We start from the raw sequence: 144179 nt of genomic DNA, 5'->3' as shown, positions 1-144179 counted from the left end.
TGCTGTTATAGAGACTATACAGACACAGCACTGCTCCAGGATATGAAATGGTTCATAAATGTTTGAAAAGGGATTCCTGCCTCATTAGTTTTCATAATGTATCACTGCCCCGCAAGCAAAAGGTTATCCTCTTCTGACACCCCCAGTGCATATGACTGCTAAGAGGAAGGATACCAGTCTCACAAATGAGCAGTTTTAGTTTGGCAAATTTTTGTTTCTAGTTCTATTTAGATTAAAACCGGAGGTAAAGGGGGGGGGGGGGGGGGGGGGGGGCAGGGGTGAAGGTTGTTGGTGTTTTCTGTTCTAGTGTTTTTGTTCTTTTTTTTCATCTCAAAGTATGCCCATCCTGCTGGAGTACTATGGATTGACATTTCTAAAATAAACCCCTTGGAGATCCACAAAGCAGGCAGCTGGAAAGCTGACACATAAAGGAAAGAATAAAGGCACTTTTATATTTTTTGCTGAAGCAAATGATGGCACTTAAAAGTCTTCAGTCCATTTTTAAGTCAAACTGTTTTTTATGTTTTTGTTTGTTTGTTTGTTTGTTTGTTTTGTTTTTGTCTTTCTTTTTCCTCTACCCTTACTATTATTATAAAAAATGTGTCAGATTATGGTAATGCAAAAAGATTAGTAGGGGGAGAAGCTCATCTTTTCATTGACAGAAATGCATGTACTTAGGCATCATACAGAGTTGTGTTCGGTTCTTTATAACCGTCTGATCTGATTTATTAGCCATTCACCTACAACAGAAAACTCAAAAGCTTAAATTACCCTTCTAAAACAGACATATTGGCAAAGAATTTAGAATGGGATTCACATTGCCTGAAATTCCTTAAAATCATGTCAGTATACACATCCATATCCAAATACACAGATTAGATTTAAAAAGTTTTCACTGGTTGGAAAAATGAATATATATATATAGATAGATAGATATATAAATATATCTATATAAGTAACAACAAATACCACCACCACAAAATAAATAATTAAACAAACATACCAAAGAAAAAACTAAGGGCAGGGACAGACCACGATTTTCTGTGTAAGGAAGCAGGGAAAAGATTCCCTGGGAAGAAAAGAGAAACAAAATGTTCAGGGAGGGTTTTAGCTCAGCAAGACAGAAAAAAAAAAAAAAAAAAAAAAAAAAGAATAAAAAAAGTGGTTGGAAACAGTTAACAGTGACACAAAAAGTGAGACAGGAGGAAAACAGTTCATGTTATATTGCACTAAGATAAGTTATAGGAAAATAAATTAAGAAAAATATACATAAATGTGTAAATGAAGACTTATAAACCATAAATGATTTAGATTTTGAGACAGGAGAAAATATTAAATATAGAAAGACAGTTTAGCCAGTAGTAGGGAAAGATTTTAAAAAATAGCAAATCACCGAACTTTCATAGGGGTTAATCAGGTAATGGTAACAGTAGTAGATCTCCATATTGGATAAGTTAATTTGCAGCTATACTGCTTCCAGAAACTGAGTCAGCTTTTGGTATATGAACTACTCTGTCCACATACTCTTTTTTAAAACATTCCTGGAAGGAAAAGTACATGATTAGGTTTCTTCTTCTTAATTGTTTTTTTTTTTGTTTGTTTGTTTGTTTCTTTATAACAAACATGATTCTGCTTTGGGAAGTTGAATTATTATTTTGCTACCCAGTGATGGAGTACTTCCAGCTTTTATAAAGAGAGAGAGTCATATGACATTAATATTACACTATAAACCAGAATTAGATAGGTAGGAATATTCATATTTAACTTAAATCATCTGAGTAGTCAAATACAATGCCAAGTTAGCTAAGAACTGCTAGTAACAGAATGGATACAATTTTCAAATGCAGATATGAAGTGTGGACATCTATCTAACAAGGTCTGATCTGTAAATACAGCACTGCTGAATCATCTATCACTTTTTTCTTGTCTGAACAGACAAGAGTTTAACTTTGCCATGTGGTTAAAAACTATATCAGCAGGGGGCTGGATTGCAGAGGGTTGCTACACTTTCTATTAAATTCCTTGTTTTTGTCTTTTACATGCCCTAGATGGCCCAGAGATGGAATCTACTTTGATCTGATAGAGATCAGAATGAAAAGCTGATCTTGAACATGGAGTTCCAGGAAGCGTCCCTGACTCAGTATTGGAATGCCAGAATTTAGATTGATTAAATGATTAAGACTAATCAAGGATAACGGAATCATTCCTGAAAAAAAAATCTTGTAGAAGACTGGACATAAATGTACATAAATGTACAAATGGACATAAATGTTATGTACACGTAGGCAAGTAATGCAGCTCAATAGCAGGGAATCTACCAGGTGAAACAGATGGTGCTAAAGATCCAATGTCCACACCACTAATATTACGTTGAAGTTTACTTCAGATTTGTTGCAATTTGATCCTGAGACCTAATTTCCCAATAGCTGTTGGATTGCATTTAATGTCCTAGGGCACATCTTCCAGATTAGTTCATCTGAAAGAAATCTAGCTCTTACACTCCTGAGATTGCCCTACTCTGAGAAACAAAGCAGTTTGAAAAAAAAAAAAATAAAATATAGCTTTCAAAATGATCTAAAGACAATTAGCTATTCAAAATGTTACTTTAGATGCATGCACCAGAAGTGGATTTTTACTTTCTGACATGAGTTTACAATCTTATGTCTGAAAATGAAGAGAACTCTGCTTCCTCTGAGAGATCCAGAAAGGATATCAAGAAAATTTTCTCCTATCATCTTCACTCGTAGACTCCAAATATGACATTTAGCTTGAGCCAGATTGAGGGATATATTGATTTGACAGCCACTATTTATGATAACAAACGTTGTTTTCTCTTACAGGGAGCTGACATCTGCTTTTCTCTGATGGAAATGAAATTACAGAGAAGAGAGAAAAAGGAAGTCATTCATGACTCATTACATTTTCATGATAATGAATGTTTTTATAGACAACAGAAGACAAATGTTCACCACATACATTTTAATATTTTAAATTATCATGCCTTACTCCTAAAATGTATGTGTTTATTGTGTTATTACCTGCAAGATACGAGGGGGTCACATCTAAAAATAGCTGCCTGTTTTTGTATACAAAGTGTATATCCTAGAGTAGGACATGCAAACCTTAAAACCAAACTCCATAGAAATCTATGTTTGTACCCTATAAACCTAAATAATAAGCCCTTCTCTGTCATTTAATTTGCTTTCCTGTTGTATATATTTTAACAATTATCAGAATGTCTGTACTCTATTAATATCAACATAAATGCTATAGTTTATTTCCTGACCTGCTCTTCAGAATATACATATCTAAGATATCTTTTTATAAATTTAATGGTCAAGTTAGAATCATAGAATCATAGAATCATTAAGGTTGGAAGAGACCTTCAAGATATCTGGTCCAACTATCACCCTACTACCAATATCACCCACTAAAACATGTCCCTAAGCACCAGGTCCAACCTTTCCTTGAACACCCCCAGGGACGTTGATGCCACCACTTCACTGGGCAACCCGTTCCAATGCCTGACTACTCTTTCTGAGAAGAATTGTCTCCTAATTTCTAACCTAAACCTTCCCTGGTGCAACTTGAGCCCATTCCCTCTAGTCCTATCACTAATTGTCTGTGAGAAGAGGCAAATGCCCAACTCCCTACAATTTCCTTTCAGGTAGTTATAGAGAGCAATAAGGTCTCCCCTGAGCCTCTTCTTCTCCAGTCTAAACAACCCCAGTTCCCTCAGCTGATCCTCATAGGACCTGTCTTCCAGGCCCTTCACCAGCTTCGTAGCCCTTCTCTGGACATGTTCTAGGGCCTCGATGTCCTTCTTGTAGTGAGGGGCCCAAAGATGAACAGGGTACTCGAGGTACAGCCTCACCAGAGCAGAGTACAGGGGGTCAATCACCTCCCTGGTCCTGCTGGCTACACTATTTCTGATACAAGCCAGGATGCCGTTGGCCTTCTTGGTCACCTGGGCACACTGCTGGTTCATGCTCAGGTGAGCATCAGTCAGCACCTCAAGATCTTTTTCCTCTGTACCCCAAGCCTGTAGCGCTGTATGGGGTTGTTGTGGCCAAAGTGCAGGACCTGGCACTTAGCCATGTTGAACCTCAGCCCATTGGCCTCTGCCCATTGACCCATCCTGTCCAGGTCCCTCTGCAGGACCTTTCTACCCTCCAGCAGATCGACACTTTCCCCCAACTTGGTGTCGTCTGCAAACTTTTGGAGGGTGCACTCAATTCCTTCATCCAAACCATCAATAAAGATATTAAAGAGGATGGGCCCTAACACTGACCCCTGAGGAACACCACTGGTGACCAGTTGCCAGCTGGATTTCACTCCGTTCACCACCACTCTCTGGGCCCAGCCCTCCAGCCAGTTTTTAACCCAGCAGAGAGTGTACCTGTCCAAACCATGGGCTGCCAGCTTCTCCAGAAGAATACTATGGGAGACCATGTCAAAGGCCTTGCTGAAGTCTGGGTAGACTGTGTCAACAGGCTCTCCCTCATCCACCAGGAAGGTCACCCAGTCATAGAAGGAGATGAGGTAGGTCAGGCAGGACTTGCCTTTCATGAACCCGTGCTGACGGGGCCTTATCCACCAGTGAACCCGCATAAATTGCATGATTGAATTCAAGATGACCTGTTCCATCACCTTTCCTGGCACCGAGGTCAAGCTGACAGGCCTGTAGTTCCCTAGGTCCTCCTTATGATGCTTTTATAGATGGGCATCACATTAGCAAGTCTCCAGTCATCCATGATCACTCCAGATGACCAAGACCACTGACAGATGATGGAAAGCAGCCCAGCAATCACATCTGCCAGCTACCTCAGCACCCTCGTGTGGATCCCATCTGGTGCCATGGATTTGTGACAGTCCAGGTGGAACAGCAGGTCTCTAACTGTTTCCATCTGAACTGTGGAGGGGTTCTTCTGCTCCTCATCCCAGACTTCCAGGTCAGGAGGCTGACCACATCTAATCCACCAAAGTAGTCCACAAGTCTATGGTTGCTCTTCTACTTTTAACATTCTGATACAGAAGTGCTGAAATATGCTTAGGGACACTTTTATTAAATTAAATCCATTTGCTTGAACTTTACTATTTGTTAACATCTTCCTAGAATTTAGTTTGTTGTCCAGGCTAATCTATATGAAAGGATCAGATCTGATTTAGTTTTATTGATTCAAGAGTGAAAGTAGTCTGAAGGACTATAAGCTGTGAAACAAGAAGCTGTACTATTTTATAGAAATTCATTCTCTCTTGTATACACAAACACACATGCTTATTGTACCATGCTTATTTCTGTATTTTCCACAAAGCGTAGACAGTCTGGGCAAGAGCGATTCTTAACAGGCCTATCCATAGCTTTTAAATCCATTGTGGGCTAAAATAATGGTCTCTAAAGAAGACTGTTCCTAAACATAAAACAACTATTACATTTAAAAATGCATATTTTCTTCAGGGTTATGCACAAATGGTTTTAAGAAATCTGGTTTAGCATGGTCCCTCAAATCTATCTTGCTAAAACACATGTATGGCACTAAAACACAAAGAATTTTCTGTACAAATATATAGATATATACAGACATTCATGTTTACACACTCTCATGTTTATATAAATATGCAAAATGTATAAATGTAAGTCCTTTAATTGCTGAAATGGTTTTTGGCTTTAATTTTTTTAACTTCATAGACAATATGATAAGAAATGCATTTGTATTTAACTACTTCCTGATGTTCAATACCAAATATTTTTGTTTTAAAATATATTGCAGGTTAATTTCAAAATGCTTATGATTTTTAGTTCAGTAATAAAGAAAATTGTGCCAGGAATTACCATTCTGTATTTATTTCAGTATTTCTGAATATATTTCCATTTCTATTCTGCATAAATATCAAGTCACATCAAAAAAAAAGTTATGATATGAAACCAGGAAATATTTTATTCTTCAAGAAACATGTGAAAACTATCCTATGGCCACTCGTGCCCTATATTCCTGTGCAAAACTTCTGCACTGTTAGACTAAACTGAGAACATAGATAACATGCCTGAAAGCAGTGTTATTTCCCTGTGAAAATCCAAGGAGATGAAGTCAGACTTTATCCTTTATTGTTTCAAAATGAAATATCATTTGTACAGTTAAAACTTTTTAGCTTAAAAAATCTCTTCTGAAAAACATTTTTTAGTGATGTTGAGAAAATTCTTTAATATTTTAACTCTGGGCATGAAATTTTGTCTCAGCCAAACTCAAATCTTCTACTCACTTTATCAGGGTTGAAGCTGCATTATTATTTTTCAAAATCTTGTATCAGAAAAGAAATATGTATTTCTTACCTATATACTAAGGATTTCTCTGTAACATAGTCCTGTGGTTGTTAAAAATACCAGATCATCTACTACTCTGGAATGACTATTCTTTCTACTGAAAACGTAAAAACCAGATGACCATATAAAGCCAACTGTAGCTTGTCTATGGAAACATAGCACCCTAAAACTATACTGAATCTATTTATAATTCTCAGAGATGATGTTAAAATAAACAAACAAAAAAAAAATCAATCAAACAAACAAAAAAAAGCAATGGTATATTGCTTCAAAACATTCAGGAACAATGTGGGATTGCTGGAAAAATCTTTCTCCAGCACCCTGTTTCTGTTCTGCCATAACCTTACAGGACAGCTGTCACTCCATATGACAGTCAGTGCATAAAGTTTGATGTAAATATTTTTCCTATAAAGGCAAAATTCACCTGAGAATTTTTCAATCATACTTCATTTTTATGTCAGAATGCACTCCTCCTTTGAACAAGAGGAGGAATTGTTATACAAGTAAAAAAACTAAAAGTTAAGGTAGGCTTTTTACTGCTAATAGTCCAAAATGGAGGAGTCACATGGTGCTGAAGTGCAAAAGCAGCCAACGAGAGACATATGCATATCACAGAAGTGGTTGAGATACAACACTTATACCAATTGTTACAGTCTGTCATATACAGGGATTCCTATACAACACAATTATTGCAGAATATGACTCAGACATCCAAGTTGAACCAGCATACACACACACATAGAAAATGCATTACTCACAAGTAATTTTAAAAAGAACTCAAAAAATTTTGTCTATTAAAATGTACTGTACTCTACATAATTATCTTATTTGAAATGTGGAGCTATACACCTGCCAAATTGGGAAGGCCTGAACTTTTCATTAAAGAACTGTACATCTAAAATTGTTTCAGTTCACTGTTTTGTTTGTTTGTTTGTTTGTTTTAATTGTACATTAGTATGCCAGTAAAAAATGAAGAAAACTATCAGATTAATGTAACTTTTCCCTATTTAACATATATTTTGCATACATTCTGTCTATCCAGAGCTTATTTATATCTTAAGAAAGAAACACTTATCTCAATGTTTCTTAGGTGGTCTTTTTGTGTCACTGAATTCTGAAACCCTGTGACATTTTATAAATGTCTTTAAAAAAGGCTGAAAAATCTTTCAATTGAAGAAGATATATACTCCTAGTTTATGGAGTATATGTTATAGAGGTTGTTGGTGACTTTACACAATTATGTCATCTTTCCTCTATGAGCATTTACAGATCTTGAAAGAACTTATAGGTGTTACTTTTAGAATGAATATGAATTTATGGCTTAAAATCAACTTATCACAGTAAGAAAACACATCCATAATGAGACTCCTATCTTGTGATATAATTCTGATGCAATGGTAACTCAACTGCCTGTCTTATGGGCTCTTATTATTCTCACTCCTTCCTGTGAGAATGTCACCATTTCCATAAAGAAATCATGCAGTTACTAAATCCCAAGGCTTTTAGTTGTTGTTTTTTTTTTTTTTTCTCTAAATCAGGATAACGTCTGCCACCGAATTTCAAAAGAAAGTGTTGTGGTTTTTTTTATTTTTTTATTTTTTAATTTTTTTTAGCCAATTGCGTTAAGAATGTCACCTATCTTTTTTTTTGTCGGAAGCAAGGAAGGAAGGAAGGGAGGGAGGGAGGGAGGAAGGAAGGAAGGAAGGAAGGAAGGAAAGAAGGAAGGAAGGAAGGAAGGAAGGAAGGAAGGAAGGAAGGAAGGAAGGAAGGAAGGAAGGAAGGAAGGAAGGAAGGAAGGAAGGAAGGAAGGAAGGAAGGAAGGAAGAATAAAATAAAACCTTGAGAAACCAGGGAAGGAGGATCTGTAGCATGGTGACCATGAGGCAGATGGAGAATTTCTGAATTTCTTTTAACAGAGTTGGATAGAAAAGGAAGTCTGAACTATTAGCAAAGAAATTGCTTTCTGGTATTTGCTCCTGCTGGGTTCAAAGAAAGAGTATATTCTCTTTGCAGGTTCTGTCTAAATAAGCAGAGCTGTACTAATAAAATATTCAGGTGAACATCTAACAAAAAGCTATCTTATGAGCTTGAATATTAGTTAAGTATCCACACAGAAAGGGAAAATATGTTTTAGCATATAACCACCAAATAATTTAGGTTGGAGGGACCTCTGGAGGTTATCTGCTTCAACTTTCTTCTCAGAGCAGGGACAATTTAGGTCAGACTGCTCATCACCTATATTGTACTTTCTCACAATAAAAAACTTTTACCTAGTATGTAATCAGAATTTTACTTGTTACAGGTTTTTTTTTGGTTTTTTTTTTTTTTTTATGCCTCTCATCCTGTCCCTGTGCCTTTCAGACTGGCTCCATATTCAACGGTACCTTTTATTAGGATATATTTGAAGGCAGCAGCTAGATCTCTTAACCTTCTCTTTTTTAGGATTGAATAAAGCCAGTTTTCTCAGCCTCTCTTTGCACTTCAAGCACTGCAGTCCCTTGTTCTTTTTGGTGCCTCTCTGCTGGATCCACTCCAGTATGTCCATGTTTTTCATGTACTGGGGAGCCCCAAACTGTACATCACCACAAGGGCATACTGCTGTCTCATACTGCTTGTGGACCACCAGGATACTGAAGTCCTTTTGTACTGAGCTGCTTTCTATGGCTGTACTGTGATATGGGGTTATTTCTTCTCAGGTATGGGATTTTTCATTTCCTTTTGTTGAATTTCTCTAGGTTTTTGTCAGCCCACCTCTCCAGCCTGTAAAGGTCCTTCTGAAGAGCAGCTCTGCATTCCAAAGTATTGACTGTTCTCTCCAGTTTAGTATAATCTGAAAATTCCCTGAGGTTGCATTCTGCCCCATTATCCAGGTTGTTATTAATGGCATTGAATATTATTGGCCAGAGTGGGATATTAAGAAATGCTTCTACTAACTGACTCCCACTTGTGTAACCCTGATCACAGCTCTCAATTCAGGGCTCCAGTAATTTTACATCAAGCTTCTCATTCATCTATCCATTCATTATCTCACCAATTTGCTTCTAACTGGAGGCCCTGTCAAAAGCCTTCCTGAAATCAAGGTCAACAACATACATGTCTCTCACCTTGTAGTGCCAATAATCTCATTACAGGGTGTAGTCAAGTTGGCCAAGCATAATTTGCCCTTTTTGAACCTGTGCTTGGTGTTCCCAGTCACCTATGTGCTTCTTGAGTCTGGCCATGGCTTCAGCAACCGTATACTACACATTACCAGGAACAAGTTCTAAATTATTTCCTTTGAGCAATATGGTATCTTTTTAGACCTGAGCAACCTTTACCTTTTTTCATTTTTTTAATTTTATTTTTATTTTTTTTTATTTTTATACAAAGTCTGTACATTATGTGGAGTGAAAAACTCACCGTCTTGCTAGAGCTTTATGTTTCTGACAAAGATGAAAATAATGTTAAAATGTTCAGCTCAAACTTTTCTCTGGCCTCAACTGCTCTAAGTATTGCTATCTTAGGACTCTGTTTTTTTTTTTTTTTTTTGGTTGTTTTTTTTTTTTTCTCTATAGAAGTCATTATTTTTGAGACCCATTTTATATTTTCTATCTGCAACAAAAGGAAAATATTCCAGGAAAATCCTACTAGCTTGCACTCTAAATCAAACAGCAAGGTAGGACACATTATTATGAACATGCATTGAGCCTGAAGGTACTGAAATGTGCAACTCAATTTTTCCTTTCCGTTTACCTTCCAATTAAATTAACAGATTGAGGGAGCTTTCTGTGTATCTGACAATAGTGCATTTTTTATCTGACAATGTTTGTTTTGAGAAAACCACAGGGAAATCCCAAGTTGGAATTTTGATTTTTCTCTTCATAATGGTCTCTGGCAGCTATACTGCCTCATAATTAAGTAAGCTGTCAATATATATTGCATCCACTGGAGAAGGATACTCTGTCAACACTTTTCCCAGATGAGAAGCACGTTAGAATCACTTCCACATCTGGCTGAAAAAAGGTGGGAACTGGTAAATACAAAGAAAACTCAATGCATTGATTTCCTGTATTATTATTAACAATCAAAGTTCTTTATTTTGCCTAACCTAATCAATAAAGACTTTTGGTACCCTCTCAGAGGCAAATGAGTAACTGTGGAGAAAACTGCATTAATTAGTGGACAAAATTCACTGAGAAAAGCATGAATGGTCTGATAGCTGTGTTGGGAAGGGAAAAAAAACATTTTTTTATAAGGTTTGAATAAGCATTTTGGTTTTAGTTTTATTACTGTTTTTACTACTTGGAAAGAGGTCAGGAGAAGACCAGATAAGCTGAAAGAACGATACATGATACATGATACATATGTATTATTAAGAATGATACATATATTGTAATCGTTTGCCCAGTAAATATGAGCAACATAATTGATGATTAACAACAAACAAACAAACCAAAATGTAGCAAAATAAGAGAGTATACGTAAAATTAGAATACTGAAGGTGGGTGCCTTATTCTTTATAAAAATTGTTGTAGTTATTTGAGACATACAAGCAAAATAAAGCAAGATTTGTAGGTGTTCTGAAAGGTGTTTTGCCTACAAGACAGCAAGCAAAGTCTAAGAACTACAGCAGGCTGAACTGACTAATGAAATTAACACATAATTACCTGTCTTGATAGTTTAACATTTGGAATGTTAGAGTCTTTCAACCCAGGCCATAGGGAAAAAAAAAAAAAAAAAAAAAAAGCCTGCTATTTAGCAGTATTAACAATGCAACTATTCTGTTGTTGTTGTATAAATACTTTTTATTTTTTTTTTTTCCCATGATTACTGGGACACAAACCAAATACCTGGGTCTCAGAGATGCTGCATTAACCTTATTCTACCCTAGAATCAACTCAACAATCTATGACTCGAGAGAAAATGCCTTTAGGCAATAGTATACAAATGAAACAAAATTTCCAGTGTTGCTCCTCCAATATTAATATGAAGGGATGAAATCAGATTTGGTACTTCCACTACTCATGATAGGACAATACTTACTTGTAATATTTACAAAGCACATATAGATCAAACCATGCAGCATTAGAGAAGTTAGAAATACTAGTATTTCCTTTGTTTCTCTGGTAAGTATCAAAAATAAGTATAAAAATTCTGTCCATCATACTCTGTTTAAACGTATGACACTGAAAGTCTTCCCCTTGGTAGGCTTTTCAAGACATTGCTGTGTAATATATTTAGTCACAAAAAGATTAAAAAAGCCTTTCAAACAGTGTCGTAAGAGCAAAGGAAATTAGAAATATGTATTTTTTTTTGCCTTATGAATCCAAAGAAATCAGTGCAATACTTTAAGTGAATCCTTCTATAGGAACCTTACTGATTACCAAAAAAGCTTTGGCTGCACCATACTAAGAATGTCGTAATGCTAGAAATGCATTTTCTAGCTCATGTAATCAGATGAAATTTGCTTGAGAAGGCACGAATTAAAAATAAATAAACCTTCTGCTCATGCACATAGACATACCACCCAGATAGAAGTCTGACTTACAAGAGACCTTAGACAGTTAAAATCTGAAAAATAAGTTTGTGTAACTTTACTACTTGCACTAACATCTCTTCAGATTCACATTCAGTGATTTGAGCATCTCAGCTCATGCACAAAAAAATTAGCATGAAATTAAGTGTCAGCCAAGGGGAAAACAGCCCAGTGAAAACATGTTTACATCCTTTCCCTGGTACCTGAAGGTAAAGCATTTTTAGGATCTTCTTCTGTACTTTAATGGCTGTATTTCCATTGAAGAAATTAAGAAAAGCATTAACAGCTGCAAAACAATGTCACAGTAGACAATAATTACATACTGTACCAAATAAGTGATTGTTTGACCTGTACATGGCTTTTTTGCTGTTTTTGTTTTTATCTGCAATGTTATTTGGAGCTTAATATCTGAGTTTTGCCCTTAATATGAGTTAGGTCCACAAAAATGTCAGAAATTGCATTTTGACACTGTTTGGCCTGTAAAAGAGTGTAACCTCAGTCACAGGGCAACACAAATCATTCAGTAATAATAGAAATGTACCGTATTAATTCTTACCTTAAAGGTATTCACTTCTCATAGAACCATAGGACAATTTGGGTTTGAAGGGACCTCAAAGATCATCTAGTACCAACCCCCCTGCCATGGGCAGGAATGCCATCCACCAGATCAGGTTGCCTAGGGCTTCATCCAACCTGGTCTTGAACACTTCAAGGGGTAGGGCATACACAGCCTCTCTGGGCAACCTGTTCCAGTGCCTCAACACCCTCTGAGTGAAGAATTTCCTCCCAACATCTAATATAAATCTCCCCTCCTTCAGTTTAAAACCATTCCCCCTTGTCTTGTCATTATCTGCCTAAGAAAAAGAAAAAAATAATTGCTCCCCATCTTTTTTATAAGACCTCTTTAACTATTGAAAAGCTGCAATGAGGCCTCCCAGGAGCCTTCTCTTCTTCAGGCTGAACAGCCCCAGCTTTCTTAGCCTTTCTTTGTAGGACAGGTGCTCCAGTCCTCTGATCATCTTTGTGGCCCTCCTCTGGATCTGCTGTAATGGATTTTTCTTGTGCTGGGGGCCCCAGACCTGGATGCAGGACTACAACTGGGGTCTCACAAGGGCAGAGTAGGGGGAAACAATCACTTCCCTTGATCTGCTGGCTGCTCCTCTTTTGATGCAGCCCAGGATGCAGTTGTTTTTTTTTGGGCTGGAAGTGTGCACTGCTGGCTCATGTCAAGCTTTCTGTACACCAGAATCCCCAAGTCCTTCTCTGCAGGGCTGCTCTCATTGAGTTCTTCTCCCAGTCAGTACTCATATCTGGGATTGCCCTGACCGAGGTGCAGCACCTTGCACTTAGACTTGTTGAAGCTCATCAGGTTCACATGGGCCCACTTCTCAAGCTTGTCCAGGTCCCTTTGGATGACATCCCTTTCGTTTTATCAACTGCACCACTCAGCTTGGTGTCATCTGCAAACTTGCTGAGAGTGCACTCAATCCCATTATTGATAAAGATATTAAACAGTACCAATCCCTAGAAAGACCCCTGAAGGACACCACCCATCACCAGCCTCAACCTGGACACAGAGCCATGGACCACCATTCTCTGGGTGTGGCCTTCAAGCCAATACCTTATCCACTGGATGGTCCACCCATCAAGTCCATCTCTCTCCAATCTGGAGATCAGGATGTCATGTGAGACCATGTCAAAAGCCTTGCAGAAGTCCACTTACATGACATCAGTAGGCCTTCCCTCATCAACTGATGCAGTCCTTCCATCACAGAAGACCACCAGATTGGTCAGGAATGATTTGATTTGTCAGACAGACATGATGGCTGTCTTGGATCACCTCCTTGTCTTACATGTGCCTTGATATCACTTCCAGGAGAATCTGTCCCATGATCTTTCCAGGCATAGAGCTGACTCTCACCAGTCTGTAGTTCCATGGGTCCTTCTTTCTACCCTTTATAAAAATGTGAGTGATGTTTCCCTTTTTACAGTCACCAGGGACTTCACCTGACTGCCAGGACTCTTCAAATATTATGGAAAGAGGCTTGGCAACTCCATCAGCCAGTTCCCTCAGAACTCTGGGATGCATGCCATGAACTTGTACTTGTTCATTTTCATCAGGCATTTAATCGTTCACTTGGTCTGCTCTTCTCCTTCTTCTTGGGTCCCATTCACCAATTGGGAGGATAGAGGAGAACTCTGCTTGTACTCTTCACAGAATCACAGAATCATTTAGGTTGGAAGAGACCTCCAAGATCACCTAGTCCAACCTCTGACCTAACACTAACAAGACCTCCAATAAACCATATCACTAAGCTCTACATCTAAACATCTTTTAAATACCTCCAGGGATGGTGACTCAACCACTTCCCTGGGCAGCCTATTCCAATGCCGAACAACCCTTTCAGTAAAGAAGTTTTTCCTAATATCCAACCTAAACCTCCCCTGGCGCAACTTTAGCCCATTCCCCCTCGTCCTATCACTGGGAATGTGACAGAACAGACCAATCCCTACCTCACTACAGCCTCCTTTAAGGTACCTGTAGAGTGCAATAAGGTCGCCCCTGAGCCTCCTCTTCTCCAGGCTAAACAACCCCAGCTCCCCTCAGCTGTTCCTCATAAGACTTGTTCTCCAGGCCCCTCACCAGCTTCATTGCCCTTCTCTGGACATGCTTGACCACCTCGATGTCCTTCCTGTAGCGAGGGGCCCAAAGCTGAACAGAGGATTCAAGGTGCGGCCTCACCAGAGCTGAGTACAGGTGAGTACAGACAATCACTTCCCTAGTCCTGCTGACCACACTGTTTCTTATGTAAGCCAGGATGCTGTTGGCCTTCTTGTCCACCTAAGCACACTGCTGGCTCATATTCAGCTGACTATCAACCAATACTCCCAGGTCCTTCTCTGCCAGGCAGCTTTCCAACCACTCCTCTCCCGGCCTGTAGCATTGCTTGGGGTTGTTGTGCTCCAGGTGCAGGACCCAGCACTTGGCCTTGTTGAACTTCATACAGTTGGCCTCAGCCCATCAGTCTAGCCTATCCAGATCCTCCTGCAGAGCCTTCCTACCCTCGAGCAGATCAACACACGCATCTAATTTGGTGTTGTCTGCAAACTTACTGAGGGTACACTCGATCCCCTCATCCAGATCATTGATAAAGATAGTGAAGAGAACTAGCCCTAATACTGAGCCCTGGTGGACTCCACTAGTGACTGGCCTCCAACTGGATTTAACTCCATTCACCACAACTCTTTGGGCCCAGCTACCCAGCCAGTTTTTAACCCAACGAAGCGTACGCCAGTCCAAGCCTTGAGCAGCCAGTTTCTTCAGGAGAATGCTGTGGGAATCTCGATCCCTTTAACATCTTTCCAAAGGACATAAAGTCCCTTTTGATATTTCAGAGTCTCTCTGTTGCAGCCTCATTTTTTCCTACATGAAAGAGTAGGAACAGGTGGTAGTCTTCTGGCTCCACCAGTCTGGGTAGCCACTTTGTAGTATGATGAATGTGGGCCCCAGGCTGGCAGCAAACCTCTCTGCAGAGATTATCTGGACAACATAGAATTAATAACTTCTTGCAAAATATTCACCATCAATCTTGCATATTACGAAAAACATAATGAAAACAGGAATACAGCTTAAAATTGATTCTACCCAAAGTATTTATAATGCTGTACTAACTTTTACAAAATACCAACCTATAAGGTTCAAGGGAAAATGTGTCAGTGGATGAGCATGCATCAAAGTATGCCAAGAAAGTTGTGTCATTTTGGTTAATAGATACTCTTACGTACCAGAAGACCCAATGAGGCCAGAACAATATACCTGCTTAAAATCACCTGAAATGGTCCTTCTTCAGAGTATGGAGTAATGTCCACCTGCTCTTTGACTCAAAATAAATCTGGTGCTGATTTTCTTCAAGGACCACTTAGTTCCTATAATCAATATATAAAGGCAATAGAACACTAAAAATACAGGACTTATAAATTTGCAAGAACTGATAACAGCACCCATTGTGTTCTGATGTTGTATTTCATAATGTAAGGTTGAATTTTTTCAGGGAATTCTAATTCACCAGTTTAAAAGGAGTGAGATAAACTGTTACAATATCTCCCTTTTAGTTAAAGTACTTCATAGTCTGTGTACGTAGCTCTGTCTTGAGGATTAAAAGTTACAAGAATAAATTAATGTCACAACAATCTAAATTCCTCTCCAGAACAGACTTTAAACATAAGCCATCACCTCTCCATGGGAGTTATTTTTGCTATTCCATAAACACCCCAACAAATATTCCTGTATATTAAATGAAACGCTTAAGTAAAATCAATAGATTTTTACATTATTAATTTAAAATACTTATCAAAAATGGAGAGTAAGTTCTATAAATAACCAGGGCAGAGAGTTCACATTCCATAATTTATGAATTATATAAATCACCATTGTAGAGCTTAGAAGAGCAACGCGGAGACAATGGATAAGACAGCTGTCCTTCATTTTAGGACTAAGCTTCTAAGGAAACCCAAGAGGCCAACATCCGTGATTTACTGTAACACCTCACTGTAGGAATAGTGCAAGTTGTAGAGTTAGTCCTCATATTTTGTGGATAACAATCAAAACCTGACTTGGTATCTTCAGAGCAGATACTATGAAAAAGGTGGAAGCTTGCATGCTTCAAGACCGAATCCTTCAGTGCTCTTTTCACAGCGTAGCCATAACATGGGGTAAAGTTGTGCATTAAGAAAGGCTGACATGGATTTGCTTCCATTATCCTTTCACACGCCATACCTAAAAGTGCTGAAAGCAAGAAAGCCAAACTTTTAGCTTGTAATGCCTCTCCTCTCTATCTTCAATGAGACCTGAAACAATGAGAGTTTATAGACTGAATATTATGGTGCTTGATGGAAACATGAATATAAGAAGCACATTAGGGGTTGACATCATTAGAGTGGTTTTGAAGAAGGCAGTTCCATACGCTTTACTCTTTTGCCTTCAGAACGTACTAAGAGCTCATTGTTATGTTATTTTAATAAAACACCTAATTAACATGAGTTACAAGGATGATTTGTTTCCTTTTGTCTCTTCTATTTCTTACCCTCTAAACCAAAGAACTAACATTCAGCAATGATTATAAGTGCTGTATTAAGATATTTTAGCTGAAAGCAGCACAAACTTCAAATAATGGCAATTTACATACTAAGTTAGGTAAATACAAAGAAAATAAATATATAAATGAATGTCTATGCCATTCAGGCATGAAGACAGAAGGAGTCTGAGCCAGCATAATACTTTATTTTGCTCTGGGGAAAATTAAGGTCGTCATCGAAATGCTCAGTATCTAAACCCCATATTATGCACATGGCAGAAAAAAAAATGGAGCCTTATAACAAACATCATTAATCCTAACTATCAACACTTAAAAGCTATTGTATTAATTAAAGACTCTATGTATAAAGTTTATTTCTTTTGCTATATAAAGCAGTATTAAAATAAGTCTTTCCCAAACTGACATTGTTAATATGCTCTGTATCCTCTTTTATTGCTGTTTCAAAGACAATTGTTTTGATCATGAAAGGAGATTTTTTTAAATAATGGTACAAGTATAATGAGACTTTAGGCAGCTGTATGACAAGGCTCATTAACCCTGTACATATTATTATTAACATACTACTAACTGAAAAAAAAAAATTAACTGTGTAAGAATTTAAAGAAAATTCTGTCTAGCTTAATTTATATAGTCACCTATAGCTGCCAGAGCCTATAGCTTTCCAGATATCTCAAATATCTCTGGAATATCAGACCTAAACTACGATGACAACGTTCAACTCATTATGCTCTCACTTCAGTAGAAGACCTCCTTCCTCCCTCCGCCAAAACGTCTTTAATATTTTTTCTTAATAAATAATACCTATCTTCAGTCTGAAGTTGAAATTGAGGTTATGTTATAGAATAAGCCTGAGCAAAAAGAGTTAAACCATCATGTTATCCATTCAGTTTTGACACATCTACGGTTTTATTCAGGAATTGTTCAAATCCCCAAGGCCTGTTAAGTTTTTAATTATGATGTCTTCAGATGTCAGGAATACTCAGACTAGTCAAATGCTAACGTCTGAAGGTGCTGTCTGTCAGATTTAAGAGTTTGTAGGAAAAAAAAATAAATCATAGACTCAGTTTTAGTTTCTTCTGAGATTTATCATGCTTACAATTATTTTTGGATCCCACAGATTTCATTTTGTGGAACAACAAGAAAAGGTGTAATAATCAGACTGTAATTAAAATGCTGGGAACACAATTAATAAAACAGTAAGGTAAAAGGATAAAAACTCCTTTATGAAAAGTTTCAGACTGTCAGAAGTGGTGTTAAAAGGCTTCAAGCCTGAATTCAGGAAAACAGATATACAAAAGAGACCAACAAAGCCATTGTCATTTGGTTCTGAATGACTGAAATCACAAGGAACATTTCCTTTAGTCAGGGAAAAATACAAAATACAAAAAAAATACAATATTCAGAGTTGAAACAGGGAAGAATTATGGCTGTTGCACAAGGCTCTCGTGGAACCTCCAGTGAAATACTCTGTACACTTATTTGCACACATATCAAGCTGGGATAGGAGCTGGGAGGAAAGCCACCGCAGACAACCTAATTTACAAGAAAAGGTTTTATCTCTGTCTAAATGGATGGAACCTGCAGATGAGGTAATAAGCCCTGCTGAGATTTTCTCTTCCCCTTCAGAAACATTGACAATATTGCAAAACAAATATGAAATGTTAACAATTAAAAATAACAAACTTTACTTGGATAGGAACCACCTTCGACCTTTTCCGTGTTTTTATCAGTTTTTTATCAGTTGACTAAAGGGCCAATTTAAAACAAAAACAAAACAAACAAACAAAACACACACACACACACAAAAACAACTTCTGCATGGCACTTCCTGTATTTTAATTAAACTTTCTTATACATAAGGTAAATTTTTATTCCATTGCTGAGACTTTATTACACAGAAGACATCATTTTACTGAATGCTGTAGCAGAGCATTCTCTTCAGGACAATTACACACACAGAGCCTCCTGTTTTGCTCAATGGAAACAGAAACAGATAGAGAATATTGGGTAGAAGGAAACCTTCACATGCAACTTGCACATTAAATGCATTTTAATGGACCTCTCCAACATGTACATTAAACAAAAATAATAGCCTTTTCGTGAGACAATTTCAAGAAACAGACAGACTCTTAGAAGCTAAAAAATAACCAGCTTTACATAATGAATTGAAGAAATTGCATTTTACACTTTTTTAAAAAGCATATATACACTCAAGTGGCTTTGAAAGCAAAAGAATGATAGGTCCCCAGAAGCACTTTCTATTTTTTGAAGTGCATTTCTTTCTAGGGATGGGAAACCTCTGTATATCTTTTCAGTGGAACATATTTTCTTTATTAAGGAATGAGAAATCTTTTTGCATAAGGGGAAATTTTCTTTTACACAAAGAAGGACAAGCATCCAGGCATTTGGCTTCTTCTGTTTTGGAGATATTTTCTCTCTGGGAGAGGTTTTCACTCCACACGTGTACAAAAGAGGAAATTTGCAAAAACTGTGTCCCTTCAAAATCTTGAGCAGCCCTGAGGCTGGTATACAGAACATAACACAGCAGATCATACTCACCTACACAGAGCTAGTGCATCAGTTAAAGTAACTCATACACCTTGTTTTCACAGAATCTATTTTCATTATTATCACTTCTATTTGCAGTGTGTTTTGAGAAGCTTAGCTGAATTTACTAAATGCGACTTTTACTTTTTTTTTTCTCCCCCCCCCCCCCCCCCCCCGAAAATACTAAATGTAGGAGAGAGACAAAAGAAAAAGCTAGAACATCTGCTTTAAGTGGGGACATACTGTCAAATAGAGACAAATTTATGAGAAGCTGTTTACTTGGGAACACCTTTCTCTATTCTTTTTAATTTTTTTCTTCCTTCAAAAGCTATTTTTTCTTCCTCCACAATGAAGTTAACACGATGTAAAAACAAGAAAAAAATCCAACCACAGGCTATGTCTGTGTTGCCCATTAGCTGAATTCAAACTTCAAAATCTTGTAGCCTACAAGTGATACAGTTTAAACAAAATTAGATTGGTGTCTAAACACTGAATCATTTATGAGAACATTATGTAAATATATTTACATTTTGTGCTACATTTTTTGCAGTTGGCCTAAAACGTAACATGGGGTTTTGCCACTTTAAATTGTCCTTTCCTGAAATCAAGGCCTTTGGATAATTAAAGTTACTTTTAGAGAAAATGAGAATGAAATCTGCAACCCTACTAATTAGTTTCTAGATATATCGTTTATTTTTTTTATGGTTTTAATAAATTGTTTTATTCTGAAATAAATGGTAAAAATATTTGTCAAATAATAATATTTCATCTTTGTACTTATTTTTCTCCATTAAAATTTTGATTAATTACCTTCAGAGAGAGAGAATTCTGTAAATTCAAATGAGTTAATTTTATAGAGAACTGCCTACATACCTGGAAAGGAGTATGAATAGAATATGACAATAGTTACCTACTTGTCACTTGTGCCTGAGATAATATGGATTTGAAAATGGAGTTAAAATTTTTAGTCATTCAGGTTCTTGGAAATTTATGCCCATTTTGCATGGCAGGATTAAAGTAGCACTTCAACCTTTCCCTTTAATATATGTTTTTTTGTTGTTGTTGTTTGTTTGTTTTGTTTGTTTGTTTGTTTTGATAAAGGAAGACCTTAATAACAAAGAAGAAGTAAATGTAACTGTATATAGAATTTTGTCTTCCTCAGTTTTCAGACATTTCAATAGATAATTTAGAGAAATGAGTAAGATTACATTAGGCTAGGCTTTGGCAACTTACCATAACTTTCAGTTATTAAGTTTAAAGTGCTGATGATCATTAAAAACAAAATTAGATGTAGAAATCTCACTGTAGCCCACAGGCATCAACTGGAAGTATGCTGACAAAGTAATTGGCAGTTGTGCTGTAATATCAACAAGAATAATTGTATTATTTTAATGGAAAAAAAGGAAGAAGAAATGAAAGCTGCATAGACAAAACATAGACAGAGGAAGAGTTCAGATATACAAAGAGAAAGACCAGAAACAATTGTCCTAAAAGCCTGTGATGGATGCCTGAGCTGGTGAGAGCTCTGAGATGTTCAGATGTCCAGATCCTCTTCTATAGAGAGTTCCCCAAAAGGACTGAAAGACTTTTAAATACTGAAAGCCCAATTTTATTAGTCTGTAATCTAAGATCATGAATTTCAATTAAGAAAATTCAAAGTAACTTGAGCAAGCAAAACATGGATGCTTTGGTTCATGTCCAACTTACCCACTGTCTTGTAAATGAATCTTGCTTCCAGACTTGATTTGAGTCACTTGGTAACTTTCTGAGCTGCAGGAAGTCACTCAGTAACTTTCTGAGCTGCTTAGAGAAGCCCTTCCTTCTCCACTATAATTGGCCTCCCCCACCCCTTTCAGCAGCCTTGCAATTTTGCTGTCTGAACTAGTGACCACCGTTCCTGCCATGACTTTCAATCTCCTCTATCTTCTGTATTTGACCAGGATCAGTAGCCACTAAAGGCAAGTAACAATCTCCCTTTCAAGTGGCTTTGCCTGATCCATTTTTTAAGGAACTAACATTATATAATTATGTATAAAGATGGAAAAGTCTTAAATATCATCCCTCCTGATGGCCATCTTCCTATTAAGTTGTACTATTTATAGCAAAAAGGCATCAGAAATAACAAAAGAGATAACAAGTTATGGGCAGTTTTTCTTATAGTACTAAGGTCAGATACTAATATTGAAGAATTTCATACGGATAGTAATAAATGAAGAATTTCATTAACACTGGGGGATGACATGCTTTTCCCTGTGTAATCCCACCCACAGCCAAACTGACAATCAGTAAAAATCAATTTGCAACTCCTCCATATAACATTTCAAACACTCTTGTCAGGTCAGAAATAACGGGTGATCTACTTAAAACCACTTTCCATCCCCAAAAAGATCTTCATGAACTCCTTTATACCCCACTGACATCAAGAATTATTTGTGGTTCCCACAGCCTCTTCATATGGCTTTGCTGCCTCCAAGACTCTAAAGGCAAAGACACAGTTTTTTGTAACATGAATGAACCTGCAGTCAGTGTCTCAGGAATGCTATGCAAACCCAGACACGTGATTTCCTGCCACAATCTCTCTGAACCATTCTACTATACTCCTAGCAGTCTAAACAACCCTACATCTTGCCAATGACAATAAGTAGAAAATGAGCTATTACCATGCACAGTACAAGCAGCCTGAAACTGATGAAAAACAGTAATCATTTGAGTGGACAGATGCAGATTTTCGAGAAGGAATTCTGTGCTTACATATCAAGAAGAATAAGGAAAAGTAGGTGTTTCACTACACCTGCAAATCTGGACTGCTCTTTCTTTCTGATAAGATTCCCAGTCACATGAGCTCCAGGTCAGATAGGGAGTCATAAAGAATTGAGGAATGGATCACATGACAAGGTCAGCGTCTGCAACACAAACACTGCAGCGAGTGTTGATATATTCCTTCTGAGAACAAATGAACGAGGATGACTTCCTCACTAATGGGCACTTACTGTGCTTTAAAGGGACATAAGAGTTAACGCTTCCCAACATGCACACTATTCAGTTCTAATGTATTTCCTCTCTCTGATTGGTCAGCTTGAACCAAGGGCAGCTGTGTGGAAATACATGACACTTCCTGAAGCTGGAGGCAGAGGGAATGTGCCACAAATATATTAGTTATGCAAACTCCTTACTAGCATCATTTTGACTGAGACTCAACAAAGGCATAAGCTCAACTTTAAGCCTGTAAAAAGTCCTACCACAGTCAAAATAGGACAGATTTCATGGTTAAAGTAGTGGTATCTTAGATGCTTTACAGTAGCAGGCAATATGAAAATCCTTCCCTGCTGCATTTTGGTTATGGCAAAAAACTACTTACTAACAGTCCCAGTAGCCAAGAATGAGATTTCCTACTTACCACAAATATATTTGTTTACCTGCAGCTCTTAACCTTTCTAAAACTAAATCACTAGACAATTAATTGATTTATCAATGTTGTCCGGGAAGAACCTTAATTGCTCGAAAGTGGAAAAGATGTCAATAACATTACCTTGGGTCAGACAGTGGCTTGGCATGGGATGTGACTGGACACATAAATTAATTTATGCACATACAGATAAAACACAGAAGAACCTTACAGAGTAAATGTAAAACTAAGTAGTAAATTTACAAAAGGATAGGATTGCCTTACATACTGCCACAGGGAATTAAGAAGTCTTGAGATTAATTTACTTCCCCTTCCTTCTTGCCCCATCTTCCTCATAAACTGATTATTTGTTGTTTCCCTTGGAAAAATAATCTCTCAGAGAGAATAAGACAACCTTTAAAATAAGGTTATTATTCAGCTTTTAAAGCACTTACTTTTGTTGGACATCCATTTCACCCTTAGAAAATTCTTCCAGAGCTTCAGAGCACAACCTGCCCAGTGCTCTGAAGGACCAAGTGCCCTGCTATACAGTCTGCAGCTCCCTCTTTCAGCCAGGACACCTTAGCCTCATGATTGACTTAGTATCTGCTCCTTGCCCCTTCAGTCTGTTCTCCATATCTCCTCTCATCTTGGTATTTAAATGTTGTATTTTCCCCCTAATCCTTTGGATTGGGTATAGTTTGAAAGCTGTTGGCAATGGTAGGTGGCAGGGCTCCTCCATGAGAAGAGGCCAGAGCTTCCTGGTGCCAGACACAGCAGGTTGCAGCCAACTCCAACGGCCAGACCACAGGGCATGTCTGAGCCCAGCTGCCACTATGCGAAAAAAGACTTAAGAAAGGGGAAAAAATGCTGCACATCAGTGAGAAATGATGAAAAAAAAAAAAGTGAGAATCAACCCTGTGACACCCAGGTCAGAGAAGGAGGAGGGAGAGAAGGTGCTGCAGTTGCCAGAGCAGAGATTCCTGGTGCCTGTGGAGAGGACCATGTTGAAGCAGGTTGTTTGCCTGCAAACATAATGGAGGATTATGTTGGAGCAGATATCCACACTGTAGCCTGTAGTGGACTCCATGCTGCTGCAACAGGTAGATGGGCCCGGTTGGAAGCTACAGCCTGTGGAGAGCCCTTGCTGGAGTGGGGGAAAAGTGTGAGGAGGAAGGAGCTGTAGAGAGGAGTTATGGACTGTTCGCAACATCCATTCCCCATCCAACTTTGCTACTAGGATTTGGAAGTGGAGGTAGAGGAGCTAGGGTTTGAAGGAGCAAAGTCAAGCCCGGGAAGAAAGGGTGGGCAGGAGGAAAGATTTCTGTGTTTGTATTTGTTTCTTACCATCCTAATCTAGTCTTAAACGGCAATAAATGAAATTAATCTTCCCCAAGTTAAGTCTGTTTTGCCTATGATAGCAATTGTTTAGTGATCTCCGTATGTTGACCCATTAGTTTTTCCTGACCTATTTTCTCTCCCTGTTGTGTTTAGGAAGGGAGTTGAGAGAGCAGCTGGGTGGGCATCAGGCAGGGTCAACATCTCAACCCACACCTACCCCCCACACTCTCCAAGAAAAAAATAGAACCAGAAAAACAGAGCCACCAATGTATTTTTCAATTATACTCTGCTTTTGTATTATATAATTTTTAAGTTCAGGGTACATATTACATAAACAAAACAAAAATCCTTCTTGTTGGAGCACTGACTACTTTAATACTCTATAATTGCAGAACTCTAAGAGATTACTATGACTTTAAAATACTCATAATTCATAAATTGTACCTTCCATAAAATTACCCCCAAACCTGTCGTCTTTTCTCTGTGTTTCCTACCTAATGGCTGTCTTGGCAGCTCAGAGAAGCACTAAGTCTGTTTGTAATAGCAGTATTTGCAGAAGAGAGCAGCTGCAGCAATAGAGACAGAAGGGCAAAGGAAGGTAAGATACTTATCAAACACATTGCTCTGTAACATAGAAACCTCCCGTGCCATCATGCTCCTTTAAATTACATCCATGTAGCAGGTAGCATGTGCAAAGATGACCAATCTTGTTGCACATACCACTGTAAAAATGCTACACTGCAAGTTCACTGACTGCTCTGCAAGAAGACAGGTCCTAATTCATTACTGCATCCTCACACCTTGTTAATCACCCGTTTGCCTGCAGCTTTCTCAGCTATGGCACATCATATGCTTTAAAATAGCTCTTGCAGGTAGTCATTCAAATCAAACACCTGATCCTGTCTCTGAAATCAGACCCAGAGGCATTTGCCACATGGCCCTCGATTGCACAGCTGTGCCCTGCATGCTTCAGCTCAGTGGCAAGGGCCTCACTTCTGTGCTCATGCCTGGAGGATTCTGGTGGTCAGTAAAATGCCCAGCACAACCTTCTGAACATGCCCGTGCTGTAGATAATGTAGCATTTATCTGACAAGATTATTTCAAGGGTCCTGCTTATGAAAGTAATTGGCACCCTCTGGTGGTATGTCGGTCTTACTGCTTGAGAGCTCTCCCCAAATGCGGTGCCAGAAGGTACCAGTTTCTGTCACGATGACAAAATCACTTACAAGCCCTGGGAAAAATGTCAGAGTCTCTCAAATCTGAAAGCAGGCTATACTCCATTAAACTGTTTAGATTTCAACCCACCATGCTCTCCAGAGAGAGTCAAAGACTGGAAAAAGCATTCCTGTTCTCAGTACAATTTTTTCAAGACTTTGGGGGGAGGGGAGGAGAGGAGAGTGAGCAGCCTAAATTTTTACCTTTTCTTTGTGTTTAAAATGTTGAAAATTTCCAAAAACACTGTAGGCAATTAAAATGAAGTCAAGCAGGAAGACAACAGTGCTAAGAAATTTGCATTCACTTTCTTACCATGTATTCCTTCCCGCAGTAAACGTTAAGATAGAATTTAAGTCTTTTTGGTGGTGATGGTGGTGTTTTGTTTGTTTGTTTGTTTGTTTGTTTTTGGTTTTGTTTTGTTTTGCTGGGGGTAGAGGAGCTTTACAATAGAAGGTATAATTTCAATGACAGTGCTAATCTAATTCAAACTTCAGTTTGGTGTGATTGACATGTAGGAACAAGAAAGCCAGCTTTACTGGTGGGTGCCTTCCCAGTCATGCAGAAGATTATATAAGCTTCCCCAAAGCAGTTCTTCATAGAAAGGGCAACACACAGAACTGTGCACATCACATGTCATATTATGAAGGGCGAAAAGGCAAATATCATCGGACCTGGGGCCCTCTTCTTTTCTTTTTGTCAATGGAGCGTTATTGCTGACAATATTGAGAATGTCATGGCAATTACTTTGACAGCACAAGAACTAGAGGGGTAGAGATGACTGATTTTGCAGAATCATGTCATTCACAGCCAGTACTTCACATATGTAAAGTACATGTGGGAGCAGTGGTTTATTCAATGCTGCCCCAACATCCATCTCAGCTGCTTAATAATAATTGTGTTGACGTATTGAGCTGTTTGCTAAAAATATGTAATTTACTTGTATACTATAGAATTTAGAGACCATGCTCAATTGAAAGAATTATCTTTATCTTTTGCCCATGACAAAAAAGTATTTACCATGTTACCAACCTCATCTTGTCACTTCTTGTAGAAATTCATTATATCATGCTTTGTTTTTTCTCTTCAGAAAGGAAGGAATTGGATAAATCCATTTACTCCCTGGCAGGGAGATCCACCATATTTTGGAACCAGTTTCACAAATGGACCAATATTTAATGCTGTCTTGATTACTCCAATCACCATTATGAAGAGGAGATGATGACTGCTATCTCCGCCTCACAAACAGCAAAACTGAAATAAAGATTTACAGAACGATTTGTCGTGTCACATAGGTTATCTCCATCAAGTTCCTACTGCTAATTTATTGTCCTACCAACACAATCATCTAGCAATATATTCTAGAATCTATTTTGATTACTAAAGGCCTTAAATAGAAACATTAGAAGTAAGACTCTCTAATTTGTATTCTTAAACCTCATACCACAAAAAATATGGGCCAGAAGGTGTCTTTGAAAGTCACTTAGTCCAAGTCCCTGTTCAAAGTAGAGACAACGTCAAAGATGTTAAGGACCTCTGGTTGATCAAGGTTAATCCAATTCAACAATATATTGCAACATATAAAAGAAATTCAATAGAAAACTATTCTCTTTCCTTATCACTAATACTGTTCCCTTTGGAAGGTATTTTGCAAGGCCCATATTTGAAACAATACTATATTTAGGTGTCATTTACCACTTCTGGGGGGGGCAGGGGAGGCAGCAGAGAATTCTGTTTTTTCTTGTTCCTCTCTTCCAGTGGTGATACCCACTGAGTCACAAAAATGGGATGAAATTGAAAGTTCCAGCAAAGGAGTGGCTACAAAGTTGCACAAAATTACAAGTCCCAGCAAAGTATGATGAGACAGTAGCATTACTTCCATATTAGATGCATTTGATAAATGCTTCATAAAGAAATATAAACAGAGGGAAATGAAGAATACTCTCTTGTTTACATGATGATAGGATGTGAATATCCTCATTTTCACTAAACCCCCTCTATTTTCAGCTGAGCTCTCCAAATTTTATTTACAAAGATTATGTCAACCCCTGTATTGATTAGAAGTATACAATTAGTATACAATTTATGGGTGAGATAGCTTTTGTCTTGACACATTTCACCTGGAAAACAGGCTATTTTTTTAGCAAGGTAATAATTCAGCTATGGATTGCAACAATTTAAAGATGGTTATACTTCCACCACAAATTAATTCTAAAATGATCAGTCTTCCTTTAAACGTCTATGATATAATTTAATCACCAACAACATAAATATATTATTGCAATATTCATTTACATTTACACTGACATTGTTTAGTCTGGGAAGATTTCACTCTTCTGCACTGCTGCTTACTATAGCAATGATCTGAAATTGCCTTAAAAAATTAGTTTTCAGGTCTCTTTATGCAGGACAGGGTGTTCAGATTTGAGGGGGGGAACTCTGAAAATGTCATTTAAGATTTCAATGTAGGTAATATTGTAATATTGTTTGCTAATGTCTGTCACTTGTCTTCAAGTCTTTATTTTTATTTTTCTTCTAATGAAAATGTATGTTTATTTTACTTAAACTGATAAGGAAAAATTAATATACTGTTCATATTTATTTTTACTTTTTTTCATGCTTTCTTCATGGATGGATACACTGTTTATGTTGAATGCTGATCTTCGCTGTATCATAGTTATTAGAAACGAAACTCTGGTCCTTTAGTTAAGTTATTACCTATTGATTTTAGATTTGAGCATATAAAACTTAACCAAAAATAACAATCAGCACATACAAGACAAAACATGAAATCTTCTTTACATTCATAAAACTTATAATACTTATTTGCTGGCATATTAATAAAGTATCCTTATATCCAGCTGATGGATCTAGAACAAAATAAATACTAATGCAAATATTTAAACATAGGACAAGGATGTCATCCTTGACACTTTTTCAGTCTCTTTCCTCAGTGGGTCTTTGGACGTAGGAATCATTTGCCATGTTTGAGGTATTGCATGCTTCCACTTTTAAGGAATAAAGATTTGAAAACCTTTTCCTGTAAAATCTTCAATAATTCAAGGTCAGTCAATCTAATTTACCTTCCCTTGAAAGCCTAGAAAACAGCCGTTTTACCTCAATGTCAAGATGCAATAATCCCAGTCTGGGTCATTTTTTCCCCCAAGTGTTATATGTGGAGAAAAGGTTTTGGAAACTGTCATCAAGTCTAGATGTTAGAAGTGTGTTCAGCCTGCATCTAGGGATAAATGTCAGGTTCAAATGGGGAGAAGCTAATAAACTGAAGTTATGGCTAGGCCAGAAAGAGCTGCTAGGCTTTGTCTGTTCTGAGTCTGCTGCTTACAAGGGCAAGTCTAGAATTGGCTCTGTGTTTAGCAGAGATTACCAGAGCAGAGTGATGGACAGAGGGCAAATTATGTAAGGATATGTTTGCATGCTTTTAAGTTCACCATTATAGTACCAACACATACATCAGCAGAGATCTGCTTGCTTTGTGTTGCTCTGAAACTGCTAATTACTCTGGACATAATTAAAGCTAAGATTAGGATTGCAAATATTGTTCAGATTACCAAAGATCTGTAAATTATGTTAAGGGCTGTGTTTAGAGAGACTGTCTAGTTCAATATTGGTGTCAAAAGCAACAAGGGTTGGAAGGCCTCCTACAGCAGTGAAGTCTAAGGCAGCCAGTTTTGAACTGACACCCATAGTTGACACCTTGTTCAATCTGCTGAGTTTGCCAAGGATGGTTCTGTTGTTCAGACTGACAGGACTGGAGAGCCACGCCCTTAGTTGCTGCCTCTGAGAGAAATAGATTATTGGGAAAATCTGATTTTTGTTTGTTTGGTTGGTTGGTTTGGCTTGGTTTCTAGAATTGAAACTGGTACAGGATGACTGTTACAGCCATCTGATAATCTAGAGTTGTAGCTGATTGTAGAATGGGCAATAGTATAAATTTCTCTCACACATCTCCAGGTGCAGCAAGCTTTGTGCTGGTCTGAGACTAACAGGGGCTGCATAGCTATGATTAAAGCTAAGGATGATGTTAGGATTAAAGATATAGCTGAAGTCAACAGACACCTCTGGGCACATGTGGACATGTAGTTCATGGGGTCCGAAACCAAAACAATTTTACAATTTGTCCAGGTAGGGTTCCTTGTTCAAATTTTTATTTCAGCTGCCTCTTGGCATAAGTATTTTCACATGATGACACCACAGGACTCAATCCTGTTTGTATGAAACAGATTTAAAATTGGTGTTGACAAACTAGAAATTTGAAAGCTCACTGTAAGTAGGAGGTGTTGTAAGTGTTGGGGAAAACTCCTAGTCAGACCAAGCACATAATTTTAGACTAGGAAAGATTTGTCAGTTGATAGACAATCTCTAAGGAGAAAGGTGTAAGAAGCCCAACAACCCACCATCTTATCTGTTGCCACTCCGTGAATATGTTTTTCATAACTAAAGTCCATGATAAAGAAAATGACCTTTAGAGAACTGTGACATGGAAAAATGGAAATATATTCTGTATGTTAAATTTCTCTCTCTCTCTCTCTATATATATATATATTTGACTGAAGAGCTTGCTTTTCTCTATATTAGACAAAACTATTTCCTAAGGTTTGTATTTTCTGACACTGAAATTAAAGAGGCAAATAAGCACTTATATGACACTATATAGTGTTTAAATGAAAACTTAATGCAGGGATTAACACGGATGAGCAGAAACATGACAAGTATGGTAATATGCTATTTCTGAACAGAGCTGTTCAATGAAGAAGAAAAACAATTTTTAATTTCCACGCGTTTTTCCTGTGTTGTGAGTGTGAGATCTTTAACTACTGAGAGAGAGGAGAAGAGAAATGGGACCTTTACTTTTCCTCAGTCTTCCTCCTTTCTCTCTTTTTCTGTGGAAAAGGTACAATAGAAAAACATAGACAGACCGCACAGTATATACATACATATATATATACGAATAAGAAGATTGTATGTGGAAAACTGAAATATGGAAAGGGAAGGGAAGGGAAGGGAAGGGAAGGGAAGGGAAGGGAAGGGAAGGGAAGGGAAGGGAAGGGAAGGGAAGGGAAGGGAAGGGAAGGGAAGGGAAGGGAAGGGAAGGGAAGGGAAGGGAAGGGAAGGGAAAAAGGGAAAAAAAAGGGAAAAAGGGAAAAAAAGGGAAAAAGGGAAAAAGGGAAAAAGGGAAAAAAGGGAAGGGAAGGGAAAAAGGGAAAAAAGGAAAAAGGGAAAAAGGGAAAAAGGGAAAAGAAAGAGAAGGAAGGGAAGGAAGGAAGGAGGGAGGGAGGGAGGGAGGGAGGGAGGGAGGGAGGGAGGGAGGGAGGGAGGGAGGGAAGGAAGGAAAGAAGGAAGGAAGGAAGGAAGGAAGGAAGGAAGGAAGGAAGGAAGGAAGGAAGGAAGGAAGGAAGGAAGGAAGGAAGGAAGGAAGGAAGGAAGGAAGGAAGGAAGGAAGGAAGGAAGGAAGGAAGGAAGGAAGAAAAGAGAAAGAAAGAAAGAAAGAAAGAAAGAAAGAAAGAAAGAAAGAAAGAAAGAAAGAAAGAAAGAAAGAAAGAAAGAAAGAAAGAAAGAAAGAAAGAAAGAAAGAAAGAAAGAAAGAAAGAAAGAAAAGAAAGATAGAAAGAAAGGAAAAGAAAGAAAGAAAGAAGAAAGAAAAAGATTAATTCTGACACCTTTTAGAATGAACAATCTTTTGCACACTTTTTTAGATAAGTCACTGAAAATATTTATTTCTCAAGCTAGTGTAGCAGGAATGAAGTCAGTGGTGTGCTACAGCAATTAATCTAAAAGCAAAGGAATCAGAAGAGAATTATAACATTACTGTGCAGTTTTATGTATGCCTTTAAATACTTTGTAACTGATGTTGGCATTTTCACCTCAGGCTGTATCATAACCCTACAATGCAACCTAATTAAGGAATAGTCAGACATTCCCAGGGATGAACAGGTGACCGAACAAGAGTCACGCTTTTCTCTTTTTGCTGGCATGACTACTTTACAATAATCTTTTTTGCTAATTTCTCACCCTTGCTCTAGTTGGTGCTTGAGCATGGCAGAGGAGACCTCACACTTACCCTTGTTCTTTGGTTGATTCTTAGAAGAAACAGCAGCAGTCAACCACGTATTTTTCTTTTGTACAACATAATATCTTAAATTTCTTTAAGACTGTCCATGCATTTCTTTCTGTTACAGTGCGAGAGTTCACCATATTTTAAGCAACTCTGTATATCCATGGGATTTTTATAAAGGGTGTAGACTGTTAGTCTCTGCCCATTTCCATTCTCACATGTATCACTGTAATTTTGGTGAGCTCTGGATGCCAGCAGAGTAGCATTAGCCTTGGGAGGCAGCTATTCCACATACATTGAGTTTCAGGTACTGTCTATATCTGGCTTATATGTAAATCTGACATGTTTGTTTGATTTTGATCTTTGCTCATGATCAGGTGGAACAAGATTTTCAATTCTCACTTAATTTCCACTTTCACTGTAGAATTAAGAAGAGGACAGAGGAGAGGGATGAGTCCATTTCAACAGCTTGCTTTTATTTTTAAGAAAAATGTCAGATAACGTTCCTTTATATCTTCCTAATGGTTTGGAGTTGGATCAAAAATCCTACTCAATTACATTGAAATTTTGTCAAAGCACTACATTCTGATTGAATTGTTGTTATTAAATGAAAATTTAAATATATATTTCTCTCATGACTAACAGAACATTTCTGTAGTGATATTTGTACAGTAGACAAGGTAGAAATTTGAGAGCTAGAAATAATTATTTGGAGGTGAGAACTTTGAACCAAAGAAATTATCAGGTAATAACCAATATTATTAACTATTCCCAAGTGCATAAACTTCTATCTTTTCTGCATCCATCTATGTTACAATCAGACAAGAATATCACAAGGAAAAATTTTTTTAGAGCATAGTTCCTTTTACCTTAAATTTCCCCAAAAGGAATGTTTTGTTCAGAAGGATTAATGTCAACCAAGTTCTATTTCTTTGCCATTAGGTGTCTCTGTTATCTTTTGAAAAACACCAATGCTGTATGTTTTCTATTGTTTCTTAAAATGTGCTCAGACAAGTCTTGTTATCCCTCATGCTTATGTTTTTATTTGTGAGAGAGCTTATGTATTAGGTTAAATATTAGTAGTTTAAAAAGTGTTATTGTTAAAATGCACATGCTAATTAACGAGGAAAAATTTTCAGTGTTGTGTCACAACACAAAGGAAGAAATTTTTAATACTAATTTGTTGGAGTCCAAATAAGATTAAAGTCATCAAAAAAAAAAAAAAAGTGTTTTGTTTTTTTTTCCAGCAATTTTCTGGATGTCTTCTCTCAGAATACCTCAAGTGGAGCAAAAGTGGGAGATAAGGTCTTACAATGATAAAATATGGATTATTGCATGAATCTCTATGTCTTCACTGCCTCTACACCCTCATTTAACTGTACACTGTTCTTCTAATCAGAATGCACAAAAATTTGATTTTCTCCACATTATAGCTTTCCAAAAGTTTTCTAGAATGCAAACCATTCAGATCACTCTATTCTAGATGCCTCCATATCATCACATTTTCAGAGAAAAAGAGAAAAGAAATTAGAAGCAGAGAACTGTTTCTCAGCAATGACTGTTACATTACATCAAGAGCTTCATCAAAGCTGCACAACTAAATGAGAAACTTTAAAAAATAGCCCTCATGCAGACAGCAAAGAGACACCAGAGTTTTCCATAATAATTTTTATTATCTGAGCAGTAGGGAAAACTCAACTGCCCAATTAACCAAAGACACGTGAACTCCCTAAATATTAGACTCTTGCTAAGCAAACACCAGCAGCCCATGGTATTTTCTGAGAGGCGACAGGCTATGAAAGAAAATCCAGCTGTGGGCTGGTGTGGACTCCACTATGCTGACAGAAAAACTTCCAGTGTTTTGCTGGCTGGTTTCTGAAAGAAGGGTTGGTGACATTCTGTCTTGCGTACTTATATTTTGGTCCTCTGTGTTTAGTAGGTTTCGTACAGATCTGAGTACTGAACTAGAATCTTTACCTGACTCAAATGACATGAAGGTAATTTGTACTGAAGTCCTCATTGCAAAGTCTATTCCTCTGTTGATTCTGGTACAATTAAAGACAGCTTTATTTTCGCAAACCACACAAACTTGCACACAGCTAGAAAAGCCAATTTCTAACTTGTAAAAAATATATGATTTCATCTGGTAACCATTGACAAGTAATAAATGTGGAATCCACAAAATAAGCTTTTATGAAAACCACTTTTCTGAACAGAACCACATTTTAATGTCAACTGAGTGCGTGCTTTATGTTGAAGAAAAAACAGCTTAGTGTACCATCTGTTACTTTTAATAGCAAACAAACAAACAGAGTTGTAGTTAATACTGTTGATGTAAAATATAAGAGGGATGTTATAAAACTGCTCACTGACAGATGTAAACATGCTTTGAAATATGAATGAGCTCAAGCAATTCAATATGCAACTTTTAGCAGCCAGCTGTTCTGAAAAGATAAGGCAACACCAGAATTTTAACAAAGTGTGCCAGACAAATGCAGGCTTATTTTACCAACCCACAAGATGATGTGAGAGGCATTTCCTATCTAAAGCATATATAGGGTGACAGATCCATTCAATTAAAAATGTCCTATTTAAGGGAAATATGCCTTATACAGAATTGTCACACTTCTCACAAGTGGTTTGAAAATGTCATCATGAGTATATACATCTAGAGAGACTCTTGGGACAAATTTCTGGACAGAGATGTCCAGAAAAAATCAAATAGCAATTGTTCATTTTGTGCTTGACTAATGATCATAGAACCATAGAATCATGGAATGTTTTGGGTTGGTAAGGCAGTCTTGGAGACAATAATTTCAAGTAATTAACAACAAGACAGTATATTTATGCACAAATGTATCATCGTAAATCCATACCATACTCCATAAACTCCTTGCTGTTTTTGATTACTGTAGCATGACAACACCATATTAAAAAGAAAACAAATAACATAACCTTAAAGGAAACCAATCTGCCCAGATTTCTATTTATATTACTTGGTTTCTGCATTTGCTGAAGTCATTTAAGTGGACGTCTTTCAGGAGTTATTGATTTAGATAATAAAAACTCACACATTATATTTCAGATCTAATGCCATTCATTCAGTTGATAATCAGGATGATTTTTAAGTTCCAGTTTTGCACAAATACAATTTCATGTGGGCAAGTGAATGAGGAGTAGTCATTTTGATGTGTTCATTGTGTTCAACAAAATTTTAAGTATCATACTCAGAGGACTTTTCATATATTCACTGTTATCAGGTATGTACAGGCTTTTCTTGATCTGTTTTCAAGGTCACAGTGCTGTACCAAGACATGTATCTCACTAAAGCAATAACTATGAAAAAGGCAACAGAAATTCTGCAAGTATGCTAGCTTAAATATGTATACATACACATGCATATTAAATTCTGTTGGGAAGTAATTCCCTAAAGAGAGTGAAATCGTCCTTCAGCTTTGAAAGAGGCTTTGGATTTAGTGAAAAATTCTATGAAGCAAAAAGGTTTATTCCTTTAATTATGTAAGACAGTCAATTGCTTTTAATTCAAAACAAGTCCAGAGGTAAACAGTACTTGAATGAATAAATGGATCAGCCTGTGGTCTGTTTGATGGTTAATTCATGTACCATCCACACCATTTTATACTTCATATAGATACACAGTACTTTCTTCATTATAGAAAAAAATGAGATATTGTTCCACTGGTTAGCAGAAATAGCTGAAAACACTGACTGATGAATAGGAAAAATGACAATGAAAAAAAAAAAAAAGGTTCAGGTAGACTGACATAATAAGAATGAAACGAATAGATTTAGCTGATAACACTGCCCCACTGTGTTGATTTAAAATAGAAAAATACTTCTGGTAAATGCAGTTTTCTTTTTTTATATACACAAGAATGCTTGATATTGAAGGATTAAAGAAGGACAGCCATTTTATTTGCAAATAAATGTAGAAGAATGGCACAGCAGGCAAATACATTAGAAAAATATATATCTTATTTCTAAGCAGCAGACATGGCAGAAAACTTGCCATCCAGTAATTTTTTTCTAAATAGTTCGTGGATCCAGATAAACCAAAGTTCCTTGATTGCTCTCACAGCTCACCCTTGCCTCTTTCTAGGAAGAAAATGGCAATGGAGATTATAAAATCAGAGCTGCGCTGCCTCAAAAGGTAGGGGCTGGGCATAAAAGGGGTTGAAGAAAAGATCAGAGTGGTAGATCCCTGTAGATCCAAGCTCACTGCTCAAAACCGTGCAGTGCTCTGGCCTAGGTGGTGGGGTCACAGCCCCAGTGATTAGTGGCTTCAGTCATGGCTGCAGTCTGGTACCAAGGGCTTTTTTTTCATGTCAATCATAGGTCCTCCCTGTCTGGGAAATAGCCTTCTCTGTTTATGCCACTTTGTCCAGAGTATCACAAAATTTTGCTATCTTTCTTCAAGTATAGTAATCTGAACTACTAGCAAACAAATTCCTGATTCTGATCCCTTCTGTGCATACTGAGTAAAAAATGAGCCCAGCCAAAACCTTATTCAAACACTTTAAATTTAGCCCAGCTTGAGAATTTTCATAGTGATTGTGCTTCTTCAACAGTCGTATTCAGAGACACTGGGTGTACTCTTGTCCAATCCTTGATTTCACTTAAATCAGTGCCAACTTGTGCTGAAGATGCCTTTTAATACTCTTTCTAAAATGCAAGTCAATCAGCTATCTACATGGTTAGTTTATTAGGATTTTCAGAATGTCACATTTTCTGCTGTGGATCAGAGGCAAAATATTCCCCCAAACTCTCTTAGAGATCTACAAATCTATGCCTTTTCACATATGTTTTATCAAAAATATTAAGTATATAATGTTTGGTGTGTATTATATCTGTTCCTTAACAATCTACACTAATACTCTGTTTTGTTTATTGTTGTTGTGTTTTTTTGTCGTTGTTTTGTTGTTGTTGTTTTGTTTTGTTTTGTTTTTTGTTTGTTTGAGATTAATTTATATAAAGGTATAAAAAGTAGGCTTTTGTAGACCATAATGAGTAAGATATTAGCCTTAGCTTTCATTCTGTCTGTTATTAATAAGGCTGTCATTACAGTTGAGATAACAACCATTTCTTTACTAATTTGTATTTTTTTTAAACTTTGAAGTTAAAATTACTTTTTAAACTCCTTGTTTTAAGCTAACCCCTATTGGTTTTTGTAATGATTTCATCGCAATTCTTTTAACATTTAGTGTATTGTTGTTCCTGACCAGTTAACTCTCAAATTCCTCAAAATTTGTGAATACTAAAATAAAGGCTCAGGCTGGGGGCTGGAGGGGAGACAGATTTTCTGTTCTTGTCTATGCAACTTAGTCTTAAGGATTTAAAGAATTAGTTTTGGTGAAGATTTTTTTGGAAAAGTTTTTTTTTCTTTCTTTCTTTCTTTTTTTTTTTTTCCAGAAATGCTTCACAGCTGTTAAAATTTGAAGCATACTTTTCTTCTCAGAAAAAGTAGTCAGGCATTGGAATGGGTTGCCCAGGGAAGTGGTGGAGTCACCATCTCTGGGGGTGTTCAAGGAAAGGTTAGGCATGGTGCTTAGGGACTTCGGTTTAGTGGGTGATATTGGTGGTAGGGTGATGGTTGGACCTTGATCTTGAAGTCCTTTTCCAACCTTAATGATTCTATGATTCTATGTCTAACTGCGGTGTTGCCTTAGGACTCTTGTTCTCAGATAAATTCCATTTGATCTGACATGGCATTTAGTCTGGAAGCAACTAATAGTTGTTAGCTGGCCTAAAAATATATGAGCAGATGTGCTACATAATTTTACAAAATATTTCCATTGCCGTCAACAGGAAGCAAGTCTAATATATGCAAAGGATTAATTCATTCTGGTACTTTGTCAGGAGAACAACCCCAGCAAATGCTATTTTTGTTGCTAGTTCTGAAGAGATGAGCTGCTGGGCTTCTCTGAATACTTTCTAAGCACTCAGCCCTGCTAATAGTCCAATCAGATGAAAAGCATATACTAAATTTGTGCTGCTGGACCGATATTTCCTAATGTGGGACCTGGATCTTGGCTCTACAGTTTCCTTCTTTTTCTTTAATTGCCCACCATATCATATTTAGTACCTACCAGAGTACCTTCTCCTTTTCCTATACAGGTGACATTGCAACAGTGACAGCACCAGAAACCGATGTAACCTTTTTAGATTTTGATGTTATTTATTCAAGTTAGGATCAATTTCCAATATTTTCATATTTTCACAGCATCAGTGCAGAATTATAGCTCCTCAAAGGAGCCATCACGTCACCAATTTCAAAAATAGTTTTTCGTTAGAATTAAGCAAGTCATATCAACACGTTGGGAAAACAATGATTTTATGTAGATTCTTAGATCAGTTCTCTTCCCAGACAACAGGGAGGGATGATGCCTGCTTTTACATCACTACAGCAATATAGAGTATATATCTATCTAGTTTGGCTGGCAGATATCAATGGAGTTTTACCCTTGAACGTCCCTACTTAGAAAGCTAGTTTCAAAAGTGCTACTGGAAGGAAAAACAGCCTGCACCTTATGAAGGAGACGTGGGAAAGGTTTCAGTTTTCCAGACAAGGAAAAATGTTTTCATCCTTCTCTCTCACTTATCTTAGAGACTGTTGATCATAATTTGACATTTAAGGGAGACATGGATACACTGGAAAGGGTCCAGTGGTGGGCCACCAAGATGATCAAGGGACCAGAGCACCTCTCCTATGAGGAGAAGTTCAAAGAGCTGGGACTGTTCAGCCTGGAGAAGAGGAGGTTCAGGGGGGATCTCATGAATGTGTATAAATACCTGAAGTGAGGGTTTAAAGAAGACGGAGCCAGGCTCTTTTCGGTGGTGCCCAGTGCCAGGATAAGAAGCAAAGGGCACAAATTGAAACACAGAAGGTCCATTTGTATATCAGGAAAAACTTCTTTACAGTGAGGGTGACGGAGCACTGGCACAGGTTGTTCAGAGAGGTTGTAGAGTCTCCCTCCTTGAAGATCTTCAAAAGCTACCTGGACATGATCCTGGGCAGCTGCTCTGTGTCAAACAGGTGTCCCTGTTTGAGCAGGGGGGTTGGACCAGATGACCTCCAGAGGTTCCTTCTAACCTCAACCATTCTGTGGTTCTGTGATTGTAGGTTTTGAGAACAATTTTAAACTTAATTTAGTTATATTTAGTCATGTCAAATTTTTCAATAAGGTATTTTGAAGAGCCCATTTACGAGAGTCATTAGAGATCTGAATCTTTGACTTGCTGATATTACTTATGGCTTTCATTCCCCTCAAAGTGGGTGGATGGAAATAATTCAGGTGAATCATCCTCCACACACTTCTTCAAACTTGCCTTTGGATGGAATGATTCACTCTTCAGGGAAGCGTATGGCTTTCCACTGACTGCAGGGGTAACTCAGCAACATAAGATATAGATAAACGATAGAAAAGACCAACAGTTCATTCCAGAACCATTCTGAAGTTAGAGAGAAAAAAATCTCACTGCTCACAGATTTATCAAGCCTCCAGCCTTTGCCATGTGAACTGGCAGCTGTAGGACTACTGTCTCCAATTATACAATAATAATGTGCCTCAGCAAACTACGGATTTCTTTTAAAGCTGCAGGTGCTGGAAAATCTAGCAGCTGATTTTCCCAATCCAGTATATGATTCATGCTCATTCACTCATGATAACAATCCTGTCCTGACTGTCTGCAATCATATCTGGCTAATTCTAATACACCATCCCCACCACACCCACCAAAAAAAAAAAAAAAAATGAAGAGCAATTAAAAAAAAAACTTTTGCTTTTACTTCAGTCTATGTTGAGTATAAATATCAGAGGTGAAATCTGGCCTGTTGAGTTCGGTGAGCCTTGTGACATAGACATCAATAGAACAGTATTACAGAGGTTTTGTTTCAGAAGAGCCCCTCTTTTTGTGGGCTAAGACCGCAAGATACTAAAAGTACTTAGAGTAACAATACCTCACATGAAAACAATTACCTGCCCATCTTAGAATTCTTTTAACATCAGCATGGGCTTTTGTACAGATTCAGGACAGTGACCATGCGTTTTGCTGACATTGGAATTGTTCAACAGCAACCATATGTAAATCTTCTATAACAATATAAATAGATGTATTGAGTAATCAGTGAAACAGAAATTCAGAAGAGCTCGCAGAAGTAAATTCATGCCATTAGCTGATATGATGGAACAATCAGGAGTTGGTGTTTTTCTTATCTTTATGAATTATAATAATAAGTATAAATACTTTTTAGAATCTTATGGTAAATTTGCAAACAAATGAAACTTCTGTATATAGAAAAATAATGCAGATTTCCTTTTAACATATACAATGAAGACAGAATCACATTCATTTAATAGACACCCTGCCAACCTCATTTTCACAAATCAGAAACAATTATCTCTGAATTTGTGCTCTTAGATTAGTCAAATTCAGAAGCATGTTTGAAATAATACAATGCAATTTCTGTGTGTCAGTGACCACTAGTGTACAAGTCTGTACAATGGTTGCTTAAACTTTTAAGTATCCATATTTTTATATTACACACATTCTCCAAACATTTATTTTTTTTTGTCAACAGTGTCAACACAGTGAAGTTGTTGCCTTTGAAGCAAAGTTCAGTTTTGTATAATCTATTCTATGAAGTTAACCTATACCAAAGATAAATCATTTTTTAACAGAAGTTCAGTCAGTTTGCAGATGAAATGCAGTAATCAATCTGTATTGGTAATGCTATGTTGAAAGCTTTACATAAACAAATGGGGATTTTTTGCCTCTGCTTCAAAGTAAGAGGAAGATTTTTTTTCAGCACAGTACCCGTAGTACTTGGAAGTCATTCACTTAGTTAGGGGAAACCATATTAGCCCTGAGAAAGTTACAATGAAAAGTGTAAGAGGTTGTCAGAAGAATGTCTGGTGTTAAGATAAAGGTTTGCTTATTGGACTGGGAAGCTCTTCTGAAGAATAAAGGAGCAGGTAACTATTCATCACACTAGAGCCACAGATATTTACCTCAATCAGAAATGTTCACTTTTTAGACAGGCTGCAATGTGGAAGCAATGTAGTACACTGAAATATGTACCTACTATATAGAACTGAAGTGTAGAATTACGTCCCTACTGACACCGTATTGTGAATCTATTAGGCACATCTGAGAGACATTTAAATGCAAATGGATGTGAGTTGTTTGTCAGTGACTAGAAACGCTCTTTCAGGCAACTGCCTTAGTAATTAGAAACCATTTGGTATTATGAAAGAATACAATACTTTCAATATATCCACAGGCTAAAAGGATCTATGCTTTTATGTTAGAGCTGTGACAATTAATATGCAATACCTGATCCATTTTGGTATTTTTTCTCTGGGTCACTCCTGGAAAAGATATAAGTGAGAAGTGTGAAAGAAAGAGTGACTTAAACTAAAAAATTGGAATTTAAGATGAACACATGCACACTGACAGATGAGAACCTGACAAAATGAAGGAGCCTTGTTGAAACCTTTACCTCCTCATTAACTGGTAAGATTTTGAGAGACTTAAAGTAAAAGATAAGTTTGATAGCTCACCTCTCAAAACTTACAAAATTATATCTTATATTTTCATGGTATATAGAAGATTCACAGAATATAGAAGTGGATTTGAAGTAATTTATCAAAAACATCTCTCTTCCCTGTCCAATTTTAGGATTTTAATGCTTGCAGAGACTAAAACAAAAATATTCCAGTCTGTTAGTCTAAACCTGAACTACCCTTCATCATCTTTGTTTCCAAACTAATATACCCTAGAGAATAGATGGGCAGATTGTTCTCTATGAAAATAATCAAAACAAAAAAGCAAGCAAACAAACAAACAAACAAAAACAACATTGCAACTTCAGTGCTAGTCAGGGAGATTAAGTGGTACTGATATCAAATAATGATATAAATTTAAATTAATAGTTGCAGTAGTTGTCTACTTCACAACACATCTTCAACATCTTATTTGCGTCACATTAACAGTTTTCAGCTTCATCTCGCAGTTTGTGGCAGTTAGGAACAATATATATCTATCAGTTCCAGAATTTACTAGTGATAATAATTTATTAAAGATGTGGAAGAAATTAACATTAAAATATTTATTTTTGATAGTTTCTATAATTAGGAATAATTCAATAATAATCCAATAATTAGGAATAATGAGGAATATTAGAAAGAAGTTCTTTACTATGAGGGTGGTGAGGCACTGGAACAGGTTGCCTAGAGATGTTATGGATGCTCCATCCCTGGAAGTGTTCAAGGCCAGGTTAGAAGGGGCTTTGAGCAACCTGGTCTAGTGGAAGGTGTCCCTGCCCATGACAGAGGGGTCGGAACTGTTGGAACTACCTTTAAGGTCCCTTCCAACCCAAACCATACTATGATACTAAGATAATTACAGGAGTAATAAGAGAGGCCCGCTGTAGTGACTTAAAGGATGCGGTTCTTATGCACAATGAAACCTTTGAAAGATCCAGGTTTCTGTTTTTGTGCATCAAAATAAAGAGGTGATGGTAGATCCACAACTGACCAGGCTGCATGATGTCCTCTCCAGGACAGAGGTTTAACAGAGCCAACAATGCAGGTTACCAGGCTGGGTATGTATCTGCAGACCATGTTGGATTCTGTACCATCATGCAAGTGTTTCTAGGGCTAAATAGTACAGAAACTGTAGTTTACCTGTTCTTAAATTTAACTCTTACATATACCAAAATCAAATCTCTATCTGCTGTCTGTGTAATTCATGGAAGATCTCCCTTCAAAAAAGTACATCCTCCCTTCTCAAAAAGTACATCAGAAGTACGGAATCTGAATCATCAAAACAGTGAATAGTAAAAGTATAATCTGTGTGTGTGGGAAGGGGCTGTGTACCTGTGTGTCTGTGTGTATCACATTTCCACAGCTCAGTTAAGAACAGCATTTTTTCCTTGCATATTTAAGTGAGCATGGTAACTGAGATTTTCTTTCAGGCTCTCAATATTCAGATTCTCTACATAGTAGTACTTTGGGATATACCAGCTAGGAACAATGAAACTAATTTACAATTACATAAATATATTTGAGACTATCAACTTTGAATCATAATAATTATTCTGCTCATGTTCTCAGGTTAAGAGGTCTTGATTTGGTTTCTCTTCTAACTTTTATCCCTTGTGTACAAAATCAACTTTGACGCTCTAGCACTCATAAGAGATGTCTCTTCACATTAATGGATTGTTTTATAGTCTTATTTAAATCATTATATGGCAATACAGAGAAATCAATCATGTTTGCCAACAACTATGCTTCATTCAATACCCTTGTGTGTAATGGTTATTTAGACAATTAATTTCCATATCAGCACACATTGTTTCTCCTTTTGTATATGAGAGGTTGAGTTATATTTCTGCATATGTTTGGGTTATTTTCCTAAGTAAACTTTAATCAATGAGATAACAAACCTCTATAGCCATTCAGTTCCTCATAATTTTCAGTTAATTTTCTTTGCCAACTTGCCCTCCAGAATGGTTTTCTAATATTCAGCCACTGCATCTGTATTCTCTGCTAATGCACAAACATTACTTTGATGTGGGAAGCTAGTAGGATGATGTATCCTGTCATCAGTATCCTGATATATCCAAAACAGTGATGGTTTTAAAGATAGCTACATAGTTAACAATTCTTAAAAGATTCTTAAAGATAAGACTGTGACAAGTTTTAGGTGATCCACATGTAGATATTGCAAAGTTCTAGAGACAACATGTAAAGTTTCTGCAGAGCATCCTATCTGAGTAGAAACAATATGTAATATACCACACCATCAACGGCATACTTGAGTGAATTCTAGCATTTCATATTTGTGTTATCACAAAGAAGAAAAAATGGGAAATAGGAAGGGGAAAGGAAAAGGGAAAGGGAAGGGGAAAGGGAAAGTGTTTTATTTTAGGTAGACACCAAAAAAGGAAGTTTACTGACATCCCTATAATTTTTAAATTATCACATTTTGTAAAAAATATGTAAACTTTTTCAAGCTGAAGATGTGTCATTATCCATAATATTAAATGCAGTACTTCTTTTATAACATCACTCACACAGATAGTCCTTCAAATCCCCATTCTTATTTGTTCAAATGGTTTCCCTGAGTAACTTTTCTTGCCAATACTGATGAAAGGTTTGTAGTCTGTACCTTTCATAGTTTAACTCAGTTTTACTGAATTAAAATTCAATAATATAAATGACTAAAGTAATTTATAGAGCATAAAAGAATAATATTCCAAAAATTTTCAACGGTGTGATCCCAGGTTGTGTTTTTGTTGTTTTGTTTTGTTTTGTTGTTGTTTTAAGAATATAGCATGGCATACCACCAACATTCTCTTGCAAGTTAGGAAAAGAGATTCATTATGTTAGGCATAATATTAATAGACTTAATTTGTGTTCTTGCTTGAAGTCTAAGAACTAGCCATAAGAAAATGATAAACCAAAGTGAAGAGACTATATAAAATAAAAGCACAAGTGTAATTTTTATTAGAAAACTATAATATAAGAGCAATCTTCAAATATCCAGTAGCCCACTGTGAACCTCAGGAATATACTTACAATTTATGTATACAGATTTACAGTTTGGTTGTGTCATAATCTACAGTAATGCCAGTCTGCCCCACATGATATAACTTTGCAAAACTCAATGGTGCAATTTTCCAGTGTTCAGAGAGTTTTTTTGACCTATACAACACTGTTAACAGCACAAACGGGGTCAGTTAGGCTCACATCAATCAAGAGAAATAGGAACTATCACAAGAGTCACCTGGTATGAAACACAATTTTTTATAAGAGAACAAATTAGCAGGCAAAATATCAGTGATGCCAATTAAGATGCATTATTTGATTATAAAGTTTTCCGTGAACTTTCTGTGAATTAATGATGAAACTAATGCATTCCGTTTCTAATTGGAAAAGACAAGAATTATTTAGGAGTCCCACTATATCATTCTCTTTCCAAAACAGATTTTTCAAACAGCTCCATTTCCTGTAAAGTCCCATTGTAGTGAGCCAGAGGATTAACGGTTTATGGAAGTATCGTAGAGGATGGAACCACCTCAGATGTGCCAAGAATCCATTTTTTACTATTTGTTCACCAGAAATGATTAGTTTTGTTGAAGATTGTGCTAGCTAAAAATTACAGGTTACTCTCTTCAGAGGTGACAGAACAAAAGTTTCAGAGGCATTTTATTTCACTCTATGCATATCTGTATGCCTAGGAGAGGGAGAGCAAAGACTGATAAAAAGAGGCAAATTTTGTTTGACTTTTCTCCAAGGTACCAGAAAGCGATTACTTCAAGTTTTTAGGCAGAAATGGAAGGACATTAGCACCATTATGTAGAAGGAGAAAAAGGGGAAAGTATCAGGAGTGTCTGGACTTGGGACACATCTGGCAGAAATCTTTCAAGCTCCCTCTTCTTGCCTTTGAAAATTACTTGTTTTAGAGCTATGGAAATTATGATTGGCAGTGTCCAAGCCTTCTCACTGTTACAATAATGACTTCTGGAAGTCCAGAGGCCAAAACTGGAAGTCCAGCCATACATCTTTTGAGCCTCTAGCCTTGAGTACAAGATTTTTGTTGGTCCTTGTCACAAAGTTTTAAGGATCTCCTTTTATATCAACTGGAGGGGGAGGCAGAAGTAAATCGTGCTTAAATGTAGACGTATTTTTAAGTCGTCATATTTATGCTTTTCATAATCAGTGGAGAGGGAGATGTGGTTTAGGGACTTAGTTCATCAGATCTACTTCAAATAACTTAATGAGCATGATAAGATTTCTGCTACAAAAGTGCCCACACAATCTATAAGAGAAATCTTGAGCAACTAGATCAGATGTTGAGACAGTCCTGCAGATGTCTTAATCAGACATCATGTCAAGAATGAGAAGCTAAAAGCCCTGAATTCATTAGCTCAGTCTGTGCTCCCAGGCATTCAGGATTTCACACATTTACATGACTTGATACATTTTTTTGTCGTTGTTTGTTTGTTTTCCCATTTGAATGTACATGGGTTCAAGAGGTAGGGGAGAATTTAATTTTACTACTTTCTCTTCACTTTAGGAAAAATCTTTGAAGTTATTCAGAAAAAAAAAAAAAAGAAAGAAAAAAGGACTTTTTATCTCCCTAAAATATACTTTTTTAAAGAAATCTTTCCTTCAAAAAGTTTTCCTTCAATTTGTAACGTCTAATTTCCTTTCATATAAATAGACATTTTGAAAATGGTGACTTCTCATGAAATATATAACCCTTGGTTGTGCTATTAGTTTTCATTACAATGCTTGTGACAGAAAGTCATATCTGTAGTGACATCACTGATATTTTTGTATCTGTATGTCAAGTATTCACATACTAGTGTGCTGGGAATTTTAAACTTAAATTCTCCCCTGTCCTGTGGGAACTAAGAAATACTTAGATATGTATCTTCATTGTTTCTCATAATTTACCAGTTTATTATATGAACATAAATTTCTGCTTTCTAGATCGAGTATTCTGAATGCGATTCTGATTCATATTCTGAATATGAGCAGTGAGCCATACATATAACCATTTTGCTAATCACATCACAACTATTATATCTTCAAGATCTTCTAAGGTCTGAGGAAAGGATGCCACTTGCTTAGAGCAGACTTTTGCTAGGAGTCTATTCATTTTAGGAAGTAAAGGCCTGATCCAAACCCCGCTGAAGTCAATGGAAAAAAAATCCCATTGACTACAATGGGCTCTGGATCATGCCCTAAGTCCAATCTCTTCATTAATGCAGGATTAATAATAAGATGACTGTCCAGTAGCCTGGAGTACCTAAGGTCCCATCAATTTCGCTTTAGACTGCAGTCCACTGAAATTTGAAAGATGAAGCTGAGGTCTTTTTTTGGTAATAAGAAAACTTAAACTGTGGGCATTTTCATTTCCTACTTATAGACAAACCCACTGGTTCAGTAGAAATCTTTAGGCATCCTAATGAGAAAACACCAAGAATAAGTGAAGCTAAATAAATATATGTTGTTCTGAACATATATGCTTCAGAAACACAGTGTAGGCTCTGATTTGATCAATGAATAAATGCAACACTATGGTTTTGGAGAGATCAACATAGTTCCTGACTATACAGGAGAAGCTAAAAGGTTATATATAATGCAGTTAAATATATAAAGGTTTTAGTTTTATTTTTTTTTTTTTAAGCTAACAGACAAGGCATGGCACAAAGATTCTCAAAGTGTTTTCTCAGTTTGCACAACAAAGCACAATAAGTTCATAATGAAAAATGACAGAAAGTTATTAACATTACAAACAGTAATAACACCCCTAAGTTCTTTGAACTTGCCAATATAAATTTTGAAATAAGGTTAGATTAGTATAAGCTTTGACAGTAAATGAATTGAATTACTACAGTGTCAATAAATCAGATAAAAATATATATATGTGATCAGTTTTATATAAAATAAAAATCTGAAACAAATATATTTTGTGCTTTTCTTATTTAAAATTTAAATTTCTAATAAACCATTGGGCAAATCAGACATTCCAAAAGAACCCAGTGTTATCCATTGTTAGCCTTTCATAAAATTGCCATTAGCAACACTTATTATTTTACCTTGTTTATTTATATTGACAACAATGGCTCAAAAAAAATAATATATATATATATATCATCCAGGCTGTTGTGCACTATATAATAAAGATCTTTCTAAAGATATATTTTATCTCAAAAAAAAAAAAAAAGAAAGTAAGTTAACCATAAATTACCATAAATTCAACAGGCTTTACTATTAACAGATCAACATATTCAGTGATCAATGAATGGAAAAACAAAGCAAGTGACATAATGGTCCTCCCACTAAGCTAGTGGAATAGATTAATTAAGCTAAGTTTTGAGCTGAAAAAAAAAATAAAAAATTTGCTTTGCATTAATGTAGATAAACATTTCTACGTCAGATATTTTATCAGATGCATTTCTGTAACACTGTTTGACCACTTAGATTTAACTTTAAACAACTCAATAACCTGTTGATAATATTTATACTAATTAATTTCAGATATAAAAAAATGAGGTCTTAAATCTCTTCATCAAAATATACCAGTTTTCCAGATAAGTATATTAATTTTGCTTAAATATAATCACAAACTTGCTAATCCAAGAACTCTTATGAAGGTCGGGAAAAAATCATATTTGGATCCATAGTATGAATCATGTCAGACAACAAAACGCCTGAATATTATAATTATGAATGTTATTGGATGTTCTGGATTTCTCTCTTTCTTGTTGAAAAAAAAAAAAAAAAAACCTGCCGATTTTGCTGTAAAATAAAGGTATGTAAAACTTAAAAATCTTGTGTTTTTTTTTGGCAAAGTAAAATTTGCCTTTCTCTAGAGCTCCCGGTGATGGACCACTGGCACAGGTTGCCCAGTGAGGTTATGGAGTCTCCCTCCATGGTTATCTTCTAAAGCTACTTGGACATGGTCCTGGGCAACCTGCTCCAGGTGGCCCTGCCAGGGGTGTGGACTGGATGACCTCCAGAGGTCCCTTCTTACCTCAGGCATTCTGTGAGAATGATGAAATTCACCACTTCAACTTACTAACACAAAAGCTAACCCAAGTTGAAAGTTCACTGAACAAATGAAGTACAAGCTCCTTTTATTTTTTTTCTTCCCTTCATTCTTGTGTAAAGTAATGTCTAGTCAATCCTATTTCATTCAAACCATAGTCTGAAATTTAGTGGAAAAAGTGAAAGCCTCCCACCACCTGGATCTGCTGAAAAAAAAAAAAAAAAAAAAAAAAAGAAAGATTGTGCATTTTACATGCTGTTGTCTGAAGCCAATATAGATAAAAGATTTTTTCACATCTATTTGAACAAAAGCCATTAATTTGCTTTGATGTGTTTTTCAAATTATCTGAGAATATCCATTTATGACTTTTCAGATTAAAAGTGTGGCTATCATCAGTAAGATTATCAGATATCAAGGCTTTTCAAGCAAGTTTTAGCAACTGCTTGCCTGAGGCATATATAGCTTGGCTACTAAAATTAGCCTGGGTTATTAGATTATAAATAATGTGTTGATCTATAGCCCCCATTTTATTTAACTAAATAAATGTTAAATTCCTTCACTTAGAATCTTGTAGTGACACTATCCAAAATTCAAATTGTGGAAATTGTCCAAGATGTACAATGTACAGAAAACATCCCCCATTGGTTTTTCAGATAGACAAAGTATTAGTCCAGCACTGCTAGAGAGGATTTCACAGCACAATTCTGCTTTGAAAAAAATTCTTCCTTGTCTACTTCTTACAGCAAGGAACTTAAAGCACACAGGACGCTTAAACAACCTCATCAGAGGAAAAGTTCATGTCATGAAGACATCCATTGTACTGTTTAAGCTTGTTTTAAAATCAAAAATTAGGCAGAGACATTTGTATATTAAATATATATATATTTTAGTAGTTCTGTCTTTCAATGTACGTCAGAAATAGAAATTTCCGGTAAGTTTGTAACGTTCCCTGGAGACCTAAAGAAATCAATAAACAAGGCCGGAATGAATTCACAGTCAGTTTTTTCATTGAAAAACCTTGTAAATAACCAACAGTTTCATTCTTACGAGGAATAGGGCTTGCTATCACACAACTAAAACCTTAGACTGTAAAAATCAGCTTTTTAAAGCAGAAGAAGCTACATTTTATGCCATTAGAAATCCCTTGTTACTTTTGTAAATCAGTAGATTGGGTTTTACTTTCTCCTTCTCTATCTCTTCTATTCCTCTTCAGTTACTAAATGAAAGTAAAAATGCAATTTTTCATTATTTTCAAGCGCCATACCAAAGTCTTCAGCTGTCATCTTGCATGTACCAATATGTTGTGTGCACTTACACAGAAGAGAGACAAATACTGATCTTTTTGGCCTTGAACAAAGCCTAAGTAATTGTAGTGTAAAATCTTCACATAGATCAAAGTTATGATTTTCATATATGTACCTGAAATGAAGGCAATACACATGAATTCATGTATTAGCCATGCAATAGTACTGGTACTTACACAGCAACCGAACAAGTACATGGTCACTAAAACAAATCAAAGTGAACATCATACCAAATCATTGCCTTTCTCTTTCTTTTTTTTTTTTTTCAGATTTTTTTTTTCTCAATGTTTTCAAAAGTATTGCTTGGTCCACATCTCCTCCTTCACTCTCTTATCTGAATCCATAGTCCCTGTCATCACATGCTTTTCACTTGTATCGTCAGCCACAGCAAACACTGCCACAAATTGCATCAAAAGGCAATATTTTTAGTTGACAATGATATAAAATTATAAGCACTGATCTCACAGGTTTATAAAGAAGAATGAATGGATAAGAATGCAATGAGACTTCAGAAATAAAGTTGAGTATCGGTAATATTAATTTTGTTTCCACAATGGAAAATAGAATAGGCTTCTATTTCCTCCTATTTCCTCTGGAAAGGCTTGATGATACACATGATTTTTATTAACCAAATGGTTTTTTTTTTTTTTTTTTTTTTTTTTTAGGAGAAGAGGAGAGAGAATGCATGCTTACTCTCATATCTCCATTATTTTCCCCGTTCATCCTCATGCAAACACATTTGGTAGATTAGGTTTCCACTAGAAAAGTCATGTTCATAATTGTGTTTTTCTGTCTTTAGAAAACCATCAAAACTGAAGCATATTCTGAAAAGTTTAAAAATAAAATAACTCTTTACCTACAAACAAAGGAACTCTTAATTAAAACTTAATGAAGGACAGAAAAAGCAATAACATAATACCAAGGGAGAGGTAGAAGAGAAGGAAGCGTTCACCCTGAGATAACCAATTAAAATATTGAGTATCTGCAACAAATAAGAAACTGTGTGTTATGATTCTGATTCTAACCTTATTAAAGTCCATGGCAAAAAGCCCAGTGAGTTCAGTGGGGCCAAGATGAAGTTCTAATTGAATGAATAAATGACTTCAGATAAAATAAGTTACTTTCTTTCCTTCACATTCCTATTCTAGCAGAAAGAAACAACAAAGATTTATTGAAATCTGTCAAAGAGGCAGGTAATTGAGTTTATTTTGATCTGGATCAAAGGAAATAAGTTCTTATAAGGAGAGTAATTTTGAGTATGAATTCGTTGAATTAATAGAGTTAGACATTCAGCTTTCCATTTGAAATTTACAACTATATTGATGTGTCTAAAACCTGCCCTGAACTGAAACCTGAACTGTCTAAACACCTTACTGAGAAGGAAATTCTATTTTAACACAACAACTGTTGAACCTTTCTCAGAAAAATATGCAGAACTAGTTGACAAAAAGCGGTTCATCCTTTTGTGCTTACAGTCCTCTCTACCAGTCTTGCTTTAAATTCACAAAAGAAGGAGCTACTCAAAAAATCTTCACTCCTCTTTCCTGAATGCAAAAGGACTTAGCTGTTAGTGATGAAAGGCCCGTAATAATAAGCCAGAGAAAGACGTTCTTTGCCCTCTCCAAACAACACCACCTCAGGGTCTCCTTCCTCCAGTTGCCACTAGTTGCTGCCACCTCTTTGACCCTGGTCATCTGTGAGAGTGACTGATCTGGGGGAAGGCTATCTAAGGCCACCTAATTATGTTGGGGAATTTTCTGTAGGGATTTTCTTCCAGGGCTCAGAAGCAGGAGATTTCAAATTCAATGCAGTAGCAGAACTGAAACTTGGAAAGATGGATGCAATATCAGAGTTCCCCTTTAACTGGAAGGTTTCAGATATTGTTACACAAAGCTGCCAATTCAAGCAATTCAAGCAACAGGAGTAATGAATTATCCTAAAACTAATTGCCTGCAAATGCAGCTCTAGCTGTTCTTACATAGTTCTTTGTCAAATTACTGTTATGAGAGTTATTCTTCTTTCTGTTTAAAAACAACCATTCATTAGAACAAGAGGGAAAATGAAGGTAGAGGAGTAGGGAAGAGTATAAATCCTTAGCCCAGTGGTTAGAGGCCATTTTATTTCTCATGGGAAACTAAGGTTCAAACCTCATGGATCAGTTTAAGGAGAGACCAATTCTACTTGTGAAAACTAATGCAGACAACAACTTGCTAACAAAAGAGAAGAATAAGAGAGAGAGATTGAATCTGCATCTCGTATTCTCTTTGATGTCAGCAAGAGAAGTACTTTTACAGATGAGGGTCTTTCTTTACAGCGCTTTGGTTTCAAACATACATTGAGATTAAAGATTACAACAGACATGTAGGAACTTTTCAGAGAAGGCCATTTGTACCCATCATTCCTTTTGGTTCTGCTCAACTTATCCTGGTGAGTGTTCAACCCATTAAAGCTCTTCTTGAAGTAAGATTCAGTTTCAAGATATTACATATCCTTGACTAGCAGCTTACAACATTCATTAAGAGTAATTGAAAGGTATAAAAAATTATAGCAAAATACAAATAAAATATTTTAGTCATGATCTGGTAGAACAGATGTTTTCTAAGCATCATGACATTTTAACTACATATTCTTCTCTCCTCCCTTTCCCCCCCACCTCCCCAGTAAAACATTACAAGCAACTTCAGCAAGTGAACTAATAAATCTTTTAAATTCATGTTCATTATTATAGGAAATGAAATACATTTTGTAATGCCAAGTATGAAATGTTCTGGAAATGGATGAGAGGTTTTCTTTGTATTTCTCAGTCTAACTTCTACGTGCAATACCAGTACAAATACTTACAGCATTAACTTGGGAACATTTGCCATTTTCAGCAATCTGATGACTGCTTACTGCTCTCTGGGGACACACAAACCCTTGTGTTCATTCTGAAGTATCCACGTTCCTGTGAAGTATGCATACTAAATGATGGAAAGCATGCTATATTAAAAAACTGATTGCATATGTCAGCGTATGCACCACATTTTACAAATTAGTCTGTGTTAAACTCTTCTTCATGCATGATTTAAGGGGAGATTCATGACCTTTGTTCAAACTCAAGCTTCTTGCAAATTTTTTATCTGGAGTTTCTTTTCTGTAGAAAACAGCAAAGGCAAAATGCTGTAATATTCTGATAAAATGTTTATTGGACTTTCGAATTTCAAAAACCTTCAATAAGGTTGGGGGAGGCTTGTGTAAGCATCAGAATTATATGTAATTATCAAAAGCCTGTATCAGCACAGAATTTTCTCCTAACAGCACATTACCCAAGCAGCAGATATAGAGATAAGCAATCCTATTATCATGAAAGAAAAAATCTGGATTAAGTTTTTGTTCTCCCTTTCTCCTTCACAATGCCTCTAATCATTTGAGACATCAGCATATGAAAAAGGACAAATTCAAGCTCTTCAAAAATAACTCTGCACTAACTTTTCACTTAAAGGTCCATTTCAAGGTTGTATGGATTGGATCCTTGTAAGTGACTTTCTTTTACATCATTGCATTTTTCTCCATCAGACAATGTATTATGACTACAGTACTGGCTAGATGCCATATCTATGCAACGTTTTGCAAAGCACAACAGGAATTCCATAGCATAGATCCTGTTTCTAAAGGACTTATAAAATATGTAGAGTAGAAAGTGTCTGAGTTTTCTGACTACTTAGGAATGTAGAGGTTTCATAATTCTTAGAACTATATGAAATAAACATAAATAAAAAGTTGTCAGCCAATGTCTTGTCCAAGTGTAAAACCAAAACAAATAAACTTAGATGATTTGCAAACTCTCCAACAGAAACAGAAGTGGTCCCATTCCACAGCATGTTGTACATTAATTGTATGCATAAGTGTACAATAATTATTTTACTTACCACTGCTGGATTTTTCAGTGTTTTTTCTTAGCAGCCACTTTGCTTTCCACTTTCTGCTGTATCTATTTTGCAAATGAAGATAACTAGGATAACTAGTTTTAATGTGGAAGTAATAAAACTATAGCATAAACCTAGGTGTCTGGAACTTTAGTTTCTTTTTTCCCCTAATATTGGGAGGATCCACATGGAGGATCCAAGTACTCAGGTCATTCTTCACATTAAGAAAATATTTTAGCAATCTTCAGATGCAAAGTTTATTCTTCTGTCTTTTGACCCGGCTGATACTCATCATTAACAAGTCAGCCCCAAATGGTATAGCAGTTCCTGATTGGCTTGGAGAGCCTTAAAATCCCAGGAAAAATAAAAATAATAATAAAAATATCTTCAGAGTTTCATGCTCAAACTAAGTGTCCTTTGAATCATGGCATTCAACAAGAAATACTTCAGATATGAATATGTCTCAAAAATGCTGAAGACCAAGACAGGGTGATAGAATGTGTTTTAAATTTATTTTTTTAAATATTTTAATAATATTTAATTAAAATAAATAATAAATAACAAATAATATATGAATAAACAATAATTTATTTTAAATTTAATTAGTTATTTCTACTTTGCTAAAATATAGAGGCAGATACAGATGATATGGATGTGTATATGGTTAAGGCTTGACTGAAATAAGTTCTCCATCACCCACTAACTTCTGTTGTTATCATCATAGCTGGAGGTAGAATTGAAAGTGCCACCAAAGTCAGCAATAGGTCTGTCACAAAGACAAAGAACATCACCTCTGTATCATTAGCCAATTTAGTGTCATCAGCAACAAAGGGCTGTGAGCCCACTGTCACAGACTGGATGACAAGATTTGATTCAGGAGCCGACCAAGAGCCTCAGTAAGCAAAGAGTTTTGTTAGTGGCTTCATTGTATACTACGTTCTTAGTATGTAGCAGCTTTAAACCATAAGGCTTACAGTAAAACTAAAAACAAAGGGAGGTGTCAAGTTTTACAGTATTTCAGGGTAGTATTTAATAGGTTTGAAGTCACACACCATACTTCTCAACAGTCTTTTTTACCATGTTTTTCTTCTCTTGCTTCTTAAAGATTGATTTTATACTTCTTATTTAGATATTTAGTTCATCACGGTGTGCCAACTATGCAGACAAGAGCCCATGCAAATTCTGTTTGACTAATTCTGAGAGGCAGAAGAACCACTCATTTTCTCAAAACATTAAAAAAGTTCCTGAATGTTTTTTTTTCCTTTCTCCATGTACTCCAAACAGATGTGTGTTTAAAACTTTATGCTATATGAAGTTTATGTCCCTGTAGAGATTTCTATAAAAGTTTATGCTCATTGAGCTTTCTGTCTTTTGATCAAAGCCAGTTGAATAATAAAAACTGAGAGAAGTAAAATCATGCAGAGCTTCCAGAGTACTTTCCTGTTTCTGTTTTTATGCATCTTGGATCTAATCATTTCCCAGCAGCACATTAAGCGATTCAGCTAAACTCTAATGACATCTGATAGCACTTTTTTAAAAAGCTGTGTATTACCTTGTATCACAATGTAGTTTTATGTTTTTGTGTGGTTTTTTTTTGGTTGATTTTTGTTTTATTTTTCTTTTGAGTCACCAAATTGACATAAACATGTCTATATTAGGAAAGGAAGAGGAGGACTAAAACTAAGAATCCTAGCTGAATTTAGGGAGAAAAATCACACATCTTAAAACACTTATGATGTCCCATCATTTTTGCTCCCTTCTGATAAGAACTAAAAGTTCTTGAAATTAATGTCACTTCTCTTTTTCAGTCACCAAAATGGTGATGATATTACCAATGGAGATGCTATAGTTGCATTATTTGTGAAAGTATTTATTATTAATAGCTATCTCAAAATATTCAATATTTGCCTAGGCTGGTGAAGACTTTCCATCAACACACTAAAACTTGACAAGATCCATTATGTTACTAAAGTTACTCTCAGATGATGACACAAGTCTCTGGGCCTCAGTCATGAAACTTAATAAAGAAACAATACCTTACACTTTTGCCTGAAGGAGGAATTTCTTCAAGCTTGGTCTAAGCAGGTGCCAGATACATTTAGAATATCAAACAAAACCTCCCCAAGTGCATTTTCTATACCAAAATATCCAGTAAAATGTGGGAGTGAAAAAATTGGAAAGGCATTTACTTTTCTACCTTACAGGGGTTAGTTAGCATAAAGCATTACGTTTTCTTTGAACCACTGATTTGTTAAACAAAGAGAAAGAGCAGCTCACCTGTATGTTCACTGACTTTGAAAAGTCCTTTAACACTAAGGAAAGAATCATGGAATGAAGCTCTCCTTCCCCAATGTAAATTGCATTCTGTTCTTCACTAAAGGTACTGAAAAATATTCACTTCCAACAAACTGCTTTTTCCTAATTAAAATTTTCACTGAAGAGAGAAAAATAGGATCAAGAGGGATGATGTGAATAGGTCATGAATCAGAGCCTGCAGCTCTATTAGAAAAATCTCAGATGCAAGGTGTCTTCCTTTACTGATGCATTTGTTGCAGCTGAATGGTTCATTTAACCTGTATTGAGGATCTGTGCAAAAACTCCAAATATTTTTGTTTTACAATAGCTTCAGCAAGCACCATTGTTGTCTTTCATATATGAATACAGTTAAATGCCAAATGACCACTTTCCAGTGAAGCCACCATTTCAAAAATAGTTGATTGTGTTTACTGTGTCTCTCATTGAAGCTGAGGAGGATGGACTGAAGAAAGGTAAGCTTAAAAGGATTAAATAAGTAGATATTGCTGAGCTATCTGCTGCATGTGGCATCACAAGAATGCCCCTATACTCCCATTAAATCCTTGTCTGCCTACACTTGTATAAGCAGCTGCTAAGTCCTTTCCAGAGCACTGCACAGAGTCGGTACTCACAGTTGTGATGTCCTGCTGCCTGGGATAAAGCAGGATTTCACAGCAGTCTTCCATTATCTGACAATGAAGAGATGCAATGTTTATGCATGGTGTTGGTCAGGCCTGTTACTTTGATAATGAAATCTGAGCAATGTTGTTGCTTCCATTTTTTTATCATGAGCATTTGGATTGTCTGTACTCTTAGCTGCAGTTTGTATAGGGTTTCCCTTTCTCCTATGGTGACACAGAGATTGCAGATCAGCATGATTCTTTCCTGGGAAAGCAGCTCCTGTTTCTCCTGGTAAATGATGTTCTTACCTTGTTGCTGCTAGCTCTGCCATACCACTGACAGGTGTTTTCAGGGCTTTGCAGCAAAAATGTGTTTTATTAGACATGTAAAAGAAGCTAGGATGGTGATTTATGTTGTGTTGAGGGACATAGGATAAAACATAAAAGTACCTGAAGCAAAATGTTGTTTAGCAATAGTGCAGGTATCACTGGGAGAAGGGAATAGATGGAGGTGAGTTTCTCTTTGCAGCATACTGATGTATGGCTATAGCAGGAGCAAGCATGCCAGCCCAGAGGTAGGCAGCCCAGACAACACTGAGGCCCAGTCATTAAGATACAAATCCAATATCCTTAATAAGCCTTTACTCAAGATCTTCCCAATACATCTTTATGGCTTTTGTTGTGCTGTATAAATTAAAGGTAATTATGATATGCTGTGATCATGTCTTCACTTTGCTGTTTATGGACAAGAGAAGGTTAAGATTGCTTTGAATGATAGATGGGGAAGAGCCAGGTGAATGAAAGGGTATGATAAGGTTAAGGAGCTGATAGGATTTCAGCATTTTCAATGAATTTGATGGAGAGAGTGGAACAAAACTAAATTCACTGTGGACAAAAATGAAATGTGAAAGTGGGAATGACATAAAATCATCATGAAAGAGTAAAGAGAGATGATGCTGAAGTAATGATAAGGAAGAGGAGCAGAGCCATGAGTCCAGGACTTCACATCAAATGTCGAGTCAGGAGTGAGGAGGTAAGAGACTCCAAGTTCAGATACAAACTTCCATGTTTAATAGTTCTGAATGATGCACTTTTCCTTGTTTATATCAAAAGAGTCTTTGGCCATATTCCCTTAACTAGAATATCTCTCTGTGTTATCAGGGAGAGTCCACATAAAGAAAGCAGAAGACAAGAAAATACAAAAGACCAACTTGTTGTCTGCAGTATAGTGTTTCCATAAAACAGAGGTAATGCGGTTATCTTGGAGTCGGACATGGGTATTTTTTATATGGTAGCTAAATGATTTATCTGTCCTACACGTGTCCATAAATTTGTGAATGGATGTGAGAAAAAATCCTTCTTACTATTCTAATTATATTCCTTTCTTTGTTACTTTTCTTTCTTTTCTTTGCCTCTGCCTTATTTTGGTGCTAGCAGGAAACCTTTCCCATTGGTTACATCCTTGCTGGGTCTGAGAGAATATCTCCAGTAGAAAAATGGAGAAAAATAGAAGAATATGGTACTAACATTTCTCAGATCCATGTAGTCTTTTTTTTTTTTTTTTCCAAGCTGTTTTTAGTATCACGTAAAAATTGAAAAGGTATAATTACAGGAAAAGGAATTCCTGTAATTTTTAAATGATGTTGGAAAGAAGACTTCACAAACAGAAAGACCTTACTCTCTGGATGGAGAAAAATGGGTGAGACTGGTTGTTCAGACTATCATCTAAAAAGAAAAGTAAATACATAAAACTATGGCTCTAGAGGAAAAAAAAAAAAAAAAAAAACTGTGAGCAATATGGCAATGCATCACGGTGGCAAAAACTCATCTTTAAAAAATATGTAAGGAGTAAACATGCTGTGAACATGGCTGTACATCACACACATTGCACCCACTAATCAAACCAAAACAGTCTAATAACTACTAGTCTTACTTTTAGCTTAAAACAAACATAAGGTAAAATGCATGAAGCTAACATGCCCAACTCATCTAATTCACAGCTATTTACTAAATTAATATACAAAATACATGTAACTGTGTTAATTCAATAAGCCAAACCTTTTTTTACCATTTTTTTCCCAATGAATGGAAAAGGTATAATAGAACAAGTAAAAATTCCCTCGTAGTGTGTTCAAATTGCAATTGTGAGCACCCCTTTTATTTGAAACTGAAAAACTTGTTTGAATTGCTTTCTGTTTTTTAAAAAGTGGCTTCATGATAATAAAAAATACTCATAGGAAAGGCAAACTTTTTACTTTCAATGACACCCCCTTTTATTTTAATATTATGAGTTTTATAGATTACATTAAGATATCTTACTGTTGTGTGATACTGAGCAAAATTTGTCTTTACTGTTTGTTATAGACTAGATTATTATTTACACTGACTATATGCAGAATATAATTTCTCAAAATTAAATCTTTCTATTTTATAATTTTAATTTGGCTTGAATTAATAATTGTTTATTTCTTTAAAAATTAATTTTATAATTTGACCCTCTTTCCCCAGTATAAACATATTTTGTCATTAATAATGACAGTTTTGTGTAAGGGTACCTAGCTCTTATTTATTAAGGAGTTTCCAAGATCAACTAAGCAAGTAAGCATTCCATCTTTGTTTGAACTGTTATATTTACATAGGTTTTAATGTTTTCCTCTTATTTTCCCTGATACAATTATTTTTTTTGTTTAAGAAAGTAAGGATGTGCATGTTACATAAGTACTAATACCCATGCCTTCTCCAGTTCTCTGTCAACACTTCACTAAAAAACAAAAAGCAAACAAACAAACAAAAAAAGCACATAAAATGGATTTTCTTGTCTACATGATTAGTAAAGACCAGGCTAGCTGTACATTTCACTGGGATTTAGGCACTTAAATATGTAGCAGCTTTAAAATTTAGCAGCTTTAGCATTTTTCTAGGTGACCAATGTAATTAGCTCAAAGCTAAATTCACATATTTAAATTTCTCCTTATATGTTTATTTATACACTATCTTATTAGCAAATATTTATAAATATACATAAATGTGTATATAATGTATATACATTTGTTTTCAGCAAGTCTTTCCTACTTTCTTGGTTTTATAATGGATGCATGGTTGCATCCATTTTAAGCATGGATTTGAGAAAAAAAAAAATCTTAACATACTATATTTAAGAAATGATCATGAAATAGGAGTTGGAAAGATTAGGAAAAAAAATTATAAATTACATGAAGTTGGAAATGGATCTGTACATCTGGACATAGTACTGGAGGTACATCTGGAGTTCTAGAGTACATCTGGAAATGTATTATTATCACATGCAAAAAATCCATGTAATTGAGAGATGGCTCAATGACTTTCAATGACTGTAGAGGAGGGAGGACTGTTTTCAGATTATATGTGAAAACTAATCAAGTTAAAATCCTGTTATGTAAAATTTATTGTATCATGTACAAAAAAGGAGGCAAAATACCTGAACTCCTCCTTACTCTTACGTAATTCCTAAATTACTTTTGTAGAAAATGTTTTGTAGAAATTAGATTTTCTGTGTTTGTAATTATGTAAAGCATGTACTTTCTCTGTATATATAAATAACTGATATAGATAACCTTTCGATATCTTTTTTTTTTTTTTTTTTTTTTTTTAATGTCAGCATTCCAGGGTTTCTCTTTTCCCACCTTTTTATATTTTTGGGATATCCATGAAATTATTTCTACTTTTTCAGTAAAACTAGCAACACTTATCAGTAATACTGGGAAAAAAAAAAAAAAGCAAAAAAAAAAAGCTAAAACGAACACAAATGACACAATATGTTTAAGAAAGGATTGGGATTTGTTCTGAGACAGAATTTACAAGGTAACAGTTTAAATAGATGATCATCCTATGACTTCACGCATGGTTATTGAGTTATCAAACAAAGGGTTTTTTTTATTTGTTTGTTTGTTTTTCAAATTTACATAATTGTGGCTTTTCGGCCTACACTATTTTTGTACTAAATTAACCTCTTGTATTTGATTTCAGTGTTGGTTACTAATGTTTATGGCTTGAATTATGAATGGCATTTTATCTTGCATGAGGAACTGATGTTTATATGCATCTCTAAAACTGAAGTCCTTCCGTAATATTTGCATAACTGATAAAAATCAGCTTTTATGCTGCACTGAAACAAACTTCCTAATAACTGCCATAAAAATACAGAGTGCAGAATTGGAAACAAATGTTATCACAAGCCTTTTCATTGAAATTAAGCAATCATCTTTATGTAATACAAATTCAACTACATCTCAAGAAATTAATGTCTTTCCTTTCTCAATAAGTAAGGGGTGTGAGACAGCTGATTCTCTGATGTGTCTGACTTTCCAGTTCCTACAGGTTAAACTCATTAATTCTACAAAATCTGTAAATTTAGTAAAAGAAAACATTGACATTAAACTCAAGGTAAGAAATTATTATACATTGCTTTATGTATCTTTATATAAAAAGTTACAAGTAGCAAGCATATGACACAGAAACAGAACAGCAACAATTGTGAATGCATGCTTTTTTACAATGTGTCTAATAAGGGGATTTTTGCCAACTCAAATATTCAGTAACATACATGCAAATTATTTTCTCAGTGTCAAATTCAGTCATATTGCTAGATGCTTATCCAACAAACATTTCTATTGAAGTGATTATGAATGGCTAAATACCTGATTTCAATAAATTGTTCCTGAAATTGGGAATTTAACTTGCAATGAAAAGAAAAGAGAAATAGAAAAAGAGAAATGGCTGATAAGCATAATAATGAAAGTCTTATTGCCTTCTAGTAGTTTTACTCAACACTGCTGAATTTTGTCATGATATGAGAATAGGTGGTCAGAGAGTCCATAAAACCTCTAGCTGGTGGTTCCAAGGTCGATAGTTTCACATTTCATTGTAGCATGTTCAAAATCACCCAGGAGTGCACTATTCTCAAGCAGTCTATATAATGAAAACAATGTACATACAACAAAAGTTCAATGTAATCTTCTTCCACATATCACACAACAAACAAGTAGATAAACTTAAAACATATCAACTAAAATAAAACTAAGAAAAAAGAAAAAGGGGGGAAAAAAAAAGTAGGGACAGTCTCAGTCAGGAGTTAATTCCTTCAAGTTTGCAGTAAACCTGGTAATGTATTTAAAAACTAAGGAGCACTTGGTGGCCAGCAAGCAAATTACAAAATAAACATATTATTGTGCAGTGGGAATCCCTTTCAAAAGAAGTATGAAATGTCTGTAATTTTTAAGTTTGGATAAAGGCAGTGAAATGAAATTTGAAACACGTCCACTCTTTCTTCCTGATAGCTGAAATAGTTCACTATAGATTTTTCCATTCACAGTTCCCTTGATTGTATAAATAGTGTTTCTGTGAAAGCAAAACAAAGTTAAAATATGTTCTCCCTGTGAAGAAAAATTGAGACAAATATTTACCTAAACTATCTAGAAGCGATAAAAGCTTTAATAGAATCTCTCCCATTAAAAAATTGCTATATACATATGCATGTGTAAACATGTATATACATATATATGCTTATATATGTATATAAGGAAATTGACAGACTAGTAGCTATTTATAACTTCAATATAAAAATATGAGATTATGTTTATTAAGTGTTGATAACAAATTATACAAAAAGAAAAGCCTAGGAAAAGACTCAAAAACAACAACAACAACAACAAAAAAACATTAACATTAGTGCTACAGAATCTCTAAATTTATCTGTTCTCCTATATACTCTTCCTATACTCCTATATACTTCACAAGGTTGAATGAGTAAAACAAACTGAAAACAAGTTGTTCCATATCTTCATGGCTTGGGTTAGATTGCCAAATTTTACGGTTTCTCATGCTGGGACTCTAAATTTTATTTTCATAAAATAAAAATCAATAAAACTCTAGAGCCATGCAAAGCATCTGTCTTTATGATATGTTGAGAATCCAGATAATATTTGGCTGGGGGATTATATTTAACTGATTCTACACTCAAGAGTAAGAATTTAATTAGGATAGGAATTTGATTTTGAGTAGTTTACAGTGCTGAAGCGGTCATCTGTCTGATTTTCAATCTTCTCATTATTAAAACCTGTCTCTCTCCATGCAAGAACAAGGTGGTGTATAGCTTGAGGACTAACAGACATTTTAACAACATAACAAATAAATGGAATGGAACAGATGGTTCATTTGTTGTATAGGTATGTTTACTTACCTCAAGTTTGTCTCCTAGACCCTAGTTGTGTTGTACTCAGACTCATGTTTGCTTAGAGACCCAATGAGGCAGAACCTGGAATGTTATGGCTATTTCATTCAAAATAATAATGTTTGCGTAGAAAAAAAGAAATATATGCATATAGATACTTAATAAACTGCACACATTGATAATCGGATCAATATTCACGAAGAAATTTACATTGGCATGCAGTTAGGTTAAAATAGTCAAATAACTTGTTTTTAAGAGATAGAAGTGCCTTAATGCGCAAAGAAAATATGGAGAGCATGTAAACAGTCACAAGAAGTGCATAAATAATGCATGCAAGAGAAAACACAAATATATATAAAAAGTTTGTTTGCTTTTCCAAATAAATGGTTCATATCTCTTTCTCCTTTTCTTTTTCTTTTACTTTTAATCATTCATATTTACAGTCATTCAGAGTGTAATATACAGTAGAAATAGCTCTTTTATTAAAAATATCATACTCAACTTTTTCATTGATTAGAAAGATTCCTTTTAACTATATTCTTCTACGTAAATATAGGAGCATTCTCTATTTACTATTCTGTCTCATATTGCAATTAATATATATTTATATATATAAACATGCTGTGATGAATAATGGAACAAATACATGAATGTTTTGCAAATATTTTCATTTGTTGTATAAAAGATAATGTTTCATGGGAAAAGGGTTTTCCTTACCCCAGGTTAGTGATTCTCATTATTGTGTCATACATCAAAATGGGTAGATGTGTTTTTTATAGTTACTGATGTATTGATTTTGAAATGTTAGACCAACAGTGGATGATATTCAAGGCCACCTCAGTTTCAAGGAAACTACATGCATGTGGCTCTGTCAAAAACTAGACTTACACAAAATCTTCTTTGTTTTTTTAAAAAATGTACTTGTCCTCTGTTGACCAGTGCATGAATGCATGTGGGCATGTATATAAAATAGTAAAAGAAAAAGAAAGATCACATAGAAAGGTAAAACAGATACAGAAGCTTCCAGGAAACTGGAGCAGAGATGAGAGAGAGAGACAGAGAAAGATAATATAATGGTATGTGCTATCAAGAAACAGAAATTTAAACAATAAACGGAGAGGAAAGAAAATATGTCTTTACTGAATAAAGAGTGAATATGTTTGGGCAATCAGGTCCTTACACAATAGTCTTCATCAAAAATCTATGGATACTGACCGCTGAACAGCTTTATCATGTCTGGACAGCCTGTGGCTTGTGGTTGGTACCTCTTCAATTTCATCTATCTCACACGCATCTGCAGCATCTTGTGAGTAGCTATGCTTCATGACAAGGATATTTCTCCTGTTCATGGGCTGAATGAGTGGTTTTACAGGTTGGGGTTGTATTTCTGTCAAGACAGAAGCATCTCTTGTGCTGAGGTTACTACGGCTGCCCTTAGTGCTAGACACTTGTGATCCACAGTGATGGTCATGAATGCATTTTGAAGATGATCTCCGCAGTTTATGATAATTTTCAAAGTCATCTGCAACTTCAGCAAGGTCAGCTGTAGTCCCTGTCCCTCTGAGGGTGCATAACTCGTAATGAGGAGGCTCAAACACCTCCTGGAACACCGTTTGATCAAAGTCTGTTTTCCTTTGGACAAATTTTTTACGAGGCTGCTTGATTTGTACTATCACAGAGATAACAATGAGGATGATAACAATGCAAGATGTCACCCCAATTATGGTCCCACTGGTATTGGTAAGTTGGTCCAATAGGTTAGCTTTTCTTTTTTCTGTTTAAAAAAAATAAAAAATAAAAATAAAGAAGAAAAAAGGCACAAAATTAGTTGCAGTTCAACAATAACAGCCATGAGGGGTTCACAAATTACTGCAAAGCCATGCCTAGTCTATGTCTGACTTGAATTAATCAGTCTTACCGGGGAAAGAAAAAAGAAATCAAGTATTCATGAAAACCAAATAAACAACACATGACTCCACTTAGTGGCTTGGTTAGTGCTTTTTTTTCAAGCTCTTTTAACTAGATGAAACAACTATTTATGTGGTTTTGTTGTTCTTATTTCATATATAAAAAGCAAACATCATAATAAACAGATGGATATAGTATCACAGTCTTTTCACCTGTTAAAGCCCCTAAGATTTCTGCAGGAGCTTCTTTCGTTATTTACTGTCTTCTCTAGTAAATATATGCTGCTAGAACATTAGGATAAATGAAACAACAAGCCTTTACATGTTTTAAAAATAAATTCTTCTTTGCATTGGGAACTTTTTTGAACTCCTACAATTTATGAGCTGAATGGGACTGTTGACTGTACTCAACGAAATGCTAAAACTAAATTGAATAAAATAGAAAAGTTATTCAGAAAGGAAAGGAGTTTTCAGAAAGAAAAAAAAAGTGCAAGTTGTTTATTTTTTTCATAACCTATTAATTACCAGAAATTTTTATAACATGCTCAATAATCCAAAAGCTGATCAGACCTACTATCCTTTACTCAGAGGCTGCTAGGAAGTTGGCCAGCAAATTCAGTATTGAGAATGAAGGAAAATAAAAAGTATGCAGTAAAATAATATGAAGTTTCACTCTCCTGTTCTGCATATTTCTCCATGATTTGCTTTCAGATGGCTGCAAACAGATAAAACAGTGACTGAGCCAAGCTGAAAGCATTCGCATCAGTCTCTTACAGGCATCTCAAGACTTGACATCTCTGATTAAGTTTTAACACCCAGTTTAGTGTAATTTTTCCTGGCAACCTAAAACATACCAAAGGACTTGAGGAAAAAAAAAAAAAAAAAAAAAAAGCCTTTGAAATGAAAGTCATTGACACCAAAATAACATTCACCTTTTTATAATCTTCTAGATACCAACAATGAACTTTTCAGCACTCCCTATTTCCTACTCTTGTAGACTCATTTGGGGTTTCTCTGACTGACACAGACTCTGCAGAAGGAGCTAATTTAGAAAAAGCAACACGGCAACAAACAGCTTTTTTTTTTTTTTTTTTTTCTCCCTGTAACCAGCAAACCTTATTTTTCTAGTCTGAAATACAAGACAGGGTAAATGCACATGAGCCAATAGAAAGACACTCAGCAAATAAAAGATGAAAATAATTTTGGAAATTAGAGAGGGGAAGGTTTTTTTTTTCTTCTGTGCTAAAGAAACAGCGAACATATAATTCTTTCCCATGTTTAGTTCATTTGAACTATTGAATTGAACTATTTGAATATTATTTCACATCACAGTTTTGTTGTGTTCATTTGAAATATGACTTCATTTATGTTTTACCCTACTGCATTGCTTGTCAAGATTTGACAGGCTTCAGCAGACTTATGGGCTGACTTCTAATCCTCATTCTGAATATTTTCTTGATTGGTTCCTAAATTTGGCATTACCCATGTTTTCAGGAACAAATCTGTTGTAACAGAGGAGGAAAAAAAAATAATAAAAAAAGCAAACTGTCTCTCTAGCCTGTAATGAAAGTTAGTTAAGCTTTTTCCTCTGAAGACAGCAAATATGCTGATGATTTTTAATTTTATTTTATTTTTTAAATACAGAGTAATATTTAGAAACCATCGTCAACACCTGGTAGGGAACATCAGTCCCTACCTATGAAACAGACATTATGCCTAATTTCATGTGATGTCCTTGCACTTCATTTTCACCGAAGGACTATATACGGATTTGGCTGCTTTTTTCTACAATGTTAGTTCTACTTCACCTGGGATTTTTAGCCCACCTGGGCTATTATGGACATGGCATGCAGCTAAAAGACACCTGTTATGCATATGCTACTTCACTACAAAGGTAACTATGGCAAAGGAACTAAAGCATTACTTTTAATTGCATTGTAGATTGTACAGAAACAAAGTGATCAGAAAGCCTGCCAAAAAGCTATAACCACCACAAATCAACACCAAGCAAAACAATTGTAAACATTGAAAGAAAAATCTATCTGTATTTTACCCTCTCCATTTTCTCTCTTGCTTGATGCATGCTGACCCTGAATTATTCCTCCTGAGCCCTCTGACAGATATTAACAAGAAACTAAGAATAATATGTTGTATCTCATGCAGTCTGATGAGTTGACAGTTTCAGTCCTACACATTACCTTTGCAGTGGTTTTCATCCCAAGGATACACACAATTCTGGAGTCCATTGCAGACCAATGTATTATTAATACACATATTACTGTGGCAAAAGAATGTGTTGGCTTCACAAGGGGCTAAAAACAAAGAGAAAAAGCTGATATTAAATAGTAAGTCATTCAATTTTCCACAACAGACACATCAAGGAAGAATTGTGTAATCTGTACTAGAGGAAAACTCTACAGCAGAGGTTCCTTGTTTATTTCAATATCTGACATATTTAATATCTGACATGCACCATCAAAGGCACTTAAGTCACACACTTATTATTCTTTCAAAAGATATTTTCACTTTTGTCTAAGTGCATTGACTATGGACTTCTTTCCCATAGTTTGCTTCTAATGGCTGCAGTGTGTCTAATGGCTCCAGTCATACAAAAGACTAGAGTAAAAAAGTATCCTTTTGATTACATGGGGAGATTAAAAACAGAAATAGTCATCAATGTCCCAGGAGCCCATGATCTAGAAGAATCATGCAGGATTAAAGCTACAGGATGAAGTCTTTACTGAAGGACATAAACCTTTACCATGATGGCATTTTGGAGGTCATCAGCAGGAATTGTACCTGCTGCTAAACTCAAGTGCTAGAGATCCTTAGGTGTTGAGGTTTGGGTTGTACTCCAAAATTCTGTGCAGTAAAGGTAATTTACTCCTCATATTTTGTTCATTAAAAACAAACCAGAAGCTCTTCCTCAATATAAGAAAAAAAAAAAAAAAAAAAAAAAAACAAAACAAACCAAACCAAAAAAAACTATACATTTTATCAGTGTGAAATCAGCAAAAAATGAACTTATTTTTCCTTTTTTTTTCTTTTTTTTCTTTTAGCTCAACTGAAAACCGATACTATAACTATTTCCTTTCCTAAGGGAAAGTTAAAAAATAACCTAAGACCCTTACTAATCAGAAAGGAGTTATGATGCTCACATTGTTCAATTTTGGTACTTAGAATTTGATGCTTCATGGCAATTTTTCTCTTCTGCAATTTTAAAAGCAGTTCCTATGACAACATATATCCTTAGCACAGACACTGGCTCAGAGCAGAGGACTGCTTCAGTGGTTTGCTAACTAAGGACAATACAAAGGATTTAGATTGCAGAATTTAATGACTCCATATATCATGTCAAGAAATCCACTTTTCAATAACTGCTTAAGTTCAGATATCCATAACTGACTATAATGGCTTCTTCAGATCAGTTATAGTCTGTTAAAGAAATGATAAACGCCATCAAAACTTGTCCCTAGAAACACTGCCATCCAATCAGATATAATAGTATACATATATACTAAAATAGTATGCACAAAAGTTTGCAATTTCAAATAGCATATATTTTCAAATTTACTCACCCATCACTTTTACGCACTTCACCAGAACCCTAGGATTGTCAGGAGCTTAAACAGTTATTGGTCTAATATATAAATAACACATTTTTAAAATGCAGATACTTACGCAAAAAAAAAAAAAAAAGAAAGTACATATTTTATTTTTAGGAGGGTTTTCTACTGGCTTTATGTGTTTGTGAACTGTAAGACATAACAGCTCTTTTGTCTCCATCATTTACATTGCTTTCTAAGAGAAGCAGCTAACATGAAAATGTATATTAAAATATCCCTTAGTCACAATAGCTACAGTCCCACAATAGAAGATCTAATGTAATGCTTAGAGCTTTGTATGCTCCTTCTGCTTGAGTTTCAGTGTGAGTTTTGTGGTTACACAGTACCTGGCCTCAGGTACTCCCTGACCTGGGGGGGAGATTTGGGTGCAATGCTGTACTGCGTTTACGTGGCAAGATTTTGGTATCAGGGGGCTGCAGGGGTGGTCTCTGTGAGAAGAGCCCAGCAGCTACCCCATGTCAGATCAGATCCAGTTTCAGCCAGCTCCAAAGGGACCCGCCACCGCCAAGAGCCGAGCCAATAAGCGATATTGTTTGCACCTCTGTGAGAGCTAATTTAAGAAAGGGAAAAAAAAACTACTGCACCACAGCACCTGGGAGAGCGTGAGTGAGAACCCAAGGCCAGCACAGCAGGAGGGCAGGAGGTGCTCCAGGCACAGAGCAGAAGCTCTCCTGCAGCCTGTGGCGACACCCCTGGTGGAACAGGCTGTCCCACTGCAGCCTGTGGGTCCCACATGGAGCAGATCTCCACACTGCAGCCCCTGGAGGAGCCCCCGGTGGAGCAGGTGGATGTGGCCTGGAGGAGGCTGCGGCCCATGGAGAGCCCCCGCAGGAGCAGGCCCCGGGCTGGAGCTGCAGCCCGTGGAGAGGAGCCCACGCAGGAGCAGGGGGTCTGGGGGGAGCTGCCACCCATGGGGACCTGCTGGAGCAGTTTGCTCCTAATGAATGGACCCTGTGGTACAGACCCACATTGAAAAAGTTCTTGAAAAGCGGCTGCATGTGGGAAGCCCACATAGGATCCGTTCGGGAAGGATGGTGTCCTGTGGAGGGACCCCATGTGGAGCAGGGGCAGAGAGTGACCGTGAAAGAGCAGCAGAGAGAAAGCATTAGGGGCTGACTGCAGCCCCCATTCCCCTGCACTGCTAAGGTGGAGAACGTAGAAGAGGGTGGATGGGGGAAAGGTGTTTTTAGTTTGCTTTTAGTTTCTCACTGCTCTAGCTTGTTAGTAATAGGTAATAAATTACATTAATCTCCCTATGCTGAGTCTATTTTGCCCATGATGGTAATTGTTGAGTGATCTTGCTGCCCTTTTCTCAACCCTTGAGCCCCTTCCATTTTATTTTCTCTCCCTTGCCCTTTGAGGAGTGAGAGAGCTGTTCTGGTGGAGCTCCGCTGCCCAGCTGAGTAAACCCACCACAATTGCTAAACCAATGCTGAAGACAAACTGGCCAAATTGTTTCTGTCCCAGTTAGCACTGTTCAGTTATTGCAAACCTCTGTACACCATCCCTCCATCCTGCAGAGACCCTGATCAGGTGCTAAGTTTGTTACAAGAAATATTTTACTTAAAAATAGATAGAAAGAGCAGATCAGCATACATATATGTATTAGAAACAGTGGGTGCTTTGGGACAGTCCTTATCTGTTGCTGCCATTTAGGGATAGAGTCACATCATGGTATAGAGGACCTTCCAGAGGCACTATCATCCTTTCACACATAAACCATAAGACCCTTTTCTGGGCAAGGTAGTAATCTTTTGGCAGTCTTACTGCTTGCTCTAAAAAAAAATAAAAAAAAAAAAAAATCAGAGAGGGAGATAAGGGAAACCTAAAAATACCTAGCCACCAATCAAAATATATGAGAATACATAAGAAGAGCCCAAGAAAAGACCCAAAGGACAAGTGTGAACAGCACAAGGAGGGCTAGGGGTGGTGGGGGAAAGTGCAGCATTAGGAAAGTTTATGCTAATAAAGACATAAAGAAAACAAACAAACAAAACATAGACTGTCATGAAAAGCATTAGAAGTGAAGTGGTGAGGAAAAAGTGCTGTCTCAGCGGGCAGAACCTTTTAAATGCATATGACTTCCCTTCCCACTTTAAACCCAAGCTGATCTAATCCTGAATGTGACAACAAAGAAAGGAATAATAGTGGGAAAACAGCCCCCCAGAAGAATAGAGGACAATTTAGGGGAATGAAGGACAGTTGTGTGGGCAGAAATGTGGGCATCTAGAAGCATACACTTGTTAAATAGAAAAGGAAGACCTGGAGGGAGGAAGTAAGGGAAGAGAAAGGAAAAGGAAGAATGAGAGAACTATGCAAGACAGCAAAATAAATGAAATATTAGGCATTCTGCACTGAAATGAATGACAAGATACTGTATCAAGTGAGAATATTAGGAAATGTTTCAGGAACAAGAGAGAAAAAATAAGAGCAATTAATTCTTTTTTTTTTTTTTCTTTCAGATTTTAGAAGACAGAATACTTATGCAAAGTGATGTCAGGGAGATCTGAAAACAACAGATGAGGAAACAAGGAAGAAAAAAGAGCTTCTGCTTCCCTAAATCGTGTTGTTGAACTACGGAGGAAAGAAATGCTATGTGAATAAATGTCGTGACTAGATGGATAGACAGCAAAGAAATTTCAAAACAAGTACAGAAGTCTTAGCATTGGAGAAACCCAAGTGCGGCAGATTTCTAAATCTAAAGATAAACAGTACAGTTCTGTTTATGTTTTTAAAATTAGAATAGTCAAATCCTCTCTGTGGTCCCTTGAGCCTAGAGTGATTAAGCTGGACAAGAAATCAATATTTTTTCCCCACTCTAATGAGGCTTTTTTGTTAGAATGAATGAAAACATCAAGGGAAGCTGAAAACTTGTCAGTCCCAATTTTCATTGAAGGAATTAGCTTTTTTTATTTTATTGTATTGCTCTTGAAGAGGCACAGTAAAGGGATCTTAGGGTGCAGTACCAAAGATATTCTAGCAACAGCAGAAAGATACATGAACTGGTAGTGAACAGGATTCTTCTGCAGCAAGGTGGAGCTGGTCCTAACACTTGCCTGAGGCTGTTACAGAACCCTACGTGGGAGTGGAATCAAGCAGACAAAGCATGTGGCTCCAACACTGGACAGCTTAACCTAACCTTTGAACATCTGTGGTGTTGCCTCAATACGTAAAAAATTTAAAAATGAAGAAAGGGTGTGAATGTTTTCACAAAAGGAATTTACTGCTATCATTAGCTTCAATTAGATAAAATAAGGCAAACTTCTCCACCAAGCAGAAGTCCTGATCTATCAGTATGCAATCTTCACTATGACTATCTAAATGTCCTTGTGACATTTAGTGAGCAGTGGAAATGAACAGAACTCTGCCTTGGGTTGTGTTGAGCAAACAGTTTTTGGGTCAGGATTAGTGGGCAGACCAATGTGGAAGAAGTCACACATTCACAGACACTGGTCTTTAAGGGGATTTTAACTACCTGTGGAGGGTAGCACATCAGGGCACGAACAATCCAGGAGATTTCTGGAGAGCACTGATAATAACTTCCTGATACAGGGAGCTGTTTTAGAGAACTCTGCTGGGACTCATGCTTTTACAAACACAGAAGACTGGTTGGGAATGTGAACACTACGTGCAGCCCTGGCTGCAGTGATCACGAGATGTTGCAGTTCAGGATCCTGAGAGGAGGGAATAAGGAAAAAGCAGGATCACAACCCTTGGCCTCAGGAGAGCAGAATTTGTTGAGGGATCTACTTGGAAAAATCCCACTTGGAAAGATAAGGGGTCCAACAGAAGAGTTGCTTGACTCTCTAAGATCACCTTTTCTAAGCTCAATAGTCTATCCAGACAAGCAGAAAATCAAACAAAGGTGGCAGTTAGCCTGCATGGATAAACAAAAAGTTCCCGACTAAATGCAGACAAAAAAAGGACACGTACATGAGGTGGAAGCATGGTCAAGTGACCCCAGTGGAAGTATAGGGGCATAGACCAAGCATACAGCGAAACAGCTAAGAAAGCTGAAGTCCATCTGACGTTGAATCTGGCAAAGACCGTGAAAGGCAACAAAAGTGATTTCTACAGGTATATTCGCTGCCAAAGGAAGGTGAGGGAAAATGTATGTGATGCTGAATGGGGCATGGGACCTGTTGACAAGAGATATGGAAAAGGATAAGGTACTAAATGCCTTCTTCTACTCCATCTTTTTTTGGTGGATTTGCCCTTTGGAGTTCCAGGCACTTGAGATGAAGGAGACAGTCTGGAGCAAGCAGGACTTACCCTCAGTGGAGGAGGACCGGGTCAGAGAACATCAAACAAACTGTACAGGCATGAATCCATGGACCCTGGACTTGTGGGATGCCCGCAGAAGTTGGCTGATGTTGTTTTCTTGATTACCTCTGAAAGGTCATGGTCATAGAGAGAAGTTCCTAAGAACTTGAAGAAAGCAGATGTCTCTGTTGTCTTTGAGAAAGGCAAGAAGGAGAATACTGAGAGCTACAGATTGTCCAGCTTCAACTTAATCCCTGGAAACATGATGGAGCAAATTATCCTGGAAACCATTTCCAAAAAAATGAAGGACAAGAAGGGAGTAGTCTGCATAGACTCATGACATAAGTCAACAGTGACATGAGTCGGCAGTGCGTACTTGCAGCCCAGAAGGCCAACTGCATCCTGGGCTGCATCATAAGAGGAATGGCCAGCAGGTCAATGGAGGTGATTATCCCCCTCTACTCAGCCCTTGTGAGGCCCCACTTGGAGTGTTGCATCCAGGTCTGGATCCCCAGCACAAAAAAGATGTTAACCTGTTAGAGTGGGTCCAGAGGAGGGCCACAAAGATGATCAGAGGGCTCGAGCACATCTCCTACAAAGCCAGGCTGAGAGAGATGGCTTTCTTCAGCCTATAGAAGAGAAGGTTCTGGGGTGATCGCATCACAGCATTTCAATGCTTAAAGGGGTCTTACAAAAAGGACGGAAAAGGACTCTTTACTAGGGTAGATAATGGTAGGACAAGGGAGGATGATTTTAAACTAAAAGAGGGGAAATTTAGATTAGAGGTTAGAATGAAATTTTTCACTCAGAGGGTGGTGAGGCAGTGGAACAGGTTGCCCAGAGAGGTTGTGGATGCCCTATCCCTGGAGGTGTTAAAGGCCAAGTTGGATGAGGCTCTGGGCAACCTGGTCTGGTGGGAGGTGTCCCTGTCTATGGCAGGGGGGTTGGAACTAGGTGGTCTTTGAGGTTCCTTCCAACCCAGGCCATTCTATGATTTTATGATTCTATGACCAAAACTGGCTGAGCAGCCAGGCTCAAAGAAGTGATCAATAGAATGAAGTCCAGCTGGAGGCCAGTCACTAACGTTTTAGCACAGGGGTCAGTTCTACAGCCAGTACTGTTTAACTCCTTCATTAATATCCGGGATGATGGGGCAGAGTGTACCCTCAGCAGGTTTGCAGACAATGCAGACCTATAAGGGCTGTTTAATAGAACAGTTGGTTGGACAGCTGTAGAAAGGGACCTTATCAGGCTGGAGAAATATGTCTATAGTAAGCACATGCATTTCAACAGTGAAATACAAAGTTCTGCAACTGGGGAGGAATAACCCCATGAATCACTAAGTCCTGGGGAATGACAGACTGGAAAGCAAGTTTGCAGAAAAGGTGCTGGTGTACAGTAACATGACCATGAGCCAGCACTGTGCCCCTGTGACAAAAAAAGACACAGCATCGTAGGAAAAAAAAAAAAAGAGAGATCATTGCCAGCAGGTGAAGAGAGGTGATCCTTTCCCTCTACCCAGCACTGGTGAATCACATCTGCAGTGTTTGGTCCAGTTCTGGGCTCCCCAGCACAAGAAAGACATAGACATACTGGAGTCAGTCTAACAAAAGGTCACGAAGATGATCAAAGACTTAGATAATCATATGAGGAAAGCCTAGGAAAGCCAGGACTGATCAGACTGGAGAAGAGAAGGCTCAGGGGAGATCTTGTCAATGTGTACAAATACCTGACAGGGCAGAGTAAAGAAGACAGAGCTAGGATCTTCTCAGTGGAGCCTAGTGACAAGACAAAAAAAAAAAAAAAAGAAAAAGAAAAAGCAATGAGCACTAAATAAAATGCAGGAAAGTTCACTTACATACAAGAACAAACTTTTTTGCTTTGTGGCTTGTCATTCACAGGGCAAGATTTGGTTTCTCTGAGAGGTTGTGAAGACTGTGTTGGGGTTACTGAAAACCCAACAGGATGCAGACCCACAGCTCTCAACAAAGAAAGTCCAAACCCCAAAGTCTCTTCCAACCTCAGCCATTCTGTCTCTCTCTGAAAAGATGGCTACATAGTTAGATCAAAAGTTACAGCTTAGATCACACAAGCACATTTATTTTTACTGTGCCTTAAAGCAGCCTTGAATTAAGATCTACCAAGGTACTGGCCTAGAAAAAAGTGAAGTAACATATTCAGCACAATGAACAGTGTATAATGATAATGAAAAGAAGTGAGCAAATTTTAACTATTCATATAACTCACATTGGTGTATTTTAACTACAGTAAATTTTTCATAAAACATCGGACTTTTACAGCATGAAATATTGTAATTTAATTAAAGTGCCAATAAAAAATATATATATACCAAAAGGTCTTTTTCCAATTTGGATTTGAACCATATATTATTTTATTGTAAAATTATGATATATATAAAATTAAATATAGAGAGACATATATATACATATAAACCTTCAAAACCTTTCCCTTCATTTTAAATTTAAATATGATCTTTAATTTTTTTATATCTGTGTGTAGGTATAACTGGTATCTTAATACACAAACAGATATCTTAGTTACGGAAAAAACCAACGTAGTGTCTTCCACTTTTCAACAAGTATTTATACTGAACACAAGATGGAGCACTTATCCTAGAACATGTATAAGCAAGTGTGTTAACAGGAATGGAGCTGGTAACCCAGTGAATTTTTCAGATTTAGAAAACCTATACTTAAAAAAATCCTAGACTAATTATATTATTTATGTTTGCTGACTTGTAAATATATTTTTGTTTCTAATGGGGACAAACTAGGAGATTAGAGGATTGTTACAATAATCATATTTCCAGAAAAGTACCATACCAGTATTCAAAAAAGCCTGGATTCAATGTTTGAAGGTTACTGCTTTCAAAGTTAAAAAAATTGAGCCAATGGAGTTGTCTATATTTTATTACTATTAGAAGGTTCTGGGAATGCACATGGAGTTAATAATCCATACTTTTTCATTTACTAATGAAAAATGATCACAACTTCTTTTAATCCTGAATAGCCCTAAGGCAGAGGAACATAAAGAGCATTAATAGTTCCTCCATATGCCATGCTTACAAAGTAATATGGACTAAAAATTCACATTTTATATTTTTTTCCAAGAAAATACTGCTTTCACTAGGGCAGTAAAATAAATAATTGCAAGTGGTATATGGCCATTTATAAAATAAAATAGCAATATTTATACAGCACTACAGCAAACATTATTTGTGCTATTAATAATTATTAGATCGTGATGTAGTGGCATTAATAACAAAATACATTATCTGTGTGTGTGTGCTGTGCATAATTCCGGGGAGTGAGGATACTTTGGGTATAAAATGCAGACATGGTGGTGTAAAAATATTTTTACATGATTAAGTCAAAAGCCGACTTGCTGTGGACCTGGTGTGAAGCTTAGCTGTTCTACTTCAGCCTTCCCTGGTGTATTTACACTGTTTTTAAGCACCATGTAGAGTTAGCATTAACTCCACACCTTCTGTTTGAGGTGTGCACTAGATCTGAGCAAGCTAGCTTGGCTATGTCTCACTTCACTGAATTTTGTGGGCTTGCGCTTTGAGTCCATTTCAGGGTAGGGATTTCAGTCCGGGACTCCTTAATCTTAGATGAATGCCCTATTCTACTTACTATTTTCAGGCTTCTCTATCTCCACCCCTTCCATTCTTGTCATAACATTTCTTGAGAGGTCTTGCTTTCTCCTGAGGGTGAATGGGAAAATTCTGAAGTCTGAAAAATGGTTAGATGTGAAAAATAATTTCCGCTGAACTCATTACACATTTCACACCTACTCCTCATGTTCTCAAGATAGCTTATTGCATCATGCTCTGCACATTAATTCTTTAGGCATAGATCATTTGGAATTTCCCACTGTTCCTTACTGAAAAATAGAGCTTTCTTTTCTTCACAAGTGAAAGAAAAATGAAATTCTTCAGATGTTCCTCAAATCATCTTTGAAACAGAAGAAGTTTTCTCTCAGCCTCCCCAAGGAAAAGTCCATCAGTCATGCTGACAGACAGTTTCACTTACTTTCTTAAAATAATAAAATTATTACAATGGTTTTAGTAATGCACACTAAATTGTGTTATCTGAAGTAAAATTACTTGTCTTTTCATTTGCCACTAATGAAAAAATCTTATTAAAATATAGCTATTAGATACTTGAAAATGGAATGTGTTTAATTCTGAATTTTCCTCCTCAGCCACCTTCAGACAACTCTGTTCAAAATAAATACAATGTTTTCTGAGTGTTAATACCAGACACATGTCAATATGAGATCAGTAGAGACTGTCAGCTCAGTAGTGTGTGCTCAGAGCTCCATTCAATGTTCAATTTATACACTCTAGGCACCACAGACACCTATTTTGTTCAGGAACAGAGAGGCATAGGGTTGCTTAGCCAGTGAGGGTTTTTGACTACAGATAGCTGTAGATATAACAGAGGGGCAGAAAAATCACAGATGAGTATTCACCATTAAGGAGGCAATCACAATGATTTCTTTTATATATATGTGTGTGGAAGCAGGGAACAAAACCAAGAAGGCCGTAATCTATTTACACTCTTAAGTCCTTCCACGTGAAAACTATCTCTTTGCATGTAGTGCACTGATCGCATTGCTGTTCCTTTTTTCAGTTGTTCCTTTTGCATTATCACAATAAACACAGCCATTAATACTGAATACCTACAGAGCCTTTTACCTATTAGAAAATTGCCCATGCTGGGATGATCATCTTCAGGGATTATGGCTGTAAATAAGGACTTGACTGCTGTTACTCTATAAAGCTGTGCACTACTCCTCTAAACATAGCATTAGATTTCTATCTAAATATGGGTTTTGTTAATAAAAAGAAAGCAATTATAATAGAATTTGTGCTCCTTTAAGAAAACATCATGAGATAGGGCTTTAAAAACACCTTTAAAACTCAAAGTGGCAACAAAATAAGAGAAGGAATAATATTTTTCTGTTTGTATTTAAAAAAAAAAAAAAAAAAGAGTTGTGGATATAGAGCCAAGCAGTGCTACCAAATAGCTGTCACAGGTGAGAGAATAAGCATCTTGTGTGCTCTGCATATAGAGGGGTTTTCTCTTATCCCCTATGCCCTGGTTTTATGAAACTGCTTTTTAAAGCGTAGGTGTGCCTGCTCAGGAACAGCTCTTTGAAGAAGCTGTAAGTATAGCAAGTCTGTCATTAATCAGGCTGGAGATCGCTGTCACAAACATGGAAAGTGAAATGAACAGTTAGTAGGTGAAAAAACATGGATTCATTTTTCAAGTCCTCTTACCAGATGAACATATGCCTTTTGATGATACCAGATTTCTTTCTTTTTTCTTTCTCTGATTCTTAAATTAATGTATTTCCTATTTGAAATCTATTGTAGACAGTGACTAACATACTACCATACAGAAAAGTATGAAGTAAATGTATATGATTACAGGTTGTATAAAAGATTGAAAAGGTAAGGGCATAGGGCATGAACAGAAAAAAATATATATTTGGAATAGCTGATAATACTGATCACAAAATATCTATCATCATTGTACCTTATCAGCTATTAAGAATTATTTGTTTGCTAAAAGTTGATTAGAGCTCTACTGCTACTTTTATGATGTAAGAACCGTTACTGATTTTCTGGAGTAGTAAATTTAACAACTTCTTGCATTGTATGCCTGTTTTTTCTTGAGATATATTTACAGCACTTCTGCTTTGCAGAGCATCACCACTAGAGGTTTGGAAACTTGTAAGACCACTTTCTAGAGGGGAGGAAAAAAAACAAAAAACATATATACATATATTTCAGATGAAATTGGAGAGCGCTGATCAAACCATATGAAAATAATCATATAATAAATCTCTTTAAGATTTCTCTGTTCTACACAAATGTCAAGTCCCCAGGAAACAGCTCTGTAACAAGAATTTACACTGAACAGACTTAGACAGGAAGAAAAGATTCCTCAGGCTAAGTAGCCTGTTTCTGTTTCCACAAAACAAACAAAAAACAAACAAAAATACCCCACACTTCCAATTCACAGAGCTTTGTGTAACAGAGGACTACAGTGGACTCAGTCTCACTTAACTCTACAGACAGTACCCCATACTAAGGAGAGGAACTTGAGGAGCTACACATAACAACACCTCCTGGTCATTACCACAGCAACAATAAAAAAGAACTTTTACTTTGTCACTCTTTCACAGTAAAAATATCTTTTTTTTTTTTTTTTTTTCTTCCCCCACAGCTCTTAGTGAACAAACTAGCTTTTTTCCCTCTTTCTTTGTCCCTGCATTTTTGCAGGGACACAGGTGTCTGTTGCTTGATGCTTATCTCCCTGAATGAAGTCTGACATTCCTTCTTTTCCACGCAGATGATCTAATTATTCCCACATGTTACTGAAAGACCTCACAGTTTGCATGCTATGTGCTGTGTCTCACTCTGCTCAGACTGGACATCTGCTCTACCTTACTTCTTACAGTCAACACCAATTTGCAGTATAGGACAGAACTTATGGACAGCTGACATGGCATAGAAAGTACAGTTGTCATCACCTTTAAACCTTTAACATCAACTTACAGCATTAAAAACACAGATGCAGTTTTCCCTAATATTTATGATCAGGCTGTGTAGACATCTCAAAGCACAATTTCACCCTTTGTAAATTTACAGCTTTTAGTCTGCAACAACTTTGCACAGTAAAATTACAGACGACACATCATTTTTAACCTCCCAGTCAGAATACATTATAAAACGTTAGCTGTTTACAAGAACAGAGTAGCTCATAAGCTGTAGTATGTCAAATAACCATATTAGGAATGCTATAAGGAAAAAAATATATATATATCTGTCCTTATTTTCTTTTAAAATATGAAGCCTTGCAAACACACACTTATGCAAACCCTCATCTCAGGTTAGTCTTCATAGTGTTTCACTCTCTAATTCTTTTAATGCTGTGAACCTCCAGTGTCTATGCAGTTGTTTCTAAGGTAACAGATCAGGATGCTTCGTGAAGAAAAAAAAAAATCAGATCTTGAATATTCAAGACATCCCCAGTTGCAGAAATGAGAAAAGGACAGTATCATCTCAATTGAGGGTTCTCAGTATCATTTAGACCCTGGCCTGATTTGCAGACAAGAAAAACATAACCCAGCCTAAGGCTGCAGTGTGAGACTACAGAGGCATATGCAGTTTCAAGCATGCAAAGTGTCAGAAATTTTTTAATCAAAGCCATAATTAAGGAATTATGGAGGCTGTTCTCAACAGAGTCTCATTGCCTCATTGCAGAGTACACACACACACAGAATACAGATGAAGAATATGCTTGGTAGGAGTGTGCCTTCATTTCAGTAACACAGTCACACAGAAATCTTCTGTGAAACTTGTGATGCACAAGTCAAAAACAAAAAAAAAAAGAAAAAAAAGAAAAAGAAACAGCATGTGAAAATAAATGCTTATACTCCTTCCTCAAGAGACCATCTATGCATTGTTTCCATTAAAGAAAACAAACCAATATCTTTCACAGGTGTTTAACTGAATTAATCGTTTTCCATGAATGAGATTATTGGGTCTGATGGGGTTTTGTTTGTTTTTCAAATTGGCAATAAGTAGCTTTTTTTTTTTTTTTTCTTTCAAAGGCTACTTCTCCTATTACTTGAACTCAAAAATCATATAAATGAATGTAAATGAATATAAATGTAAATGAATGCAATCTGCATAGGGAGAATATTATGTTTGTAAACAGAGATATCATTTAAGCTTTCAGATAGCTTATGTTACTATATATATATGCATATACATATATCAACAACAACAACAACAAAACCACCATTAATTATTTGCTTAAAACTATCTGATATGTGTTTATTGATATATGCATTCTGGCATATGAACAAACATATTCATCATCTATGATAAAATAATCATAAGGTGTTTTTCAAGTGCCCATCATTGTAAGATTTAAAAAAATCAAAATCATAGAAAAGGACGAGGCTTGATAAAATCCTTCAGAGCTGTATTATTTTCCAATTGTGTAGAGGAAAACTGAGACAGAGTGGGCTAGTATCTTGGGGATCAGGTAAGTTGTGGTCATTGTGACTAGCTATACCCATCTTTCTGTCTCTGAATCCTGGGCTCTACTTACTTTGTTACAAATTATTGCACACTATGCATGGATTCTGTTCTGGTGATTTGCATAGATTGTTCAGGAGCATCCTTTGATGTTACTTACTCATCCTTACTCTGCATGAAGAAAACATTAGCAGTTTGTGGGACTAGTGTCATTTAACAAACTGAAAGGTGGGCATGTTAATTAAGGTCTTACGTTCTTGGAAAGATGTGAAGAGCATCTGGAATCGGCTGCTTCGACTGCCTTCATCTGCCCACATGCGGATCACACCGAGACCCGTCCGCAGCATTACATCGTTAGCAACAGTGCTGCAAAACTTCGCTTTTAAATCCTCCACAGAGCTGCTTCCATCATAAACAGCGACAAAATTCCTTTTGCATTCATTGGAATTCTGCATCTCATAGTCCAAGAATCGCAAGTATATCTATGATGCAAACAAACAAAAAAGGCAACACGTAGACACATTTGAAAATGGCTAAACAAACATTAAACGACATTGCTCAGTGTTGTGAGAGAAAGACTACACAACAACATCAAAATAATTTTTCTGGAGCTGGAGATCCAGAATTTTCATTTCCTGGTCATTTTCCTGGATGGGTATTAATACAGAAAGTGAGCACAGTTTATTCTTCCTTGTTATTTGTCTTACTTCAAAGTAGAATCTAGTGGAAGATCCAGATTTTTCTTTTCTTTCTCCATGAGAAGTGTGTACAACAGTCCTTCAAGCTGAAGGGCAGACAAGCTAGAAATTTCTTCTTTTACTGGCACAGTATTGCTCTATTACTTCCCTGACATGGAAAATAATAAGGCAAATAATTGCTGCTCCCTCCCCAGAGTCAATATGTGTCATCTTTGTGATATGTCTCAGCTACACTGATTCAGGAAGTGAGAAGCTGGGAGCCAGGCAGAACTCAATCATTAATCTTTTCACGTTTCCTCAAGCAACTTGGCTACCATTTCAGCTTTTCTAAACAAAGCCTGTATGGTATATATATCTTCATAATTTAACAGGGACGAAATCAAGAGTATTTCATGGAAACTGCTAGAAACCTAGAAAGTTTCCTAAGGAAATGTCTCTTGCATACCAGTTAAGTTATCCCATAAATGTAGTAGATGTCTTGTCCTTTACAAAGAACTCTTTAAACCCACCTAAAAGGAAGCATGGGTGGGAAGAAAATGATATTATTTGATACACAACTCAATATGCACTTTAACAGGAAAACACACTCATTTTAAAACCAATTGCTAATATGAGGAACATCAAATATTCCTGTAACAGGGAAACTAGTACCATTTTCAGTAGACATACAGTACATATTCAAACTGCTAAGGGCACCCATGACACCTCATGAGAATGATACAGAAAGGTGGAGGAGGGCAGAAATAGCATGAAAAGAAAATATACTCAGCACCCAGCTGTATGCATCTTGAAAAATAACCAAAAAAGGACTCCACTGTATTACAGATCAGATCTACTTACTTCTTTACAAATGGTCTTATTAACTTCAGGTAGCTCTTTCCATGCACAGAACAGTTGTTTAAAAATCTTCTCTGAATTCACATAAAGTACACAAACAGCATAGCCTAGCAGCATACAGGGCTCAACACTTCACGTTGTTGATATATTAGAACTCACATGGTTTGAGAATTATGTACTATTAAGAAGTTTGATGCTGCTTAAAAACAGCTCAGATTTTTAAATGATTTTTTTTAGATACTGTATAATAGTACATTTTTTTCCTTGTTATGCTTTGCAGCTGGTCTCTTTGAAGTGAATATTTGCAAGACAATTTTTACTAGCATATGAAATTTAGTATACTAAATTTTTCCTGCCTGACCTTTCTCTAGCATGTTATTTCTTACAGCAGATCTTAATTTTGTTCCAACATTCCCATCCTCCAAAAGAAATGTGAGAAACATATTTTAATTAAATAGTAGTTAAGTGAATCCTTCTTTCATACTTCTTCCACCAGCCCCCCCTTTTGTTTTTAAATGCTATAAATTAAGGAAGTTGCTTCTATTGATCACTACAAAATGGAATGTTTAACAGCAATACATAAAGTAATAATCTTCAGACAGCAAAAATCAAATGTGAAGAAATACTTTTCGTAGTGTTTATTATTATTATTATGTATTACTTGTTACACTCTTGCAGTGGAATGAAAAATTATGAGTTCTGTCATCCAGCATTGCTGAAATTTTCTCACAGTATCCACCAATTTTATAAATGTATTGTCTTGAAATGTCTTGCCATTTCCTCTCCTACTGGGGGGCATACAGTTCCATTCCTGTTAAAACAAGTCACCTGCTGCCTTGGCAAAGTCATACTTAAAAGCTTGTTTTGAATTCTTAAATCTGTTGAGTACAGGGAGTGTAGTTCTGAAGTTTCTCTGCACTGGCTATATCCCTTTGAAAATCTCTCTTTCATTCTGTACTGTTTTCCTCCCTTCAATAGGTGCTCAGGAATTTGACTCTTTCCTCCTTCTTGTGCTCCAAATTCTTGTTCTTGCTGTTCTCCAGCTATTTAGAGCATTATGTCCTACTGATGTCTGATGACTTTAGCCCCTCAGGTCATCCCAATCTTCAGTGTGTCTGCTGATCTTTTCCATTTATACAATATCAGCCATTTCCATGGCCACCAGGCAGATGGCTGAACTTCACTTCCAGCAGCAAAAGTCCAGTGGGAAATGTTCAGACAAGAATTCTGGACCAGTGAGAGATTCAAGTGAAGCCATGCAGAACTGGGATGGGCAGTATGAAAAGAGCTTTTACTCCTCATTCCAGTGGTTTGACAGGGCCCTCTTGTTTTAGTGGCTCCTAGTATCCAGCTGGTACAGGCACATCATTGTCCTGCAGGGCAAGATTTTGCAAGAGGGAGGGTTGTATTCCCATAGAGGGAAAGCAGGACCATGCACACATCCATCAACTTGCCATAATTGGGACACTCTGGAGAACAGCTTCCTGTGTCGTAGAGACCAGTCACTCCTGCTCAAACAAGAGCCTAACAGGCACTGTGAAACCCTGGCTCCTAGCCTCTCCTGTAAAGCTGCTGAAATAGTCCAACTCTGCATAATATTTCACTTAGAATGGAGAGTTAAATTTGCATTTTAGTTTTCTTTCTTCCACTTCCTGCTTCTGAGCCTGGCAATTCAGTGCTTACCAGCTTTGTCACCACTAATGCAATCACAGAATCATAGGGGTTAGAAGGGACCTCTGGAGATCATTGAGTCCAACCCCCCTACTAAAAGCAGGTTCCCTACAGTAGGTTGAACAGGAAAGCTTCCAGGCAGATCTTGAATATCTCCAGAGAAGGGAGATGCTTCTCCACAATCTCTGTGGGCAGCCTGTTCCAGTGCTCTGTGACCCTTACTGTAAAGTATTTATGCATGTTTGTATGGAACTTCCTGTGTTCCAGTTTTTGGCCATTGCCCCTTGTCCTATCACTGCACACCACTGAAAACAGTCTGTCCCATCCATTGGCCTCTTGCAGTTTAGATATTTATAAACATTGATCAGATCACCTCCCCGTCTTCTCTTCTCCAGGCTGAACAGACAATAGATTTCTCAGCCTTTCTTCATGCGGGAAATGCTCCAGGCCCTTAATCATCTTTGTGGCCCTCCTCTGGACTCTCTCTACAAGATCCCTATCTTTTTTGAACTGGGGAGCCCAGAACTGGACACAATATTCTAGATGTAGCCTCACCAGGGCAAAGTAGAAAGGGAGGATAATCTCCTTGAACCTGCTGGCCACATTATTTTAATGCGCCCCAGGATGCCATTGGCCGCCTTGGCCACAGGGGCACAATTCTGGCTCATGGCCAACCTGTTGTCCACCAGGACACCTAGGTCCTTCTCTGCAGAGCTCCTCTCCAGCAGGTCAGTCCCTAACTTGTACTGATGCATACAGTTATTCCTACCCAGGTGCAAGACTCTACAGTTGTTCTTGTTGAACCTTGTCAGGTTCTTCTCTGTCCTACTCTCCAGCCTGTCCAGGTCTCACTGAATGGCAGTACAGCCTTCTGGTGTGTCAGCTACTCCTCCCAGCTTTGTATCGTCAGCAAACTTTCTGAGGGTAGACTCTAAGTCATTGAATAAAATTCAATTGAATAAAAACCTTCAGCAGCTGATTATGTGCAATATTGCATACACGACTGTTTTCCAAGTAATGAAGTACATCTGTGCATGTACTCTCAGATGAACATGTCTCATAGGAAAGCACAGAAGGCTTCTGATACACTATTGTCATGAGAATTTGTTTTTATGCCTTATATGCATATCATGCATACCATATGTATAATAGACTATATGCATGTTTAATAGCCCATACAGATATAATATAATGTACATAGATCATACTTTTATCTTATTCCACTGTTCAGGAAAACTCTTAACCTACTCCAGGAAAAATAAATAAATAAATAAATGGGGCAAGGAACTCTCACTTTTGTTTGCTTGTTCTCTTTTTTTATCCTGCAGTCTTATAAATATACATTTATATGTATTTGTGCATATATACATTTAAGCACATATATATGTCTGTACATGGTGTACCATTTCAGTATTGAGATGTAATTTATAACAGTCTTCATTCTTACAAGAAATGTGAACAAATCCTCTCTATTATAAAATACCAGGTCTCACAACAGTTTCCAGCATTCATCAATTATTCCTAATCTGTTTAAATAGACTGTTCTTATAACAGTACAGCCAAAGTCTTACTTTGGCCTCATCCTTTGACATTCTTTAGCTTCTGGTGGCATGCTAGCTTTTTAAAATAATAAAATATTTCTCAGAGTAGGCAGTTATAAATGTTGAGAAGGAATAAAGAGAAAAATAGCTTAGCATTTCACTTTGATTCTTTCAGTGAAGAAGCCAACACTTTAAGCTCTTCCCAAGACTGAATTCTGCTTTTGGTGACACCAGTTAATTTTTGTGTGTGATAAATTCAGATAAGTTCATTATACATAGATAGATTTGATAGGTACTGGAAATTAATAGTTGGCTTAAAAATCTATGTCCATTCTTCAGAAGAAAAATGTCACCTTCTACAATGGCATGAAGTTTCATAAATTAGAGAAAATAAACTTGTGATATTCTGAGTTGAGCTGGAATTTACTTTCCATATTAACTATGCCCAAAACTTTATATAAAACAATGAAGAGTTGATCCAAGATTACCTGAAATACGTTTACTTAAGTTTATTTAGATTAGACCTATAGATTAAGGCTGGAGTACATTTTTTTAAAACTGGGAACTGATAATACAAGCTGACATCATAATATTGAATCAGATTTTGTTTTAAAGAGCTGAAAGTAATTTAATTGCATCTTTACACTTCTGCCAATTTTTACGGTCTTATTACAATATATTTGCCGTTGTTGCTGTCACTGGGTGTAAGACCAACACTGGCAGAGAAAATTGCTAATAAATTGGGATCCACAAGGAAAGAATAAAACTGATTATATAACAAAACTTTATTAAATGCAAAATATTCCTGATGCACAGTTTTTTGAAATCAATGGCAAAATTTTCATTACTTTCACTGGCATGTGGATCTCACTAAAAGGAATTAAATATAAAGTGTGAGAAAAAACTATCCATATGGATATGGATAACCATTCTGGTTATTTCATTTTCTATGGACTTAGTCATTACTTCTACCAGCAGTAGATAATGAACTTTGTTCTCAACAAAAGCAAATAAATGAACAAAAAGGAGATCATAAATTCAAATACCATCCACTGTCTTCATTAAATCTTCTTCCACTGATGTTAATGAGAACTTTTGGAATGTTAATATTTCTGTAGGTACTGACACTTCATATTAGCATAACAAGTACTTTCTTGTTGAAGAGAATATCTTATTTGAAAGAAGTATAACGTCTGTATCTTCTTTCACATTTTACTTGTAAAGTTTTAATAAGACACTTTCCTCAAATCATCAAATCCACATTATTTAGAAGAACAGACTGCTAGTGTACAAGTATTAACTTTTACAGAGGTTTGAGATGTCGCTACAAGTGCCAATGCCATTCACAACAAAACTGATTAATCCTCACTGTACTGTGGCATATATAATTTACACTCAGTCACATTCTAGTTTAAATAGTTGTCTTGTCACTTTTAAGGTTTGTATTGTCATCATAATAAAGAAAAAGGAAATATTGGAAAAGTTTTACTATTTTATTTAAATTTGAAAATGACAGAAAACTCTGCATATATTAGAAGAAAAAAAAGGTTTGTAAACTATGAATAATATATCACTTCAGTAAAAGAGTCAGATTATAATCTCTTCATAGTGAATCACTTTTGATGAGTTCTGCTTTTTAATCAATCTCTGAAGGTTAGTGCTGACATGATTGATCAGACCAGTCAGGAAAAGCTTCAAACCTTATCCTAGCATATCAGACTTAATATATGTGCACAGACATCCAGTCCCTTATATTGCATCAAAATAAAACAAAGAAACCAAAACAAATTAACAAAAAAACCATCGTTCAACTGCCAAAAGTATTTAAGATGTGAGACAAAAACTTTCAACAGAGCCTAACTTACAGATTTTGTATATTAAGCTTCTAGGTTCAGTCAGTTTTTTTGCAAGCACAAGACTGGGGTAAATGGTTTTATGTCCTTCCCTACTGCTCAGTGACCAGTTACAGTATTTGCTTTATTCTGTGTCTTGTTCAGCTCTATGTGATTTGCAGATAATACCTCCAGTGTGTTGGCCTAGGAAACCATTTTTTTTTTAAACAGATTGTGCAAAAATAATTATTCTTCAGGGCCCCAGAGCTGAACTCAGTACTCCAAGTGGGGTCTCCAAGAGCAGAGCAGAGAGGGAGAATCACCTCCCTTTACCTATTACCTGTACTATTTTTAATGCAGCCCAGAATACATTTAACTTTCTGGGATGCAAGTGCACGTTGCTGGCTGGTGTTGAGTTTTTCAGCCACTGGTACCCCCAAGTCTTTCTCCTCAAGAAGTCTCTCAAGCCAAGCCTGTCTGTCACCACGCTGTGGCCACCATGGATAGGCCTGCCAATCTCTCTTTGTTGGCCATATCCCAGCCCTACAGCTGTCTTCACCTTAACCCCCTCAGTAATCACCAGTCATAGACAACCCAGGTTTAAGGATATTGTGACAACATGTCAAAACTAGATCCTTGTTAGTTAAGCTTGCAGTTTCTTAAGGTTGTTATTAAGTCTTGCATCTTATAACCTGCAGAGATCTCCTCTTTGCCTAGTAGCAAACTCAGGTGGGGTGCCAGAATTAGGCATCACTTTGTGTAATTAGCTTTTTAGTTTTAGTTTTGTCCCAGAATCAGAACATCATCTTTGTAAATATTTTATTACTTTTACCATCAAATTCTATTTGTTGTTTCTTGGTTTTTTTTTTTTTTGGTGTGTGTGTTTTTTGTTTGTTTGTTTGTTTGTTTCATTGATTAGGTTTTTCCCCTACAAAACCACTCAAGGACTAAGCACAATATGATGGTAGCTTGCTGAGGAAGCTACCACCAAAGGGAGCACCACATGATCACAAACATACATTTTCTTTCTATGGAACTTTGTCAAACTCTGCTGACATATCCAAAACAGAAAAATGTTTCCTGTTAATCTTTTCCTCTACCTTTTCACCCCAAACAGAAAGTAAGAAAATCATAGAGTCATAAAATCATAGAATGGCTCGGGTTGGAAGGGACCTTAAAGATCATCTTGTTCCAACCCCCCTGCCATGGGCAAGAATGCCACCCACTACATCAGGTTGCCCAGGGCCTCATCCAACCTGGTCTTGAACACTTCCAGGGGTGGGGAATCCACAACCTCTCTGGACAACCTGTTCTACTGCCTAACCACCCTCTGAGTGAAGAATTCCCTCCTAACATCTAATAAAAATCTTTTCACCTTTTAGTTTAAAACCATTCCCCCTTATCCTGTCATTATCTGAGTGAGCAAAAAGTTGCTCTCCATCTTTTTTATAAGACCCCTTTCAGAACTGAAAAGTTGCAATAAGGTCACGCCAGAGCCTTCTCTTCTTTAGGCTGAAAAGCACCATCGGTCTCAGCCTTTCTTCGTAGGAGAGGTGCTCCAGCCCTCTGATCATCTTTGTGGCCCTCCTCTGGACCCACTCGAACAGATTAACATCCTTCTTTTGCTGGGGGCCCCAGACTTGGATGCAGTAGGGGGGCCTCACAAGGGTTGAGTAGAGGGGGACAATCACCTTCCTTGACCTGCTGGCCGCTCCTCTTTTGATGCAGCCCAGGATGCAGTTGGCTTTCTGGGCTTCAAGTGCTCACTGCTGGCTAATGTCAAGCTTTTCATCCACCAGAACCCCCAAGTCCTTCTCTGCAGAGCTGGTCTCAATGAGATCTTCTAACAGTCTATACTCATGTCTGGGATTGCCCTGACCCAAGTGCAGAACCTTACACTTAGATTTGTTGAACCTCATTAGGTTCATGGGGGTCAACTTCTCAAGCTTCTCTAGTTCGCTTTGGATGGCATCCCTTCCTTCTGTTGTATCAACTGCACCACTCAGCTTGGTGTCATCTGCAGACTTGCTGAGGGTGCACTTGATCCCACTGTCTAGGTCATTGATAAAGGTTTTAAATAGTACCAGTCCCAGGAGAGATGCCTGAAGGACACCACCCATCACCGGCCTCCACCTGGACATAGAGCCATTGACCACCACTCTCTGGGTGCAACCTTCAAGCCAATACCTTATCCACTGAATGGCCCACCCATCAATCCATGTCTCTCCAATATGGAGATCAGGATGTCATGTAGGACTGTGTCAAAGGCCTTACAGAAGTCCAGGTAGATGATGTTGGTCGGTCTTCCCTTGTCAACTGACGCAGTCATTCCATCATAGAAGGCCACCAGATTGGTCAGGCACAATTTGCCCTTGATGAAGCCATGCTGACTGTCTCAGATCACCTCTTTGTCTTGCATGTGCCTTGACATTGCTTGTCATCATTATTTTAATTTTCTAATTTTCTATTCACAAATAAAGGATTCTTTGTTTATCCACAGCTGTAGCCAATGATGATTCCAAAGTTTTTGAAATCCCAGTGCAATAAACTTATCTAATTTATCTTTTGGCATTTGTTTTGCAGTGAAGGGCCAAGTATCTTGGAATGGAGAGGTTCTTTTACCTCTTTATTGTTCCGAGTAGGTTGACACATTCAGTCAGCAGCTCTCTTCTTTATTTGCCAGTCTTGTTCTCTATTGATTGAAATCTACTTCTACATGTAGTACAGAACCCCCAGTATTTCTGAACTCCAGGTTCACAGTTATCTTACTCAGCAGGAATTGACTTCAAATGAATGCACTAATCACATGCTTTGCAATCCGTCAGTATCAAAAATAAGGCTGCAAGTCTGCATGAAGATTGAAGTTGTGTTTTAGCTGCGTTCTGCTGTCTTCTGCACTTCCAGAAAGTTTCAGTTCTGCATGCATTTTCAGCATTTTAATTTTTGTGCTACAAGGTGATCTGTGATGACTCAGTATTTTAAGCATGTGCAAGAAATGTACTGTTCTCTGTCCCACTCTAGCTTTCTGAGAGTAGCAGCAATGTTATACCCAGAGTGTCAGGTTGAAGTTCAGGCTTAGAGCTCTCAAGTTCATACACCCTGACTGATCTCATTGCATACATGTTGAGCTCACACTAGGCTTGAATCTGAAATTGCAAACCATGGAATGGACTTGTATCTTCCTTCTGCAGAGAGTTTAGATTAGATGAGCTTAAGCCAAATGAAATTGCAAACAGCTCAGACTCTAGCACAGTTTAAGAAACTAAAATGTAAGGATCCAACCCAAATTCTGTCTGAGAAACACTGACCTTTTAGGCATAGTTCCCAGTAACAAACTGTACAGCTCAGAGTACAGGAGCATGTAGATATTAAGACAGTTGTTGAGTTCTTACTGTTCCTAGCTGGAAAGCCTGTTTTCATAGGTGGAAGCTGCTATAAATTAGAATGATGTCACTGACATTGTACTGAATATGTCATTAATTCAAGGGTAGATAAGCACAAAGGAAGCTGACTGTAAAATATGGACAACAGAATTCAGACCTATAAATAAGATTAACATAGATCTTACTTCTTTCATGATTTTTTCAAAAATTATCTACTAATTTGTTCCTTAATATCTGAATATTTTCAAATATTCCCAGTGTGAAAACACCATGGACATAGATATGTTTGTGTATATAAACACACATATATATGTGTGTATATGAAAAACAGACTAATAAAGTTCAAATGCTAAACTAGTTGTCCTTCAAACTGAATCAAGGCTTCAAAATTGGTTTTTTTTCCTACCTTACCAAAAAAGCTTTCATTTTCATGTTAGGAAACGCTGATTTATGTGTTGTTATATTGTTCTATGTTTTTATCCAGGGAATTCTGTAAGACGGGAACAACAAGATTCTTCAGGAGATGACCCAGCCCACCCCTCTTTCTAAAGGTAAGATTAGTAATGTTTGTCTCATATTTATTTGTTTATTTATCTTTATTTATTTATTTTACCTCCACTTTAACAATGTTAGCAATACTGGCTGAACAAACCTCCTTAACCAATCATTTATAATCCACTCCCTACTTTTTTTTTTTTTTCCCCTAACATTTAACCAGAATCTACCTTTTTCCAGTGCAGAACCATGACTTCTCTGAGCCATGGACATCTGAGCAGCCCTTCCTCATTATTAAAACATTTAAGATACTTTCTCATAACACCCTCCTTCACTAAAACCTTAATGTGATATTTAAAAACTTTTGGTCTTTCCTCATGCCTTTTACAATTTTCTCATTGCTTTCCCTTCCAGATACTCTTTAGCTAGTCTATGCTTTTTGAGATGAAATACAGCTAAATCCAAGTACAAAAATTCACACAGTAACCTATTCACAAGGAACAAACCATCTATTGACAGTAGTAGTGTGGCATACTTCTGTTAAACGTTGTGGTTACAGTTATGTGGCTACATATATTGCTCTTTTACATCAGGACTAAACTGTGGATAAATCCTACAGATAAATAAATATGACATTTCTAGGAGGACTTTAAATCATGTGGCACTTTAGAGTTAGATCAAGTAAGAATGTCATGATGACATTATCTGACCGACTAAGCACAGACTGGAATTAAAACTGTGGGGGAATTTTATTAGCTTATTTAATTGTACTGAATCTATATTTTAATAATGTGTTTATCAGTTTTCTTACCAACTAATATCTAAGTATATAACGTGCAATACTGATAAATTAGTCCAGTCATTTCACATGTATAGTCACTTACTCTGGAAACTTCATCTACTTAATTGGAAACTTTTATGAATATTGATTTTTCCAAAAGTAAAAAATATGAGACTAAAACTTATTCTGGAAATAATTTATCTCTAGTCTTATGAGCCAACTGTTCAACACCTAAACTTTCACAACAGAAAAAATTTTGATACTAATGCATTTTTCTCTACTGGAAACCCTTCATCTTGCTTATTCACTATTCAGTGCTGGAACAGTCTAATATATTCAGTACAGTCTGCTCTGGGATTACACACAAAAACCATACCTGTTTAAAGATCCAGAGATTAGTGGATATAAAAATTATACCTTGCAAAACTTTTCTAGTCCAATAAAAGACAGAGAGTAAAAATATACTGGGGAGTTGTCTTTAGCATAATAAATGAAAGTAGGTGGGAGCACAGAGCTGTTCCAACTACAGAGAGGAGAAACAGTAGTATAGCCAGCAACAATTAATCCAAATAATAACTGATAAGCCATGGATAAGAGACGAACTCAAACAAAATCAAAAAAAAAAAAAATCATTAAATTCATTGCAGCACTGTCCTCTGTGTTACAAAGACCTCTTTTGCTGATCGCAGTGGGAGAGAAACAAGAACACTCTCTCTTTTTGTCAGTGGTTCTGAAACAAAGGAACTAAAGACCTTGTACATAGGAACATTAATTTACCTTGGTTCCATTTTCACCATTCCCAGATGAGAAACAGCGATGATCTTAGGGACCCAGCAGTTTTCCATTAATAGTCTCTATGTTAGGTAAGATCACCTCCCACTTAACTAAACACACTGATTCTTTAAATATATGAGCAAAATTAAAGATGAATTTAAGAAAATTACTTATGGCACAAAAAGCACATTAATGCTGCCCACGTCATTATTTATAGAGAAAGAGGGTTATTTTGATTGAGGTGACAAATTACCTTTCAACGGCAGAAGGAAAGAACAGTTTACAAGTTCAAGCTGTAAAGTTATTAAACAAGAGCTGTCTGTACTAAGAAATGCACAGCATATTAGAAAAGTCAATTTCTTAAATTAAGTGGCAAATCAGCAAGTGGACAAAGGACTGACCTTGGATCTGGGTGGTGCTCTGATGTACCATTTACAGTCTACTGCTTCAGTTTCAGAAGCTTTTCCTTCTTTGACAATTTGTACAGATTCCACAATTCCTTCAGGTCCTCCCATCTCAAACTCACAAACTAAATAACAAAATACCAGAAAAATGAATCCTGAACAGCAAACAAAAATATTTTCTACAACAGAATGCAAAAGCTTCCAAGTCTTAGGAAGAACCAATATACCAACCTGGCAATGGTTTCAAAACTCCAAGGTCCTTAAAATCGGGATCTTGAAAATTGAGAAAGAGAAAATTAGTTTTGTTCAATATCTTGTATATAATGTCAATGTAAAATTGGACACTTCAGTGATATAATTATACATTTATTTCTTTTGAATGTGACTTGGTTTTTTGCAACAGGTTTAAAAACTATAGCACTAATTATTAATGCAGAAAGTGTTGGTACTATCATGCAAAGTTCTTATATTTTTCCATTATGAAATCCTGCTTTGAAAATTTTTGTCACAATTTTCTCTGTCTCACTCTTTCAGAGGAATGAATTAAAAAATAAAATAAAATCTGTACACACTAGAAAGCAAGAACATCACACAGCTACCCACATTATATTTTAACATCAGTTAAATTAGAGATATCAGTCTAATGAAAAAGATATATTTACAAATCCATTCAGAAACCCTTTGCTTATTTTACAGCATTATTATAACACAACTTCATTCTGTGGTTATGAATACTCTACCATCTCTACCAACAATGAGGAGTCTCTTTCTTTCTCAGAGGAATCCATTTGGTATTCCAGGAATAAATATCATAAGAATTTACCATGGAATTTACTGTGTTAACAAGGTAATAAGTCTAATACATGTGTTATTTTTGATAAGATAAACGTTAATATTTATTGTCTGAGATGCTTTGTATTATGCCTTTATAGCCAGATATAACTCTTATATGAAATGAGTTTGGTCATGGATCTATGGCTCAATAAACAGCTATCCATAGACAAATCAACATTTCATAAAATGTTGCTGCAGTTTGAATATGTTGCCCCAAACCAGAAATGTGAAAGGGGCTAAATTATTTCAATTATCTCCTCAAAATAGACTAGTCTTTTCTGGAGTTTTTATCTCTTGCACTATTATGCTATTTAACATGAAAATTCTGTGTTATTTTCCCGATCTTCATGGGAAAGAGAACAAAAAAGAAATCCACCGCTCTTTAGTTTTTTTTTCTTGAAATTTGGCAGGATCTGGTCTTCTGAAATCAATGTTAAACATTTACTTGCAAACACTCTGCATCAAGCTTCTCCTGGGCCACATTCCACCCAGGCCTCAAAAGGATTGCACAAAAAGAAAATGAAGGTCGAGTTTGAGCTATAGAATATACTCATAGAACTCAATCTTATTGCTTCAGGATTGACTCAACGTATCCAAAGCTATAAAAACAATGAGTCTGGCAGTAGGAAATCAACTGGAGTAAAACCAAACCAAAACAGCAAAACCTGCTGTTCCCCTTTAACCTTTGTTTAGTCTGCACAGTAACAATTATAACCAAATAATATCATGAAAAACAAAGTCTAGTGTCTTATGAGCAAGAACAGCAATTTTAGCCTGAACAATGAGGATATGTTGTCAAAAGCAGAGTTATAAAATCACCTTTTAAAACTGTCTTGTTATAACCAGGCTGCTACTTTTTTTATTTCCCAGTTTTCCTCTTACAGTGGCGCAATATAAGTCTTGACTAAATACTCATTAACTTAAGGGACTGCAAATATAATTTAGTAGGCAATTAGTATTAATTGCTATTGAGTTTTATAGATCAGCAGATAGATATGATAATAAACAACACTAAATGTAATTAGATATTTCTGTTAATGTACTCAGATATTGATATCTACTGCTGAAAGCAAGATGTTTAAAGGAAGTACACTTCACTGGTTCAAAATAATATCCAAACCATGTCTAGTGTATCCATCGCATTTCTTCTAGTCTGAGTTTACAGGGATCAGTCTGATCTACTCAAAACACTCCACCACATTTACAAAGTAGAGAGGAGGAAAGAGGGAGAAAAAAGTTCTGACGGGATTTCTCCCATATGAAAGGCTTTTCATAGATAGGAGTGTTCATAGCAAGAATCCTTGCTGATTTACTGGTCTTACTTGACATATTAGAAATAAGGATTGGGGGTGGGGTGGTAGGGATGTGGAGAATGTTGGAGGCAGACTGCATGTCAGAAAGAAAACATGAATGACTTTTTGCTCTGAGGTTTCTAAGTCTGAGCATATCTTACAATTAGTGTACATTAACCCTTTGCCAAGGTGTGCAGGCCAGATAGCTCTGAAGGTTTACACACAGGAGATAGACTTGTGTCATTACACAGTGCTTGGGGAGGTAAGTCTAAGTACAAAGTCCATGAGAAATTGAGGCTGCCCACCCGTGTTCCCTAGAGAGTTGAGATGATTTGTATTAGAAAGCTTCCTTCTCTATTTTTGGTAAAAATAATGACAGAAACAGAGGGGGAAGTCTTTGGCTCTCCAAGACTGGTAAGAATATTTTGGTAATAAAAATAATAAAAAAATGCTATAATTTTGAAAACTTATAATAAACTGGAAATAAACAGAATTCATAGAAGTCAAAGTAAAAAAAGGGGAGGGGGGATAAATTTGTGTTCTAGATGCAAAACTCATTCTAGCTGCTGTTTTACTATTTACAACTAATTTGCAAAATATCTTCCTTCAAGAAACTTAATAAATTTGAAGTGTAATCATGTAATTTAACCCACAAAACAAATCTGAATATATGTTCCCATTTTTTTTAACACTACTGTTATAACAAAATCAAAGAGAAGTACAAAAATCTGTTAACATTCTAGAAGTATGGTAGATCTAGTGGACATGCAAGTACTCAGCTGCATTTACAACCATTCAGCATTTGCAGAGGGTCCTGGACAGGCTGGATTAATGGGCAGAGACCAATGGGATGAGGTTCAACATGGCTAAATGCCAGGTCCTGCACTTTGACTACAACAACCCCATGCAATGCTACAGGCTTGGGGGAGAGTGGCTATGCAGAGGAAAAGGATCTGGAGGTGTTGCTTGATGCTCACCTGAACATGAGCTGGCAGTGTGCCCAGGTGGCCAAGAAGGCCAATGACATCCTGGCTTGCATCAGGAATAGTGTGGCCAGCAGGACCAGGGAGGTGATCGTTCCCCTGTACTCAGCTCTGGTGAGGCCGCATCTCAAGTATTGTGTTCAGCTTTGGGCCCTTCAGTACAAGAAAGACATCGAGGCCCTGGAGTGTGTCCAGAGAAGGGCTACAAAGCTGGTGAAGGGCCGGGGACACAAGTCCTGTGAGGAGCGGCTGAGGGAGCTGGGGTTGTTTAGTCTGGAGAAGAGGAGGCTTAGGGGAGACCTTATGGCTCTCTACAGCTACCTGAAAGGAAGTTGTGGGGAGCTGGGGGTCGGCCTCTTCTCACAGGTAACTAGTGATAGGACTAGAGGAAACAGCATCAAGTTGCGCCAGGGGGGATTCAGTTGCAAATTAGGAGAAATTTCTTCTCAGAAAGCGTAGTCAGGCATTGGAACAGGTTTCCCAGGAAGGTGGTGGAGTTACTGTCCCTGCGAGTATTTAAGGAAAGGTTGGATGTGGTACTTAGAGACATGGTTTAGTGTGTAATATTGGTGGTAGGGGGGGCATTTGGACCAGATTATCTTGGAGGCCTTTTTCAACCTTAATGATTCTTTGATTCTGTGATTTTGAGAGTGATAATGCAATAAAGTGTATAACATGCTTTATTACACATTAATAACCAGTATTATTATAATAAAAGCAACAATTTGTAAGTAAGGCATTATGAGAAATACTGAGATTTCTACCATGTTTAAGCATATTGCCAAAACAAATGTCTGGTTTTGAACTAATCTACCATTAAATAGATTATACTTTAGCAGCTCTTCTGTATGTGATTCAATCAAATTGTTATTATCAGTTTGGCTGAGTCAGAAACCTTTTAATGATATCTAAATACTGACTGTCTAGATCTTCTGATAGCCAGATATTCTTTTCTTTTGCACCTAATGAAAAGTATGTTCCATTAGGGAAGAATCCCAAGTCAGAAAAATTTTGTTGTGAAAAATAAGATTGATCACCTATAATGAGAAAGGAAAAACAAGAGGTAATAAGTCTTGAGAAGACTGCAGTACATGGATTTATTTATTTATTTATTTATTTATTTTTAAGTGGGGATCTGTCTCATTAAATGAAATCTGTAAAACGGGATTTATGTAAGAAACGTGTAAATGTGTAAAAGTTATGTAAACGGAAGACCTTGCAGCCAAAATAAATTCTGGTATTCTTTGTTTCAACATTGAATATCTCTTTTAAAACAAACAAAGAAACAAAAAAGGGTATCCAGAAATTCCCTTTGGTGATATATTACAACCCATTCTACAAATAATAGATTCCTGAAATGTTTAGTTAACACAAGTTTTCCTGTAAGGTCTCTGTGAAGCACAGAATTACATTTGAAAAATATTATGAGATGTAGAAATATGTGTCAGGCTATTTAGAGTTACTGACAAACAAGCAGAACAAGAAAATTCAGTGGCCCAAGGAGAAAATTATGATAATCTATAGATTTCCTTAATTTGTAAAAAATGGGCTGGATGAGGAAACAGAGGTGGCTGAACAGCCAGGCCCAGACGATGGTGATCTGTGTCACAAAGTCTAGTTAGAGAATAGTAACTACTTATATACCACAGAGCACAATATTGGCTGCAATTCTGGTCAACATCTTCATTAATGATCTGGAAGATGGTGCAGATCATATACTCAGCAGGTTTGCAGAGGACACAAAGCTGGGAGTAGTGGATACACCAGATGGTCAATGGTGCCATCTAGAGGAACCTTGACAGGCCAGAGAAATGGTCTGGCAGGAATCTCATGAAGTTCAACAAGATATTCATGGATCTTCACCTGAGGTAGAACAGCCCCAGGCACTAGTACATACTGGGTTCTGGTGGACAACAAGTGAACACGAGTCAGAAAGGTGCTCTTGCTACCAAGAAAGCTTTACTCAGCATTGCTGAGGCCACACCGAGAGTACTGTGTCCAATATTCAATTTCCCAATACAAAACTGCTACAGAGATGCTGAAGAGAGTCCAGAGAAAGGACATAAAGATGGTGAAGGGACTGGAACATCTCTCTTATGAGGAGAGGTTGAGAGACTTCGGACTGTTCAGCCTGGGGAAGAGAAGGCTCAGGTGAGACCTCCTCTAAGTATATAAATAGCTGGAGGGAGTTTGCAAAGAATAGGGAGCCAGGCTTTTATCAGTGGTGACCAATTGCAAGACAAGAGGCAACAGGCACAACCTGAAATACAGTAGGTTCCCTCTGAACATGAGGAAATATTTCTTTATTGTGCAGGTGATGGAGAAATGGAAAACGTTGCTCAGAGTGGTTGTAGATCTACCTGGATATATTCAAAAACTGCCTAGACATGGTCCCGGGGAAGTCTGCCCTAGGTTGCCCTGGTGAGCAGGAGGTTGGACCAAATGATCCAGAGGTCCCTTTCGAACTCCATCATTCTGTGATACTGTAGTAACTAAACACCAAAAGTGGCTGACAATGATATTCCTAGTCAAAATATAAATCTAAAGTAATAGCATATGTTAGACAAATCTCTGTCAAAAGGCAGACTCAGTCTGGTAGAATTTGTTTCAAGTCATGTGGTGATTAACTTGGTATTTCTTAGAATATCTTGGGTCTAGGATCTACTTAATTTCATGGGATTGTTTGTGTCTGAATAAAGTATACATATTGAAGAGTATGAACAATTAATGTATGGTCAGAAGTCAAGATGAAGGAAATGTGTGCCACAGAATCCTGGTGCGGATATGAAACCTGTTTTGCAATTAAATTGTGAGACATTTTGATAGATTTTTTTTCTATAAATAAGAGAAGAAGGAATTATTTGATCAAACTATATGGTATAGAGAGCTGATGTTTGAAACATAAGCAAGTTGATGTTGTTTTTGAATACAAAAACTACATTTTTAATGGTGTATACCAAAAATATTCACAGTATGTAGAAACCTTATTTGCTAAATAAGGAAAATATTCAATTTCATTTACTGAACAGACAGCTATAGATATATCTTTTCATTTTCCTGTATTCGACTAACTAGAAATAGTCACTCAAGCGTCATTCTATTAATATCTAAGGAATTTTAATGCACATACATTGTTGCCTATCATAGAATTTATCAAAGACCTGATTTTACATGCAAATGCTTGTGGAAAAGTAAGCAGAACTGCAATATTTAGCAAGCCACTAGTTATTTATTTTCAAGTTTATGAAACCAGGTAAATTTTACAATTATTTCTGGGAGCTTAAGTCAGTCCTGCATTCTTGAGTGGTGATTTTCTGTAAAAGCAGAGCTTGCAGAACTCAGAAAAAAAGGGCAGGATTGTTCTAAGTTATTTTATGTGGTTGTCTTCTAGTATTTGATGATGCAATGCAAAGATTGGATGATGACCAAAAGATTTTTAAAGTATTGAAATATGCTAAAGAATCACAAAAATAATTATAAAATAGGAAAAAAAAAGTCTACAAGTAAACATTTTGTGGTGTACAAGCAAGGGGACTTAAATGTTCTGTTGAGAGAGTGAGGGAAAAGTGTTAAGTGGTACAAAAGTACTAAGTGGTGTAGACACATAAAAATAAATAAAAACTGTTGTCTTGTCAGCTGAAAAGGAAATTTGTTCCAAGGAATATTTTCAGCTCTGTAGTCTTATTGAAACTTCAATTAATATGTCTATATCTGTATTAAAGATACAACAAGATCTTAAAAGAAAACATATAGTTTGCTCTACACCCTGAAAAAACAGTTCTATAATAATTCTATCTGGCAAGAGTATGTGCTACATTTGCTATTTGTTTTCTGTGTACTTTTTTTTTTTTTTTTTTGAAAAATATTGTGAGCGATGACAGATGTTTTGGAGGCTACATATTTATAATCTAAAACAATGCTTTGTATATTGTTCACTCCTCAGCAGAGTCATGAAAGAATTTAAAGGCAATAAGTGTTTATGTAGAAGTGACTAAGACTCTTAACTTTTCACCTTAAAGTCCTACATCAGCAGGAAGTCATGTGAAACTAAGTAAGTTGAAAGAATGCTCTGGAGAAGTTCTCTCTGTTTTTGAAGATGTAGTTCCATCAGGAGAGACTACTTTGTCATGTGTTAGGTGATCTGATTCACAGTAAAGTACACAGGTACTATTTTTCTTAGGAAGAAATTTTATAAATAAAAGCTGCAAGCAGTAGGGGATGTAAAATCATAATTTTAAAAAATCACGGAAAAATACAATACACTTACCCTAGCTACTTCAATTTGAGTCCTTATAGTATTGTAGTATTGTTGAAGTAACACAGACTTCCTCCCAGAGGTTTTGTTTGTTTGTTTGTTTGTTTTGTTTTGTTTTGTTTTTTAATTCTTCTAATGTCATATTTACTGATCTTAGTTCATATTGACAAGCAAAGTATCTGTAGGCTGTAACTGGTATATTATACTGATATACAAACTTCACTACCATGGCGACCTGAGATGAGAAATATTGCATGTGTTAACAAGAGCCAGGCATTTTTATACCAAAAGTTAATACTTGTTTCTTTGACACCATTTTGGAAATGAAAAAGCAATATCATCAGAAAAATAAAATCTATATCTTTATGTAGCATCTTGCTAAGATTGGTCAAAATACTTAGACAAGAAATGGCCTGAATGAACTCTACTAGAAAAGAATACATGAATACAGAGATTGAATTTAGATTTCTCTTTTTGTGTACACAATGGCAGGCTTGATATCTTGCTTGATATCTTGCCTGCTTCCTTCCCCTGTCTGCTCTGTCACCTATTTAGAGCAGGTTCTTTCTCCACTGTAAATTTTGTATGGACAGGAACCAAGGAACCATGCTGGAAGGTGAGAGGGCTCATAGGTCATGTCCTCAAACAGTGTTTGGACTGTTCAATATGTGCAGCTAAATTCCAAAAGTGGGAAGAACTTCTTGATACTGCATTATAGACCTACTCTATAAAGGAGAGCAGTAGTGGGCAACAATATACTCTGAGACTGCTCAATGGAAACAGGAAGTCTGGGGTCCTTGATGATCTGGGTGGGATTATTTGGCAGATAATTTTTATTATGTTAAATATTTGTACTAGCTCCTGGATGCCCCAATTAGGAATCAGACTCCCATCATGCAGCACAGTGGCTGTATATGTTTCAGGGGCTGCATATACCTTTATCTGCCAGTTGCCCAGAAGTGTGTGAAACAAGAATGAATGAGTTCAGGAGCCCAATCTATCTGAGAATAGCAGCCAAGCAATCTCTGCTGACAAAGTGCAGGACTGACTGTCAGTCATCAAGAGCAGTACTGCATATGTGTCATCCCAATACAATATCTCAGTGGCTTCCTGTGATTGACTAATTGTGTCTAAACTTCACTAGGAAGAAAGAGGTACAACATAAAAGTGCCACAGAGCCTTTCATAAGTGATGTTGAATACTAAATATGGCCCAGTTATGCAATGTCATCATAATAATATCAAGGCTTAGGGTTTGTGTCACTAATTTGTTAAAGATGACTCTAAAGAAAATAATACTTTCAGTTTCAGATATGTTAAAGATGACTCCAAGAAAATAATACTTTCATTTCTCTCTGCAGTGTATAGGGAAAAATGACTCAGAAGGTTTAGCCACAACTGGTTGCTAAGTGTTACTTTTTCAGATTGAATCAATTTACATGTTTTTTGCTTGCTACCTCTGCATAACTGTGCATAATCTTTTCAAATAAGCTCTTATTGCTACAACAGTCCACTGTGTAGATTTACCAGGAGAGAAAGGGAACTTAAAGGAATAATTTTGCAATATAAAGTAACCATTGTGAATTTATCATAAGAGAAAGGCCTTCCTTGTATTTACCTTATTTTTTTTTAACCCAGAACAAATACACTCACTACAACATCCCCAATTATTTTGAAGAGCTTCACCTTTTTCAGCTATTATATTCAACAGAATATATTATTTGTGTTACTTCAAGTAGTACTGAATCACCTGTAGCTGACCACACAGTAAGACACGTTTCCAATACAGACAGAAATATCAGCATAGTGTTAACACTACCTGACAACCCCTTGCTGTAGCTGTCCATGCCAGCTATGGCACATAGGTTACGTCATTTTTATGGAGATAACTTCATCTTTCATGAGAACCACAAGTGTCTCCTCTAGTTCTCATGTGTGAACAGTTCAACTTCCACTTTAACAGGAGATCTCTTTCTGTTTCCCAATATTTTTCTCTTACTGCCTAGCAAAGCACCAGGTGTACTTTTGTTAAAGTGAATAAGCTTATGAGAATGGGAATCGAGCTGTGTTTGCGAAAACAACAGATTGTTTAATCATCTGGCCTTATAAGATACTAGAAAAAAAGAAATAGACACAATACTCTTGAAAATATGATCCTTAGAATGGAAGGTGAAATAGCCATAGTACAGAGCCTTTCATTAGTTCACTGTGCAGCTTCAAGATTTTGGGAAGTTAGTGGATGAAATATATTGTAGAGCTCTCCTATAATAAAATATTTTTATGATTCCAAAAGCCAATGTCACAGGATGTTTTTTTAAAATAGAGTAGAAATCTGTAGACATTTAACACAAAGGAAGAATTCTAGATTTTCACCCTACTTCACTGGAGCCTGAATGCACTGTTTCTAAAGGAAAAAAATATATATAATTTATTAAACCAAATCATTAACGCTAATTGCTGTTGTGTATGCCTACCACAGATGATGCAACATCCACTTTTATCAAATAAGAAGAACTCTAAAAGCCCAGCAACTCAAGGAATTGCTGAGGGAAGCATATCAGCACCAAGTCCAAGAAACATCTTCAGGGAAAAAAAAAAAAAACAGTCTTCTGTCCTGTCCTCCCAGGACACATAACAGTATAGCTTTCGGTGATACCAGTTTTGCTTTTCTTTCAGCTGTTTTTTGGAGGTTTATTGCCTAGAAATCATTTTCCTGCAGGGAGCACTGAGCTATTGACCCCAGCAGTTTTCCCAAATTTACACAGCCTTCTCTACAGGATGTGAAGATGGGTTTTCATGAGCTTTAGATGCAGAATATTCTGAGATGCCTTGGAGATATTCTTTTACTGTCTTTTCCTTCATTATCTTTTTAACAGCACAGTGTAGAAGTTTTCTTTAGCAGGAAGATTTTCAGGATAGTCCAGTTCTCAGAAAGAAGGCTGTGTGTGTTAAATTGTGAATTCCTACTTAAATTACCCAAATAATTATGAATTTTACATTTCATTATACAGGATAAAATCTAGATATTTAAAGGATATAACTAATATATGAGAAGAGAGCAATAATCCTTCCACTCTTCCCAGCATTATGAAATTCAGCTTCTCCTGAGATTCCAGGAGGAAAACACTTTGATAAGTCTTTCTCTACCTAAGGATTTACAGCTAGGTTTTTGCCTTACAGTTCAGCTGCTTTCTGTTGGTTACAACTTCATGAATGACATTCTCTTTTGTTTGGATAGATCATTTTGATCCCACTTCAGACAATTAAAGTGCCAGAGTAAAATCCAAACCATGATTAGTTGCTAATAGTGATATAGCGTAGACATAATCTGTTAGAAACAAGACACCAGGGCAGTTGAGACTTCTATTATTTTGAAGAGGAGAACCCTACTGTATGCTTTACTATGTATTTGACTAAAACAAACATAATTCATATTAATCCTATCCCCAAATGTTTTCCACTTAAATTAATGAATAAAAAGTTTTGTACATCAGTAACAGTAAGCCACGTTTTGCCATATAGCCACATGAAAAAATTAGCAAGGTGATAAATTCTAAATCAGTGTCCTCAGCATTTCAAACTTTCTCTTTAAACAAGATCCTTGTAATGAATTGCATGTTCTTCTGAGTATCATTTATGGCACATGCTCAATGTTCACTAAATGATTCTGAAACTTGTTTGTCATAAACATGAAGAAAACAAAAAAAAAAAGAAGGGTCTGTGGATAACTGGAGATCTGTAATCTAGAGTTTAAACAGATTTAGATTCATGTCTAATGAAATAAAAAAAGTTACATCTGGTTTTCCTTACCACAGAAGCCCCACTCACTCTTAGTCAGGCTAAACAATGATTATATTCAACATACCTTATTACATAATTTAAAATTCTGTTGTCATAGCTTGGGAATTTAGATTAAAAAAATTATACTTTCCATGAAAACAGATTTTATGTTTTTCTTCTTTCTTTAAAGACTAACAGTCTGAAGCAATAATTTGATTACCACTGGATTTGCTAACAGTTTTTATATTCATTCTAACATAAACAGGTTTAGGCCCACAACATGATATGAATTTAGAAATTGGTAGATTGGATATTACATTGATTGACTAGCTCAGTATCATGCAAAGAATGAAAACTGGTCTTCTGCATTGCATTCAATATTAAAAAGCCATTGTGATCCATTGAAGGACACTTTGGAAAGGCAGCTGTTGCAGTTTAACCCAGCAAGCAGCTAAACACCACACAACCATTTGCTCACTCCCCTCTACCCAGTGGTATGGGAGAGAGAATGGGGGGGGTGGGGGAGGGGTCGGGGGGGTGGGAGGTTAAGGTTAAAGCTCTTGGGTTGAGGTAAAGATAGTTTAATAGGATGAAAAAGGAAAGGAAAATAAAAACAATAATTGTTAATTACAATGATAAAATAATCATAAAATCAAGCGATACACAATTTTCACCACCTGCTGACCAACACTTAGCCTGTTCCTGAGCAGAGGATGTCTGTCCCACCCTAGCCAACTCCCCCAAGTTTTATTGTTCAGTAAGACACCATATAGCATGGAATATCCCTTTGGCCAGTTTAGGCCAGCTGTCCTGGCTGTGTCCCCTCCCATCTCCTGGTGTACCCCCAGCCACCTCACTGGCAGGGCAACACAATAGGCTGAAAAGTCCTTGATTAAGTGTAAGACCTGCTCTACAACAACTAAAATATCAGTGTGTCATTAGCATTATTCTCATCCTAATTCCAAAACACAGTACCATACCAGTTACTAGAAAGAAAATTAACTCTATCTATCCCAGCTGAAACCAGAACAGCAGTGTTCATAGGCCCTTGTGTCTACCTCATACAATATTCAATATTGCCATTAACTGGATAAAGAGACTGGGAAAAGAACAACAAACCGAGTACTGATTAGAAATTCTCCAGTTCGTCCACTGATATGGTAATATTTAGAAAAAAAAATGAGATATCAGAACAGTTTTCTCTGTCAGCAACAGGTCAGACATGATCATAAGTCACAGTACTCAGGATTTTTATGTATGGGTCAGCTGCTTATCCAGGCAGGCAATAATTAAATTTCATTTGACCAGATCAAGTTTCTGGCTGCCAAACGGCAGGATTTTTCCTAGCTTGATTTGAAAGAGTCATTTAAAGCTTTAGTGATAAAAAAAAACCAACTCTAAATAAAACATTTAATTTAAAAGCACTTAGTAGATCATTGATATAATATACATATATTGGAATATCACTGACATGAAACATTCTAGAATACAAATAACTCTATTACTGCTAAAAATTTTCATTGTGGGGAGAGCATAAACAATTAAAGAAATTCAAATTATCCAAATCTGATTTTTAAACTACTACACCAGTATGCATTTTATTTAAAAAAAATGAAAAAAAAAAACCACCACTCTTATTTTGCATAATTTTAGCATGAACTTTGTAGTTGATAGCAGTTGATAGCCGTAATCCATAAAATCAGATAATCATTATAGAAGAAAATACTTTTGATAATAATTTGCTGCATTCTCTATTAATACTAATTTCAACATCGGGTTTAGAAATGAGCTACAGGAAAAAAAAAGGAAAGGAAAAAGTCAAGAAATGGTATCATATGATCTTTTATTAACCCACATACCGAAGCCAGCAGATTTGATAACATTGTCTCTTGAGCTTCAACTATCAGATAACATCTGGCAAATGATGTTTGTAAGTCCTGTTACACAACATCTTCTGGCTTCTCAGTGTCATCGAGGGGACTGATATGTGACCAGAATAACACATTTCACGCTGTCTGCTTCTGTCATGCTACCACAGATTTTTAACAATGGATGTGCTATAGCATCAGTTTTTTTGAATTCTCAGAAAATATTTGGCATTTCTTTTCTCATCATCTTTCTCGTGTCTCAAGCAATCTTTCTTAACAAAAATCACACTGTAGTCTTTCGACATCAAAGTATTCAAATATCCTTTCTGCATCTCTAATGTATAATGATCTCTGAAGCAATATTTTAAAGTATTGATCAAAAGCATTTGCTTACTTATTTTTAGTTTTGCAATGATTCTCCTTCCTTTCAGATTGTATTCTCAGTTGTTTGGTAGATCTTACTACCACAAACGTTACAAATTTTCTTTAATAGAGTCCATTTTAGATTGTGTAGCTCAGACTCAGACATTTTGTCTCACTGAATATAAATTCTCATCTGCAAATCTATATGAGGAAACACTATTGTCATACTCTCATTTATCTAGTGAGTTACAGACTGTGCTTTTGTCATGCTAAGTACATATGACATAACTGAGTAGAGTCTTCAGAGCAAGAATAATTTGAGGGCACCAGATCTCTTGATTTCAAAATATATTTGTGTATTTGAGTATTTGTGGTATTTATGATACCATAGTTGTTTGTTTGTTTTTTTTTAAGAAACTGAAAACGTAAGCAGATGTAATTTTGCTGCCAGTAGTATCACTTGATTTATTTATGAATTACTAATATATTCCTAGTGAAAAGTTCTCAGTCCTTAACAATTGCAAAATACTCCTGCATTAGATTGGGAATATCATAGCAGAGCAGAATGCCAGACTAAATCTAACACATCTGACCCTGTATCCAATATCAATGATATGATTAGAATCTCATCTTGAAACTAGAAAAGAATTTGGTCCGTTAAACTGAATTTTTTCTGCATTGTGTGAAGTTGTAGACAATGCTTTTATGCATAAGATTATACTAGTTAAACAAACATTGGACTACAGTGGAACCACTTTGAAAAACAAAATTTACATTTTAGGAAGACCTGAAGAGTTAAGGAATTCAGTGGTCTTCATTTAGTAATCATAAATGCCAACTTTGAAAGTAGCTTTAAGTATCACTTTGCATTAATAAATTAAAAATATATTTTTATAGATAATATGCAATTTCCAGCAAACAAGCTTTTTTTGCTTTGTTTTGTTTTTAGTTAAATGGGAAAGGAAAGGCAGACGGTGCAAATGTATAAAATCTAATTGAAAGATAATGAATTGCCAGGTCAAAATAATCTTTTAAAATTAAAATCTTTTAAAATTAAAATTAAAAATTAAAATTAAAAAAAAAAGAAGAATAGCACAGAAAATGTCATTCTAACACATACAAAAACTCAATTTATTGTAGCAGAATATAATAAAGGAAATATAACAAAGGAAAACAGTGAGTTAGTGAATAAACTTATCTTCCCTAAGGCTATCTTAGGTTTACAATATTGGCTAAATAGACAGTCACCAAACTGATATAATTTGAGTAAAAGTAGAAAACTAGATTTTGATTCATGAAAAGAGTTTGAAGAAATGGTAGTTCAGTTCTCCAGAATAAATAGATATTTCAGATAAATAGATATTTCAATCTGACATAGGTCAGTAGATGGCAAGGTGGAAGACAGTATTTGAACATACCTTTAAGTACCCATGTCTAGGTGAGATGCCAGAGATCTAGGTATGTGCTTCAAGGTAGACTTGTCCTGAAGTCTTTTACTAAACTGGGACTAGAGTTAGTAGCTTGTCAGTTCAGTATTTGAATATAGCTAGCTTAAGCAACTGTTTTTTGGAATTATCCCTGAGCATATAAGAAAGTAATTTTGGAGACTTTTGATGGATTACAATGATAAATTATAGTTGCCTTTATTATTATTTGGCCAAAGGGTCTTAATGAAATGGACAGTTTCTGAAGAGAATAAAAATAAATATACCTAACATTTGGACTTACAACAATATAAACTGTGTGCAAATTGCAAATCTGTTCAACATATATTAAACAAAGATGATTCACTGGCTTTCCCAAGCAAAAGAAAGACATCAGCTGAGCTAGTGGCATTCGGCATGTAAAGATGATTTCAAAGGTTACAGGAATGGAAATTATCCTTCCTTCCTTCCTTCCTTCCTTCCTTCCTTCCTTCCTTCCTTCTTCCTTCCTTCCTTCCTTCCTTCCTTCCTTCCTTCCTTCCTTCCTTCCTTCCTTCCTTCCTTCCTTCCTTCCTTCCTTCCTTCCTTCCTTCCTTCCTTCCTTCCTTCCTTCCTTCCTTCCTTCCTTCCTTCCTTCCTTCCTTCCTTCCTTCCTTCCCTTCCCTCCCTCCCTCCCTCCTTCCTTCCTTCCTTCCTCCTTCCTTCCTTCCTTCCTTCCTTCCTTCCTTCCTTCCTTCCTTCCTTCCCTCCTTCCTCCCTCCCCCTTCCCCCCTTCCCCCCTTCCCCCCTTTCCCCTTCCTCCCTTCCTCCCTCCCTTCCTCCCTCCCTCCCTCCTTCCTTCCTTCCTTCCTTCCTTCCTTCCTTCCTTCCTTCCTTCCTTCCTTCCTCCCTCCCTCCCTCCCTCCCTCCCTCCCTTCCTTCCTTCCTTCCTTCCTTCCTTCCTTCCTTCCTTCCTCCCTCCCTCCCTCCCTTCCTCCCTTCCTCCCTTCCTTCTTTTTCTTTTTCTTTCTTTTTTCTTTCTTTCTTTCTTCTTCTTTCTTTCTTTCTTTCTTTCTTTCTTTCTTCTTCTTCTTTCTTTCTTTCTTTCTTTCTTTCTTTCTTTCTTTCTTTCTTTCTTTCTTTCTTTCTTTCTTTCTTTTTCTTTTTCTTTCTTTCCTTCCTTCTTTTTCTTTCTTTCTTTCTTTCTTTCTTCTTTCTTTTCTTTCTTTCTTTCTTTCTTTCTTTCTTTCTTCTTTCTTTCTTTCTTATTTCTTCTTCTTTATTTCTCTTTCTTTATTTCTTTCTTTTCTTTCTTTCTTTCTTTCTTTCTTTCTTTCTTTCTTTCTTTCTTTCTTCTTTCTTCTTTCTTTCTTTCTTTCTTTCTTTCCTTCTTCCTTCTTTCTTCTTTTCTTGTCTTTCTTTCTTCTTTGTCTTTCTTTCTTTCTTTCTTTCTTTCTTTCTTTCTTTCTTTCTTTTCTTTCTTTCTTTCTTTTCCTTCCTTCTTCCTTCCTTACTTCCTTCCTTCCTTCCTTCCTTCCTTCCTTCCTTCCTTCCTTCTTTTTCTTTCTTTCTTTCTTTCTTTCTTTCTTTCTTTCTTTCTTTCTTTCTTTCTTTCTTTCTTTCTTTCTTTCTTTCTTTCTTTCTTTCTTTCTTTCTTTCTTTCTTTCTTTCTTTCTTCTTTCTTTCTTTCTTTCTTTCTTTCTTTCTTTCTTTCTTTCTTTTCTTTCTTTCTTTCTTTCTTCTTCTTTCTCTTTCTTTCTTTCTTTCTTTCTTTCTTTCTTTCTTTCTCACTTTCTTTCTTTCTTTCTCTCTCTCTCTCTCTTTCTCTCTCTCTTTCTCTCTTCTTTCTCTCTTTCTCTCTTTCTCTCTTTTGTCTCTTTCTCTCTTTCTCTCTTTCTTTTCAATTTCAAAGCTAACTTGTAAGACACCTGCAAGATACAGTGTAAGCTACATTTCTTGACATTGAAGAAATATATTACTTGAAGCTGGCAAATTCTGGATTCTCGAACTTTAAATAGGGATGCTCTGTGGCATCTTATATGATGACTGAACTTTTTCTCAGCCTTACACTTCTTACCTGAAGAATGCGCTCGCTACTCATGAGATTGTAAAGGAATATCGTTGCTCAAAGGGAATTAATATTAGAAGAAAGAAAAAAACAATCTTTAATCTACTCGGCATTGACAAACATTGCACAGGACTCACAATAATTAGGTGACTTGCATGAATCCACTATCATCATCACATAACCGTAATTATAAATTTTCATTTTAAAGTTTGGATTCTTTTAAGATTTTGCTTAAAATCTTAACTTTTTTAATTCCTCAGTTTGCTATATACCTCAGTTACAGTTACTGAGATAGACTTTATTCATAAATCCTTAATGGATATATATAAGGTAAAAGTGTATGTAGTAAAAGAACTGGTCAATAGCTTGAGTTAGGATATAATTATACAGAGAGACTGTGAGAGAGAAAGGGAAAAACAACTAGAAATAAGTCCGTGTATTTAGAAACTTGATTCAAGCACATGATTTTCTACTGCTTTCATGCATAGCCGTACAGTTTCCATCTACCTCACAATAATTTTGTATTTCTATTCCTCATACAGAAAATACTCTGTATTTCTCTATCCCTTAAGACCACTATAATAATATATTGAAGATTGTAAGGTCTTTGATATCCCATAAGAAAGAAAGAGAACAGATAAAATGCATAGATAAAAGGTGGGACAAAATTTCTACTGAAGTTGAAGTAAGCACAATCTTATTTTTGGATAGGGGCATCAAAGAAGCTCATATGTGATATTTAAGATGAAAGAATTACATAGTCTTCATTAGTTAACAACCAATAAACAAATCAACAGAGATTATATCACTCAATATCAGAAAATATATATTAAGATGACAACGTATACCCACTGGAGTTGAAAGTATACAAAACAATATTCAGTAAAAACCACCTCAGTACTGGTAAGAAAAAGAAACCTTCTGGATCGATTTCTTGACACAAAGTATAAATATTAACCTAAGAAAATAAATGAGTGCTAAACAATTGTTGAGTATACATAGTGAAAGCTGACAGATGGTATATTTGAATTTAACACATTTACTAACTGTTGCGTGTTGTAAAAATATTCAATTCTAGGGATAGAAACATGACTGACTTTTTCAAAGACTACATTATGTAGAATAAGAGCTCCTACTTATTGGGCAAGAACTTTTTCTTTGTTACAATGGGCAGAGAAATTACTAAGAAGGTTTTGTGTCAATTTATTTAAGGAAAATTAGAGAACTATTCAAAGACTACAAAAACCTGCTATGGAAAGCTATATATGTCAGTAAGGAGGTTTACTTGTTGATGTTAGATTTGAGAAATACTTCAGTAAAAGAACAGATGATAAAAAATAAAAGATCACAGTTACTTGAACTTATGCAAATGTCAAATTATCAAATGTAGATGAAAGAAAACAAGTGATAGAAACATGTTTTTGTATCTAACATAAAAGCATCATTTCATATAGGGACAGCTAAAGAATCAGACCACTTACAAGTCTGTGGCTACAGTAGAAAATAGCTTCTCTGCCTAACAGAAGGGCAACAGCCATGCTGATTAGACAAAAGGACTGAGATGATTGTCTAGATTTATTGGCCATAAACCTCAGAAACCTGTAGATACAATACATAAAGATGAAAATTTAGCTGCTTAAGGAATGGATAAGAAGAAAAATTGCTTTAATTCCACATTCACAATGCCAAGGTCACCAACAGACAACAGTGCCAAGATGGTGCCACAACAAGATGGACAGTTTACTGTCCTAGTAAACTTCCTCTAGAAGTCTGTGTTCAGCTAGTTGTGGAAGACACACAGAGGCTCTTGGAGGGAGGTGGGGTGGTACTGATGGCAAGTGGAACAAAGAGTCCATGGCATAAAGAGAGTAGAAGAATTTGGCTTGTGCAGCCAAGCAAATTGACATCTTAAAAAAGATATGACTAACATCTTTATGCTGCAGTGGCAAGTACTCCTGGTGGGAACAAACAAACAAACAAAAAACAAAAAACAACAACAACAAAAGGTATCTCAAAGCCAACAAGTAATATTGGTGCAAGAAAGCAAAGACATAAACTGGCCATGAATAATTATATGTGAGAAAACATAATAATTTGGATTCTGAGACAGGGCTTCCATAGGAATGTCCGAGGCAGAAAATAACCAGATTAAAAAAAACATTTAAGTGTTTGTAAGTCTTTTAAGTCTTTTTAAGTCTTTTAAGAACCATTAATAAAAGAAAACAAATTTGAATATTTATGCTATGAGTTAGAAACATGTTGCTTGCAATCCCAGTGAGACAACACTACAACTTAGAAAGCCCCTTTCTTTCATCGGAAGTCCGATGTTTATACACAGCCAACACAAATGTAATTCTCACGTCCTCAGTGAAAGCAGTTGTTAGAAAACCCTGCAATAGTTCGCCCTCTCCCCCCCCCCCCCCCAATATTCAAATACTTAAAACTATGTCCTCTATTTCTATTGTTTTTTCTTTGTTTGTTTATTTTTTAAAGCAAGGCTAAACAGAGTAGAGATAATATGGTAATATGATACTTTCAGCATGCAAAGATTTCTTAAACGGGAAGTTCGGTAGTTGTCTTTTAGGTATTGTAGAAAATAAAAATAAAAAAATAAAAAAAATAAAATAAAATAATAAAATAAAATAAAATAAAATAAAATAAAATAAAATAATAAAATAAAATAAAATAAAATAAAATAAAATAAAAATAAGATAAAATAAAAATAAAATAAAATAAAATTATCAATAATAATAATAATAATTTAAAAAATAAAATAAGGATGTGATAAAAAGGTATTATGGAACATGAGAGTCCTGTAAGATCTTATATACACTCATTTGCTCTATGAAATAAATTCTTTTAAACTTGAAATTCAAAATGAACATATTACTCCATTACCTTCTGATACGCATGGTACTGAAATACTCTGGGCGTAAGCCTACAGTTCATAGAAGTTAATGGAGTCTGTAGCACAGAGCAAAACAAATTCCCTTGAAAAGACAACATTTATGTAGCCAATCATGATTTTAATTGTAACAAGAAAATTTATCATCCTAGATGCTACAGTGAAATTAATTCTTATTCACAAGACCAGAAGTCCTAATACATTTATTATAAATGGCAATGTAGTGCTTGATTGTTGCACACTTGTATGGACACATTAAAAATTCATAACTCAAAGAAGCTGCTTATAGCAATTTGAAGTGCTGAGGACTACAAACCTGAGTAAATAAAATAAACTCAAACAAAACAAACAAACAAAAAATATTTTTCCAGCTCAAAAGCTTAAAGAAAAGGTTATAGCGAGTCATTTCACTAATTTCAAACCAACTCTTATCCCAAAGGATGAGACTGACACATTCACAGTTACATATACGACTGGTTAATTGTTCAGAAAACGTAAATGGATTACAAATTGACTAATAATTTTTGTCACTGAAGTTAACTTGGAAGCAATGAGACAAAGTTCTGAAGAGAAATGGAAAGCATAAATAATAAGATAAGATAAGATAAAACAAAACAAAACAAAACAAAACAAAACAAAACAAAATAAAATAAAATAAAATAAAATAAAATAAAATAAAATAAAATAAAATAAAATAAAATAAAATAAAATAAATAAAAGCAGGTGAGCAAGCCCTTACAAATATTCTTCACCTGTCCTAGATGGCTGGGAGGCTTAAATACACACAAGACAGAACATGGACATTAGGTGTCAAAATGACTTGACAACATCTTATCTAACTTCTTTCAAACTGCAGTTGAATTCAGTGCACCTATAATACTGATTTTTCATCAGTCCTAAAATATGGACCTTCCCCAGTCAGGGTGAATTTTGCCTGGTTGTTTTTTCATTTTGTTTTTTGTTTTCCTCAATGATGTCATTATTGTAATATCCTGACTTTCTACCGCTACTTGTACCAGTACAACGTTGAAGTAAAAGTACCATTGTTCTGTTTAGACAGTTTTATGCCCCACTTTTCAGTGCATAAGAGTATGAAGTTTTTTTTATTTTTCCATTATCGGACAGTGGAACAGAAAGCATTACTGACTGACCTTTATATTAATGAGGCTAAATAAAAACACAGATGGTTTCTATTAAGTGATGGAACTGAAAGTAATGATGTGCTATCTTAAGCCACTGTCCTGCAAAATCAGGGACTGGGATAAACAAAAATCTGATTATTCTAGTTGAGTAACACAGCCCAAATAAATAAGTCCTCTCTCTGTCTGAATCCTTGTCTATGCTTAAAAAAAATGAATCATGAAGAATTGTTTTCAAGAATAAGTCCCATTGAAGTAATGCTTGAAACAGCAAGACTGGACTAGACAAAACAGTGGTTCAACATCATCTCAGAAAATGGTCTTGACACTAACTTTTTAGGAGAAATGAGGATAACAGATGGAGTACAAGGACACAGAGACGTGAAATGAAATTTGCGCTATAGGCCTTTCAATGATCCTGAAAATGATGAAACAAGAACAAGGGACATTTAACATGTGATTCATTTTGTGTTGTCTTTCCCTAGCCAATCTGATTTGTATTCAGAATGAACCAAGGAACAACCTGAAAATATTGTAGTCTGAGATGTTCTTTCTATCATACCTGAGATTTTTTAACTATCACATATACAAAATATTTGAAACTTTATTTTACATCCAAATTGCATGTTGTTATTACTGACATTTACCTAGAATAACATAAAAGAAAAAGAGAAGTCCTTCCCTTACATTAAAAATATTCAGGCATGATACCATATATACAGCTTTATTCAAACACATTTTGCTTAACCCTAAAAATTATAAAAATGAAAACATAAATAGAATCTTTTCTCTATTTCTCGTATTTAGAGTGTTTTGGTTTTGTGTGGAGTTCTGGAATTATTTGTCATTAAATTCATTTGTTCTGCTAGATTTCATCTTTCAGAGTGCTGAAAAGTGCTTTGAGAAAAATAAGTACTGTTCTATTTAAACAGAATAGAGCTTATGACAAGACAGTGATGCTTGTTTCAAGATGCCTGAGATCCCAACCTGTTGAGAGACTGCTGAAATTCCTCTGGTGTTTTGCTTCAGTTGATGAAGCTCAACCTTTGCACAGAGTCTAGGACTCTGACCATTTAAACTCCAAGAGATAAAAGAAATTATGAAACAGAAAAGGCTTAGTAAATGCAAAATATTACTTTATTCCTTAGAATTCTTCTATATAATTTATTTTTTTAGGACTTAATGCTAACTAGTTTTAAAAAGCCTCAGGTGACAGGACTCTTTCCTTTTGCACAGACTAATAAGTCTGCATTGGAACATTTGTCCAGTTACCCTAATTGATCTTTTTCTTCCAATTTCATCCAGTTAGCTATTTATGTACACCCTGGAGACATAGTAAATAATTTCTTTTCTTGTTTCTCTATGTACCAGCCAAATAGTAATAAATGGTTGCAGCTTCAATTTAGTCAAATTTACTTTCTTATTTTTTTAAGTTGTCATACTTCCACACACACACAACCACACTCAACATCACATTTCTTTTTAGCAACAAGCAAAAGCCTTGATCTAGTTACCACCGGCAAAGGTAGCAGTCGAGGAACTTTTCAGCAGTGTGTGAGGACCACTCAGGTGGGGACCATCAAAGACTGATGGTACTAAACAGACACCTCTATTTTTCTCACCACCAGGATGGAGGAAGCCTCCTACACAAGACTGCAGTTAGACTGAGTTTGTTGCTTGCACTTAGTGAGATGGAGGCAACAAACTGCATCTCCCTGAGCATCATCTGCTCTAGAAAGAAAAGTTCCAGAATTCTTCCTTATTTATATATATATATATCATATTATTGATTTTTTTTTAAAGAGAGGTTAGCTGAAATTTTTCTTCTGATCTTTTCTATGCAAATAGTTTAATTTCAGAAGTAGTCACTACCCAGAATGGATCCAGAGGGTTTAAGTGATAATATCTGGAACCAATGCCTCTCTGTTACTCTGTTACAGACTTTTGAAAGCTGTCACTCTTTGATGAGTTGACGGTCATCCCTTTCACTGCAAACCTTTGGACAGTGGATCTCAAAATGTCAGGCCTAATCCATTCCACCTAATAAACAGCTGGTCAAGCAATTCGTCTAGAAAGATAACTTCATCCTATTATTGGTGATTAAGGAGGCAGCAGTGCTGCTTTGCACTTGTAAAATTAATCATATCCTCATTCTGGCCAATATTCATAGAAGTCCATTACCATTTGTATAGCTTTCTGTTACAAACTATGAGGAAGAAGAAAAGAGGAAGAGGCAGAGATAATAATAATAAAAGAGAGAGCTATTGCATCTGAAGTTGGGAATAATTTATACTGCTACAGTAATATAGATCAAAAAAACATTGATCTCAGTGTAGAAAACCACCTTACATCAGGAGAAAATGAATGAGGATAAAACATGGTGCATTAAGTTGTTTTTCACCTGAGAGTTTTTTAGTTGGCAGAAATTTCAGGTCCTGCTATGAACATCTTTTCACTCATAATGCATATCTCTTTGAAACAAGGACATGAAATCTAAAGGAAAGAACTTTTGGGAAGATGGTGAGGAAAATGACAAAAACCCACTGAGAACTGTGTGGAAAAAATACAATTTCATCTATTGTCTTTGCATTTACAATAGATATGTTTATCTGACTCTCAGGTTATTCTCCAAAGAAATTCTGTGTTCTGTTCCTCTTTAAACCTTCTAAATATGTTTTCCCTCTGGAATACAGTATATTTGACTTAAAAGAATATTGAACTACCCTGTGTAATTTTATAACTATTTTCTTTGCATCAGAGAAGACCACAGAAAGGAACACTCAAGTATTCCTGGTATCTTTTATGGTGCTAGTGGAAAAATTTAGCAAGTAGAATGTTGAGCCAGTTAATTTTAGTAGATATTCTAAAAAATATCATTCCACCTGACACAACAACTTAGTTGAAACAATAGTGACATAATTGACAAAATTACATAATAATTATAGTGCTTTGGAGTAGGCTATATTAAGGTATGACTCATCACTCAAAACAAGAAAGTACAGAACTACGTCAAATACAGCAGTGCAGTGCAATATATTGTAGCTTCAGCCAAAAATGAAAATTAAGATCAGCAATCTTTTGTTAATAAGTGGGGGAAAAAAAGAATGGGAAGTTTGCCTAAGAATTTTACCTTACTTTAATGAATTGAGTTTAAAAATTGACAAAAAGGGAATAATTGTGCAATTACAATTAAGATTTACATTTTTTTTTTTTTTTTTTTTTTTAGAAAAATACTTAATAGCTTTTAGTATTTGAATCTCACAATTATGGCTACAGTTTGCTTTACTCCTCTGATAGGGAAATGATTGATGGAAAAACAACAATAGAATTTTCTGAGATAATTAGATTTTTTTATTAGAATACTTTCTCAATGATCATTTTGAAGGAAAAGCTGTACAGTCTAACAATCAAGCAAGAAACACATAACTACCCATTAAATATTTTGAATGATTTTCTATAAAATTATATTGAAAACAATTCTTTTAAAAAACTACAGAGGCTGAGTATATGTATCTTGGACAAAACTGTACTGAAAATTTCTTCCTTGAATTAGTCTTACTAGTTATGCAAAAGATATATACCTTATGCCATTTTCTTATCTATGAATACTTCCTTTGATATTAAATATAGTCCTCATTAATATTAATTACAATGGCACAATTATACATCATTAACAAAGTTACTATGATAAGCTTTTTCTATTAAAAAGTATGATGTTTTGTACTCACCAGGTGTAAAATTATATCGAGCAGAAAACCCCATAGATTCCAGCTCACCATCAGCAAAAAATTTAATCCACAGAAATCTGCCACTGGATTTTATCATAGGTGGATTTTGCTGTCCACAGAAACGTCCAATGATTGGGGAAAAGCCAAAAGGTCCATCTCGTACTTCAATATGGTCAAATTTACACTCCCAAGAAGGTTCTATGGAATATTTTTCATCAAAGTGTAGTTCAATGCATTGTCTAGGGGCAGCTAGAAATGAAAAGAAAATGAAATTATTTTCTGAACCAAAATCCTTAAAATCTGAAACAAAACGTAAGAGTATTAAATATAATATATTTATGAATCTTAACATATGCATCAACATTATCCTTAAAAACAGTATTTTCTGTTTTTGAAAATTAGTACTTTTTTTTTTTTTTAGATTTTGCATCATAAGCTTACTCATCTGTTCTTCTTTTAGAAGTGCTTATGACAGTAGTTTTTAGTGAAACTAAAAGAGATATGTTTGATGTAAAACAAAATACAGCCTAAGAACGATTGGTTCAAGCACAAAATCTTTCAAAGAATCTTATATATCTGGAAAACCAGTCTTGTTTTGAGGGGAAAAGTTAATCAGAATACTTTTTAACCTGATGATCACAAAGATGAAGAAAAGTCTGATCGGAACTGTGCTATAGGACTAAGCACACATTCTATTCCTATATGTACAGTAGTCAATGACTGGCTTAAATATAATCATCTCATTTATAACCTAGGAAAAGTGAAGTGAATTTTCATTTAAGAATAACAATGAAGCAAAATTAACTAAGTAAAGAGTAAAGAATACTCTGCAGAAAAAACTTGAAGAAACTTATAATGGTCACCTCAGACAACAACAACAACAACAATAATAATAGTCTTTATTCATAGCTTAGTACCAGTATTCATAGGCAAGTAGCAGTCACAATGATCTCAAAAACAAGATTTGTCTAGCCTTTTGTGTAAAAAGAAAAACACTTATTTTTTGAACTATACCATTTTGTTAAAGGGAGAAAATCATAGTTTTGTCTAGAAATTTTAAGATGCAGAATCCCTGGGGTATGTACTCCTGCAGTTAATCCTGTCCATAGCTAAAAATGTACACTGGATGTATGTTTACAGATCTTGGTGTAATATACTTTTTTTTCTAATAAAGTTTTCTGCTAAGACAAAGGTTTGTTGTGTCATTGCATCCTCCACCTCTCATGGGATCATGTTCTACACCTTACAAATATTAGAAGAGACTGAAATTGCTATGAGCTTTGCCCAAGTTATTATGCTTTTCACATTAAAATATACAAGATCAAACTCCAGGTTTACTGCATAAGCTTAACATGGCAACTACTGCCACTCTGGCAGCCAAATATCCTTTTATTTCTTACCTCAGCAACAGTGAGAAAATGATCAACATGGCCAGAAAATAGATCACATATACATTTTTAAATGGTTGAAGATGAATTTTTTGGGATGAGCTCCTTAGTCAAGTAAGAAATGAGAATAATTAAAATGAACAAAATAAGTAGATTCGAGGTAAACCTTATACCCTTATCAGACAGATCCCTGTTGCAACTATCTTATATAAATTCATACAGGCTCATTTTATAAGATTCTGAAGAGTTAGCTTTGAAATTAATAACACAGGTTATTTGAAAAGAAGAAATATTTTAATAGTTTTACTTCTAATTTTAATATGTTTGTGTGATTCCTATTTATTGAAAGATTTAACATAGAAAATACAAACTCCTTACATACTGCTACAAAATTGAACAAGTTCGCAATTAAGAAAGTACTTATTATAGGCCCACTGTTATTTAAAGGAAGTTGTAGGTAATTGAGTTATATGTATTTCTCTGTAATACTTTCATCCTGTGATCTTTTTGTCTATCCAAGTTTAATAGAAAAATCAAAACTTAAAACTTTATATGGAATTATATGAAATTCACAATTCCTGGAAATGAAACTATTTTGGAAGTGGGAAAAAAAATTAAAATCAGGGAATAAAGTTTGTAAAGACAATTAATGCTACCTTGGGTGAGGTTTAAATACAGAAATAAATCTTTTAGATTATAGTAATAGTCTGAATAACTGGAAGATATCATTGATTTTTTTTTATATGTTTCTATTCTCAGTGTCATATATTTACAATAAATATTGTTTTAAACTTAACTAAAAAATACTAGGGGAGAAGAAAGCAATCATCACCTTGCAGTCTGCAATTATATTTTGTATGCCCCTATTCTATGCAAAGAGATCTGTTAAGAGCTATTCGTCATTCATCTAGGGACTAGAGTTAAGTATCAGAAACTCCAACAGAGTAACACTTTGGGTAAACTTGAGAATTCTTATTAAGATTTGTAAGTTTTATATACTCACTATCCAAAATATAATGTTACTAACCTACGTAAAGATTTATTTTAATTTGTTAATGTTGCAAACTAGGTATGAAGATTAATTCCATTAGTACTGTTAGTGTCAAACAGCATCTTAACACAGCGTATAGCTACTCTGCTTTCCATGGCAACAAGGAGATACCTGCTTCAATAATGACCTTTGCCATCGTTCTTGTGTATATGCCATTAACATAACACATTTGTCCTCATTAAACTATCAGTGTTAAGTCTCACTACTCCATTTTATACTAAGGCTTACCAGTGCAAGCCTAGTTAAAGCAAGTTAAATCCTTAGCAAGCCTTGCTTGAACCCAAAACTCATTTAACATATGGTAAGAATGGGCATAAGGCCCTCTCTGAGTAATACATATCATACATATTTTTGTTGTTGTTGTTGTTGAAAACTTAAAGTCCATTATAATCTCACTATAATATAAAAGGAGTTCTTGTAAAAGGACTTGTAAAAAGGTAAATGAAACTCAGTTGTACAAACAAGCATAAAATTAACTGATTCGGTAGAAGTATGGCCTGTCAAAGACTACACAACTTTCATAGTATCCATACAGAACTCTGGATCTCACATTGCAAACTAGTTTTAGGATCAACATGTTGCTATAGTTTACTCTCTTCTATTTTTATTTATTTTTCAACAAAGTCAAGATAAGGCTTATTCTAGTCTAGCTCAGTTCTTGTTAAAGGATCACAGAAAATCACATCAGCTCAAGGAAAGTTGAAGGAAGATTTGACTTTTCGCCAGGTCTCCCTTGTATACAGGCTGTACCACTGCAACAATGGAATATTGACAGTTCATCAGCACTGCTTCTCCACTGCTAAATAAAACAAGGCTGGGGGCTGAGCCACTGAGTGTCCTCACTCCTTTAACCATTAAAAACACCTCCTGGCATGATTTTGTCCCATGCCAGTCAGAACTGCCAAAAACTTTCTTAGGCATGATGTGGTGGTCCTCATTGGTCCAGGGCTATTCACAACTAGTTTGGATATGTACTATTCACTAGGAAGGTGAAAGGATGTTAGATTGTGCCAATCAGTCTTAGGCCTGACTTAAGTTTTAGTACAGCCCTGGTACAGCCCGTGTCCCAACCTGCTCTGCACATGAGCCCAAATGGTTCTAGGTTCTTTCTCCTGACTTGTCTGGGGAATGTAACATTTTGTGTTTCTGTAACTACAGTGACTGTGGTGATTACAGAATATTGGGCAAAGATAGGAAGGAATACTGCGCAAGTATCCATGTTACCTTTCCACTATGTGCTTTCAAATATACTTCCATGCTTCATCTTAGAGCAAAAAATTAAATGTTTTGGTTGCAATAATCTACCTAAGAAAGTGATTCAGATCTTCCTGAAAATGACAGTAAGGGAAGAAAACACATGATTAATACTCGCAACTTTAGCTACCATTTAGCAAAAAAAGTGTCTTTTTAGAATTATACTCTGACTTTTACAACGGGTTTCTTTACTATAAGTGAACTGAATCAAGCAGGTATTGTATGAACACACCTCATGCCACAGTTTTCCTTCCACAATAAACTGTGTGCAAATTTATAACTTACAGAAATAGAGTGATAACACGTACAGAATGATGACTAAGAATAATGTATAATTATAAAAAAAAAAATAAAATGAGTAAACTACCAGCAGCCACAACAATAAAAAGAGAATATATATCTCTTACACAATGGAGCAGAATCTGGCCATCTAATCAGAAAAGAAGGGACAAAGTGGTCACTTCTGGCATCCTCATTCACAGGTAAATCATATTCACATCTTCAAAAAAATTTTTGGTGGTTACAATGTCAGAAAAAAAGATGTTCTAAAGTCCAAATTAAATATGTTGAAGCTATCTAATAAAGTGATTGTACTTCAAATATTAAAATTTTCCATATTTAGCTTCTAATTATCTGTCTTCAAAGATGTTTACTACCATGGAAATACTTCTTAATGGTTACATGTCTATCATCTTTCATCTAATTATCTTACACAAGTGCTATCTTGAGATTTTACATTCAATGAAAATAAAAGATATTGGGTTCCAACTTGCAGAACATTTTCAGCAACAAACACGCAATTAAGGTTTTAGTTCTGATCAGCCTCTAGGTCTGCATAACTGACAGCTGAAGTTAAGCAAAAGAATCTGTTTCAATTTATGCAGTAGCATGGAAATGAGACACTGAACTCAACACCTAACCCCATCTATACGGTCTGTACAGAACTAATAGTTTTGAATAGTCCTTGATATTTCTAGTTGTTCAGCTATTATTGACAAGTAAATCACTTATAACCTCCTTTTGAAAGAAGATTCTTTCCTCATTTTGATGAACACTTTTTGGACACAAAAATCACCATGAAATACCAGAGAACTTTGACATGAGATTTTTCGTACAGTGAAATATCTAGAAATAAAGTGTTTAATGGTCTTAAGTCAAAAATATGGAAGACCTTCAAGAGAGCTAACTTTAAATATCCAAAAGTATATACAGTGGAAGATTTACTTTATATCTCCATAAATCAATTCTAGTCTATACCTATATTTATAAAAAAGCACTTAGTTATATAAATAAATAAATAAATAAATAAATAAAAAATAATCAAAACATATAAGATTCTAGATTTCCAAACCAGTTCTTAAAATATATTGTCTAAACTATGTCTATCCCTCTCCCCACATATTTTTAGCACCAACAAATCTCTTCCTACAGAAATTCCTGTGCATATTTCCCTTTGAAGCACGTGCCAAATTTTCTGCAGTCTGGCAAAGGCTAATGCTGCTGCTGCTGCGGTTGTTCTGAGCAGCTGCGAATTTTGCCAGGTAAGAGTCATGAATATGCAAAACAAGGGTAAAATTGGGGCCAACAGGGAATTTAATGCTGAGTGTACACTCAGCTATTTCCTACATTCTCTATATGCCCAATAAGACTGAACCAAAATAAATAAATAAATAAATAAATAGTGCATTTGGAAAGGCAGATGGGACTCACCAGAAGCTCCTCTATAGCATAATAATTTTTGTACTGAGTCCATGACTTCTGGATGACCTAAAGGACTTCTTTTAGAAAGGCATCCAACCTGGACTTCAAAATTCCTAGTTGTTCCAACAGCTAATTGTCATTACTACCAAAATAGAAGGAAAAAAAAAAAAAAAAGAGGGGGGCAGGGGGGAACAGAGAAAAAGAAAAAGAAAGTTCTAGCTGTTTGATCTTCTTATGCCTTTGACTGTTAGTATAGGTTCCACTGCAGTCAAAAATCCTTTTCCCTTTTAGAAACTCACAGTGTATGATCATGGCAATTTTTGCCAGCTCTTTTACTTCACCAAAGTAATTTTGAAATGATAAAAGGCTTGCATACATTTAAGATGAGCTAAAATACAGGGGGCAAAATTGTATCGTGAAATGAAATTCAATTTTATTACAACAGACTACATGCTACAGTCCTCACTCAAGTCCTTTAAAGTCAGTAGGAATGGTGTTTGAGAGAAGCCACCAGAATTTGCCCCAGATTGTGTATGATAGCAAAAAAAAATAAATAAATAAATAAAAAGGAAAGAAAGCAAGCAGACAAGAAAGAACCTGTTGATCCACATATGTATTTAAATTCAGGTCACAAAGATGTCAGAACCTCGCACACTGAATTATCTAAGACATAAAAAGAGGAGAGAAGAATGTGGGAATGTTATTCTGGATCACATTAACAGTCCCCCAAGTTTGATGCTTGATATTCAACAGCAGAGAGAAGCTATTCCAAGTTTTTTGAAATCTTAATATTAATTATAGGAATAGTATGTATATAGAGATGTTTCTAGTTTATGCTCAAGTTTAATGGATGTTTAGGTTCTGGATTAGCAAGGATTACCCACTTCATATACTGTTATCCTGCCTCAAAAATATTGCAATTAGTAAAAAAATTAATCTTTTTTAACCCTTTAACCTCAATATCTTATGTCAATGAGTACATAAAAGATATAGGAAAAGTTTTTCACTTTGTTATCTTTTTCTGTCATATCTATATGTTGTAAAAAGAATAAATTTGAACAAATTAGTTATTCTAACTACTGTATATATATATGTATATTTGTCCTTCGGTGTGTCTCTTTTTGCCTTTTTCCAAAACCATCACTTCTTAAAGTATGGTTACTGAGACATTTCTATTTATTTTGCTGACTTTTTTCAGACGTATCTATTCCTGATCTTTTTAGAAGACAGAAACAGGTAGAGCTGAATATGTTGTGCAGTATACATGGTTTTCATGAAATTACGTATTGATACAGCTGATATTATCACAGGTTTTAAGCTAGCCAGTTAGAATCCAAACTTTTGAATGTGGTCGGACACACAGTAGAAAGCAAGAGTGTTGTAAGAAATTATGAGATTTTTTTTTTTTTTGCAAAAATGATTATTTTTTATAACAATATATCTATTGAATTCAGGCTATTTCTTGTACTGCTCATTACCCCAGACTTGTCAACACGGAATTTCATCTTCATCATAGAAAATGTTTGATTAAATATTTCCTTTCTTAATTGTTCTTAGACATTTCTAATTTGAGCTATTTTAAAAGTCTTTTTCAATTTATGAAGCCACCTTTCAGCTTATTAACTATCTTTTCATAAGCAATTAATTAATATGATAAAGACATGTCTTTACTATAAAGGACATTCAAACACCTTCTTACTAATGAGAGGAACAACTCATGGCTTAAGATACTGGATTAGGGTTTACAAAAGTGGTCATATTTTGTTTCCATAGCTCTTCTCTTTGATTATAAACCTCTCCATGCCTCAGTTTCCTGAAGATGAAATAGGCTTACTTTCTCCCAGCCTCATGGGAATGTTGAGAAGAGAATTGGACTACTATATACAAAAAAATGTGGATTTAGCAGTGTAAGTGTAAGAAAAATATCATAATATAATACTTAGTAGAGCATCGTTTATTATACTTATTGATTTTTGTTGTTTTAAAACAATTTCTAAACTATGAAAGAACTTTTAAGTTTACAACGCATCTGCTTAAATTCTAGACTCAAGTTGGAAGAATATTGGAGAAGCATAACCTTTCCTCAAAGGGCTTGTTGACTTCTTGATTTATAATCACCTCTTTGCTTCTGACTAAATTAGACTAAAGTGTAATTCAGAGATCTCAGTCATTTTGCTGTGATTTTTTTTTCCTAACCAGATATACAACACTTACCATCAATCATTTCCCTGGAAGATTTTTATGCAATGTCTTTATAGCACTAACTCATCACTAGATTTGAATGACTGACTGTTTTCTGTGTCTTTTGGGAGATTCTAAAGCAGTTTGAATTCTGTATATGCCTTTGTATATTTCTTGAAACAACTGCACCCTTAATAAAATAAATAAATAATTCTGTCCAACTAAGCATAGATAGAGCAATTATCAGTGCTCTATTTCACATGTATTCCCAACTTGTGTATGCATTTTTTTGGTTCCAACGTCTTACCAATTCTGTTTCTGATTCATCTTTTTTGTTACTAAGCTCTGACACTATCTAATCTTTATTACCTTCCAGAGATTTATTTTTATAAGAATCCCTTCAACATCCGTTGTACTAAGATTGGTGAAAAGAAACCATGTAACTGCTTGTAATATACCTCTAGCCTTTCTTGGGTTACTTCCAGATCTGCTACTATCTAACTATCTACTCATTGAGATTGTGTCCTTACAGGTGGTTCGTGTTCATATTTACTCTTTTATGGTTTTATGTTTGTTTGTTTTTCTAATTCATTTTATTCATTTTTAAATATTCTGTCTTCAGCCATGTTACAGTATTTTAGATTCTATACATTCTCTGAAAATACTGAATTATATTATACTGTTTATCACTAAGGAACTCATGCGTACTTCCTACATGAGCTAATTTATTAGTAGTATCAGAAAACTAATCTAGCATTTGCCAGTATTTCATAGCATGCTATGCATTTTTTTTTATTTTTTTGAGAAGAGAAGAGAAGAGAAGAGAAGAGAAGAGAAGAGAAGAGAAGAGAAGAGAAGGAAGAGAAGAGAAGAGAAGAGAAGAGAAAATGAAAAGAGAAGAGAAAATGAGAAGAGAAGAGAAGAGAAAATGAGAAGAGAAGAGGAAAATGAAGAGAAAATGAAGAGAGAGAGAGAAGAGAAGAGAAGAGAAAGAGAAAGAGAAGAGAAGAGAAGAGAAGAGAAGAGAAGAGAAGAGAAGAGAAGAGAAGAGAAGAGAAGAGAAGAGAAGAGAAGAGAAGAGAAGAGAAGAGAAGAGAAAAGAAGAGAAAGAGAAGAGAAGAGAAGAGAAGAGAAGAGAAGAGAAGAGAAGAGAAGAGAAAGAGAAGAGAAAGAAAAGAAAAAGAAAAGAAAAGAAAAGAAAGAAAAGAAAAGAAAAGAAAAGAAAAGAAAGAAAAGAAAAGAAAAGAAAGAAAAGAAAAGAAAAAGAAAAGAAAAGAAAAGAAAAGAAAAGAAAAGAAAAGAAAGAAAAAGAAAAGAAAAGAAAAGAAAAGAAAAGAAAAGAAAAGAAAGAAAAGAAAAGAAAAGAAAAAAGTTTTCCTAAACCTTGCTTCTTGAAAAGATTGATCATGATCTTACAGGCTTTACCTACTCTTCACAAATAGCAAAGTAAAATACATTTTTTGAATCAGTTGAAGATAGAATACAAAGATTATTTTCTTGGTCACCTTCAATAATGTAGACACACTCTCTGTCAGGAGGATACTTGTTGGGATATTGGGAAAGTGAAGATGCCTCCTTCTGCATATTTTGTCCAAGTTCCACACTGCACTGGTTTCTGTCCTTCGGCAGTAGTCTGCTTTCTGTGAAATGATCACATTAAGCATTATATAGTTAACTCAACAATTGTTATGTACCTATGAGGCTTTGAACTCTCTTACACAATAAAACAGTTCCTTCTGTTGGTGGTCTCTTCTCAGCTTTTTTCTGTTGAGATATGATCATTGATCATGTATGATCATGTATGATCATTGATCTGGAGACAAATGAGTCAGTATGAACATATAATTCTCATTGAAAACATATTTTTTTTAAAACAAAGAAGAGGCTTGGATGTCTAGGGAAAGTCATACTTATATTGCTTTTTAAATAACAACCTTGTAGGAAAAACATATGCTCAAGAATGGGAAACATGAGTTTCCCATTCACATCTCAAAAGACTCAAACATGTACCCTGTCAGCAAGATTCAAGTCGTAATACCAAAATACATCAGAGTCACAAAATCAAGAAGAAATAAATGAATGACATCTACTGATAGAATGTAAGAACTGTTTTTATTTTACTGTGGCTTGACCTCTAGATTCACCTGACAGAGATGGATGGAGGAAATCCTGGATTCTGATTCAAAAATATTCTTTATTTTTATTTTGCTGTTTGCTGTAAAATGAATAAATAGCTCTGGGGTCACAAATCACAGCCCAGAACTTTCCTCTTCCTAGGCGAGTCACCAGAAAGGAGAATCAGTCCTTCTCATTTGCTTTCTTCCTAGCCCTGAAACTCTTGCATTCCTTTCAGCACACTGTCTGAGAGCCTGGACATAAAGCTTTGAATCTTTTCGGGCTGAAAGAGATGAAGAATCACTTCTTGAACATTGGACTTTAACTAGTAAGCTAAAATAAATGTATTTGTTGGAGGAAAAAAAATAGGCTTGAAGGATAGTAGGTTCTAGGAAGGGTAGAAATTTCTAGACCTCACCCAGGCTTCCTGGGTAAGGCCTCCTATGTGTTGCTCCAAATCAGGTGCCTATATCTAACCGTTCTATCTAACTTAAGCCTCTCATGTTCAGAGGTGAGTTGTTTGCTCTTATGATCAATGCAAACAGAGACAGGATGATTCTTCCTGTCCTGAAACTTCCAAGGATGATTTTAACCACAAGAGATTTGCCTTGTACTCTGCATGTATTTCCCTTCCTTCATGGTCTGTATCCAAGCTAAGGATGGTGTGGATCTTAATTTCCTAAAATGAATTCAAGCCTGCAGGGACTGAGCATTCAGACACAAATTCAGACACACACTGTGTTTATCATCTCTCCCTGCTTGGCTGTCACCACACTTAAGATCCAGGGTTTTCAAGAACCTTTTTCTATCCTCAAAACTGCACAAGGAGCCAGGATGCCTAATTTCAGATTTTGAATTCTACTTCAACAATCAAAAAGACTTTAAGATTAGACAGCTCAGTACCCAATCTGAACATGCCAATCTGTAAAGGGGGGGGTGGGGGGGGGGGGGGGGGGGGTTAGTAGGACTTCACAGCCTTTGCAAGAGTCAGGCCAAGCCTTTAATTAGATCTAGCCATGGATCAGGTCAGTAACTCACTAACTTGTTAAAAAGTACCACTGGATTTATGACAGTGTATGAACACTAATACTAAAAGCAGATGAACAAAGGACAGACCTAAACAACTCAAATCCATACTTTGGGCTTTAATATGATGTCTGAAAAAATCTCTGAAGTTTACATACCTGTTCCTTTTTTGGTTGCCCCAGACAAATGTAGGATGATTAGACTTGCTACAACTGAAAGAGAAATATACATTAGATGATATAACAGTGTGATAGGGCCAGCAAACAAATCAACTGTAAACATTTATCTGAAAGGATATAAATTAAATAAAATTACTGTACAAAAACAATATTTCATTTACTTGCATCTTTAAATTACTTATTTATTTATTTATTTATTGGTGATCTTCCCATGTATTCATCTTTATGAATGTATCCAAATTAAGAGGAGAAGTTTTTGGCTTAAAACAAAATTTCCAAGCATTGATGTTTCCCTCTTTTTTTTTTTCATTTTTTAATATTAGAAGAAAATATTTTACCAATATTTATATATATAATCATCAGTTGGTTCAGTAATAATAATAAAAAAGTCTGTATTTATAGACAAAGACCTACTAAGTTTCAGTGCCACTGGTCTCACTTAGGTCCCCCATGGCATAATAATTTTTGAAAATAAGTACTTTCATAAGCTATGAAAGAAGTGAGGGGTTGGGCTTTTTCCACTGAGGCATATTGCAAACCCTCAGTGAAATAAATTATTGCGTGTGTGCTTAACAGTCTCATTAAATCTAGTTTGTTTGACTAGACGAGGGTATGTTGCTTATGCTGCAGTGAATTTGCAGTCTATTTTACAAATAAAAATCTCCTATTTCCAACCATAATAAGGACAGCTGTGGCTTGGGAACAAATGTGGATTTTAACACTGGAGATAATTCTTGAGTTTCTGGGTGTTAAGGCTAAGAGGAAAAGTTCAGAACAGTAGCAATGAGGCTGCTTTGGAAGACCAAAGTGACTGGATAGCAATCTGATGAAGCAGACATGCACTGATGATGATCATATTTTTCTCCCATCTCCCATGTCCTTTTTTGGCTATTGGAGAAAGTGGGATAGCAAGACATGAAAGAACAGGTACATGAGTTCCTGGAATGCTCAGAATTTTGACCCCAGCTAGTTTGGCATAAAGCCCAGACATAGTGCTCAGACTGCACTAAAGTTAAAGTGGAGATGAAGTCCTTATTTATCCTGAGTATTTTGGATTGATCTGCTGACATTTATATTGTTGACCATGACAAGGAATTGATGGACCTGTAATTTTTAATAAATGTAACTGAAAGACATATTTTCCTCTTATCCCCAAGAGACACCAAAGATCATCAAGAGCTAGTAAGAAGGTACCTAAATGGTCCTTTTGAAGATGGTGCTTGCATACTTTCCAGCTTTTTTTACTTCAAATTGTGTGCAATTTTTACCTTGAAGGAAGCAAGTCTCTGTATTTTCCATATTCTGATAACATGGAGATCTCTATTTCTATGCCTTTGACTCTTCCTGTGTGACAGAGGGCTTTAGCTCTGGATGATGGCTAACTTATTAAAGAGGGAAAGGTTGAAGTGCTGGGAAAATGAAGGCTTGGCAGCATATTCACTATTTCTTGGTCGGGCTCACACTCCCTGTGTCTTTTTGAATCCCCCAGCTAACAGAGTCGGATGTTGGCAGAGCTGGTGGCTAAAAACTCTTCTGTGTCATGGGCATTCAGTGAGAACATTACATCTTCTGCTCAGATCTGGATGCTACCCAACCATTCATGCCTTTACTGTCCTCAGGGATAGATTCTGGAAACACATCCTAGCTGGACTCTGCCCATCAGCTATGTCAGAATCTGAAGGCAATGAAGGATTCACGCATTCACTAAGTTGCTCATTTACTTAGCTGGGTTTCGTGCAGTGAACATACTGCACCTATGTCTATAATCCTCACTAGTCAAAATCTAATTTCTCAATATTTAAGGTGGTTTGTTGTTGGAATATGTAGCCAGCTGCCAACATTCTTTCTTCCCACAAATTTATGAAAGCTAGAATAGAAGGTACAGCAGCTAAAAAAACCCTACATGAGAAATGTTTCTTCTTGGGCAATTAATTCATATTTTATTCTAACAGCTTCCTTTCAAGTATCTTTATCTATTAGCTCTTCCCTGTTTTTCTACATGTTAAAAATTGAAGTTCAGAGAATTAAAGAGATTAAGTCCAAGTCAACAGGATATTATTATAGATATGAGAGCAAAAACACAGGTCTTTTCAATTCCAGCTTTAACCACTAGAAAGACTGTTCCAAGTTGCAGAGCCATGTTATTCCAAAGCAGGGAGCTACACTTACACATTAGCAAGCCAGTATTTATTATTAATAAGGAGTCAAAATTGTATTGATAATAAAATGTGAAATGTAATAGATAATAGCAGACTAAGAGACTCTAAGGCTTTTTTTCTGCACATATCATATCCAGCATTTGGAGTGAAATACTTCTCCCATATTAAAATAAATAAATAAATAAGAAAAAAATCTTTTTGATTTAGTGCATTAACACCACCATTACAAAAGTATGTATGATGCCAGAAAGTAATTAAAATTATGAGCTTTATGGGAAAAGATAACAAAATATTTTTCACTCAAGCAGTCAAGACATCCATTTTATTCTATAACCCCTTGACTTTTTCTTCTCAAACAACGGGAAAAGAACAGTGCTTCTCACGGAGGTATAAAATAAAAAGGAAGGAAGGAAGGAAGGAAGGAAGGAAGGAAGGAAGGAAGGAGGAAGGAAGAGGAAGGAAGGAAGGAAGGAAGGAAGGAAGGAAGGAAGGAAGGAAGGGAGGAGGAAGGAGGGATGAAGGAGGGAGGAAGGAAGGAAGGGAGGGAAAGAAAGAAAGGTAAGGGAAAGAAAGAAAGAAAGAAAGAAAGAAAGAAAGAAAGAAAGAAAGAAAGAAAGAAAGAAAGAAAGAAAGAAAGAAAGAAAGAAAGAAAAGAAAGAAAGAGAAAAGAAAAAGAAAGAAAGAAAGAAAGAAAGAAAGAAAGAAAGCAAGAAAGAAAGAAAGAAAGAAAGAAGAAAGAAAGAGAAAAGAAAAAGAAAGAAAGAAAGAAAGAAAGAAAGAAAGAAAGAAAGAAAGAAAGAGAAAGAAAAAGCCAAGAAAGAAAGAAGAAAGAAGAAAGAAAGAAAGAAAGAAAGAAAGAAAGAAAGAAAGAAAGAAAGAAAGAAAGAAAGAAAGAAAGAAAGAAAGAAGAAAGAAAGAAAGAAAAGAAAGAAGAAAGAAAAGAAAGAAAAGAAAGAGAAAGAAGACACAGTCTTTATTCATTCAAAGCTGTCACTTGGGAAGCTTTGACAGTACTGTAACAACATTGGCATTATATGGGTTTGGGAATTATTTCAAGAACGTTTCCACCACATTTTTTGTTGCATTCTCTGTCTTCCTCATCCACTTTTCTCTCCTTATCAAGAGTGTAATTATAATCACGCTTTCTAGTCCACTGATTACGCATCTTTGCATCTTTATGGATCCATGCATTTTTTTCATCACAAGTTGTATATTAAGAGATTTATCACTCTTCAGGCAGCTTTTCAGAGGCTATGATTTGGCATGGACACGGTTTAGCCTAGCAAAGAGTTTTGGGAAAAGCAATACCTGCCCATAGCACTGCACAGGTGTGGGCGTAGAGTGATGTGCTGAAAGGAAGGGTCCAGCCAAGCCCCTTCAGCAGAGGGGACCCTCTGCAAAACTGTGGCAGGGGAGAGGGTCCCATCCACTCAGCCCAAGGTCTCCGATGAATAATTAACGCATTTCGGGGCCTCCCTGCCGCTCCGGGAGGATTTCTCCCGAGGGGCCTCCAGCATAGGACCCTCGCCCGCCCTGGCCTTCCGCGCTGCGGCGCTCGGCGCTGCCCCATGGCTGAGGGTTCGAGTCCCGGCCAGGGCAGCAGCGCAGCGCAGACAGCAAGGGGGCCGCCTCTTGCTTTACCCCTTACCCCCACCACGCCAAAAAACACCAGAGGCGTCGCGCCCGGGTGACAGCCCCCAGCCCACACGAGCGTGACCGTGGCGCTGAGAGATACCGACCTCCCTCTGCTGCATCGCAGAGTGATGGGTAAAGGGGTGGTGGGGTTGGTTTTTTTTGGGGGGGTGGGGGGAGATTGCCTCCAGGGCGCGGAGTCTGGGCGTCCCGTTAGGCGAGTTGGGGAGGCAGCGGAGGGTACGAGCCCGTGCACGGCAGCTGAGCTCAGGAGGGGAGAGGGCGGGCGGGGAGGGGGAGATACTCACTGTGAAAGAAGCTGCGCCCATGGGTCATGTCTGTGCCTTACACAAGGGGCTTCGGTCTCCACTAATTCCATTTAGATACGGGAGGACTTCCAGTGGCGGGGAGAGGATGGAAGTAGGAAAAGAAGAAGAAGAAGAAGAAAAAACAAAATCCTGAAGCCCACACACAGCAGAGCGGAGCAGCCCTTCCTCTCGCTCGCTCTCCCTCGCCGCCTTCCACTAATCACCGCCGGCTCGCTCCCATCGCACCCGAGCTACCGGCAGCACCACCAGAAGCGTTGCATCGCGGCGGCGGGCAAGGCGGCGGCGGCGGCGGCGACCCGTGCATCCAGGTGCCGGCGGGCGGCGGCGGGGCTAGCCGAGCCCCTAGTCACCAGTTTCATACAAAACCAAAAGCAGATCGAAGCATTTCCTGCAGGACTCCGAGCCCAGCGACTTCCAGCCCTTCGGCTTCTTTTGATGCATTGAAGAAGGGATTAATGGGTCCGTCATCAGCTCCCTGTGCTTGCTCCTCTGAAGGGGTGGGGGTGGGCGGGAGGGAACCCAAAGAGGAGGGGTGGGGGGAAGAAAGATTTACCAAATAGGGGATTTAGTCATATTTGTGTGCAATGCGATCCTTATTAGAGAAGAAATCCTTTAAAATCGAACAAATCCATTTTGCAAAGCCCTCTCCCTGCGCATTGCATAGTATCAAGTGGTTGCAGCGGCAAAAGGATGAAAACACATTGCACTGTCTCAAATCCTTTTGGGTATGGATGGAGCGAGATAGAGATGGATGAGGATAGAGAGATGTCCCCTCACTGCTCCAGTCCAGGGCGAGAAGCAGAAGAAAACCCTGGAGACTCTTCCATTCACTCAGTGCAGGGAAGGGGAGGGTAGGGGAGGGGAAGGACAGGAGGGTGGCGGCGGTGGGGGAAGAATGGTTATAAAACTGGGAGAGGAAGAGTGAGGAGAGGGATTTTTTCCCCTCACCTGGTCACTTTATGGATCAGGCAAACTGCTCCTGAGTTCCTTCTTGAACTGCACCCTCCACAGGGAGCCTGAAAGGATTTTCTCCTCTGAGAAAAGATTTCTCCATTTGCACACACACGCACGCACACACACACACGCAAAAGGGAGCAATAAAAGTTTAGCTGCTAATCCTCCGTCCGCAGATACAATGATTGCCTCTTCCAATCAGCCCAGAGACGGCAGCAAAATCTCTCCCTTTCTCTCTCTCCCCCCTCCCTTCCTCAGGCTTATCTTCCTCCCCAGCTACATCTCACCCCAGACACCCATCCCTTTGAGGTTGCACAGGGGTAATGGCCAGCGCGGGGGCACAGCAGGGAAAACATATTCATAATAAGAGTGGTGAGAGGAGCTGAAAGGATTTCAAAGGGGAATAAAGAGAGAGAGAGGAGGAGGACGAGGGGAGGGACAGCAAGGGCAGCATCCCCTCCTGGACGAGGCAGCCGGGAGATGCACCCCTGGCTGGGCAAGGGGATGAAGGGGGCGGCGGGGGGAAGGGCGGCGGGGAGAGTCGAGGATGTGTGCCACCGAAGTGCGAGGGGATAGGATATGGGATGGGAGCCCCTCGCCTGTCCACAGCACTGCTGCGGGGGGGGGCGAGCTCCCCGGTCCCCTCCCTGGCCCTCACAGGCCGCGGCCAGCAGGGCCGCCCCCTCTCCTCCTCGTCCACAGCTGCAACGAGAAAAGTCTGGGAGCGCACCCCTTCCGGGGGGCCGCTGGGGGACGAAGCTGTAAAAGGAGTAGGAATAAAACAGAGCCCGGGCTCCGGCTGTGCACGGATGAGGAAAGGCAAAGGGGAGGCGAGTGCGGGTCAGGCGGCGCGGGGCGCGTTTGCAGGCGGTCCCCGCGGCTGGGCACGGAGGGGCGGTGGGGAGGGACAGAGACAGAGCAGTCGGGAGACCTGTTGTCCTTAGGGCGGCTTTTTAACCAGCTCTTTATTATTATTATTATTATTATTATTATTATTATTATTATTATTATTATTATTTGCTCCCTTCGGGACAGGGCTGAACTGCTAAGCCGAGAGGTGAACGATGAGAAAGCCTCGGGATGACGTTTTTTTTGTTGTTTGTTTGTTTTCAGCAAATCTCTGTGCTCTAAGAAAGAGCATCGTTTTTTATTTTCAGCCTGTGGATTCCCTGCTCTGTATTCTGAAATCAAGAATATATCTGCCATCGATTCTTACGAATGCAGCCAGTCAGCAATAGCAGCATGTGCTTTACAATAAGTCTGAGGTGATCTTGGCTGGTACAATCCATCCATTCAACCAGCCAGCCGACCATCACCCCAGCCAGCCAGACTCTGAGCATTTAAAAACCCTGTTGGGTGAGAAGGACACAAGATTCAGCTACAGGGCTCTGCAGTAATCTCCTTATCATAAGGAATCTAGAAAAATAGGACTCCATTAGAAGATTCATCTATGTTTTGTGTAATCTATCTTGCCATTAGCAACATTGTCTACAGCTGTTAATCTTAATAAACTGTTCTACTCTGCTTTCTAGCCCTCTCAGCTCTTTCTCTGACTTTCTCTATTCTCTCCCACCTCAAGTTAAAGTATTTTATTTGTGCGGTAATTGAAAGTCGCCTGATTTATCCATAAGATAAACTTCTAAACTACAGATGTGTAGAATCTGCCTTAGTCAAGCAACAGTAGGCTAACTGAAACAAGATAGTGTTGGAAACAGCCAGAGTGTTTATAGACAGTCAGAAGTTTCTTCTGCAGGATGATGCAGCCATCCATATGGCTAAGTTTCAAGTTATAGTTACTTAAAAAAAGGTAATAGAACAAGTAGGCACAAAACAGCTGATTTTGCTCTCCTGGGAAAATGTGCTGCATCACATCATATAAGAGTGAGCTTCAACATTTCTCCTTTTCTGAGTTAGTGAGTTTTCTTTAAAGATCTTAGATATCTTTTGATTGGCACTCTTCATTTTAAGGACACACACATTACAATAGTAATGACAAATAGCATGTGCTACATAGCAGATATGTTTAAATTATGCCAAAATGTAGTTGGTAATTGTCGCTGCAGAGTAAGACATCCACAAAAGAGCTGAGGAATGGCCACAGTGACCATTGTCTGTTCTGCTAATGAGACCTTAAAGGGATATGTTAGGATTTGCATAGCTGGATGCCAAAAACCTTGTTCAAATGTGTTTGTAAGCAAGAACACAGGGGTTGCAAGTTACAGACCCGTCAAAAACACTTTCTACTTAAAGGTATCTCCCTCCTGTAGAGAGTCTGAAATGTTGAACTTCATACAGTCTTCACCACTACCTTTTTTGTCTTTATGTTCTATTTTGTTGCACAATCTGTTTGGTATGTTTTCCAAAACAAGAGTTTTGGTAAATACTCTTTCTGAAAAAGTACCAGCTCACCAGCCAGCGTGCACCTTTCACTACACTGGTTTTACATGGGTAAATATTTGTATAAGTAGTGAGTATTTTTTTTTACATCTTTAATGAGCCAATATCATACCCTCAAATTTTTACTAAATGGTAAACTAAAAAGCAAGAAAAGGATTTACATTTAAGAGAGCGTGAAATGTTTAAAGACTTTTTTTTTTAAAATAGAAAAGAATATTGATCATAAACAATTTTCTCAAATAACATCTAAGTATTGTTTGGAATCTTTTGGTTTTCCTTGCTAAAATTCCCATTGTTATTATATATTTTTTTAATGGTTTCAAGGTTGCTGTGTTTTTTTGTTTGTTTATTTGTTTTGTTTTGTTTGTTTGTTTTGTTTTGTTTCTTTTTTTTTTTTAGGTTTGAAGCTAAATTTTGCATCTTCCTTATAGTAAGAAAATCACCTTATTTTATTACAAGAAAAGACAACTACACTTTAAGTTTAAAAATATACTTTTGTATTAGTTTTTTATTGGATGTCAGTTGAAATCTTATTCTTAAAAATAAGACAGGCATGGAAATGCAATTGTGTTCCTTGATTCAGTACATATAGCACAATGTTATTCTTTGTAGTTTTAACCATCAGTTACATAGCAATCTCTCTGTATTCTGCCAGCCTCCCTCTTTCACTTTCACGACTGAGTTTTTCTATTGATTTTTATGAGAGTTTGCTTGGATCCAGAAGATTTTATTCAGTAGGACATGGAGCACTTCCTTCCTGTAGTCAGTCCTTAGTGTAACCTAAGGCACTGATCATCCTGAGGATGGTTGGTGTAGTAGAAAAGAGAACAACAATTTGAAGATAGAGGCAGTATGGAAGATCTTTTTAGGTGAGAACTACACAATGAAAAAAAAAAAAAGAAAAAAAAAAAAAGACAAACAACTAAGACAATATTTCTAACAATTCTGTCAGAAACAGTAGTGTACAATCTCTCATTTGGAGCTAAGTGAGGGTCTGGACACTTTATCAGAAGAAAAGCTTTTGCCTCTGGAACTCTGTTTTAGCGGTGTTCTGTCTTGCTTTCCCTCTTCTGTATTTAATCTCCATATTTATACAATAAATAGAAGAAGAAAGCACTGGGGGAAGAAGAAGAAGCATAAGGAAAGAGATAAAAAGGATTTTCTCATTTTTATGATAAGGGAGAAAAAGTAGAGATGAGAATTGAATTATCTTGCTTTCATTTGTAACATGTAATAGAATTAGACAAAATATAAGAATGATTTTCTCCTTGAACCAAATGATATCTTTTGGAAGATTACTCAGTCTCAGTTGATAATTTCGTAACATGAAGGTATCCTAGGTAAATTGTCCCAGTAGCTTTTTCTGTTAAAATATTTTTTATTAAGACAGAACTAGTCCAGCATTTATACTTTTTCTTGGCCATTTCAGCTTGTCTCATCCTAGCCCTACTCTGCCATTGAATGCTGTTCTATGTCACTTAATAACTACGTGAATTAATTCCTCTTGTTGTAGATAAAAGACTGAAAAGATTCAAAGTAGCCATGAGTTACTCCCACACTCTTACAGAAAGAACACCTTGAACTGCAATAAACAGATAAGTTCTGAAATGGAGGAGACTTTGGCTTACTGCTTTATGAATAGCAATCTACCCTGCTGAGGGTGGTAAAGAAGAAATAAGAGAAAGATATTTCACTTCTCTACATTTAAAAAAAAATGGTGTGAATTCTATGCTGACGTATGTAATCACAGATGTACTTTTTGTCACGATCTCGTTGTGAATGGTTGTTGTTGCTAGAACGTAGCAAATCCAAACTACATGCTCATAATAATACAGCTATACACAGTGTGACATTTGGAAACGCTAAAATGAATCACCAAGCCAATCAGCACATCTACATTTGTGCTTTGGTTCAGATTAGGAGTGTGGTTTTGAAGTTATTCTCCCAATTGCCCCCACTTACTGCATTTTGGGTTGCAAATTGGAGCAGTCTATTTCATTACTTATGGACGAAACTAAACTGAAAGATAAATTCCAAGATCAGAATCTGTTTTCCAGCTCCTAAAGGGCATGCAGTCCACAGGAACAGAGTTATGCTAATGCATAATAAATTCCTCCCAAAACAGATACAGTCAAGGTGTGGGATCTTAGTAACAACCATTTCACTTTTTGGATAAGCTCTTTTTTCACTGACATATTCATGAGTGTGGACTTGCCCACTATTTCTTTCAGCTGGGATCAAAGCTAAAACAATGGATACCAAAATATACTCTTTTCTTTTTGTGATGAAACACTGAGAGGCAGAATTTATATATCAGACAGGTTGCTATTTGATGTTAGGATAATGGCATCTTCTGGTCACTTCAAATAAAACTTATTTTCTTGTTATCTATTTCCTGGGCATATGTAGACCTCTCTCCTGTAAGTGACTCTGGGGTTACACACTTTCAACCAAATATCCTGAACACAGCAGGGGTAGAGCACTCCTTCTCCCTACCTTGCCTTAGAAATGGAAGAGTGTTTCCCTTCTTCAATCCAGCTTGAGTGATAATACTTAAATATCAGAAGAAAACAGTTAAATCTAGACAGAGAAAGAAGAAAGATCTGCTTTTTAATTAGAGTTACTCATAATTAGCCCAGGATTTATTAGGTGCTACTTGGACTATGCATGCTATATACATGATACCTCATAATTCAAAGAGATAATAGACTTTTCTTTCTACTGGATGCTTTATTATTATTGTTATTGTTGTTGTTATTATTATTTATTACTATCTGATTTAGCCTCACTCTGAAATTGAATTAATTAAAAGGTTGTGTGACACAGGAATTGACAAACCTGCTTATTGCACACAGGCTTCTTTGTTTTATCAAGAACAGTGGTCTCAAAATAGGGTGCACACACTCCAAAGGGTACACAAGACAATCCATTGGGGTGGAAGAGAAACAAATTTTTGTAACATTAAAAAATAAATAAAATAAAATAAAATAAAATTAAATTAAATTAAATTAAATTAAATAATAAAATAAAATATTGGATTAAAAATAATGTTTAATTCATCTTTATCTCCTATTTTTATTTTCTGTTTTTAATATATTTTATAATGTTCACAATACATTAGTATAGTATATAATTTATGAATAAATAAATGTGCATATATTGGGGTTGCATGCTCACAATTTTAAGAATTCACAATCTAATACCTTTGGAGACCACTGACCTGGAAGTCAACCTATCATCTCTGGAGTAAATTATTCTTGCAAAAGTGCTAGTCAGGATTCCATTTATGAGTCTGAGATACATTTGGCACATGGGCTTCAAGGACTTTTGATTTTGCCATTAAAGAATAAGGGTCATTCCTAACAGAATTTATGAGTACAGCATATGTGGTGGGGTTTTTTGTTTTGTTATTGTGTTTGTTGTTGTTGTTGTTTGGTTGATTGTTTGGTTGGTAATTCACATGTTCTTGAATTGGTTTATGATTTAAACATAGACATTGCTACATGAAAGAACGTTTGAAGTTCTATGCTTATTATTGGAAAAATCCTGAAGAAAGTTGTTAAAAAGAAATATTGAACAGTTCTCTTTTCCAATTCATTTAGTAGGAGTTTTGTGATTACTACTGTTGCCAAAATAAAGATTAAAAAAAAAAAAAAAGTGAACAAGAAAAAACTTCTAAATAATCAGTTTTCAAAGAAGCCACAAGAATCTCATGCCAAAACTCTCCCAAAATTACATTTTGAATCATCAATCGCAGGCTAAGAATTTGAAGAAATCTGTTGAAATCTGAAATGGCAGAAGCTAAAATTAATTTTAAAATCTATATTTTCCTTCTTAAAATACTTCTATTTTTTTTACCTTACAACATAAAGAAAAAATAATTTGAAACTGCTACTTACATTTTTCCTAAAAAATTATTTCCAGCTAGTTGCCACACAAAAAGCATATTAAGTGAATGTCAAAATTTCTTTTACATAGGTCAGTCTAATTGAAATCATAAATATTACAGTAAAAAATATTTACTAATATGTAAGATCACATAACATTAATTGGCCTATGGAAAACTTGGATCTTTATATCACAGTTAAGGTTGACTCTTTAAACCTAAAGACCACCATATAAATGACAATTGGTATAATTAATTAAGACCTATTGCAAAATCAAATGCAACCGCATATATTTTATGCATTCCCAGAAAAAAAAAAAAAAAAGTAATGTTAGGTAAATGTGTCAAAGAATTAAAACTATCTGATATTTATTATGAATTAATAAATTAAAAAATATATCACTATATATTAATTACAAGTATTTTATCAGTCCTTCTATAATTACTTTATTATTAAACCTGCTATTAATACTAAGAAAGACTGTGTTAGATTCTAGAACAATATGAGGTATTAAATGATTCAGGATCTTATACTGTGGAATCATTCAGGCTAGTTCAAGAGGTTAATATATATACCTATTTTTAAATTCTGAAAATAATCCCTTGGGTGCAAAAATATGTTCCCGTTGATTCATATTTACACAAATAAAAATTTGGGACTTTTTCAAGCCTGCAAAATATGTAGGTCATCTTTTACTTTTATATCCTAAACTGTATTTCAAATTTCTAAATCTTCCTAAAATCAAACACTACATATATGCATAAACACAGTCATATGCATTGCAGAATTTTGGAATTAGGTATTCATAGTAGCAATGCTTTATCTTGTATAACGAAGATTAGAAATAAGTAAACTTTGAGCTTTCTAACTTCACGTTTTTTGAACTATGCCAATTCAAGTATGAACATTCATACAAGGCAGAACATATTTAAAATTTTAATTTCCATATTTACATGAATTTAAAGAAGGTCTTGCAGAAATCTTGCTTAACCTTAAAAAATAGGGGGGATAGGAGGATGGGGGATGAATTCTTTCCATATGATACCAGCTGTAGAAAATGTTAATCCAAATGAAAGCATCTGATAAAGCCATGACACTTCCAAATGCAGGAATAAAATAAAATCTGTAGGATGGATTTCTCAGTATAATCATGTGACTGCATACTTAAGAAGACTCCAGAGCCCACAGGCAAACAGTAGAAGCTGCTGATGAGGAGCTTTTTGCGAGTGCAAGTAGGACAGTTCTGGGCCTCATTCCTGTTGCTCTTCTGAAATATAACCTTCCCTTTCAATTCTTAGGGGAATAGAACATTTCTCCTATATCATCCCTAACTGGTTACATGCAAATGTTATAACAGAGCATTCATTCATTTGCCTATCAGTTTGCCATGTGTAAATGGAAAATGTCTGGAAATAACTATTGTGGTAATGAAGCTTAATGATTGATGACATTGGGACCTTGGCACAATATACAGGTAAGGTAGACTATACATCGCTGTAGAGCTGTGTTCCAGTGGCTTATTAGCTATTAGCTGATTCATCTGCACTTAACTCTGAGCCATTTCATTACAGCTTTGCCTTCTTCCTATAACTGTATTTTGGAAAAAGATATCCATATAGCAAATAGAGTTCCCACCTGAAAACTGTCTTTAAAAATAGTGATATGCACAGGGACTGTGAAAATGCATTAAAAAGTATATGCTATTTAATGTATGTTGTAGTAAAGTTGAATTTATTTATAAAGAAACTTGCAAAATTTCCTGAAGCTCATTAAATATTCTCTTTGCCATTAACGAAAGAAATGACTTCTTTTTTTAAGACTGAACAGCACTGTTCACTGTTCACTACCTAATAATGTGGAATCTTAAAAGAGTTAATTTGGAAAGTTCAACTAATTTTTATTTCATTAATGTTCAGTGGAACAATGTGATTGAATGCATTTTTCCAGGGGATAGTTAATAGGACTCAATTTACATTTTAAGACAAATATTCTTTCTTACACTAGGGAGGCAGGATAGGTATTCTTTATTATTTAAGTGGACTGTTTGTAATATCAAGCAGTGGAAAGAAGAGCATGAATCTTGCTGTCTTGTCAAACATTTCATCCTTTTGAGAGAGTAAGAAAGGCAGTGTCTGGTCACATATTTTGGACTGAAGTTCTTTATTGTTAGATACGATGAAAATACTGTAAACCTCATCAAAGAATACTCATTTATAATGTCTTAGAGAAAAAGAATTTGAATGCTGCATGTTGTTTTTTAACTGCCAAATCAGCACCTTTTTTATACCTAGCACATGAGTTATATATGCAGTATATAAGTCAAAGATACAAGTAAATAAATGATGTATCAATAACTAGATTGAGATGACAGTAAAAGAGGAAGAGTTATACAGGAACACTGAATTAGATGTAGATACCTAGCTTGGTCAGCAGGCGTAAATCAACAAAATTTCATTGAGGCTGTTGGATGCACATTTATTAGTCCAGCTGAAGTTCTGTATTAACTATTATCTTCTAGATTAGCACTAGTATTGCATTGTTCTTCTCTTAATCTTGGGGTGGAGAGAAGAGGGAAGGCTGGCAGGCAATGGAAAGGTGACAAGTGGGACATACTTCTAATGGAGATACATGGATACCATTGCAGACAACTCTTCTCAGGTAAAGAATACTTCATTATTAATACTTCAAAATACAGGAAGCTCACTATTAAATATCAAATCAACATCTGGAAATGAACATTAAATACTTCTGTGGATCTGAATTCATATAACAGAAGTACTTGGCAATGACCTCTGACTGATTCATTCAGGATCATGCCATCCAGTTACACCCTCCAGCAGGTGTCTCACCTTTAAACACGGTGACCATGAGTGAAAACAGAATCACATGTAGGTTCTAAGAAATACAAGCAAATCCAAGCAGTAGTGTCCCCAAAATGGGGACAAAGCTGTTGACTTGGGAAGAATATAAAAAGCACTCCAAAGAGTCACTGTCCCAGCAGCACTTACACAAGTGGAGCTGGCAACTGCTACTTCAGGGAGTGTTCCTTACCTTCCCAAGTATCAGGAACGGACTGTTGCTTATGTATCGCACATGGTTCACACAATCAGTCCTTGTTTGTAATGGACATGCTAATGCCACATCTGTCCTTATTTGAATATTTTTAATGCTTCCAGAAGTTAGTTGACTTATGTAGAAGCCTGCTTTATTAATGCCTGAAGTTATCTGGGGTGTTTTTCTTGTTCTGTATACATAGAGGTTTTGCTTTTAGGACACTAGCACCAAAATATTCTAAATGGGGGATAATATTAGAAGATATTAAGGTAATCATTTCTGGGGAAAAAAAAAAAAAAGTTATTATAAATACAGAATCTTTCCTTGAGTACTGTTTGCATCAGTACATTGTTACCAGATGATATTTTTACTCAATTTCCAGTTTAAAATTAATATCTTGTTATTTAAATTCTAAAATACTTTTCCATAGTTAAATAAATATGCTAAAAACCAGCATTTTTTAGTACACATCTCCTTCAAAATGCATTGTTTCTTTCCAAGGGCTATGTTCACAGAAAAGTAATCATCTGTATTTAAAGTCCTCACTAGGGCAAAATTTAGTATCATTAGGTCAATAATGCTATGATTGGTTTGGATTTCCATTTTTTGAATGGTCTTTCATTCACAGTTCACATATGCAAATTTTCACAGAGGTCTTCATGGTTAAATTAGTAGTATGCAGTTATACATGACCGTTTTTTTTAAATTACAGTTCTGCTTATTCAATGTATTCTGAATCAGCTTTCTAAAATGAATAGCCTGGAGTTTAGCTACCCTATTTTAAAACTGCCAAACATTATTAGCAAAGCAGAGAAGCAGTTCAAAAAGTAATTAATTCCAGGGCTTAGAGTAAACTGCTATTTTAATTAAAAGAGCACTAAATACTAATGTCCTGCTTTTTTGTACTTACAACATGAAGAACATTCTAAATCAGTTATGTTTAATACATTTTAAATGTAAGTTGAAATAAATTAAAGGCATGTGTTGAGTTTCTGATATTTATAAACCTTATATATATATAAATATATATATATATAAAAGTTAGATTATATACCATATTTCTTGCTTATACTGGACCATTTTTTATTTTTGATTCTCTTCCAACTTGCACTGTATAGGAAAATCCTTTTTAAATTTACAGCTTTACCAGGTTACCCAAAATTTAGGTTTACATAAAGTTACTCTATGTGTGAAGAAACATAAGTTTTAGGCAGTTTGGTTTATACTGCAATTTTACATTCTCCTGTTTGGCGATTCTGTCTCTTTGTGGAAAGCAGTGAAATTCTCGCAGGTTGCGTTCATTGTGCCAAGAACCATAGAATGGCAGCTCTTAATCCAGCTTGGATCCCACTTGCTGCTAAATCCTGCTCCATCAGGATAATCACCATGGCCTGAAGGAGCTTGAGCTACAAGGCACCCATGGGAAACATGGTTTATTTTCTGGTGCTATCTCAGGTATCATGTACCAAGCTCCTTTGCACAACATAGACGTGCCTGATTATTTATGTTTGTCATGTTTATTTCACCTCTTAGTTGAACCACAGTGTCCT

At 36.1% G+C, this 144179-nt stretch overlaps 1 protein-coding gene across 2 annotated transcripts; it reads right to left on the bottom strand.

Annotated features, from left to right (window-relative positions):
- Window positions 1-46692: 46692 nt before the first annotated feature.
- NETO1 (neuropilin and tolloid like 1) lies at window positions 46693-133112 on the bottom strand. 2 transcript variants are annotated; one of them, XM_080580588.1, is made up of 11 exons: window positions 132317-133112; window positions 128197-128250; window positions 126403-126537; window positions 117323-117571; window positions 92937-92978; window positions 92703-92830; window positions 80543-80771; window positions 66516-66629; window positions 63626-64184; window positions 62420-62494; window positions 46693-61149 (listed from the first exon to the last, which is right to left on the bottom strand). In XM_080580588.1, the coding sequence occupies exons 1-10, from the start codon at window positions 132342-132344 to the stop codon at window positions 62434-62436; spliced, it is 1599 nt and encodes a 532-aa protein (XP_080436714.1). In that variant the 5' UTR covers window positions 132345-133112; the 3' UTR covers window positions 46693-61149; window positions 62420-62433. The 2 variants fall into 2 exon arrangements, with proteins under 2 accessions (XP_080436714.1, XP_080436715.1); XM_080580589.1 differs by having other exon boundaries at window positions 46693-56271.
- Between the last annotated feature and the right edge of the window lie 11067 nt (window positions 133113-144179).

The sequence above is a fragment of the Anser brachyrhynchus genome (assembly GCF_964034855.1).
Source record: "Anser brachyrhynchus genome assembly, chromosome: 2".
NCBI lineage: Eukaryota > Metazoa > Chordata > Aves > Anseriformes > Anatidae > Anser > Anser brachyrhynchus.
Note: the sequence above shows the minus strand (reverse complement) of the source record. Positions and strands in the feature narration are given on the sequence as shown.

What these genes read in the sequence shown, in the direction of transcription:
- NETO1 (XM_080580588.1), bottom strand. Translation starts at nt 132,344, where the DNA reads ATGACCCATGGGCGCAGCTTCTTTCACA. An exon ending in GGCAACCAAAAAAGGAACAG is followed by an intron (nt 126,538 to 128,196) that starts GTATGTAAACTT and finishes ATCATTTCACAG; the next exon opens with AAAGCAGACTACTGCCGAAG. An exon ending in GTGTGTCTACATTATTGAAG is followed by an intron (nt 117,572 to 126,402) that starts GTGACCAAGAAA and finishes TTTCATTTCTAG; the next exon opens with CTGCCCCTAGACAATGCATT.